The sequence below is a fragment of the Salvelinus alpinus genome, chromosome 10 (assembly GCF_045679555.1).
Source record: "Salvelinus alpinus chromosome 10, SLU_Salpinus.1, whole genome shotgun sequence".
NCBI classification, from domain to species: Eukaryota; Metazoa; Chordata; class Actinopteri; order Salmoniformes; family Salmonidae; genus Salvelinus; species Salvelinus alpinus.
In genome coordinates this window covers 26,610,055-26,735,833 of record NC_092095.1, presented here as the reverse complement: position 1 = coordinate 26,735,833, position 125,779 = coordinate 26,610,055, and the positions used below count along the sequence as shown (strand labels likewise).

The window sequence follows — 125,779 nt, the reverse complement described above, 5'->3', positions numbered from 1 at the left end:
GCAAGGATTGGAATTTTATCAGGATTGAGTTCGCTGTACGCTGCCTTGCTCCTAGGCATGGACCCTTCACAGTGGGCGTCATCTCCCAGATTCTGTCAGTTCACTTTATTTTACTGCTACTCACTCTGAAATGATAATATGGAGGTACTCTACATGACCAAAAGTATGTGGACACCTGGTCGTTGAACATCTCATTCCAAAATAATGGGCATTAATATGGAGTTGGTCCCCCGTTTGCTGCTAAAACAGCATACACTCTTCTGGGAAGGCTATCCACTAGATGTTGGAACATTGCTGCCGGGACTTGCTTCCATTCAGCCACAAGAGCATTAGTAAGGTCGGGCACTGATATTGGGCGATTCGGCCTGGCTCGCAGTCGGCCTTCCAATTCATCCCAAAGGTGTTCAATGGGGTTGAGGTCAGGGCTCTGTGCAGGCCAGTCAAGTTGTTCCACACCGATCTCAACAAACTATTTCTGTATGGACCTCGCTTTGTGCACAGGGGCATTGTCATGCTGAAACAGGAACGGGCCTTCCCCAAACTGTTGCCAGAAAGTTGGAAGCACAGAATCGTCTAGAATGTCGTTGTATGCTGTAGCATTAAGATTTCCCTTCACTGGAACTAAGGGGCCTAGCCCGAACCATGAAAAACAGCCCCAGACCATTATTCCTCCTCCACCAAACTTTACAGTTTGCACTATGCATTTGGGCAGGTGACGTTCTCCTGGCACCTGCCAAACCCAGATTTGTCCATCAGACTGCCAGATGGTGAAGCGTGATTCATCACTCCAGAGAACGCCTTTCCACTGCTCCAGAGTCCAATGGCGGTGAGCTTTGCACCACTCCAGCTGACACTTGGCATTGCGCATGGTCATCTTAGGCTTGTGTGCGGTTGCTCGGTCATGGAAACCCATTTCATGAAGCTCCAGACGGACAGTTCTTGTGCTGACTTTGCCCCCCGAGGCAGTTTGGAACTCAGTAGTGAGTGTTGCTTGTGTGGCCTACCACTTCACGGCAGAGCCGTTGTTGCTCCTAAAAACTTCCACTTCACAATAACAGCACTTACAGATGACCGGGGCAGCTCTAGCAGGGCAGAAATTTTACGAACTGACTTTTTGGAAAGGTGGCATCCTATGACGGTGCCACGTTGAAAGTCACTGAGCTCTTCATTAAGGCCATTCTACTGTCAATGTTTGTCTATGGAGATTGCATGGATGTATGCTTGATTTTATACACCTGTCAGCAACGGGTGTGGCTGAAATAGCCGAATCCACTAATTCGAAGGGGTGTCCACATACTTTTGTATATATGGTGTATTTCTAGGCCTACCGAGCGAGGGCACAGAGCTGTCTGCTTTGGCATATGTTGCATAGTGTGATCACTATCTCTATGTTGAACTGACAAGCTGTGGAATTGACATAAGTCAACAACAATCAAATAAATTCTCTGTCTGAATGGACAAAGCTGAATGTCACATAAGCCTAATAAGTCAATATACAGATTAGTCCAGCCTTCAGCACCACATCTTCCATTTATTTTGTAACCACTGTGGACTTGCTGACATAATCCACAGTGTCTATATCAGTTTGTCTTTGGCAGAGTGTGCCGTTGATTCTGTAAACAGAGCAAACTGAGGTGGAAAACAGTGGCAGTACTTTGCCCAGCTTGTGCTGACGATTCATATACTGTAAGAGAGGAGGTCAAAGGTCGTTCACGGCCAAGGTTCTGGTTCTTTCCTTGTCCAGTGTAGTAAGAATTTGAAAAGTTGCCTCTAACCACAGATCTAGGATCAGATTACCCTAACCCCAATCCAAACCTTAATTTTATGGGGAAAGGAGAATACCTGACATTAGCCAATCGGTAAGGGCAACTCAACCGGGGAGTGAGGGGTGCAGGGCTTGAAGCAGTCACAGTGCAGGCTAGCAGGATGGCAAAGAGAATCCATCTGGTGACCGTCCACATAAACCTGTAGGTATAGGAAGACGGACTAGTAAAGGGCATCATTTACAAGTTACAACCACAGGCTTGTTTTAACCCACCTACAGTAACAGAGACCAAAGCAGGCCACGTAGGCTATGTGCATCTTCACACTCATCATGACTAACCATTCTCATGTCTGAGCAAGAGGGCCAGCCCAGCAGGGTCATGTCAAGGTGAGTCATCTGTGTGTGTGGTATGACACAGTATCACAAACGAACTGAATAACATTGCAACACACTTTGTCTTTGTGTCTCTCTCTCTCTCATTGTATGAGATGCTCGTGCCGTTGATTTGCTGCAGACAGACGGCGGTCACGTCCTGCTGTGGGCCATTTGACTGGGGTGTCTGGTCGGTCTGGCTGGCTGGCTAGGAGGAGTGACCAGTACCATGGTCACCTTGGCTCTGGTTGTTAGGACCTGTTGGTGATAGAAGTCCAGAGTTAGGAGCACGAGTATGGAGGCCTGAATGTACTCTCAAAATATTTTCTCTGTCCATCAGCATGAGAATATAGGACTGTCAGCGCACACACACACACAAAAAAAATCCTTCACCTGGTTTGAGATAGAGATGAACTGGATAGTAAATGTCCTTGTAGACGGACCAGGATACAACACACAAATACCAGTCCTCGTCCTCTGCCGTGAGGTTACTCATAGTGACATGGAAAATCCCCGCTTGAAACCTTGGGTGTCAGCCAGCCGCTCACACATGACGATTTTCTTGCCCCTGCACCATTCCGTAATACGATGCTTATAGAATTTTTCATAATGACAGGAGATGGTTACTGTGTCACCCAGGTATCCAGTAACCTCGGTCTCATTCAGGACTTAGCAGGCTCCTACTGGACAGTTTTTCAGCACCAATGGCTTGTCATGATTGTACTATAACGAACAATTCCTCTGACTATACAATCACGTGTTTTACAGACAATGTACTAACCCACAATATATTAATGTATAATTCACATAGTACACTGTAAATACACAAATGCAAATTCCAAGATAAGTATTTACCTGTTAGTGAGAGCATCTGGAACAGCATCATGACAGGGGAAAAAAACGACATGTCCACTGAAACTATCCAAACCATTCTCTTCCCTTTTTGTCCTCCTGTTAAGCAACTTGGGGTTCGTCACAGGGGCATTTAATGCAAAGACTAATGAAACTACAATTCAGCAGTATCTATCAGAGGTGACTAAGGTCGTAAAAGGTTACACAAACGGCACTGCTTAACCACTACATCTTAAACCAGATAAAAGTGATTTCTGGAGGCTTATAGAAGTCTTGATGACCCCTTTTGGATACAGAAAAAGGTTTGATCTAACACATACCCAAACTCTGTCAAAACTCAGACATCTGATCAACTCTGTCACTCATTCACTCTGTTCTTATTCATGCAGTGGGACACATTTTTGCTCTCTCTCTCTCGCAAAATAAGCGTGCAAAAGATGTGGCTTTTCAGACCACATAGATGTATAAAGGGTTGGCTGCCCCCTGGTGGAGAGATTCTACAGTGTTCTGTCTCCATGTGACAGATGCAATATCCTGGGTCACGTTCAGGACAGGATGGTGCAATGTACTGAAAGTTGTCCAACGGTTAGAAATGCCATCAACAGAGCTGACATGATTCCTTATTCTACACGTCAGAGTAGCATACAGTGCATTCGGAAAGTATTCAGACCCCTTGACTTTTCCCTTTTTTTACATTAAAGCCTTATTCTAAAATGTATTAAATAGCTTTTTTCCCCCTCATCAATTTACACACAATACCACATAATGACAAAGCAAAAACAGTTTTTTTGAAATTTTAGAAAATGTATTACAAATTAAAAACTGAAATATAATATTTACATAAGTATTCAGACCCTTTACTCATTACTTTGTTGAAGCACTTTTTGGTTCAGGTCCGGGCTCTGGCTGGGCCACTCGAGGACATTCAGAGACATGTCCGTTGTCTTGGCTCTGTGCTTAAGGTTGTTGTCCTTTTGGAAGGTGAACCTTTGCCCCAGTCTGAAGTCCTAAGCGCTCTGGAGCAGGTTTTAATCAAGGATCTCTCTGTACTTTGCTCCGTTCATTTTTGCCTTGATCCTGACTAGTCTCCCAGTCCCTACCACTGAAAAACATCCCCACAGCATGATGCTACCACCACCATGCTTCACCGTAGGGAGGGTGCCAGGTTTCCTCCAGACATGACGCTTGGCATTCAGGCCAAAAAGTGAAATCTCATTTTCATCAGACGAGAGAATCTTGTTTATCATGGTCTGAGAGTCTTTAGGTGCCTTTTGGCAAACTCCAAGCAGGCTGTCATGTGCCTTTTACTGAGGAGTGGCTTCCGTCTGGCCACTCTACCATAAAGGCCTGATTGGTGGAGTACTGCAGAGATGGCTGTCCTTCTGGAAGGTTCTCCCATCTCTACAGAGGAACTACAGTGACCAAGGCCCTTCTCCCCCGATGGCTCAGTTTGGCCGGGCAGCCAGCTCTAGGAAGAGTCTTGGTGGTTCCAAACTTCTTCCATTTAAGAATGATGGCCACTCTGTTCTTGGGGACCTTCAATGCTGCATAAATGTTTTGGTACCCTTCCCCATATCTGTGCCTCGACACAATCCTTTCTCTGAGCTCTACGGACAATTCCTTCAACCTCATGGCTTGGTTTTTGCTCTGACTTGCACTGTCAGATATGGGACTTTATATAGACAGGCATGTGCCTTTCCAAATCATGTCAAATCAATTGAATTTACCACAGGTGGACCCCAATCCAAGTTGTAGAAACATCTCAAGGATGATCAATTGAAACAGGATGCACCTGAGCTCAATTTCAAGTCTCATAACAAAGGGTCTGAATACTTGTGTACATAAGTTATTTTGTATTGGTAATACATTTGCAAATGTAAAAAAAAAAAACTTTTTTCACTTTGTCATTATGAGGTATTGTGTGTATATTGCTGAGAAAAAATACTATATTTAATACATTTTAGAATAAGGCTGTAACTTAGCAAAATGTGGAAAAAGTCAAGGGGTCTGAATACTTCCAGAATGCACTATGTCCATTCTACACAATATACTTATCTCAGCCTTAGCAAAATGTGGAAAAAGTCAAGGGGTCTGAATACTTCCAGAATGCACTATGTCCATTCTACACAATATACTTATCTCAACACTACTCGGATTAGGAGATATTACAATGTTAAAATAAATACTTCAATACAGTGAAAAACATAACAAATGACAGGAGTTTGTACAGTTCAGACATATTTCAGCACTTTTATTTATTCATTACTCAGAGGCACAGATATAATTTAAAGGGCTACCCTTCGCTACGCATGCGCCCAAAAGTAACTCCTACTAGAGTACAATATGTGAGTTGTGCACACACACACACACACACACACACACACACACGCTGGTTCTCCCTCAGAATGGAGGCTCACTCCCCAATCGCTAATAATCGCTTCATATAAAAGATTGTAACTATGTACAGAGAAAAGAGAAAGCGATTCGACAGGTTGCTTCTCCTTCGATGAAGCCTCCATGGCCACCATGAGGTAGATTACATTCTCTCGTCACTTTAACCAGGTAAATGAAACATATACCGCTTGCATACTGTCATCCAGAAGTCTTAGTTTTGTGTTCTCTAAAAAGGTTTGAAGTCATCTCTTTTGCTGCTATTCAGCTCAAGTAAGCAAGCTGCGCTGTTTTTAGTTCAACTTTATTTCTTACACTATTAACAATGTGACGTTTCATATCACAGACTCAAAGATTGTATCTTTGGTGGCTAAAAACCTAAAATAAAAATACATTTTCAATTAACTTAAAATCAGTAACATAACCTATTCTCCAACTGGCTCCTCAAAAATCCTTTCGGTGAAATCTCTGCCAAAGTCTGTGTTTCCAATGTGTTTGAGAAACACACAAACAAAACAGATCTGCAAACAACATGGAATATATACCCCCCCCCCCCCATCCATCCCACACCTCCATAAAATCGAAATACTCCAGTCCTGAAAAGTAACACTTAAAGAGTATCAGAAAATCAAGTATAACATAACTGTTAAGTGCAAACAGACACTATGACTACAAGTTACACAGGTGTATGTCGGAAAAACAAAACAAAAACACACTGGAAACATAAAAACATTATCTGATGGTCGACGCTAGGTTGTTTTCATGACATACTGTAGAAAAATACAATGTTCTGGTTATAAAATACTGCACAGCTACGAAAAGGGTTCAAAATAAACTGTGGATGTAAATACAGACGAGTTTGATGAGTGATTCCTTCCTTTCTTTGCCCCAATAGTTTCTTATATCTGGCGACTTCCAGTTGCCTATAAAACTGGGCTTCACATGCCCTAGAAATCACAGATGCCATTCCTTCCACTGTTGATATGTAGCCTAAAAGGAACTCATTTTTTTAACCACAAACTCTGTTGCTCATCAAAATGATCTGTTAGGTAAGAATTTGAGTTCAAATGTGTTGACCTCTGTGCGTCTCCAAATCAAAAGCATTAACTGGTTATAATAACGTATATTGTATTTACAATTTGAAGGTGATCTTGCTTTTCCCCCTGCCCTACAAGCACGGGCGACAGTTGGCGCGTGTACTGTGGCTGACATTGACAAGCATATACTTTCAGTCTTAGTCTTTTTGGCACGTTTCTTCCTATACAAAGTCAAAATTATTCATCATGGTCAGTTGAAAACATGAAACCTAGAGAATATGCACGTACAATTAAAAACACAAATAACATAAGAACAAATCCTGACATCGAACAGTATGATCAACTGATACCTACGGACCACACCTATATGATTGACCTATGAGACCGCATGGTTTCAGAAGCTCTACTCACCTACCCACTCTGCATGGTGCTCATCAGAGAGAGAAAACATTGATGGTTCGGAGCACAACATGGGACATAGCTATTTCATAATGACACTTTTCTATTCCAGTACAGCATCTTGGTTTGGTGTCCTGTGATAGACGTGATACTCACAAATCACAACCATTTGAATGTGGTGGCATCACTGTATTACAACATCCCAGCCTAAATACTTCTATTATCAGAGCCAAACAATGCAATGCAATCTACCGTATCAGTGCAGTACTGTACATCGAAGACTGTGCTAAACGCTGACTGCCGATGTCTCTAACGACACCGTGCTGAAAATGAGCCTACAGTACCTGAACAGTCAACAGTGGCTAGGCCATCAGAGGATGACTCCAACAAGCACATTTCCTTCTGTTTTAACTGTCAAGCAACACAATGACTGATTTGAGGGTCACAGAGAAGTTGACAAATTCTTTAGTTGATGATTAATTCAGATTCAGTGTTAGTGTCAAACCATCTCATGATTTTCCTATATGTTGATGTATATATCGAATGGGCTCTGGTAGGTGAAATACCTTGATGACCCCAGTTGTCCTAGATTTGTGAAGAGCTGTGGAACAGTATGTGAATTTAAAGCAGCACTCCTGTACCTGAAAATAGGCTCTTTACAAAAAACTACTTTCATGCCCTGCTCCCTTGCATACAATTTCCAATAATCACAACATAAATAAATATGCTTTATGCTGTGTATCGGGTGTAACACAGTTAACATGGGCTAAATACTAGGATATATACTATGGCTATTTCTTAAAGCAATGGCTGAAGTCGGGGGGTTTGACCAACGTTACAGAGCCAATAAAACAGGGTCAATTAAGGAGACCCCACCAGGCAAGGTGGACCACCTTCTGTGTCTCAGGCCTGTCTGTAATTCACCATATCATCAGCATCTATTGCACATTAAAATCCTTGGCCTATCCTTGCCAAAGCTCCCCACCCCATACACAGACCTCTTTCAGATGTCGTGCTGCACTCAACAACAAGACGACAATTAGCAACAAGTAAAATAAACAATAAATCCCTTTCACAGATTAAATACATGAATAAACCTAGTTCCCCCTAGTCCTAGTATGGATTAACAAGGTGGGTCCGCTTCTGAGTTAGACCCCCTAACTTCCTCAATTAGAATTGAGGTTGACCGAACTCCGCTGTGAGTAGCTCCAGGGGTATACGAGGATACCAGTAGGACAGAACATCTCCAAATATGACCCCACCTTTAATAACCAAGGGACAATGGAGCTTAGGAAAGCCATAGCAACATCCTGATCTGTGGAACAGAATTAAAATAAAAGTATGCTTTTTTTGGACTTGCTGCCTCCCGTTCTAACAGAGCTCCGCTGTGGGCTAGGATACTGGAAAGAGTCACAGAAGCATATTATTCTAGATAACAACGTTCCTACCGAGTTTGTAGATAATAGGTGAGAGCAGGAACCGTATTTATCTCTTTCAGGATTGAAAGTAGATTTGGTTCTGAGTTAAGGGAGATCTTAAAGGCAGCACATTTACTTTGTGCATCCTCAATCTGAATCTTACATGAAAGATGAGCACAAAACCAAAACCAAAATGAGGGCAAAGATGGACAAACTAGAGAGACTATTGGCTGTGTACGAAATGATATAGGGCCAAAGGGTCAAAAGTAGTCCACTATATAGGGAATAGGATGCCATTTCAGACACAGCCTATGTCCATATTAACCCTGTGGTCCTCTGCTGATTATGATACACAATTACCATGAACAGACATGAAAACTGAACATAGAGAGGGAGTGAAGGAGGAAAAAGGAAGAACATCCATACAATAAACATTAACACGTGTCAGATTAAATGTTAGTGTCAGAATGCTCTATCCTCCAGTCGGTCGACGTGATAGATAGGCCCCAGGACACATGTGCTCTTTCCACTAATCAGGCTGATGCTATGACATCACACTGCCCTGATTGGTCGTCCCTTCTGAGGCTAAAAAGCCCTCTGTCCAGTAACATGGCCCCCCCTCTGACAATCCCCCAGTAACCCCAAGGTTTTGTGGCCGCAAGCGTTTAAGAGTAGATAGTGATGACCTCGCGTCCGCCCCCACGGACCAGGAGGACCCGGTTCAGACCCTCCAGCAGAACCTCCAGGAACTCCATGTCTGAGACACCAAGGGTCAAAGAGGAAACAAGTCACATCACATGACAGGGGTTTATGCAGGTCATGTGACAAGGGGAGTACATTAGCTATAAAGCTATTAGTTATAGTACGTTTTAAAGATACACTACATGACTAAAAGTATGTGGACTCCTGCTCGTTGAACATCTCATTACAAAATCATAGGTATTAATATGGAGTTGGTCCCCCCCTTTGCTGCTACAACAGCCTGCACTCTTCTGGGAAGGCTTTCCACTAGATGTTGGAACATTGCTGCGGGGACTTGCTTCGGTAGTGAGTGTTGCAACCGAGGACAGATGATTTTTACGTGCTCCGCGCACTCGGCAGTTCTGTGAGCTTGTGTGGCCTACCATAACAGCACTTACAATTGACCGGGGCAGCTCTAGCAGGCCAGAAATTTGACGGACTGACTTGTTGGAAAGGTGGCATCCTATGACAGTGCCACGTTGAATGTCTGTCAGCCAATGTTCCCTCTAAGAGAGAAGCACAAGATTGAATTTCACTCAACTTTCGAGAGCAATGGTCACCAACCACTCGATCTCCAAGGCATTCCTAGTCGATTGCCAAACATTTCTGTAAAAAACCCAACGATAAAGCTTTGTGTTCCTATTGTTTTGATATGGTGTCATATAGCCTACCTCAAATTTTGAAATATATTTTTAATTGTCCTGAACAACAATGCACTGGCAGGGCAATTCAAGCAAAGCCAGTATGCGGCGATAATATATTTGGCCTATAGCTTACAGCACAAACCTCATTGCTACAGGGCTGTTTTTAATTGGTTAATGTTTTTTAAGTCATGTTAAAAAATAAATCTGAACAGTAGATCTCAGCTTGCATTTTGACTCAAAGTGATCTTCTTGATTCAGAAAAGGTTGGTGACCACTGTTCTATAGTTTCCCTTTACTGTGGCAATTGTGATCGAATCAACGCAATATCAGCCACTTTCAATGCAACATACCGAAACAAAACGAACTATGCAAGAGATTTTGTTGTAGGCAGAACGCATCGGAGTAGGATTCTATTGCATTGACAGGCACTACTCAACCCGTACTCTACACAGACCTGTGTGGCATAAACAATCAGAGCTCCTGTAGGCCTATATGCAAATAGACCATTGCCATATATGGATCTGTGCCATTCACTTTGAACTGGACTGTGTTTACAGCATGAGCGATTGTGAGTAGATGCACTTGTTTTGAGATCAAAGCGAGAGCTGCATGTCGCCACATGCACATTTTGTTCTTATCCTTTGCTAGTTAGTAAGTTATTAGCCCAGTTATAGATCATTTGTAGTTGCACAGAATTATCACACATTCAAGTTTGCACTCAGCAGACCTGAAATTTGCTCAGTGCAGATTTTTTTGTTGTTGAGAGAACACTGCTGTCAGCAACGGGTCTGGCTGAAATAGCCAAATCCACTCATTTGAAGGGGTGTCCACATACTTTTGTATATATAGTGTACAATCAACAACTTAACTAAACAACCTTTGTAAAGAGATCATCCTCGACCTTGTCAGATCGCTGATGACGATACCTTTCAAGTTAACTTGGGGTAAACATATTCAACTAAGCAATGTACAATTCAAAAGACATGCATAGTAAAATTTGAATAAACAGACATTTGGCTGTAAAGGATACAGTTCTCGTCGCCCCCTCTGTTTTTGGGCGGTCCCGGCATGTTGAGCAGGACCAGGTGGGCTCCCTGTGACTTGTTGACCACCACCTCGTTCAGCTTGACCGCAGTGTGCATCCGGCGCACGTTGGACTGGTTCCTATACCACACAAGGGTGACAGTGAAGAAGAGCAGGCTGAACCCAACACAACCCTGACCCTCTAACTTCTGTCCCTGACTTCTCCAATAATATTAATGGACTGAATTTACATAACACTTTTTCAGAAGCTCAAAGCTCTTTACATTGAATCCTAACTAGAAACATGGAAACCTGTCACTCTTCTCACGTAACACTCATTAGTCTAAACATTCATTAATGATTGACAAAACACTTCCTGATCATGTTTTTTTTTAAATGAACAATTACAGTGCTATTGTCAGATTGGCAGCCTTTAGCACACAGATGAGAACATGAAGCAGGCCAGCTGGTGGTTATGATAGTGAAGCCTTGGGAGTTATTATGTCACTCTGAATGAAGGCTCAGGATGGGCAGTCAAAGCAGCGTCACACTTCAAACAGCAGCAGTGGCAGTAGGGTGGTAGAGAGGATAAACTATTGTAGACCTGGTATACTGACAAATACAATGGGCAAGCCTGTGGGTATGAAATATTCCATTGTATAACTAAGCAATAAAGGCCTGAGGAGGTGTGCCTGGATACAGCCTTTAGCAGTGATATATTGGCCATATACCACAAACCCCTGAGGTGCCTTATTGCTATTATAAACTGGTTACCAACATAAAAAGAACAGTAAACAAGTCGTTTTGCATCATACCTTTGGTATATTGTCTGATATACCATGGCTTTTAGCCAATTAGCATCCAGGAGTTAAACTACCTGGTTCCTAGCACTGCGTTGTATACACAGTATTCCAATATTCAATTGACCAGTTCAATGTGATATTGGGTGTAATATTGAAAGCCCTTCTTGAGTTAGAGTGCACAGCAACACCAAAAATGCAGAGCATGATATGCAAATGGTTTGAAGCCGAAATCGCCACATCACAAATACAATGAGGCACTTCCAAAAAAAACATACGCTTTCCACCCAGTTGAGATTTAAGGACAATATCATGTTGATTGCAATGACCAATTGAAATGGATTTTGGACCACTGATATTCTTAATTCTTTGGTTCTATTCCTATACAGAACAGATGCATGGGAAATAAAGCAATATTGTTTACACGGCTACGGTCTGTATGGAAAGCGCAATTTTGATTGCACATGCTACATAACATGACATGTGTACCCTCCCATCACACAGGTACGCACACACAAACAAACACACACACGAACACACTTGCATGCACACACACAGACACACACATAGTCCCAGTGGCTGGGAGGTCAACAATATGGAGGAGACAGAAAAGGACTACTGTACACAGACATTCACACACAGCCTACGGCACTATGGCAAAGAGAAATGTGACTTACAGACTCTCCCACTCTCTAGAAGGAGGAAAACGAGACAAAACAACAGAAACCGACTTAGATGTTTTATAGAAACCCCTTGCATGTCTCCTGTTGCACATGCCAACCACCCCACAGTTAAACACTTCCCTCAGTTAAACACTTCCCTCAAATGGTCAAAGTCAGATGTTTTCATTACTCAAAAGTAGTCAAGAAGCACGAAAACATCAGACAAACTTTGATTTGGAAGTGAATTATCCCTTTAAAAATGGTCTTTATAGTATCCAAATCATATTTGGGCTTGTTACAATTTTGGGCTATGTAATGTACTAGTGGTTATATCTGCCTTTTTGAGATGGTGGGTTCTGACACACAAAGACATGATGATCATTAGTTCAGACAATGCATTTGGTCTGTGTGGTGGGGCATGCACTGGATGTATCCACACACACAGTCACACAGGTCAACATGGAACATGCCAACGCAGCCTGAACACACACCATGCAGGACATGTAACCATTTCAAACCGGCAGGCTCCGGGGCACCTGCAGTGTGAGCAACTGTCCACTTGGCTCTGGAAGGTTTAAGGATAAGAGGGTTCCATAAGTAGCACCTGACTTACGGTTTCATGTTGAAGATGTCGCGCACGCCCATGTTGGCCTCGGCGCGGTTGCGGTTGCGCTCGGTGAGGAACTTATCCTTGGTCCAGGTCATGTGGACCCGGTCAGGGCCAGCGTCGGCCTTGTCGTTAAGCGCGGCGTGAGACGCCGTGTTTCTGTCATGGATCAGCTGGGCCTGAAGGAGAGGGAGATGATGAGAGAGCAAGAGAGAACCAAAGAGAGAGACTACAGGCTAGAAACCATAGAGTTGCACAAACCAGGTAGGTTATTATAGTTGTGTTTTTATCTTTGTTTTTATTTCTATTCATTTTTTTAATTTTGGGGGAAAATTCTGTTTAGATTTACTCATTTTTACTTAGGTTAAGTAAAAATATTTATATTTCTTTTTTTATATGATTTAGTATTAGTTTTAGAGACAGAAAGCATGCATGGGACACTAGGGGCCATTGGTGTTGTATAGTTACTTGTGTTTTTTAGGATGTCACTTCTTGCAAATGAGGGGCAGTAATACTTAAGGTGATGGGTCAGGTCATTAGTTAGGTTTAAATTATAAAGTAAATCTCAATGTGACTGGGATTTTAAAATAATAGCACAGACTGGTGCAAAACGTATGGTGGAAGAAAACTCTCTCGCCCATGTTTACACCAATCCAATGCTTTTTAGTAGGACATGTAAACATAGTCAAGTTAGCTACCTAGCCAATTTTTTCCCTTATAGCTGGTGATAGCTAGTGATAGTGAGGCACAAGCTAGGCCTATTAGAAACATCGCCATCATAAATTAATGAACATAATAATTCATGTTTTTTTAATTTTATTTAGTTAGTTTTGGAGTCAAAGATAATAGTTTCAGTATAGTTGTAGTTTTTACGAACAGATTTTTTATGATTTTATTTCAGTTTACTAAATCGTTTTTTCCTAATTAGTTTTAGTTTCAGTTACTATAATAACCTTGCCTGGTAGCAAGAACAACACCACTAAGACAATCAACAAACATAGTAAAAACATTTATGACTGGCTAACGCAATCAAATCAAAATCCATGACGTGCCAAACAACACCAGTGTTCTCTAAACAGGCCAATATCCCATTAATAAGGAGTGAGGTACAAAGTACTGTCTGGAGCTACAACACAGTGAGATGGAGTAATGGTGACGTCCACCGAGAATTAACCAGGTGGAGAGGGATGAGGGGAGGAAGGAGAGATGAACAAAAAGGAGGATTACACCACAGTGCACGCATGCGGAATGAGGTGAGTCCATGACGTCCATTTTGCCACTACGGTGAGTAACCTGCACAGTTACACAGCCACGGTCACCATCTACCATAGAGGGTCTATCCGGGGATGACTAACTGGACAGTTTGACTGGGCTTTAACTTACTTTAGGTCCCTGACTGTTAGCAGCTGTGGATGTGGCTGTGTAAGTGTGGTCTCTGGGGGTTCGGGGGTTGGTGACTGGGGTGTAATGGTAGTCTCAGTGGGGGTGAGAGGCTGCAGTCACAGGGGCATTGGGGGTACAGATGGTGGGTGTTGGCTACCTCGTCCTCCTGTGTGTCCTCCAGCTCTCGACTGGGGCCAGATTCTGAGCCCGTGGCTCCGGTTTGGTTATTCCTCCTGATGGAGCTACGTGACGAGTCAGTGATACTCTGAATCTGAGGGCCGTGTTGCCCCGTACCGCATACGCAGCCAGACAGGAGAGGGGGCCAAAGGTCATACAATGAACACTAGGCCAAGGTGGGCTAGGATAGCCCTGATACACACAAACCAATAACATACAGGGGTGGCAAGTAGAGTGCTGGGCTAGTATCCGAAAGGTTGCTGGTTCGAAATCCCTGAGCCGACTAGTTGAAAAATGTGCCCTTGAGCAAGGTATTTAACTGCATGTCTGCTAAATGACTAAAATGTTTAAAACAATACAGTGCCATCAGCAAGTATTCATACCCCTTGACTTATTCCACAGTTTGTTGTGTTACAGCCTGAATTCAAAATGGATTAAATTGATTTGCTTTCTCATCCATCTACATACAATACCCCATAATGATAAAATGAAAACATGTTTTTAGAATTTGTAGCAATTTCTTTGAAAATGAAATACAGAAATATCTAATTTACATAATAAGTATTCATACCTCTGATTCAATACATTGTAGACGCACCTTTGGCAGCGATTACAGCTGTGAGTCTTTCTGGGTAAGCCTCTAAGAGCTTTCCACACCTGGATTGTGCAACATTTGCCCATTATTATTTTCAAAATTCTTCAAGCTCTTTCAAATTGGTTGTTGATCATTGCTAGATAAGCATGTTCAGGTCTTGCCATATATTTTCAAATAAATATACAAACTAACCTGGCCACTCAGGAACATTGTCTTCTTGGAAGCAACTCCAGTGTAGATGGGGCCTTGTGTTTTAGGTTATTGTTCTGGTGAAAGGTGAATTAATCTCCCAGTGTCTGGTGGAAAGCAGACTGGACCAGGTTTTCCTCTAGGATTTTGCCTGTGCTTAGCACCATTCCGTTTTTTTTTTAATCCTGAAAAACTCCCCAGTCCTTAATGATTACAAGCATACCCATGCAGCCACCACTATGTGTTAAAATATGGATAGTGGTACTCAGTCATGTATTGGATTTGCCCCAAACATAACACTTTGTAAGACAAAAAACGTGAATTGCTTTGCCACATTTTTTGCAGTTGTACTTAAGTGCCTTGTTGCAAAACAGGATGCACGTTTTGGAATATTTTTTATTATGTACAGGCTTATTTCTTTTCACTCTGTCATTTAGATTAGTATTGTGGAGTAACTACAATGTTGTTGATCCATCCTCAGTTCTCTCCTATCACAGCCATTAAACTCTATTTTAAATCACCATTGGCCTCATGTAGAAATCCCTGAGCGGTTTCCTTCCTCTCCGGCAACGGAGTTAGGAAGGACACCTGTATCTTTGTAGTGACTGGGTGTATTGATACACCATCCAAAGTGTAATTAATAACCACCATGCTCAAAGGAATATTCATTGTCTGCTTTTTTTTACCCATCTACCAATATGTGCCCTTCTTCGCTAAGCATTGGAAAACCTACCTGGTCTTTGTGGCTGAATCTGTGCTTGAAATTCACTGCTCGACTGAGGGACACAGATAATTGTATGTGTGGGGTACAAAGATGAGGTAGTCATTCAAATATTATGTTAAACACTATTATTGCACACATTCCATGCAACTTATTATGTGGTTTGTTATGTAAATTTATACTCCTGAATTTATTCTGGCTTGCCATAAAAAAGGGGTCGAATACTTATTTACTTAACACATTTCAGCTTTTCATTTGAAATAATTTCAAAAAACATAATTCCACTTTGATATTATGGGGTATTTTGTGCAGGCCAGTGATTTAAAAAAAACTATTTTAAATTCAGGCTGTAACAACAAAATGTGGAAAAAGTCAAAGGTTGTGAATACGTTCTGAAGGCACTGTATGTCCTATCTATTTACTGTATGTCCTATCTATTTACTGTATGTCCTATCTATTTACTGTATGTCCTATCTATTTACTGTATGTCCTATCTATTTACTGTATGTCCTATCTATTTACTGTATGTCCTATCTATTTACTGTATGTCCTATCTATTTACTGTATGCTTATAAGACCTCCCTAATGTAATATCAGGTAATATCAGAGCTTTCCAGCCAAGTGAGGTCAGGGTATATCCATGGCTGTTCAATGTGACCCAAAGCACTGACAAACTAAATCACATTCCCATGACACTTTTCTCTTTACAGACCAACTTAAAATAAGTGCACTCAAGAAAGACACCTGAAACAACCGCATTGCATTTAAAACACTTCAAGATAAAGTTCTAAAGGAAAATACCATTCATTTTCTGATAAACGTGTAGCAAAACAATATCAGATTATATCAATACTCGCTTAATTCCCATATTGACTTGGTGTGCATCCCAAATGGCACCCCACTCCGCATTTAGCGCACTACTTTTGCCCAGAGCCTATAGGCCCTGTTCAAATGTAGTGTACTATGAAGAGAATAGGGTGCCATTTGGGGCACATGTTTGAAGGGCGATTGCTGCACTGTTGTAATGAGTGTGTCCTGCAGACAGGGGGCGGTGTTACCTCTCTCTCCCTCTCCGTCCGCGACAGCTGCATCTGTTTCAGCATCTGAGAGCGCTGCTCCATCACCAGGGTCTTCTCATAGGTGAAGGCTGAGATGTCACTGTCGTGCTGTACTCACACACACACACACATTATCCAAAGGGTAAACTAAGCATTATACATTTTTTATATTTAACAAAACCCTGATGAAACTATTTTATTTTTACCCCTTTTTCTCCCCAATTGGTAGTTACAGTCTTCTCCCATCACTGCAACTCCCCTACGGACTCGGGAGAGGCCAAGGTCGAGAGCCATGCATCCTCCGAAACACGCCTGCCAAGCCGACACTGCTTTTTGACACTCCGCTCGCTTAACCCGGAAGCCAGCCGCACCAACGTGTCGGAGGAAACACCATCCAGCTGGCGACCGAAGTCAGCTAGAGCGCATTGGGACAAGGAAATCCCGGCCGGCCTAACCCTCCCCTCACCCCGGACGACGCTGGGCCAATTGTGCGCCGCCTCACGAGTCTCCCAGTCACAACCGCCTGTGACACAGCCTGGGATCTAACCCGGGTCTGTAGTGACACCTCAAGCACTGCGATGCAGTGCATTAGACCGCTGCGCCCCTCGGGAGACCCTTGATGAAGTTCTATTGAATTAAACATTGTATTAGTTTTAAAGTGTTTGAGGCACTTCCAAGATCTCCAGAGTACGAGAGTTTCTTCCTTTTAATATCTAAGAATATCAAAAGAAACTGACAAATTTGAGAGACATTTAAGAGTGCTTGACTTGATTGAGCTACACCTCAGGTGTCGTCATCTCAAGCTATCGGTCAATAGGGAGATGTCAGTGCCCCAGAGGTCTACAGGTAAGCTCACCATCTCTACCACCTCCACCTCTGCGTCCAGACGGAGGTGGTAGAGGAACATCTGCAGGTCCTTCTTCATCTGAATACTGTTGTCATCCATATTAGCCACCGTGAAGATACGCATCTTACACTTCCTCCACACCTGAGATGCGTGGAGAGACAGGAAGAGAGAGCAAGAGAGAGAGGGGGAGTGTGAACACAAGTCATCCCTAGTCTAGGTTATGGGTGTATAATGATATGTGCCACTATTTGTGTGTGTTAATAACTAAGTGTGTGCATATGTTAGAGCGTTTGGTGGTGCGTGTTTTTAATATTCCATCCCAACAGACTGTGAATGGCGCCACTATAGATACCTTGTGCTGGCGAAGGAGGAAGGGCAGTAGCATGAGCAGTCCTCCGTCATGGACAACCCACCACACGTCTATGGTGCCCTGGCCCAGGCGGTCCACGTTGGTGGGGAAGCTGTCCACGTTCTTGGCCACAAGCAAGGCTTGATGGGCCGCTGTGGTCTCACGCACAGTCTCTGTGGAGGGTACAGAGAGAAATGCTGTTAAGCGCATGCATGCACGCCATCTACGTAATGGTATTGCATGGGGTTTAGTACCATGTGATAGGGGTTATGCTCACATGACAAGTAAACATCCTGAGCTAATGTTAAGACAGTTTTGGTGTGGTCTCAAATCCAAGTGGGTCACACTGACTCACCGATGAAGTTCTTCCAGGATACGGGGTCGTTGGACTGTTTCCAGGTGCCGGGCCAGGCCATGAGGACTGTGTTGTGTTTCATGCCCCCAAGGCCTGCTGTCTGGATGAGGTGGGAGAAACCATCACGCAGGTTGGATGACGCCACCACGTGGCAGAAGCCCTTGGTACGCTCTGTCGTCATCGACGACTTGATGTTCTGATGGAGAAAGTCACGAAGAGTGAGAGAAGGTTTCCACTAGTTACCACAGCCAGACTGACTTGACACAATCGGAATGGACTCAACCTGGTAATTAATGTCTATGTTGGTCTACCAGTAGAAGGCAGGCAGTCTCTGCCAGTGGAATAAAACTGGAAATGTCAGCAGCCACTAAACCTCTCTGGTTGGTTCTCTTAACAGGTCTTTGTCACACATAGGACACATCTAGTAATCTAACGTGTCTCTCTCCAGACCCCCGTTCATCCATAATCACAGGTACGTTCAAGGCTTTCCCACCATATTTCTCTCACCTACCAGGTACACGTCAGAACAGACAAGGATTGGAAGCCACTTACGACTATTGAGACGCGTCCACGGTGTATAAGCTGAGCCCGTGACTACAGTACCTGCTCGGCCTTCTTGACCTCGGCCTCCTTGGTCATGTAAGTGCCCTCCAGCACGGAGCCCACGATAGTCAGGCCTTTGCCTGCTTTGAGCTGGGTGCAGAAGGAGAGCAGGCGTGGGTGTTTCACGGTGTGGTCAGAATCCAGGTTCAATAGCAGCAGCATCTGGGGCCTACGACCCGGGAAGACAGGTGCGGTGAAACATCAGACAAGTCATACTGTATTGTATTATACAAGGCTGACCAAGACCCATACTGGTCCAACACATTGCTTTGATGATGAGATGATAAAGGGCACTGAATTTCAGATTATTGTCTAGCTATCTGTATTAACACCTGGGAACATTGCAGTGACATTTGTACAGACATTTGAGTTCAAAATGAGATTGCTATAAGCCTGCACGGCTGAAGGTGAACTTTTAAACATCTATTGATGGGATTCCTGATGGCTGCAGCTGATTGGATTAAGTAATGGGTCGTTCCCATGTCATCTCAGCAAGTCATGACACCCAACATCTCAGATTTTTCTGAAATAATTTCTGTAGTTAGAAACAGATAAGATTAGCATTCCTGCAACATTCTTTTGTTGAAATATAATTTGACCTAATTGATTGCACCCAAATTGGCCATTTTAAATTTCTAGGATTCATATAATATTAAATAAATAAATATAGTACCTAACATCCGATTTGGACCAAACTTTTTTCTAATGATGAGTAAGATATGAGGACCCACGGACCCCCCACACCTCACACCCCACGCCAATCCCACCCAGACAACGAGTATACAGTATCATGTTTCTATGTCTGACAAGGAGAATGGAGCTGCGGCTCAGAGTATTGTTTCTTCATCCTGTGTAATGTTTTCTCAGTGAATTTGGTGATTTTTCTTTCCCCCTGTTCAGAGTAATTAGTCATTGAAGTTGTTAGGTTTATGTCCCATCCTACATCCTGGTATTACCAGGTTCTGACCACAAGATGGTGCTGTTAGGTGATTCTCAACATTAAATGACTTAATCAATCAGTGCTGTGGAGTGGGTAAGCGATTTCATCTGTATAGGAAAGTAATTAAGTGCAAATTGTATTTTTCCGTAACAGCATGGTTTAGTCATAATGAAAGACAAACACACACACAGTGCTGCCAATCACAGTGTAGGGTGCAAGATGCAACTGAACATTTGAGGGTGAGGAGAGAGCGAGAGAGGATGGAGGAAGATTGCCTTGAAGAGCTGGGCACCTTGTTATGACATGCATTATCTGAATTAGGCCCACGGAATTATACCTACGGAGGAGCGGCTTCTGTGGAGTAACTTTGAATGTCGTTGAACTTCCGAGTTGGTTTAAGGTTGGACCAGAGAAAACATTAGCTAGTTAGCTAGCTGACGAGCTTGTGTGTGCAGAGCAGCACTGGAATTAAAAACACGTCTTACCTTTTTGTAGTTAAAACATCCAATGTGAAAAAGTGATAACTATAGTAGCCTTAACTAGCATTGAAAAAGTAAATCCATTCTTCTCTTATTAAACATCTCCCCCTAATTTCTGAATTACACCTGTAACGTCATCAGTAGGCTATAGTAACCTATGCTTCAGAGGGGAGGGGCAGCTAGCCTACACATACGCACACCCACTGGCAAAGATTTCCCGCTGGCAGGCAGACGCTGGAATATGTTTCTGAGTGACAGAGTGAGGGACTGGAAAAAAATGCCGGTAACCGGTTCCCATGCTTTTAAAATAACGGTTCTGTTCCAGAACAGTATAGATTACTTTCGATTTCAGTTCGGGTTCTGTTCCTCAAATAATTTAACTATTTTCCAGCTGTTCCCTGAACCGGTTCCAACTATTGGTTTTCTTACCTTGTAAGAAGTTTATGGACACCAACCCATAAAAATAAAATCACCAGGAACAGCACCATCTAGTGGTCAGAACCTGGTAATATCAGAATGCATGATGGGACATACACCTAACAACTTCAAATACACATTTCTCTGAACAGGGGAAAAGAAACATCACCAAATTCCCTGAGAATACATGACATAGAATGAAGAAACAATCCTCTGAGCCGCAGCTCCATACTACGTGTCAGACATGGAGGATTCCTAACGGCTCCAGTATGGGTCCTGCTGTCGAAGGCTGGTGGCACAGTGCCAGTTACTGTGTAAAGAGGCTTAGGGGCGCATCGCGAGACGAGCGTGGGCGATGTATGGGAGTAAGTACTTGGTAGCCTGCCATTCGCATCAGGCCAGATGGCACAGGGAGAAATATTGATTTTGACGCTGTAGATTAGGGCTTTCCCTGGAAATGGGACTGTGGGTGATGCCAGGTGCACGAGGGAAAGGACCAAAGACTGACCTCATTCTTTCCTGATGTAAATGCTCCACTTTTTGGACAGGCACAGTCCTGGGGCTGCTATGCTTAGGCTTACTGGTATCTTTTTTTACAGTGAGATTACATAGAAGGCTCAGCGATTCATCAAATAGTAACTCTCTTTCTCTGGATTACTCAGATGACAAATGGTACCAATTCACTACGTTCTCCAGCATAAGATTATACTGTTGAGAAAGCCCCAAAGTTGGTTATTGCTGGTTGTTCAGCCCCAAAGTTGGTTATTGCTGGTTGTTCAGCCCCAAAGTTGGTTATTGCTGGTTGTTCAGTCCCAAAGTTGGTTATTGCTGGTTGTTCAGTCCCAAAGTTGGTTATTGCTGGTTGTTCAGTCCCAAAATTGGTTATTGCTGGTTGTTCAGTCCCAAAGTTGGTTATTGCTGGTTGTTCAGTCCCAAAGTTGGTTATTGCTGGTTGTTCAGTCCCAAAGTTGGTTATTGCTGGTTGTTCAGTCCCAAAGTTGGTTATTGCTGGTTGTTCAGCCCCAAAGTTGGTTATTGCTGGTTGTTCAGCCCCAAAGTTGGTTATTGCTGGTTGTTCAGTCCCAAAGTTGGTTATTGCTGGTTGTTCAGCCCCAAAGTTGGTTATTGCTGGTTGTTCAGTCCCAAAGTTGGTTATTGCTGGTTGTTCAGAAATGCGGCATCAATGATGGCACAAACAAACGTATATGCACATAAACCTAATACCACGCACACACACACACGCACCTCCAGTTCTTGGTGTGGGGCGGCGCCTCCTCCAGGCGAATGAGGGCGTAGCGGGCGGCGTTGAGCGACAGACCATTTATACCGTCACCCCACTCCTTCTCCGCCCTGGAGATTGAGAGAACAAGAAAAAGGAGGACTCAGAAACACAATCTAACATGCGTCCTGTTTGTGATAAGGGAACCAATGTACCATGCTACTGTGGAATCCGGTAACTCTTACCCTCTGTATTCAATGTACTTGTAGATGCAGCCAGCGATCAGCATGGCCACCAGGGCATAGTACCAGGAGGAGATGAACATCAGAGAGAGACACAGACTGGCGCCCAGGAAAGACAGAGCCCTGTGGGGGACGAGAGACGGACGAGAGCATGGGGGTCACAGTCAGTCATATAGGAGTACATTTTGACAGCCCAAAAATGACAAGCTGATACCTTAAGTAATCAAACCTATCATATTAATTCAGATACTCTGCAGGGTACTCGGTTCAAAACAAGATAGCACATGTCAATCCATGCCGTCCCTAGGAGGGGTGAGTCACTTGAGTGGGTTGAGTCACTAACGTGATCTTCCAGTCCAGGTTGGCGCCCCCTCGGGTTCGTGCCATGGGGGAGATCTCCGTGGGCTATAGTCAGCCTTGTCTCAGGGTAGTCAGTTGGTGGTTTGCAGATATCCCTCTAGTGGTGTGGGGGTTGTGCTGTGGTAAAGTGTGTGGGGTAATATCCTGCCTGGTTGGCCCTGTCCGGGGGTATCGTTGGACGGGGCCATAGTGTCTCCCAACCCGTCCTGTCTCAGCCTCCAGTATCTATGCTACAATAGTTTATGTGTCGGGGGCTAGGGTCAGTTATATCTGGTGTAATTATCCGGTCTTATCCAGTGTCCTTTGTGAATTTATGAAGTATGCTCCGTCTAATTCCCTCTCTCTCCCTTTCCTCCCGGAGGACCTGAGCCCTAGGACGATGCCTCAGGACTACCTAGCCTGATGACTCCTTGCTGTCCCCAGTCCACCTGGTCGTGCTGCTGATTCAGTTTCAACTGTTCTGCCTGCGGCTATGGAACCCTGACCTGTTCACTGGATGTGCTACCTTGTCCTGGACCTGCTGTTTTCGACTCTCTCTCTCTCTCTAGCGCACCTGCTGTCTCGAACTCTGAATGCTCGACTATAAAAAGCCAATTGACATTTACTCCTGAGGTGCTGACCTGTTGCACCCTCTACAACCACTGTGATTATTATTATTTGACCGTGCTGGTCATCTATGAACGTTTGAACATCTTGGCCATGTACTGTTATAATCTACACCCGGCACAGCCAGAAGAGGACTGGCCCCTCAGAGCCTGGTTCCTCTCTAGGTTTCTTCCTAGGTTCCTGACTTTCCCTTTCTAGGGAGTTTTTCCTAGCCAACGTGCTTCTAAATCTGCATTGCTTGCTGTTTGGGATTTTAGGCTGGGTTTCTGTACAGCACTTTGTGGCATCAGCTGATGTAAAAAGGGCTTTATAAATAAAATTGATTCATTAGTTAATGTGCCCATAGAAATCGGAATGCACCATAGCACTGCAAACAACTGAGCTAGTTCCATGGAATAGCTCAGCAGCTCACAATTGGGCTTTACTGTGGTATATATTCACTGTTACTGTGAAACCTTAATCCCAGACAGCAAATACCCTCTCTGTTTTAGTACAGATCCATTTATCGCTGGACACGCCATACAGGTGTGTGTGTGTGTGCATTCACTATACAAGCTTACACGAGCTGTAGGGTGGACCTTGAATACTTGGCCAGTTTAGGGTAATGAGATTTATGCTGCCGAGTAGGGGTGGAGGCAGTGGCAAGTCAAATTCAAGGACTTAAGTACTTTTACAAGCAGTAATAATTATTTTAAAGGACCATCAATTTGTAATAGTTCATATTATGCAATTGCTTCTAGTCACCACCAGGTGCCAGTATATCACCACAAACTCATGAAAAGAAATTAACTTAGTATTTTTTTTATTTCACCTTTATTTAACCAGGTAAGCTAGTTGAGAACAAGTTCTCATTTACAACTGCGACCTGGCCAAGTTCTTACAAGTTCTACTCAATAATATGCTGTTTCACTACTTATTTACTACATACACGAGTGGTAAGTCAGTACTGATGATTTTGTCATTTGAGTTGTGATGAGTTTTTGGGACATGTTTTTATTAGGCATTCTACTTCTTAATAGCTACGAAAAAGCATCTCGCTTCCGACTGGCAGCTAGTGTCGCCGGTCAGGAGAAGGGCGCTGGGCTGTGTGAGGAAAACGGCACGTGAGCGAGCGGGCAGGAGCACGGCTGCCGCTTGCCCCGTGAATGAGGCGAATGGCAAAGAAGTTAACAAAATTATAACTTTTTTTATAACATTGTTGGTCCAATGTTTCAGCATCTCAGAGAGAGAGAGAGAGAGAGAGAATGTGTTCTCGGGGGGGGTGGGGGGGATCTGCCACTCAGCTCAATTACAACATTCTCAGGTAGAGTAAGGAGGTTTGTTGCTAGGCTAACAGAGACTGCTATAGTACTTGAGAAAGCAGGAGAAAACAGTGAAGCTAATTTGAGAGGGCAGCACCATATAGAGTGAGAGAGAGGGGCTTCCTTTTACCAGTGGTAGAACTTGAAGCGGGGTCTCCAGTTAGGGGTGCGCAGCAGTGTCTGGAGGGCACAGGCCAGGTTGACAAACAGGTAGCACATCAAAAAGAACCTGAGAGGGAGAGAGAGATACACAATGAGGAAGTGGTAAGATTACACACGACTACCATTTGTCAGTAAACCTCCAGAGACCAGTTCTGCAACTACATTTAGGCTACAGTAGATGGGAAAGCAAGTGTGAGAGGGAGGGATGGAAGAAAGAAGGGAAAGAAAGAGAGAAAGGGAGAGAGGTAGATGGGAAAAAAAGTTGTGAGGAAGGGGCGGAGAAAGTCAGACAGACAGGTGGAGAGGGGTGTGAGACCAGGAGAGAAGAGGGAGGAGATGGAGATGATAGTAAATGGGGGTACTCACATGGAGAGGATGGGGGCGACAGCGTCCAGAGAGGCAATGAGGATGCCGATCTCACAGATCCCACCAGTCAACAGCAGGGCCCAGGTGGGCTCTCCATTAGCTTTGCCATGACCAAACACCTGGGACACAGGGAAATGCCAGAGAGTTAGTGTGTGTGTTGCTGTGTGTGTCTACAGTGTGTGTGTGTGTGTGTGTGTGTGTGTGTGTGTGTGTGTGTGTGTGTGTGTGTGTGTGTTGCTGTGTGTGTCTACAGTGTGTGTGTGTGTGTGTGTGTGTGTGTGTGTGTGTGTGTGTGTGTGTGTGTGTGTCGCTGTGTGTGTGTGTACAGTGTGTGTGTGTGTTCTGACCTGTAGGAATGGCACGATGCCGTCTCGTGCGATGGCCTGCAGCAGCCGGGGGGCTCCAGTGAGACTCTGCAGACCCGCTCCACAGCAGGAGAAGAACGAGCCAATCACAATCACCCAGGGGGAAGGCCAAGCAAGGATGCCAATCACCAGGTTCCCTTTGACCGAGTCCCCAAACCTAGGACAGACAGACAGACACACACACACACAGACAGACCGATGTATTCATTAGAAAAGTACTCAGACAATACACACGGAGACATGCATACCTACGCTGATGAAAGTAGAAAAATACCTTGCCAGCTGGACACAAACCCTTTGACCATTGTGTGCCCAGTGTAATTAACTTGAACTCTTAACCTGACAACAAGGGGCTACTATGTGTCACAGACAAATAGCTTTTTTAAGGGGAAACTGTGATGTTTTCAAACCAATTTTTCTATGTCCAAAACACTTATTTGGGCTTCTTATCTCTTAACGAGGAGACACCTTAACCCATGGTCTGTTCCTACTTAAGAAAAACAGGAGTTTTTAAGGTAACTACAATAATTCAATCAAAGATTGAATGTCCAGATGAGGCTCAAGAAATAAACAAGACATTTGTCCTGCTTTCATACCAAGTGCGAAAAGTGAAACAGCACTTACTTGTCTCTGAGCACCACTCCCTCGATGCAGGCGCCAAACAGTATTACAGAGGAAATGTCTGGGTGACGCAATTAAGGAAATTGGCCTCCAGAGGACAAGAGGTGAAAAATAAACAAGGGTCACATTCATTTGAGCACCAAATGGATTAGAGTATAGCAGGGAGAGACTACCTGGACTTGTCCAATAAGGAATTCTCAATTGTGATTACCATTGCAAAATGTTTTGCTACGTTTTCCTATGGAGTGCCCAAATGAACACAACCTAGCTTTACAGTTTACATATAACAACACAATGACTTGTCATGTTTTATAATAATTTGGTAGGTGCTTAAATGTGTCCTATTAGACACGTGTAAGGTTGGGCTGTTGTTGCTGTCATTAACGATACAGATGAAGGTGGTGGTGGCGATGGCCATGATGGTTCCTATGGGGATGGACTTCTGGGCGTCCCTCAGATCACCAGACCTGTTGGATCCAGCCATAATTCCTGTGAAGAGGGAAAGCAAGTATTATAACATTATCAAGTAAGAGCTGTGTTGCTGCTTGTACTTTGGTGGGTCTAGGTCGGGTTACTGTCTCCCATCAACACAGCAACAACAGTTCATGTAAAAATAAAAAATAAAGTTATAAAAGTTATAAATAGCTTACTTACTACTTATTAATGAAAGTTCTTCTAAAGTGTTAACCGAATAACCAATTGAACCAAGTGAACATGCCTTGGTCTTAATCCCTTTCCCAAAGAGCACGTTCTATCTACAAAGATCCACTATTGTGTACCCTAGCAACGCTTCCCGGACAAGTGGATGTCCATGTGAACGTACCAGTGACGGAGGGGAAGTAGATCCCCACCAGCAGGGTGAAGAAGGTGGTGATGTCGTTGGCCACGTATGGCATGTAGATGTCCTGGGATGTGTCTGCAGCCGGCTCCGATGCCTGGTGCTTATTCTCTACCAGCATGCCATTAGGACCGTAGTCCCCCCAGATGTTATCTATATGAGGGGGGAGCAGAAGGAGAGGGAGTGGAGGGGTGGTTAGGAGATAGGGAGAAAAGAGCGGTGGGAGAGGGATGGGGAAGATGGGGGGGGTGGTTAACAGAGCGAGAGGGAGGGAGGGAGAAGGAAGGAAGGGGAAAGAGAGAGAGGAAGGGAGAAAGATCACTAGTCACTATCCTGAAGGAAGAACACAGAGTTCATATGGAACTCATCAATCACCTGTCAGCACATGCCCAATTCCATAACTTCGGGAATTTGAGGACTTTGGAAGTGATGATGGGGGAGTGGACATCAATGTCAGAGTTTTGGAATGTCCTGAACATCTTGGACGTTGTGGTAACCCAAAACTATGACCGTGTAAAGTCTTCTGGAGGCTGTGGTAGCCCTGCAGCTCAGCATAAATCTATGATGGATCTAGATGATACTGGGCTGACTGAATTGAAGACAGTCCCATCTATCATATAAAAAATATCCTGTCAGTAAATAAGCCAGGGAACACGTCGACAAGACTTTCTTCAAGCATCACTCTGTTGGATCTCAGGAATGGATCACGTTTCCTGTACATCTTCCTAATCTAATTTTCACAAGCGCTTCAAAGGCAATATAGTAAGTAGTCAGAGGAGCATATAGAGCATTATGCTTTACAAATAAACTAATGATCGTAATCCGGGTTTCCATTAGAATAGGGGTCGTAAGACAGAGGAAGCACAGGCTTTACATTAAGGTATAGTTTACCGCACAATCAAAGTTTGTTGGGATAATTTAATCCCAAATCAGTTTTGTAGATCTCATTATATGTATTAGGAGAAATCTGCCGTAACAAAATGCCAATTCATGAATAGAACAGATAGCCACCGTCTAAAACAATCTTTGTAAAGGTAGCCCGTCACCTCTGATGACACCGCTGGTCAGGCCAGGGATGCCCTGGATCACAGTGACGTTGTTTAGGGTGAAGTACTCGTTGCAGGTGGCGTTGAGGTCTGGAGAGTCACAGAACAGGGACCACAGCTTGGTGGTGACCGTCACGTTGTCCACCTCCATCGTCTTCAAGCACTGGTCGAAGTTGTGGTTCTGCAGCGTGCGGTTCCCCAACAGGCAAATGCTGGGAGGAGGACATAGAACGAAACATTGAAATATTACATTTGACAAACAAAAAAAACAGAGACCTTTGACGTTCTGAGGAGACTTATGATCCGAGGTAAGAGTCATGTGTGTGATCTCTTCTAGATGTTTCTGGTTGTATTTCTATACAAGGCTGTGAGTTTAGACTCACGGGAAGTCTGGCGGTTCGAAGGCGGTCTTGATGACTCCGGCGTAGATGGCCAGAATGGAGAGAATGACACAGGCCAGGAAGACCAAGGCCAGCTTGTTGACGTACTTGACACCCACGAACACCACCAGGGACATGAGGGTGAGGCAGCAGGTGCCGTACACCCGCATGTTGTTGAGCAGTGCCTCCGCCTCATCCTCCTTCTTCTCTGCCTTGAAGATGGCCGCGCTAGGCACAATGTAGGTCTGGGAAGAGAAGGGAGACGAGGTGTCATCAGGGAAGTTCAGTTCAGTAAAGGTACAGCGTTTTTGCACGTTCAAAAACCAGCCTTATCTTGCAGTGTTGTTATCGGTTCAGAGCAGGTGGTCACAAAAATGGTATCTTTGCAAAGGATACTCACCAGTAGAATCTCTATAGTACCGAGGATGTACATGGAGCCAGCGAAAGTGGTCCCCAGGTAGAAGCAGAGCCCCACGGCCCCGCCGAACTCTGGCCCCAAGGACCTGGAGATCATGTAGTAGGAGCCTCCAGCTACAGACCAACAACAGGGGACAGAGTCAGTCACAACCACAGCCTTTGTGGAACTCACTTTAGGGTGTAGTGTAGTGGTATATATTGTTCCCTCTGGTACTGGAACCCAACTCGCTAATCGATTTAATCTTCATTTGAAGTTGAAATTCAATGTAATGTCTTGAGGTGAAGGGAATTATAGGGCAGCTCAATTGTATTTTGAAAAAGTAGAAATGTACCATTATCCATGTTGGAAACCTACCTGGAACCACACCATTCGTAGCAATGGCACTCATTGATATGGCGGTCAGCATTGTCTGCAAAGAGGGGGAAAAAATCTCAAAATATTAGATTAGGTTCAGCAGAAGCAGTATTTTTGGATCTAAACCTCATGGAATCTACAGAAAAAGAATCAAAAGGGGAGCTTATCCTATATTTAGTGGCTAAACGACTCAGCTATGGCTTATAAATCTTTGGGAACACAATCGTGGGCGGCTGGGTAATTGATATGAACCCCGTTTTCGTGAAAATGGTCTGTTTCGGGAGTGTTTAATGGGTTTCAAAGATATTTGTATCTGACTGGTTGGTGGTTACATAACACTCCTCCTGCCCTTGAGCTGACACGGGTGGCAATGATTGACCAAAATAAATCCCTGTCCCCTGCTTCCTGATTTTCTTTCAGGCCATGTGCTGAACTGGAGAAAAGCCAATTAGCTGGCAATTTACCCCGTAAAGACAGCTTATCCATTTGAATGGAAGCAGCATTCAACAGAAGACTACATTGGTGTCTGTTGTGTGGAATGAGTGAAATGGAAAGTGCTGTCCAGTGTCTATGTCTAGCCAGGTGGAAGTGAACAGGATGAATGTGTGTATCTATGAAGACACAAATGACACACTCAGGAAAAAAGGTGCCATCTAGAACCTAAAAAGGGGTCTTCGGCTGTCCCCATAGGAGAACCCTTTGAAGAACCCTTTTTGGATCCAGGTAGAACCCTTTTGGTTTCAGATAGAACCCTTTCCACAACAACCTTAAACTCAGTAAATGAAGGTTCTTTATGCATTTCTGATTGCATCGAATAGGTGAGCGTTGTACACTGGCTCATGTCTCCTGCACAAGTAGGCTATTCTTTCAATTCTTTACTGACATACCTTGCATTTAGCCATGTAGAAAGTTAGAAACCGTTTCTTCATTCATATTCCTACTAGAGGACAGAAAGCATTTATTCATAGTTGTGTGAACTCATCTTCCACATGTCCAAAACAATATTGGTTCACACCCCTGCTAAACTGTATGCCAATCACAATTATAGCCTACTATTACTTTAGTGATCATGTCGACACATTTTGACGAGCAGTGGCTCTTGGATGACAGAGACAGCAACAGATTCACACACACACACACACACACACACACACACACACACACACACACACACACACACACACACACACACACACACACACACACACACACACACACACACACACACACACACACACACACACACACACACACACACACAGCCTAAAGCTGCTCAATCCATTACAGTCATTAGGTAACACACTGGGAGTCGCGTGGCTTCTATTGTTCATAGCTCTTAAGCCGATGGGCGAGGAGGAGAGTACTTCCGTCCGATAGCGCAAAGACAGGAAGGGCTCAATCTCGAGCCTAGCCTTAAGCCTTTCTCTCTCCCGCCGCACCAAAGGTTTGAGGAACCATTGTCTGAGGGGGCTGGGTTAATAAATATAGCCAGGCCCCTGTGTGTCAGAGAGGCTTGTGGCGAGACAAGACAGAGAGGATTAGATATCAAGCTGCCAGGTGTCATCAGTAGCGGGAGCTCTACGTCCCTCTAAGTCGAGCTTCACGGCTAAATATAGGGGGATCAGTGACCAGGACTGACTAAATCACTCACTCCCCCTCAATCTTTCTCCCGCTCTCTTTCTCACACTGCCTCCCTTTCAATCTTATTCTCACACTAACACAACACCACCAATTCAAAATGGGTTGGTAATTTAGCAGATTCTGATGGCATTGTCTGCACAGTTTATAATATACATACTGTTAGTATTCACATCAATGACCACAGCCTTCAAAAATGTTGTACAAAGGGAGGTTTTGAAATAAATAAATTACCCCCATACATAAAATGTATCCACACATGACTAGGTCGCTTTGGATAAATAAGAATATTAATATATTACTTACACAGGAACAGGTCATAACCACAATGGCCAGGGACTCCATGATGCCAGCTGTGCCCACGATCCAGGTGAGGCGCAGGAACAGGATGACCCCCAGGATGTTCTGCAGACAGGGCAGGTACACCCCGATTAATGTGCCCAACGCAGGACTCTGAGAAGGGAGGGGGCAGGGTGACGACAGGTAAAGGAGGTCAGTTTCACGATATCAATCATATTCACCTACTGTAGTATTTATAATGGATTACATTTAAGATATTGCTTTCTATTATCTGTCATGACAATTTGATATGGGGGAAATCCCATCCACCATCATAGTGTACCACGCAACTATAAATATTACTCAAACCCACTATTAGGACAAAATGCCCAAGTGAAAAGCATCGGAAAATGCATTTTTCTTTAACCATTAAATATTATTGTCTGGTCTGGTGCCTTATATGACGCATTGCCTTGGCCAGGAGCTTAATAACACATTTGTAAGATACATTGAATTAAATCCTTGTTTCCCGCAATTGAAATCAAACACCCCACCAATTAGTGTTTTTTGATAAATACATGCATTCAAGGTCAAAAATATACCAAGGAGTCATGGAGATACAGTACAAGCATTGTTGCTGGAGGACAATGTCCCATTCTCAGAGTATAATCAATATCTTGACCTTATCACCTCCTGGAAAATGTACAGCGAAGCAAACAGTTCTACCCTGCACTGTGATTAAACTTTCCAGAACTTTCATCACAGGTATCGCCCTCACAGATCCATTCAAGAAAAATAAGTTTCGCAACAGCTCAAAAAAGGAGGGGATACCGCGATTGTTAAAAGAAACGGAAATGGACCTGAATGTAGAGTACCGTCCCCTATTTCTTCAAAGTTGTAGCTACCTTTTCGACCATCTCTCAACCTATAACTAAAGGAAAGTCCCACTATCCTGTTCTGAGAGTGGATGACTGGACAGGCCAGGGGTGTTATTCTCACTCCATCCTTGGCACTCTAGCACCAATCAGAAATGCCTATCCGCATCTGGTCTCCATGCAGAAAATGTGATGGGGCAATTGGCATGGGACAGAGGCTGTGGTTACTGTGGAATTGCAGCACCACTTGGAAAACAGTGTGGGTATTTTCTTTAGATTTTTAGCAACAAACTGGCTTGGAAGAACAACTTAATAAAAGGTTCCTCCAGGCTGAAACCGTGAGAGAAGAAGTATAAAGGGCTGGGTTGTGTCAGACCCGTGGAAGAGAATGAGGTTTGTTCATAAACATCGTTTTTTTTTTTACTCGTAAATTTATGATACAGTGCATTCGGAAAGTATTCAGACCCCTTGACTTTTTCCACATTTTGTTACATTACAACCTTATTCTAAAACGTATTAAATAAATGTTGTCCTCATCAATCTACAAACAATACCCCATAATGACGAAGTGAACAGGTTTTAGATATGTTTGCAAATGTATAAAAAAACAAATAACTTATTTCCATAACTATTCAGACACTTTGCTATGAGACTCAAAATTGAGCTCAGGTGCATCCTGTTTCCATGGATCATCCTTGATGTTTCTACAACTTGATTGGAGTCCACCTGTGGTAAATTCAATTGACAGGACATGATTTGGAAAGGCACACACCTGTCTATATAAGGTCCCACAGTTGACAGAGAATGTCAGAGCAAAAACCAAGCCATGAGGTTGAAAGAATTGTCCGTAGAGCTCTGAGACACGACTGTGTCGAAGCACAAATCTAGGGAAGGGTACCAAAAAATGTCTGCAGCATTGAAGGTCCACAAGAACACAGTGGCCTCCACCATTCTTAAATTAAAAGAAGTTTGGAACTACCAAGACTATTCCTAGAGCTGGCCGCCTGGCCAAACTGAGGAATTGGGGAGAAGGGCCTTGGTCATGGAGGGGACCAATAACCCGAATGTCACTCAGAGCTCCAGAGTTCCTCTGTGGAGGTGGGAAAACCTTCCAGAAGGACAACCATCTCTGCAGCACTCCACCAATCAGGCTTTTATGGTAGAGTGGCCAGACGGAAGCCAATCCTCAGTAAAAAAGGCACATGACAGCCCGCTTGGAGTTTGCCAAAAGGCACCTACACGACTCTCAGACAATGAGAAACAAGATTATCTGGTCTGATGAAACCAAGATTGAACTCTTTGGACTGAATGCCAAGCGTCACGTCTGGACTAAACATGGCACCATTCAGCGGCAGGTACTGGGAGACTAGTCAGGATCGAGGGAAAGATGAACCGAGCAAAGTACAGAGTGCTCTTTGATGAAAACCTGCTCCAGAGCGCTCAGGATCTCAGACTGGGGCGAAGGTTCACCTTCCAACAGAACCACAACCATAAGCACACAGCCTAGATAACACAGGAGTGGCTTCGGGACAAGTTTCTGAATGTCCTTGAGTGGCCCAGCCAGAGCCCAAACTTGAACCCGATCAAACATCTATGGAGAGACCGGAAAATAGCTGTGCAGCGACGCTCCCCATCCAACCTGACAGAGCTGGAGAGGATCTGCAGAGAAGAACGGGAGAAACTCTCCAAATACAGGTGTGCCAAGCTTGTAGCGTCATACCCAAGAAGACTCAAGGATGTAATCGCTGCCAAAGGTGCTTCAACAAAGTACAGAGTAAAGGCAATATTTCCGTTTTTATTTTATACATTTACAAAGAAATCTAAAAACCCGTTTTTGATTTGTCATTATGGGGCATTGTGTGTAGATTGATGGGGGAAAAACTATTTAATCAATTTTAGAATAAGGCTGTAACGTAACAAAATGTGTAAAAAGTCAAGGGGTCTGAATACTTTCCGAATGCACTGTAAATACCCATTGATTCTTGAGGAAAATAACTTCGAAGCTTCATGAGCTTAGTTCAACTGTCACACCCCATCAAAACCAAAAATAAAAGCATTTGTTTGCAAACAATGTCATTTTAAACAAAACACTGTGTAGCTGAAAACATGGTTAAACCTATAATGTTTATATCATGGATGGTCAGTCCATGACTTTGAGAGTGGTTATATTTCTCCAGCCCCATCCCTCAGCTGTTTAGCAAATCAGTGGCGGGGTGTCCGCTTTGTTATTGTTCAAACTGTAGATTGCCCCTTTAAAGGACAACACAACAGAACACCAGATAAATTCAGCCCAGTAGAAAAAGAGGTTGCATGAATGATTATCAACCATGCTTTTCACCCCATGGGACCACATGCCCCTTGGGTCTCCCGAGATGTGCAGCGGTCTAAGGCACTGCATCTCAGTGCGAGAGGCGTCATTACAGACCCTGGTTCAATTCCAGGCTGTATCACAACAGGCCGTGATTGGGAGTCCCATAGGGCGGCGCACAATTGGCCCAGCGTCGTCCGGTTTAGAGTTTGGCCGGGGTAGGCCATCATTGTAAATAAGAATTTGTTCTGAACTGACTTGCCTAGTTAAATAAAGGTAAAAAAATCTAACTATTTCAGGAGGGGGTGCTCTGCAAAGCCTATTGCACAACACCCAGACCTAGGATGCGTCCGAAATGAAAGCTTATCTCATATAGCGCACTATTTGTGACCAGAGCTCTGGTTAAAATTAGTGCACTATACAAAGAACTAGGGCTCCACTTCGGATTCTGACATGCATTCAATTCTTGCTGTTTTGACCACATTTCCTGAAGAAAACAACCGTCTGTGAGAAATATGACAAGAATGTGTTTTTGATGTCGTTGTGGTGGCCAGAGTCGTTTGATTTCTTTATGGGAGGGTGTGGTGGTGGCTTTCTTGGAGCATAACAAGTATTTATTTATTTAACATTTTGCAGTGTCAAAACAAATTATTATACATACACACACATATATATATACATACACACACACACACACACACATACATATATGGAAGTTTACATACACTTAGGTTGGAGTCATTAAAACTCGTTTTTCAACCACTACACAAATTTCTTGTTAACAAACTATAGTTTTGGCAAGTCGGTTACAACATGTACTTTGTGCATGACACGTAATTTTTCCAACAATTGTTTACAGACAGATTATTTCAGTGTATCACAATTCCAGTGGGTCAGAAGTTTACATACACTAAGTTGACTTAGAAAATTCCAGAAAATTATGTCATGGCTTTAGAAGCTTCTGATTGGCTAATTGACATCATTTGAGTCTATTGGAGGTGTACCTGTGGATGTTTTTCAAGGCATACCTTCAAACTCAGTGCCTCTTTGCTTGACATCATGGGAAAATCAAAAGAAATCAGCCAAGAGCTCAGAAAAAAAATTGTAGACCTCCACAAGTCTGGTTCATCCTTGGGAGCAATTTCCAAACGCCCGAAGGCACCACGTTCATCTGTACAAACAATAGTACGCAAGTATAAACACCATGGGACTGTGCAGCCGTCATACCGCTCAGGAAGGAGACGCGTTCTGTCTCCTAGAGATGAACGTACTTTGGTGCGAAAAGTGCAAATCAATCCCAGAACAACAGCAAAGGACCTTGTGAAGATGCTGGAGGAAACAGGTACAAAAGTATCTATATCCACAGTAAAACGAGTCCTATATCGACATAACCTGATAGGCCACTCAGCAAGGAAGAAGCCACTGCTCCAAAACCGTCATAAAAAAGCCAGACTACAGTTTGCAACTGCACATGGGGACAAAGAGTGTACTTTTTGGAGAAATGTCCTCTGGTCTGATGAAACAAAAATAGAACTGTTTGGCCATAATGACCATCGTTATGTTTAGAGGAAAAAGGGGGAGGCTTGCAAGCCGAAGAACACCATCCCAACCGTGAAGCACCGGGGTGGCAGCTTCATGTTGTGGGGGTGCTTTGCTGTAGGAGGAACTGGTGCACTTCACAAAATAGATGGCTTCATGAGGAAGGAAAATTATGCGGATATATTGAAGCAACATCTCAAGACATCAGTCAGGAAGTTAAAGCTTGGTCGCAAATGGGTCTTCCAAATGGACAATGACCCCAAGCATACTTCCAAAGTTGTGGCAAATTGGCTTAAGGACAACAAATACAAGGTATTGGAATGGCCATCACAAAGCCCTGACCTCAATCCCATGGAAAATTTGTGGGCAGAACTGAAAAAGCGTGTGCGAGCAAGGAGGCCTACAAACCTGACTCAGTTACACCAGCTCTGTCAGGAGGAATGGGCCAAAATTCACCCAACTTATTGTGGGAAGCTTGTGGAAGGCAACCTGAAATGTTTGACCCAAGTTAAACAATTTTAAAGGCAATGCTACCAAATACTAATTGAGTGTATGTAAACTTCTGACCCACTGGGAATGTGATGAAAGAAATAAAAGCTGAAATAAATCATTCTCTCTACTATTATTCTGACATTTCACATTCTTAAAATAAAGTGGTGATCCTAACTGACCTAAGACAGGGAATTTTTACTAGGATTAAATGTCAGGAAGTGAAAAACTGAGTGTAAATGTATTTGGCTAAGGTGTATGTAATCTTCTGACTTTAACTGTGCATACACACACACACAGTAACAATAAAAATGTCAACTACTATCCAATAATAATAACAATTAAATAATAATAAAACATACAGTACCAGTCAAAAGTTTGGACACCTACTCATTCAAGGGTTTTTCTATATTTTTACTATTTTCTACATTGTAGAATAATAGTGAAGACATCAAAACTATTAAATAACACATATGGAATCATGTAGTAACCAAAAAAAGTGTAAAATATTTTATATTTGAGATTCTTCAAAGTAGCCACCCTTTGGCCTTGATGACAGCTTCGGTAGTGACCTGGAATGCATTTCAATGAACAGGTGTGCCTTGTTAAAAGCTCATTTGTGGAATTTCTTTCCTTAATGCGTTTGAGCCAATCAGTTGTGTTGTGACAAGGATAGCGGTGGTATACAGAAGTTAGCCCTATTCGGTAAAAGACCAAGTCCATATCATGGCAAGAACAGCTCAAATAAGCAAAGAGAAACGACAGTCCATCATTACTTTAAGACATGAAGGTCAGTCAATGCAGAACATTGCAAGAACTTTGAACGTTTCTTCAAGTGCAGTCGCAAAAACCATCAAGCACTATGATGAAACAGGCTCTCATGAGCACCGTCACAGGAATGGAAGACCCAGAGTTACCTCTGCTGCAGAGGATTAGTTCATTAGAGTTACCAGCGTCAGAAAATGCAGCCCAAATAAATGCTTCACAGAGTTCGAGTAACAGACACATCAACTGTTCAGAGGAGACTGGGTGAATCAGGACTTCATGGTCAAATTGCTGCAAAGAAACCACTACTAAAAGGACACCAATAATAAGAAGAGACTTGATTGGGACAAGAAACACAAGCAATGGACATTAGACTGGTGGAAATCTGTCAGTGGGTCAGAAGTTTACATACACTAAGTTGACTTAGAAAATTCCAGAAAATTATGTCATGGCTTTAGAAGCTTCTGATTGGCTAATTGACATCATTTGAGTCTATTGGAGGTGTACCTGTGGATGTTTTTCAAGGCATACCTTCAAACTCAGTGCCTCTTTGCTTGACATCATGGGAAAATCAAAAGAAATCAGCCAAGAGCTCAGAAAAAAAATTGTAGACCTCCACAAGTCTGGTTCATCCTTGGGAGCAATTTCCAAACGCCCGAAGGCACCACGTTCATCTGTACAAACAATAGTACGCAAGTATAAACACCATGGGACTGTGCAGCCGTCATACCGCTCAGGAAGGAGACGCGTTCTGTCTCCTAGAGATGAACGTACTTTGGTGCGAAAAGTGCAAATCAATCCCAGAACAACAGCAAAGGACCTTGTGAAGATGCTGGAGGAAACAGGTACAAAAGTATCTATATCCACAGTAAAACGAGTCCTATATCGACATAACCTGATAGGCCACTCAGCAAGGAAGAAGCCACTGCTCCAAAACCGTCATAAAAAAGCCAGACTACAGTTTGCAACTGCACATGGGGACAAAGAGTGTACTTTTTGGAGAAATGTCCTCTGGTCTGATGAAACAAAAATAGAACTGTTTGGCCATAATGACCATCGTTATGTTTAGAGGAAAAAGGGGGAGGCTTGCAAGCCGAAGAACACCATCCCAACCGTGAAGCACCGGGGTGGCAGCTTCATGTTGTGGGGGTGCTTTGCTGTAGGAGGAACTGGTGCACTTCACAAAATAGATGGCTTCATGAGGAAGGAAAATTATGCGGATATATTGAAGCAACATCTCAAGACATCAGTCAGGAAGTTAAAGCTTGGTCGCAAATGGGTCTTCCAAATGGACAATGACCCCAAGCATACTTCCAAAGTTGTGGCAAATTGGCTTAAGGACAACAAATACAAGGTATTGGAATGGCCATCACAAAGCCCTGACCTCAATCCCATGGAAAATTTGTGGGCAGAACTGAAAAAGCGTGTGCGAGCAAGGAGGCCTACAAACCTGACTCAGTTACACCAGCTCTGTCAGGAGGAATGGGCCAAAATTCACCCAACTTATTGTGGGAAGCTTGTGGAAGGCAACCTGAAATGTTTGACCCAAGTTAAACAATTTTAAAGGCAATGCTACCAAATACTAATTGAGTGTATGTAAACTTCTGACCCACTGGGAATGTGATGAAAGAAATAAAAGCTGAAATAAATCATTCTCTCTACTATTATTCTGACATTTCACATTCTTAAAATAAAGTGGTGATCCTAACTGACCTAAGACAGGGAATTTTTACTAGGATTAAATGTCAGGAAGTGAAAAACTGAGTGTAAATGTATTTGGCTAAGGTGTATGTAATCTTCTGACTTTAACTGTGCATACACACACACACACAGTAACAATAAAAATGTCAACTACTATCCAATAATAATAACAATTAAATAATAATAAAACATACAGTACCAGTCAAAAGTTTGGACACCTACTCATTCAAGGGTTTTTCTATATTTTTACTATTTTCTACATTGTAGAATAATAGTGAAGACATCAAAACTATTAAATAACACATATGGAATCATGTAGTAACCAAAAAAAGTGTAAAATATTTTATATTTGAGATTCTTCAAAGTAGCCACCCTTTGGCCTTGATGACAGCTTCGGTAGTGACCTGGAATGCATTTCAATGAACAGGTGTGCCTTGTTAAAAGCTCATTTGTGGAATTTCTTTCCTTAATGCGTTTGAGCCAATCAGTTGTGTTGTGACAAGGATAGCGGTGGTATACAGAAGTTAGCCCTATTCGGTAAAAGACCAAGTCCATATCATGGCAAGAACAGCTCAAATAAGCAAAGAGAAACGACAGTCCATCATTACTTTAAGACATGAAGGTCAGTCAATGCAGAACATTGCAAGAACTTTGAACGTTTCTTCAAGTGCAGTCGCAAAAACCATCAAGCACTATGATGAAACAGGCTCTCATGAGCACCGTCACAGGAATGGAAGACCCAGAGTTACCTCTGCTGCAGAGGATTAGTTCATTAGAGTTACCAGCGTCAGAAAATGCAGCCCAAATAAATGCTTCACAGAGTTCGAGTAACAGACACATCAACTGTTCAGAGGAGACTGGGTGAATCAGGACTTCATGGTCAAATTGCTGCAAAGAAACCACTACTAAAAGGACACCAATAATAAGAAGAGACTTGATTGGGACAAGAAACACAAGCAATGGACATTAGACTGGTGGAAATCTGTCCTTTGGTCTGATGAGTCCAAATTTGAGATTTTTGGTTCCAACAGCCGTGTCTTTGTGAGACGCAGAGTAGGTGAACGGACGATCTCCGCATGTGTGGTTTCCACCGTGAAGCATGGATGAGGAAGTGTGATGGTGCTTTGCTGGTGACACTGTCAGTAATTTATTTAGAATTCAAGGCACACTTCACTAGCATGGCTACCACAACAGTCTGCAGCGATACGCCATCCCATCTGCTTTGCGCTTAGTGGGACTGTCATTTGTTTTTCAACAGGACAATGACCCAACACACCTCCAGGTGGTGTAAGGGCTATTTGACCAAGAAGGAGAGTGATGGAGTGCTGCATCAGATGACCTGGCCTCCACAATCACCCAACCTCAACCCAATTAAGATGGTTTGGGATGATTTGGACCGCAGAGTGAAGGAAAAGCAGCCAACAAGTGCTCAGCATATGTGGGAACTCAATACTGTTGGAAAGGCATTACAGGTGAAGCTGGTTGAGAGAATGCCAAGAGTGTGGAAAGCTGTCATCAAGGCAAAGGGTGGCTCTTTGCAGAATAAAAATCTGAAATATATTTTGATTTGTTAACACTTTTTTGGTTAATACATGATTCCATGTGTGTTATTTCATAGTTTTTATGTATTCACTACTATTCTACAATGTAGAAAATAGTAAAAATACAGATAAAGTAGGTCTCCAAACTTTTGACTGGTACTGTACATTAACAGCATAAAAAAAGTTGTACAACTACTAAGTCCTACAACTAATAAAAACAACTGCTACAACTACTAATACAACTAACAAAAACAACTAACAATACAACTAATGAAGACAACTGCTACAACTACTAATATAACTAATAAAATTAAGTGCCTATAATACATACATAAAGTATTCACACCCCTTGACTTATTTTACATTTTGTTGTGTTACAGCCTGAATTTTAAAATGATTAAATTTAGATTATGTGTCCCTGATCTACACACAATGCCCCATAATGTCAAAGCGGAATTCTTTTTGTAGATATTGTTTTTAATGAATACAAAGTGAAAAGCTGAAATGTCTTGAGTCAATAAGTATTCAACCCCTTTTTTATGGCAAGTCTAAATAAGTTCAGGAGTAAAAACATGCTTAACAAATTACATAATAAGTTGCATGGACTCATTCTATGTCAATAATAGTGTTTAATATGATTTGTGAATAACTACCTCATATCTGTACCCCACACATACAATTATCTTTAAGGTCCCTCAGTCGAGAAGTGAATTTCAAACACAGATTAAACCACAAAGACCATGGAGATTTTCCAATAACTTGCAAAGAAGGGCAATTATTGGAAAATGGGTCAAAAAAACAAAAAACAGACATTGAATATCTCTGAGCATGGTGTAGTTATTAATTACACTTTGGATGGTGTATCAATAGACCCAGTTACTACAAAGATGCAGGCGTCCTTCCTAACTTGGTTGCCGGAGAGGAAGGAAACCGCTCAGGGATTTCAACAGTAGGCCAATGGTGACTTTAAAACAGTTAGAGTTAAATGGCTGTGATAGGAGAAAAATAATACATTTTTTAAAACAGATTCGGAATAAAGCACTTGTACACGAGACAGTGTGCTAAACAACTTTTTTTAGCACGGCTGTGCTGCGGTCATAGGTATGAGGCGGAGCAGAGTACCATAGATCAGCACAGCCATGGTAAGAACCTCGAGTGTACAGCCGTTGCAAAACCTCGAGTGTACAATTGGTTTTCTCCAATGGGTTACCAATTAAATTAAAAATACTTTAATTTTAATAATTGTATTCATAGGTTACTATTTCATCCCTCAACAAAAATATAGGTCTTGCCCCGACACATCTATGGTTGCGAGCCAAGCCGGCAGGCCGTTCATTCTAGCGGTTAGGTTGCCAGAGACGCAACCCAGTCATTAAGTATTTTTATTCTATATCTATTTACACTGTTGTTGCTTACCAAGATGACATTCAATGTTCTTGAGTGGCATAGTTACAGTTTTGACTTAAATCTTTGGCAAGAATTGAAAATGGCTGTCTAGCAATGATCAACAATCAACTTGACAGTGCTTGAATCATTTTTGAAAGAATAATTGGCAAATATTATACAATCTAGGTGTACCCAAAAATACTCGTAATCACCGCCAAAGGTGCTTCTACAAAGTATTGACGCAGGGGTGTGAATAATTATGTAAATGAGAAATTTCTGTATTTCATTTTCAAGGAATGTGCAAAAATGTCTAAAAACTTGTTTTCACTTTGTCATTATGGGGTATGGGTCCGAAAAAAAATATTGGATCCATTTTGAATTCAGGCTGTAACACAACAAAATATGGAATAAGGAGTATGAATACTTTCTGAAGTCATAGTACATACATTTTTATTTACAAATATCTGCACATGTTTCTATTAGTTAAAAACACAGTTTGTTCTTAACATGTGAAAACGGGCTTTCTTAAATCACTGTGTGATTGTAAAGCCCTGATTTCTGAAGGTAAAGTATTCCAGTTGGGTCTTTGTATCTGAAAGATCTTACTCTAACCTCATGACGTACCCTTGGAGTTTGTAATTGCTGCTGTTGTCGAAAGGAGTAGTGTGACTCTTGTAAAGTTAGGTGTTCGTTAATATATACAGGGAAATTTAAGTTGATACACTCAAAAATAAATTGGTACCAATGCAGTTGTGTTCTGTTTGGGAGTGACAGACAATTCAGTGATTCATATTTTGTGCAATGATGTCTTATAATGGTATTCAAAAATTCATCTGCAAAGATTGTTATAAATGACATCTGATTCACAAAGTAAGGTCTTATTCGTGTTGTAATACATGTCACCATAGATAGAAGAAGTTGGGTTAGTAAGTATAAAGGCAACACTGATCAATCACAGTGTAGACAAACAAAGTGGGAATGTTTGCATCTTCTTCGTGCTGCACACGTGCTGCACAATGAATGTTTGCTCTGGTCAAAGACCCTGTTCTGCAATCATTAATTCAGCAGTTTTTCAAAAAGGGTACAATAAAATCAGCAGAAAACACGCATGATGGGATACACTAACCAATTGAAGACATTTTATAGACTTGAAACCATAGGCTGTTCCATCTACAGTACCAACAGTCCAAACAAAGCTATTTCTTCCGCCACACTTCAGAACAGCCACAAAGTCCCCACGTTGAGAGGATTACATTTGCTTTGTCATTATCACCAATATCAGGCAGTAGGAGTCAGATGTGCACGGAAGTGGATTGTGTCACTAAGTGGATCTCAAAATTTAGAAATAGAATTTTAAAACGTTATTTTCCACACAATGTGGAGACGACAGGCTTACCTTGACTGGTTTCTTAGTCTTGGCTGACCCCTCATCGTCGTCTGCCTCCTCGTGCTCTTTCACCCCCTGGGTGAGGTTGGTGTAGTTAGCCAGCTTGTTGAGCAGAGAGGACACCATGGGGTTGCTGTCCATCTCTTCCTGTGAGCAAAAAAATACCATAACACAAAAAGTGTCATAACACCTCTTTGCATTCAAGCTCTCTGCATATGGGTCAAGGAAATAACTTGAGAACTGCAATGATGGGAGAAACGGTCAAGAGGAATTTAGAAACTGTAGAGAAATCAAATCTCAAAGGAGATTAGAAAAGCTTCGCTGGATCAAATTATAGTAGAGTAGTAGAAATAGATTTCACAGTCCATAATTCATGTTATTCATAGGATTCAATATAATGTATCACTACCATAGAGAGGTTAGAGCAGCCAAATGGCATTAGACAGTGGATAGAAATAACAGAGAAAGCCCCTTCCGTACAGTTTTTGTCCCACTCCATTTAGCATTGAATCCCTGACCAACAGACCTAAGTCAAAGCTTAGGTCAAAGGTCAAATGAAATACTACAGATAACTTTATATATTAATCAAGGCTGTTGGATGTTGACAGTTACCTCAAAGAGGGCCATGTTCTTCCCATCGTATAGATTCCCTTTGTCATTGTCTGTGTTGTTTATGAACGGACTGCTCTCCTTTGGCATGCCATCGCCTGTGGAAGCAGAAGAGACAGTTTTTTAGAAAACAAACCTCCATTAAAGTAAATGAAGTGGAAAAGATAATATTAAAATGACTGTTCGGCTGAGGTGTGTAAATGGATGACAAAGTAGGTTAACTGGCTGTTAACCAGAGATCAACCAGAAGACCTATGGTAAAAGCTCAAACCAACAAGGCCTGGTTTCCCAAAAGTTAAATCGCTAGAATCTTTATAGGAGCATTTCTAAATCTCACAGCTGTTTCCCAAAACCATTGCTATTAACGTTACACTTGAAAACGACTCGTAATCTATCCCTGCCTCAGACCACTCGTAGAACAGCTAAGTGCGCCATTAGATCATTTTTTACCCTCCCGTGTCACTTTCTACACAGAACATCTCCACTAAACATAGAATCATATGGTTTATCCGTCTCTCTGTGACCACAGATAACTTCAGAAGAATGTTGACTTAGAAATACAAAGTTGCCAATCTGTTTTCAATTGATACAAACAAGCGACGTACAGTTTAAAAATTCTTCAAATGAAAACTGAGATGACTGCATTAAAATATAAACAGCAGGCTATAGGCCTATTTGAATCATATTTCATGTTCAATCAATTGAGTTGAGTTCTATTTGCAGCCGCAGGTGACACCGTTGCTCTAGGAGCTGATCCATCATCAGTACTGTGAAATAAATCGAATGATAAAATAGACTTGAATAGAGAAAGCTGATCCGAAAGCAGCGTTCCCTATTTTTCGATCCTATCTATATCGACATGTTAAAATGACACACTTAGCGAACGTTCTCTCTGCGTGGCATTTTGGGAAACACATGTTAAATCTCTGGCCGCCGTAGGATAGAGCACATTGCTAAAAACACTCGTGCGCCTAAGTTCCATCGTTACCGGGAAACGGACCCAGTTTGTTTGGAAGACAAGAAAATGACTCCAACTTTCACTTCACTGAGTTTCAGCTCAGCCCCATAGATTTTCTTTACTGGGACATTGGGGGCCATGATGGTGATCGATGTCTGGTGGTAATGGTTAATTGATCCAGCTATTACAGCTTGTAATGGAGTTCTGGATGAACCACGAACACACACATATCCTCCTCATGGTTGAGATGGTTCAAAAACATGTAGTACGAGTACGTAATTAGAGTTCGCTAGAAGCAACAAATATTCATTGATTACATTGGGTCGAAGGCTAAAAATAGAGTTGGCTAATGCTTGAAAACCAGAAGAAAAGAGAACGTCAATAAAATTCTAAAACGATGACTGCTACAGAGGGTAGTGACAAGTGGAGATTATTCTTATTTAGCCACTCTATCATTTCCAATGGGCTCTGTTTAAGCATTAGCGTCAGTCTGGCTAGCCGATACCATCAACAGAGGAAAAACTACAGACCCAGACAGAGCGTGAAGACTAAACAAACAATGGGAATGAGTTATTTTGGTCTGTGTTACCAAAGCAGGCCTAACAACCGACTTTGTTACAACAATCAAAAGAAAATTAGAGATAATTGTAGCAAATTACGCAATCTTATTATTCTGTTTTTCTAAATAAAGTTCACTCAAAAAGGGTTGATAAGATGTTTTAGGGCCTACTAAATCGCATTAAGCAATCACTAGACAATTTATTTGGCAATATAAGGCTCTACATTGTTCACCTTGCAACAATAAAATCGTCATCTTAAATATGCAGGCATAATTCATCCCATATATTTTATCTAATGCTACTTTAGCTAATGCTAGTTTTCAGAGGCTAATAGTATGACATTTCCTCTTGTGAGGAATTGTATATCAACACACAGCAGACTGGAATGTCAGAGTTGGCTGCTTTCATGTGTCTGGCCACAGCTTACGCTGCCATTCCGCCCACCTGAGGCCTAACAGCGTGTGGGGAGAACATTCTGGCACCAAACTGTGAGCCGAGCCGGCCCTTTAACCAGCATTCTGCAGAGCATTGGGCTAAGCAAATGTTTAGAGTAAGCAGAATAGCAGACCGCCTCTAAATGGGGGTTAAGATACCGTAGGTCTACGTATAGCGCTACCGAGACACCATTTGCGAGCGTCTCACGTTTCAACACACCCAATAGCCAGTGTCTCCTTTCCACACCCAATAGCCAGTGTCTCCTTTCCACACCCAATAGCCAGTGTCTCCTTTCCACACCCAATAGCCAGTGTCTCCTTTCCACACCCAATAGCCAGTGTCTCCTTTCCACACCCAATAGCCAGTGTCTCCTTTCCACACCCAATAGCCAGTGTCTCCTTTCCACACCCAATAGCCAGTGTCTCCTTTCCACACCCAATAGCCAGTGTCTCCTTTCCACACCCAATAGCCAGTGTCTCCTTCCCACACCCAATAGCCAGTGTCTCCTTCCCACACCCATTAGCCAGTGTCTCCTTTCCACACCCATTAGCCAGTGTCTCCTTTCCACACCCAATAGCCAGTGTCTCCTTTCCACACCCATTAGCCAGTGTCTCCTTTCCACACCCAATAGCCAGTGTCTCCTTTCCACACCCATTAGCCAGTGTCTCCTTTCAACACCCAATAGCCAGTGTCTCCTTTCCACACCCATTTATGTGAGTATGTGAGTCAACCAAATTCGTTCATTCAGACCTGGTGAAGTGTGACCTGTGACTGCTGTGTGCTTTCATCTGTGTAACTTTTGCTGCTTGATCCAGCTGCTGGGAATAAGAAGCTTGCAGCCTAAGCCCTGTGGTAATTGTAAAGAAAGTCAGAATGCCATTGTGTGATAGGGGCCTTTAAAGCAGAGTAGAGGGAAGATATTATGGCAAATAAATTGATCATGTGTGTGGGGAAGGCTAACATAAATATAGGGAATGTGAGTAAATGTGTGGCGGCGTCCGAGGCAAGAGGAAGAGATTCCATGTCACACTCTTGCACTGACAGACGGTACACTCTACAGGCTTTAATGATGCTAAATCCCAATGTCATCAAATCCCCTTTGAACCGAGGGTTAATTCCTGTGTGCTGTGTCTAATATTAGTGTGGTACTTGTCTACTTGCAGCATGCCACGTGTGTAAGAGAACCACAGTGTAAGGATGTCAATGGAGGAGTGATCCAGCAAGAATCCTGGAAGTCAGGATTGCTTTTCAATGGGGGATTATAGCAACTATTTATGGCTCCAATAGCAGGTGGTCCTATGACCTATGGAAAGTTAAAGTAAAAATTACGTAAATTAACATTTTAGTAATTTAGCAGCCAATCTTATCCAGATTGACTTACAGTAGTGAGTGGATTTCGAACTAGTTCATACTTGTTCCCCAGTGGGAATTGAACCCTCAACTCTGGTGTTGCAAGCACCAATCTTTACCAACTGAGCGACACGGGATCATTTGCTTAGAGACAATTCAACATTTGTTATTCGTGTTCTGATGTCATAAACCAATACATATTAAAAGAACAACTTCAAAAGGTTCAGGTGAAGTTCATAAATCTAATCAACATAAAACACCTAACGCATTGTACAGATCCTCAGTTTCCCAGAGCTATAAATGTAGATTTTAAACAGTGTTGCTGGAGCCCTGAATGCTGATTGGCTGACAGCCGTAGTATATCAGACCGTATGCCACGTGTATGACAAAACATTTATTTTTACTGCTCTAATTACATTGATAACCAGTTTATAATAGCAAAAAGGCACCACTGGTGTTTGTGGTATATGGACAATATTCCCCGGCTAAGGGCTGTATCCAGACACTACGGGTTGCGTCGTGCGCAAGAACAGTCCTTAGCCGTGGTATATTGGCCATATATTGGCGTTCAATCCCAAAGACTCTGCAGAAAACCTGTATCATGTTCAATCATGAGACATCCCAGCAGACATCACAGCAGGTGATGAGATACAAAGTCCCACAGTGAGCATCAAAACATCCTCACCATGCCAAAGGAATTGACACTTATCCCTGACACTCACAGGATAGGTCTATGTGCCAACTAGCCTGTGCCCAGTCCCCAACAACCGGATGTTCCGGTTTTCATGGGAAATGGAAAGAGAACTTGTGATGCAACTTCCGCTTTTGGACAGTAACAAAGTGACACTCCGTCCTAAATCCTCCTTTAAATTGACTGGACTGGTAAAACAGCAGAAGAGAACCTCCCAACACTTTTTTTTCTTCTTCCCGTCAAGACCAATATGTAGGAATCTAAAAGTGTGTGTGGGGAGGAGGGGGGGGGAGTGAATGAGTCTGAGTGTGCAGCATGCATGAGTGTGTAGGTGGGTGAGTGTTGGAGGGAGTGGGGAGGGTCATCGAGGGAGCAGTTGGAAAAGTCCCAGGAGACACGGTCCAGTTTCATATAGGCTAGCCTACTAAGGCCAAGCTGGTGACCTAGTTTACGGACATGTGGGCACATCGTCGCTGGCGTTGAACGTGCAAATTCATCCCTTCTCAAGATAGGCAGCTACTCCGGCCCAGACAATGGACTGGCCTACCTCTTCAAATCAGAGCACTAGCTGGAGAGAGCAATAGAGAGAAAGAACAGAGTGGGTGAGAAGGCCACGGAGAACACAAGAGGGAGATATATAGAGAGAGAGAGACATACACACAGAGGTCTGAAAGGGTGCGGTTCGGGAAAGAGTATACCATGTCCATTGATGGGGCTGGCGGTTGTTATTCTCCGCAGCGATGTTGCGTGTCTCCCCATGTTGCGTAACTTCGGCTGGCTGCTCTAGAAGAATACCTGAATTCTCGTCATTCTTCTCCAAATCTGTGCACAACAAATGCTCGCACGCCATGTCCGGACCCAGTTCAGCTCACATAGAAGATATGGGACCCATGCGGTGCCATTTTCACTGTGTTCTCTTGGTCGGAGACTGCATAGTATGGATTGATGCATCTAGGTCATAGTATAAAGATCAAACTACCACAGAGCTTTGCCTGGCCATGCATTAAACAAGCTAACCAAGAAGTGGTCAGTTAAGTGGTTGAGTCTCTTCTGTATCGTAAGAGTCTAACATTGGGCCTACCCTTTGCAGCACTGTGTGTATATAGGGACTGAGAAAGACCCAACAGTTAGGCCTATCCCAGTCAAAACTCTTGTTATTGCAGCAGACATCTTACTGAGGCTGTGGATGAAGGCCTACAACAAATGTTCCATCGAAGCTCCCCCGGAACTGTCGCCCAGAAGAAATATCAGCCCGCGCAGAGAAGCACAAGATGTTCCCCGTTAGTTAACACTATCAATGTTTCCCTTTACTGTGGGAATTGTGATCGAATCAACGCAATAGTAGCCACTTTCATTGCAACATACCGAAACAAAATGAACTATGCAAAACTAACTATACAAGAGATTTTGTTGCAGGCAGAGCGCATCGGAGTAGGATTCTATTGCATTGACAGGCACGACTCAGAGCTGTGGTAGGTTTATATGCAAATAGACCATTGTATGGATCTGCCATTCACTTTGAACTGGACTGTATTTACAGCATCAGCGGTCGTGAGTAGATGCGCTTGTTTTGAGATCAAAGCGAGAGCTAGCGACCACATTTGTACATTTGTTCATATCCTTTGCTAGTTAGTTAGTTATTAGCCCAGTTATAGATCATTTGTAGTCAGCAATGGGGGAGTGATTGCTTCCTACAAGAGCACAAAACGTGTGCATTTATAGATATCTTTGGAAGGCGAGTCAGGTGAACAGCTTTTTTTTGTATTTTGAGACAGACTTGAATAAGCTAAGTAGCCAATATGCAGAGGGTAGCATAATTTGTCTGATTCTCTGTAATAATGGTATGGGAATAATGAAGTCAAAGATGAATTTATACAGCTCAATTGCAATCGTGAGACAGGATTAGCTGTTCAAATTCAATTTACAAGGTGTCAACACAGGCAGACATGCCAGAACTACCCATGCCATCCCAGTCCATCCAATCAGAGAAGTTGCATACCTTGCACTGCATGAATTTAGCCTCAATTATTGTTATCCAGGAATACAGCAGTAGCCGACATTCCCTTTAACTCCAGTTCTCACAACTTTCCTATTCCCAAATGTTTTGATCAGAGCGAGAGGCTGCACAACAGATTTCTGATACGAAGGTTGACAATATTATTGCCTTAAAATTTAACCAGGTTTGTTATTGAGGACACATTCATCTTTTTTTACATTTTACATTTACATTTTAGTCATTTAGCAGACGCTCTTATCCAGAGCGACTTACAGTAGAGTGCATACATTTTTATTACATTTTTACATACTGAGACAAGGATATCCCTACCGGCCAAGAGCAGACGCTCTTATCCAGAGCGACTTACAGTAGAGTGCATACATTTTATTACATTTTTTTTTTTTTTTTTTTTACATACTGAGACATACGATATCCCTACCGGCCAAACCCTCCCTACCGGCCAAACCCTCCCTAACCCGGACGACGCTATGCCAATTGTGCGTCGCCCCACGGATCTCCCGGTTGCGGCCGGCTGCGACAGAGCCTGGGCGCGAACCCAGCCCAGCCTGGGCGTGAACCCAGAGACTCTGGTGGCGCAGCTAGCACTGCCCTAGACCACTGCGCCACCCGGGAGTTTTTCAAAACAATGACCTGAGGGTCAGACAATGAAGGGGCAGGTTCGTCTATATTAATCGTCTATATTTCTTGGGTTGACTCATTCTTACATGTTGCTCACTAGTCTTGCTGTTGTGCCATTGGTGAAAGTTGTGTAAAACCTAACCAATGTGCTCCAATGAAGCATACAATGGCAACAAAGTCTACTGTAAACAGCACTAATGAACTGAGAAAGAGACCAGAATCAAGACTCCTTTAGTCAATTTATGAAGGAAAATTTGTATTTTACAAAGCAATGTCCCACAAAAATTTGGTTGAGTTGAAAAAGGTTGTGAGTAGCCAATGAGTTGCCAACAGGAAGTGAGACTCCATAGAGACTCCTCTACAGCACCATCTTGGCCTAAAATGTTTAATATTTCATTGCTAAGGTAAATGGTTGCAAACAGTCTTACTCAGTCCGGCTTTCAACTTACTCTTGAACGCTGTAATTGTAGAACACACATGGTGTAATTTTGAAATTGGGTAGTACATAATCAGTTTTCCTCTTGTCATGTCAGTCATTGCATACCTTAGAGAGCTATTTATAATTTGTCAGAAATGTCCAGATCAACTAGCTCATGTCAGCTAACGTTTTTTAGCTACGTTTTTTTAGACCATACATTTTGTTGTAATGTTTGAGTCACTCAAATATCACATGAATACACATTAGGCATGGCAAAATGTATAGAATTGCAAGAAAATGTACTTTTAAAACTGCAATATTCTCTGCACCCCATGACAAAATGTGTAGAATTGCATGAAATAAGCTTAAAACCTGTTCAATTTTCTCTCCGCCTACATGAGGGATGTGAACAGTGTCGTGAACAGTGCTTGTTCCCATAGAAATAGACACCCGAGGGGGCCTGAGTGCTAGAAGGGCGGCCTGAGTGAAAAAGTTTGGGAATCCCTGCTCTAATCAGGGAAAGATTTAGACCTGAGACACCAGGTGGGTGCACAAAAAAACAGCATTACTCCGGACCTCGTAAGGCAAGATTTGAATACCCATGCTATAAAGTCTACGTTCCAATATCCACAATTGCATGCCACTTAGAATGCAATACATGGCCAACACTGTGCATTACCTCATTCTAAGTCCTATGTTTAGCTAGTATCAAAATTGGAACAGCAACCGACCCACAGCAAAAGAAAACTTCCAAGTCAGAAACCAGGAATATTGGTGAACATCCCTCGACAAAACGAGTCGATATTTCTGCTTCCTTCAAACAGACGGTAGGAAGACAAGGAAGGGAAACCGTGCACCTGTGCTGTGTGACTGAGCTTCAGATAGCAGTGAACTAATAGGGAGGCCAAGTGTCTCCGTCTATATGGTAATAAATGACCACACACACACACACTATTTATAACCGCTAAGCTCCCCTCAGTGGAAGCTCTGTACAGTAAGCTTCCTAGCGCTCCCAATTTTAGTTTGCCTATGGTTCACGGTACGAGAGAGAGAGAGCGGGAGTCAGAAAGTATTCCCTTCAATCCCTTTACCTCGCCTTACACCAACTCAAGCCCAGTACAGACACCAAATGTCATCCCAGATAAATAAATCCACTTAAAATACCAAGTTTGGAAAGATGTATGGACTCACTACTATAAGTCACTCTGGATAAGAGCATCTGCTAAATGACTAAAATGTAAAACCTTCTACAAGAGAAATGCACACAAAACAAAAACAGAAAGCCGACAACTACAGAAAACCTATAGAACACCATAGAACGCTCTGTCAATAGCCAATCAGTAGGTTAGTACAGCAGCCTTTGCAGCCCATGATAACTAGGTAGCAGCCTGCATCTAGGGGGGTAAGAAAGTCCAGCGTAGCGAGATAGAAGTCTGACTCTAGGGGGTTAAAAAAAATCCTCCAGGTGAGAGTCGCCCAGGCACTTACCCCTCCGTCGCGACTGCGAGCCTTCCCCTTGCTCCATGCTGGAGTGGAGAGGGGCTGAAGGGGGGAGACGTCCCTGTAGTGCTGCTGCTGTTACGGGGGTCCCAGGTGATAGAGGAGAGGCCGGGAGCTGTGTGGCTATGGTAGAGACGCTACGTCGCTGAGCGCTCTGTGAGTGAGGACCAGCTCAGTGTGTGTGTGTGTGTGTGTGTATATATATGTGTGTGTGTGTGTGACACTTGCCAACAGAGATGGCAGCAGCCACGCATCCCAGCCCCCACCACGCTCCTGATCATCACCGCCTCACACACACTCTCTCTCTCTCTCACACACACACACACACTCAGAGGGGAGGAGCAGTGAAAGAGGGCCAGAGGAAGGCAGGAAGAGGGAGAAAGTGAGAGTAGGAGAGAGGATGAGTGAGAGAGAGACAAGTAGGAGGAGGGAGGGAGAGATGTGCAGCTGCTCCTCTACCCATGAACAGCTAGCGCTCCATTATATTCCAAGCCTCTGAACAGAGTGAATGTGGCTCTACTTCAGAGCAGAAACAAGGGTTTACATTACCACACACATCCTGCATGCAGACAGTAGACACTCGCATCTTCAGAACACAAACACAATTGCCTACATGGTAACACACATTCTGTCCTAAATGCCCACAAGGGACATTATCCATGATCTGCCTGCCTTGAAACAAAACGGAGACCTTCGTGGGAAAGCCCCGTGCATGGCTAAGCAAGTGCCTCTGGTCCATGACATGTCAGATTCATTACAAAACAGCAAAAGCGAGAGTGCAATCAATGACTGAATATTTTGCATCAAACACGGTTGATAAAACAAGGGCACTTATCGCAAGAATAATGTGAGTTAAGAGTGTAGAATTGGGTTTGAGAACATGAGTTTAACTGTCGTCGGACTTTCGGTTGACTTTGCAGTTGGATGTTTGGAGTATAGCAGGGGATGACGCCTAGTTTATGGTGTCTGCGCTAGGGTGCCGGTGCCTGCTAAAGCTGATCAATGAAAGTTCTAGTAGGGTTTGACATATGACAACTTTGCTCCTCCTCGTTAGTCACATGGTACTGTAGGTGTCGGAGGTGGACAGTTGAGCTGTAACCTCACTACTGGGACTTAGTGAGGTGAGCCTAATCCCAACCTTAGATCACTGTGGTCAAAACAACCACACAGTAAAACAACAAGACAACGATACGATAAATCATCTCTAAATCAGTCGATGTATTGCAACAGACTTCTTTACAAAACAATAGAACCCAATCCAATAGTATTAGCTGTAGCAAGAGGACATGGTCTGGTAAACGGCTTTTCCTATAATTTTCCCATGAGAAACAGTTGCATATTCTAAAGGTCTTTTTTACCTGACTTTTCAAGCAAAAGGGCTGTCAATGAGAGTGACGGAACAGCCCATAGCCTAAGTAGTCCTAGGAAGAGTTTACCAATCAGGTTTGAGATTTAGAATTCAAACAGATGCCAACATGGTGGACTGGTTTTCCAAGCGTTGTACCTGTAACCAGGCAGAGAGAGAGAGAGAACTGTAATGCCCAAGTCCACTGCCCATTAATCACCTCTCTAAAACCATGTGAACTAGACAGTAAATCACTTAACCAGATTAGCCAAATCCTGTTCTTTTAATAAAACACACCACTGAACTCTGTGCTCTGGTAGGGACAGGCAATGGCCTATGGTGGTCACTGGTCAGAGGCTAAACAGTAGTACTAGAATGACCTGGCTTTGCCATCCAGTCACTGGGCCTCTGAAATGGCCTTGGATGAACTACCTACACTTTGTCATTGAAGCAAAATAGTTTGAGTGTCAACCTAAAGTACAGGCTGTGCTGCGTAGTGTGCATATATAATGAGGTGAAAGAGAGATACAGTGCGGTCACCAAAAGTGAAATAAATGTAAAAAAATAGGGATGCTTTGGTGAGTAGAGGGAGCTTGGCTTACCGAGGCTCTGTCAGGTCTGTTGTACTCTGTGAAGCTGTAAGCTTTTAAGACTATCAGGTAAATCACTGTTGTCCATTACGTAACAGTGACTGAGCGAGTGAGTGAGCGAGAAGGGACGGACGGACAGAGAGAGGGTGGGTCAGCTGGGGGCGAGGAGCTGGAGGCTCAATGATGCTTAAACCGACTGACATCAATTACTCACACATACATCATAATGCAAGCAGCATCTACTATAAAGAAGGTACATAGCCTAATATATCTACTAGCGTATAGCATCCCAAAACTCTTGTTTGTAATGTTACATAGCGCTCCTCCTTGTAATGTTACATAGCGCTCCTCCTTGTAATGTTACATAGCGCTCCTCCTTGTAATGTTACATAGCGCTCCTCCTTGTAATGTTACATAGCGCTCCTCCTTGTAATGTTACATAGCGCTCCTCCTTGTAATGTTACATAGCGCTCCACCTTGTAATGTTACACAGCGCTCCACCTTGTAATGTTACACAGCGCTCCACCTTGTAATGTTACACAGCGCTCCTCCTTGTAATGTTACACAGCGCTCCTCCTTGTAATGTTACACAGCGCTCCTCCTTGTAATGTTACATAGCGCTCCTCCTTGTAATGTTACATAGCTCTCCTCCTTGTAATGTTACATAGCTCTCCTCCTTGTAATGTTACATAGAGATGCAACTGAATGGATCCTAGGCCATTGCTACAAGTATTTCAGGGCAGTAGGGTGTCTCAGGGCCATTTAGTTAGTCTGTCTTCTTTCCTCTCTGTCAGAGAGAGATGCGTCAGGCCAGCGTTATGTGAGCAGAGACGAGCGGACCATTACTAAGGCCAAACAAACCAATAACCACTCTCCTCTTTGCCAAAGTGAGGGTTGATCCGAAGAGGATGTAGGGTCTGTTGAAAGTGTTCAGTCTAAATTAAAAACGTCTGATGCTTTTGTTCAACTCATGGATGGAACACAATGTTGCTATGGTTTCCTCTAAGAGAAGTGTTCACGTACTGGCTTGGCATTGATTAACTTGTTGTGGCCTCTTATGAAATACAATTCTACCATGATAGCTATGATCTAATTTACTAATATAAATTGCATGAAATTGGATACCTTTTATATTAATTTGTTCAGTGAAAAAGTGATTGTTTTATTAATACCACAAGAGACGTTCTTTCATTCACTCACATTCAGGAATAAAATATTCCATCAATAACAACTGTTAAACGATAAATTCTTCAACAAACAAAAGGCCTAAATAAAGTCATGGCTGTGTTTGGAGAAATGAGACAGCAATGAAATAAAATGGTTGTGAAATTTGCCATTGCGTTTGTGGGAAGAAGTTTAGTTCCTTAAACTGGTGAAGTCACACTCATCACATGATTAAAAAAAAATCATTTTTTCAATACTTTATTTAAAGATTTTCAGAACATCTTGTCATTAACTCCTGAGAGTGGGAAGGAAGAAGTTTACACAAGTCACAGTACGCCACTCATTCTCAATAGATTCTAAAACACAAAGGTTAATGGAGAGATGGACGAGATGGAGAAAAGTCCAGGCTTCTCCAGAGGGTGTCACTGTTAGGTAGGTCGGAGATGCTTCAGGTACTGGGGCACGTTCAGCGGGACGCAACGTTTTGGAACATTCAGATAGAAAAGGACTGTTGAATAAGGAATACGGTTGGCTCTATTCATGACATTTCTATCTGCAACGTTCAAGAATGTTTTGCAACTGAACGTGGCCCTGGTGCGCGCGCACACACACACACACACACACACACACACACACACACACACACACACACACACACACACACACACACACACACACACACACACACACACACACACACACACACACACACACACACACACACACACACACACACACACACACACACACACACACACACACTTCTTATCAAGAGAGCGTCCTTTGTGTGATCATGATGAAAAGCACGATTGCACCAAAACAATAGGCTACTCTTTGGCCAAGTTTGCCCTCTCAATAAGCACCAATGCAATGTACACTTCCTAACGGTATTTGGCAAAGCAATGCACAGGGATTTGATCGGCTCAAGTAGGAACCAGGTGTTTTCCAGTTTCCCCTTCTAAATTCCAGAACCCATGGTTGTCACAGCAGCCAAACCATAAACGTAGGAAAACAAGCTGCGGGCTGACCACTTTAATAACTGACGCAATGGACGGAGTGAATCAGCAAATTTACCAGGACTCAGGAGAACTAGTGGATGTTCCTCTCTAATAGATTTGAACTTGTTAAACTAAGGCAACAAACAAGAGAACTACAGTTTCCACTTCATTTGGTTGCATTATCCACAGTCAGTGGATCTCATTAGTGGGCATAACGGATGTAAAACCTACTACCTAATGCCCCATAACACTTCCGGTTCTCTTGTTTTCCCAACTCAAAACTATCTAGTGAGAATGAACAACAGAAGAATGTCAACAGTGTCGATCGAAGCCCCTTAGTGGTGGGAGAGTAAGAATGGCAGTGTGTGGAGTCTGTACTGTCCACAGTAAAATGCAGATAAAGCCATCCACAGGCCATCCACAGTGGAGTCAATGTCAGAGGAGAAATAAACCAGCACCAGTAGTGACTATAGTCACACCTAGGAACCTAAACAGAAGAGCACAGAGGGAGGACAGAGAAAGCAGAAGAGTGGTGGTGTGTGTGTGTGTGTCATGTCGGGAATTTGATGAAGAAGCATGTGGAACTCACGTGCGCCCTGCTGCTGGGGCTGGCCTCCAGAGAGAAGGAGCGAAAAAAAGAGAGGGAGACTGAGTGAGAGGGGGAGAGGGGAGAGAGCGAAAGAGAAATAGGGGAGGGAGAAAGAAGAAAGAAAGAAAAAGTGAAAAAGACAGACAAAGCCAGAGAGAGATAATGAGATGATGAAAAGCTATGCACCAACAGGCAGACATGGCTCTCTCCCACCTTCAGTCCCAGGTAAGACTCTAAAAACACTGCCCAGTGTTTTTAGTTTCAGACTGGCCTAGTACAGTACCGAACACACATCTCATTTCTCTCCTAACCCTCGGGCCAGTCTGAAACTACTGGAGTGAGAGAGACTGAGCCCAAACACTGATTTTCACTTTCACCGGTGGAGGATGAAGTGCATTTGATTGTTTTTGAAGTAGGTTACATGGCCGTTTTGTAATTTAACCCTCTTGTATAAGGCCTATAATTCTGTCATCATAATAATGACATTACATACGGTTGCTATGAGCTGACGTATGCCGTCATTAGCTGTTGATGACATCTGCTAGCCTATGTAAGCCCTTATAACAAAGGGTTCAAGCATGAAGAGATATGCTCATTCAATCAAATGTAGGCTGTTGTTGAATATTTTCTACTCAGGGCAGGTTGGTGTTGAGCCATTTCCTGAGGATATAGCATGGAAACCAACTTGTGTTAAGTAATAGTCTGCCAATGTGAGGGGGAGAAACATGCAGGAGGCTTATCAGTGGTGCCACATTGAGGGTCAAGCACCCAGAAGAGGGGCTTTGTGGGGCGGGTTCATAGGGTTTAAAAAAACAGAACGTGTGATTGGAGGAGGCCACCGTAGCTCTCTCGTCCCAGACTCTCAAACAATCCGTTTTTTTACAAACAAACCACAGTGATACAGAGCCTGTCAATCAAATGAGTGTGAAAGCATGGGGAGCCACGTTGTACCAACGTTACTCTGTGAATCTGGATGGGGTTGTGTAACCTGTTGCTGTGTGTTTGTGTGTGGGCATGCGGGTGTGCTTATGTGTGTGGAAAGGTGGAAAGGCTTGAGGGTGGGCACCCATTATTCAGAGAACAGAGATACCAAAGAGAGACTCTTCATTCATAACCGCATACACAACCAGCTTCCTGTGCAGTACACACGCTTCCCCTACAGCAAACAAGTGTAAGAGGCCATGCTCTTTTTGTGACATGTGACTCCCTCCCTTTCTCCTCCCTCCAACTGCAAACAATCCCAATGAACACATTAGATTACGCAATCCTCAGGCGAGGGAAGGCACTCACAGGAACACCTCGTATCGGTGTGTTTGTTCATAGAAAACACACCAATCACTTGTTCTAACACCACTGGGTCTGTCATGCCAAATAAAGTCCCCCTGACAAAAAGTGCCCCCCCACCTGCGTCACAACGGGATTCGATGTGTTCTAGCTTCTGCTGCTAGGGCTGTTGATAAAACTAGAAAAATAATTACCAGATTGCGTAATGAACCACAGCGTTTGTTGCTATGCTGGTTGCTTGGCTCTATTTGACCTCGTAGAGGTCACGAAGGAAGGAGTACAGGGGCAGTTCTAGTCAGCACAAAATTATTACGTGAGATGGTGTTTTTGACAGTGGCAACCTGCTGACTACCTGCTGCTTCAGAAAAAATATTGTTAAATAGGAATCAATTATTTAAGCTGTTTTTAGATAGATTTTATATTGACATTGCTGGCTACTTACCTCAGCCTGCCTAGTCAGCTAGATTGTCTGGCCAGACAGTTTGATTTAGCTAACGTTATATAGCTAGCTAACTGTTATTGTAGCTTTCTGTTTGTATGTAGCTTGCACTTTAATGGCATCCCTCGAGGAGATTTTATTTTATCTTTCCAACCGGGCAAAGTACTATGAAGGCATCACTGATCTCGACCAGAGGCGCAACATTCGTAGGGAGGCAGGGAAATTCACAATTCAGGGTAACGTTAAGCAGTTCATTTCTATTAGATATCTGGAAGGAGTTAAGTACAACCATTTAACGAAAAATATTCATCTAGCTAGTTGGTCATCTACATGTTGCTAGCTATACATTTAGTTATACGTCTGTCATATTGAGGTATCTAGCTATAAGTTAACCCTGATCAATCAAATGGATAGGTGTAAGCAATTATGGTAAATCAAACTGCCCTTAACTAGGTGTCTTCGCTAGACAGAGAGAGACCCATACAGAGAGAGGAAAGCGAGAAAGAAACTGACAGGGAGAGAGAGAGGTGGGAAGAGTGTGAAAGACAGCAAGATTTGGAGAGAGAGATACATGAGTCAACAGCGCAAATTTACTTAAACTTTAGTACTTCAACAACTCTACCATCGACTGTCCGAGCCACCCAGGAGGTATCCCATCCATCAGATCCAGTGAGTTCGGATCAGTCTGATTCTGTGTCAGAAGGGGACGAGCTTAAGGTAGGCTATACTTTCAAAAACTGTTGAAAAGTACATATCTCCCCTTCATAACACTTCACTAATCCATCAAATGTTCTCACAGGTGGCTTGTGTCAGACTGGAGGAACAGGGGCAGGTAAGTCTAGGCCCTGGACTAGAAGACACTAGTGAGGTTCTCATCACTAGTGTCCAACAGGAGCAGGTAAGGCCAGCTGCGCTCTGTGGCAGGATGGAGGACCTTCGGGAGGTTGTTCTTCCATCACACTCCTGGTTAGACAATTGATCATGCTCAAGCTCTTTTGCAGGAGCAGCATCCAGAAGTAGGAGGCTTCCTCCCGGTGGGAGGCATCGCCATGCTGTCAGCAGTACCAACACTGGCCCAGGGGTTTGCTCAGATTGTCAATCTCAAGGCTAACCACTGGGTCACGGTAAGTAACCTCCGCTGCCAGGAAGGTACTGTTAAGGTGTATGACTCCAGTGGTCATGACACCACCCCAGAGTTTCTCTCACAACTCACCTCTCTCTTATCTTTTCCAGGGACCTCTGTGACTGGAGTGGCTGGCTGTCCAGCAGCAGAAAGTTGGCACAGATTGTGGGCTGTTTGCTATTGCAGGAACCATCCATGGCACGATACCATCAGAAATCCATGAGAAAATATACTTTCTGTTTTCAGGCTGGGCGCCTGGCACCATTTCCCAGTTCCAATTTCAGTCCCCATCCTGGGTCCAGGCCTCCCAAGGTGTCTTCACCCTACACAGAGGTCAGCATCCACTGCTTCTGCCGAAAATAGGTGAGAGAAGGTAAGGAAGAAACCCGGTGCAGGAGATGCCATTTTCATGTGTCTTGTTTGTCTCATGTCGTCAACGTGCGTGAATTTGTCTGTCCATCGTCCGTCACTGTTTTGTCTGATGTTTTCCCCACCCTTGTTGTCACTGCTTGGTTGGCTCCCCACCTCAAGACGGTAGGTATTTTACTACATTACATTGTATGTGAAGTTGGTAGGTAAGTACAGTTTAAGTTGGAAGTTTACATACACCTTAGCCAAATACACTCAGTTTTTCACAATTCCTGACATTTAATCCTAGTAAGAATTCCCTGTCTTAGGTCAGTTAGGATCACCACTTTATTTTAAGAATGTGAAATGTCAGAAAAAATTGTTGAGACAAGGATTTATTTCCGCTTTAATTTTTTATCACATTCCCAGTGGGTCAGAAGTTTACATACTTAATTAGTATTTGATAGCACTGCCTTTAAATTGTTTAACTTGGGTCAAACTCGGGTAGCCTTCCACAAGCTTCCCACAATAAGTTAGGTGAATTTTGGCCCATTCCTCCTGACAGAGCTGGTGTAACTGAGTCAGCTTTGTAGGCCTCCTTGCTCGCACACGCTTTTTCAGTTCTGCCCACAAATTCTCTATGGGATTGAGGTCAGGGCTTTGTGATGGCCACTCCAATACCTTGACTTTGTTGTCCATCAGCCATTTTGCCACAACTTTGGAAGTATGCTTGGTGTCATTGTCCATTTGGAAGGCCCATTTGCGACCAAGCTTTAACTTCCTGACTGATGTCTTGAGATGTTGCTTCAATATATCCACATAATTTTCCTGCCTCATGATGCCATCTATTTTGTGAAGTGCACCAGTCCAGTCCCTCCTGCAGCAAAGCACCCCCAAAACATGATGCTGCCACCCAAGTGCGTCACGGTTAGGATGGTGTTCTTCGGCTTCCAAGCTTCCCCCTTTTCCCTCCTAACATTACAATGGTCATTATGGCCAAACAGTTCTATTTTTGTTTCATCAGACCAGAGGACATTTCTCCAAATAGTATGATCTTTGTCCCCATTTACAGTTGCAAACCGTAGTATGGCTTTATGGCGGTTTTGGAGCAGTGGCTTCTTCCTTGCCAAGCGGTCTTTCAGGTTATGTCGATATAGGACTCGTATAACTGTGGATATAGATACTTTTGTACCGGTTTCCTCCAGCATCTTCACGAGGTCCTTTGCTGTTGTTTTGGGATTGATTTGCACTTTTCGCACCAAAGTACGTTCATCTCTAGGAGACAGAACACTTCTCCTTCCTGAGCGGTATGACGGCTGCACGGTCCCATGGTGTTTATACTTGCGTACTATTGTTTGTACAGATGAACGTGGTGCCTTCAGGCATTTGGAAATTGCTCCCAACGATGAACCAGACTTGTGGAGGTCTATCATTTGTTTTCTGAGGTATTGTCTGATTTCTTTTGATTTTCCCATGATGTCAAACAAAGAGGCACTGGGTTTGAAGGTAGGCCTTGAAATACATCCACAGGTACACCTCCAATTGACACAAATTATGTCAATTAGCCTATCAGAAGCTTCTAAAGCCATGACATTTTCTGGAATTTTCCAAGCTGTTTAAAGACACAGTCAATTTAGTGAAATAATCTGTCTGTAAACAATTGTTGGAAAAATTACTTGTGTCATGCACAAAGTAGATGTCCTAACCGACTTGCCAAAACTATAGTTTGTTAACAAGAAATTTGTGGAGTGGTTGAAAAACAAGTTTTAATGACTCCAACCTAAGTGTATGTAAACTTCCGACTTCAACTGTATATAGCACATGTATCTGTTTTGTATTGCAAGTAATGTTTACAAGCATGTAAATATTTGTATATTTTTCCATTAGTTTGCTGGTAAAATTTTGAAACTTGCTCGAATTGGCTGTAAATGTATACATTTGCATACTAAATGTATTCAATGCAAATTACATTTTCAATTGACTGAAATTGACTGTTCAGCTGCCCAGTTCCTTACTGGTCCTTAAAACCCCTTCTCCCTAGCCATGAATCTTTTGTGCCCAATTCCAAATCAAACTTTAGGCCAGGGTTGGTATGGAATTGGACATTGGTTTCTAGTTAGTGTTTGCATATCTGGAGGTTCTAGATTTGTGTATGTAATATGGCCCAGAGCCCATTACACAGCAGGGTTGAGTCATCACCATATTGCTACACCTATCCATGCCCCATCAGGTCAAACACTAAAGATTAAAGGCCATAATTGGGGGGGTTAAAGGCCGTAATTAAACTGGGTAAAAAAAAAATTAAAAAAAACTTCTGTCACCACCTTGACGTGGTGAGAGGGCTTCCAAATAAACCAGGCCCATGTTATTGAACATTAAGTATCCTTTTTGTTTGCTTTTCCATCCCACCACCCCTGACTGAGACTGGCTGCCTGTCAAGGACATGTGACAGTAAGAACTAGCCTCCGCACCCGTCTCTTGATTCTGCCTCCTCTCTCTCCTCTCCCTCCAATGTTTAAGACATTGATTTCATGTTGTTGAAAGGTTAACAAGGCACCAAAAGGGGTTGAAGTAATGTTATCATATTACCTAAACAGAAAAATGATCACGGAAATCAGCTTTGTTTAACATAGCGGGGATGAAAAGAACGTAATTTGGGCTGTAATGATCATCCAAATTTCGATGCATTAGGTCATCACACCATTGATATAGCAACGGACATTATAGGATACAAACTATATTGAAGGCAGGTGCTTTCACACAGAGGTATTGTTCCTGAGTTAATTAATCAATTAACAACCCATTATGCTTACGGTCATGTATAAAAATACTGGGCAGGCCATTATTTTGGGTACCATGGCTATGGCCCCATAGGATGACAATGCCCCCATCCACAGAGCACGAGTGGTCACTGAATGGTTTGATGAGCATGAAAACGATGTAAACCATATGCCATGGCTGTCTCAGTCACCAGATCTCAACCCAATTGAACACCTATGGGAGATTCTGGAGCGGCGCCTGAGACAGCATTTTCCACCATCAACAAAACACCAAATAGTAGAATTTCTCGTGGAAGAATGGTGTCGCATCCCTCCAATAGAGTTCCAGACACTTGTAGAATCTATGTCAAGGTGCAATGAAACTGTTCTGGCTCGTGGTGGCCCAACTCCCTAGTGTCTTAATATGTTGGTGTTTCCTTTATTTTGGCAGTTACCTATACATAAGATAACTACTGTAAGATTTTCAGGGTGAAAATACACATCGGGGATACTGTACTACACAGGACTTTAGACAGACAGTGTGACTCTCGCTGCATGCTTATCAATCGATAACGGTTACTGCACAACTACATAGCATGAGTACTGCTAGAGTTAACAACACCACCGCAACAGACAGTCTGGCGAGGTAGTCTGGATTTAAACTATACCAGACCTGAGAAAAACAGGAAGCACATGCCTGCAGAGATACACAACAGATTGAACACTGTGCCTACTGTTTTTGCATTACAGAATGTTTCACCTGCTCTGTACAGTGACTGTGTCCATACTGGTAGGTTATAACCAATCCATGTCAAGGAAGGCCATACACAAGCATGGTAAATCAGCTAGCTGCAACCTAACGTTACAATCATCCAACTGCATTGTTTTTCACATCCACTGAGCAAACATGCCATCAGCACAGATTATTTTGGTCAATGTAAATTCTAATTGGACAAACATGAAAAGGCACTGCTTCTCATTTGGGGAGAACTAAATTTAGCTCTGCTCAAAATTCTGTTTTAACCAAACCACAAAAGATGCCTGTTTATAGAAAGGGCTGTCTTTTCCAAGCCAAGGCCAATGGAACTAGCCCAGCTGTTTAGTTTGGCTGGCTAGTGCAATATGCTAAAAGCACGATGGCTTTAGCTTCGTAAACCTTTGAATGCAATGCATAAGTGCATGCTACATCTGAAATGGTTTACTTGTACCCTGTTATTCAATGTTTTTCTCCTTTTGTTGAGCTCAGGAATAATTTGACACAGATGTCAGCTTTGTGTTCAGTTCCAGTTGAAATACTCCTAAAGAATGAGGGAGAGGCGGAAAGAGACAGACAGAGAGGTGTTGCTTGCCTTCCCGAAATATCTGGTGGGGATGTGAGCACAAAATATTGGGGTAAGACAATAGACTGACAAACACCTGAAGAAGAGGTCATGATTGTCTCAAATTTCCCCATGTTTTTCATCTTGATCTAACCAGTCTAGTATTGTTATTAAGGGGAGTGAGTGTTATATATGCACTACAAAGCAGAAACCAGACCCATTAGCCAACAACTAGACCAATCAATAACACTGGCTGCTATCTGACTCTCGCTTTCAGAGTCAACAACATCAATGCATGGGTTTCAAACCCGTTCCCAAACCCCTTCCCAACAGACAGACCCCTGCCAGACAGCTTATATAACCCACCATAATGGACACCACTCTTCTTCCCAGTCTGTAGAATCTCACACAGTGGGCGGCCGTAATTGTGCATCGCGATGGAAATTAGGAGGAGGACCCTGATTGGCCCTCGCCTTGTGAAACAGTAGGAAAAGTAAAACAGTAACAACTGTTTGGCACAACAATGGGGACTCTGTGCAGTTCGTTAGTAAAGACTTGTGGGAAGTTAAACTTAATGACCTACCCTCGTTAGGGCTTGTAATTAAGAGTTGGTTCTGGTGTTGAACACGGGAAAGATGATGCAGTGGAACAGCATAATATATAATAATAATAATAATAATAGTCATTTAGCAGACGCTTTTATCCAAAGCGACTTAAGTCACGCATTCATACATTTTACATGCTCTACCAACTGAGCCTACAGAAGACCACGTGGAATCCCTGTGGTAAGCTGTATAGTAGCAACACATAGTAGTTTGTAGCAGTATGCTAATGGCACAAAAAGACACTTGCGTCTTATTATGCCTCTGGATGCTACGGCTAATTATTTCTGCCAAAAGGTGACTGTGGAAAGACTGAGGAAAGGGAACAATGAGACGAAGAAGTGTGGTAGCGTAGCACTGCAAAAGTGGATCAGAGAGCGAGAGAAAGACAACGAGAACGAGAGAGAAAAAGAGGATAAGTGGGAGTCGTGACAAAAACAAGAAAACAGAGGCTTCGGAAGCACTTCTCTCACTTGAGTGTGTTGAGAGGTTCAGAAGGGTGAGACTCCATCTACTTAATTCCCAAAACCCGCAGAAACACAGCCTTAAATGACACCTAACAAAAACCCAGCTCAGCCCAAGTGTATAGCCAAAGCAATTCTATCCCTAAACTGACCTGGCCACTTCTTTATTAGGGTCAAGAAAGTAACGCGCTTCAACCTTTCCCTTATCAACCATCACCTTGCAATATATGTGATCCGATACCTGTATCTGATAACACAACCATGTTCATCCAATATACTGTATACACCTGATACGACAAAACACAGCCAAAACACAACTACAGAGTCATGCTCAACTTAGCAACAGATATTCTAGCCCATTGAAGTAATGTGCTCATCTCCCTTGCAGGGTGGAGGGAGTGAGTCGTGTGGAGAGCAAAAGCCCCCAAAATCCTTCTCTCACCTGGGAAGGGGGCATCCTCATCTTCCTCTCTGAAAACATTGTTGTCGTCTACATCATCGTCCTCCCGGGACTTCCTGCCATCCTTCACAGGAACCACTGTGAAGTTTGTAGGCATTGTCACACCATGTGCCTCTCCTTCTCGCCTTCTCTGTTCAGTTGTTTGCTTTGGTTTTATTCTAGGTATCTCCCTCCCTCTCTGTCCCTCTGGGCTCGTGCTCTGCCGTTGGTTCGAAGTTCTCCGTTTTTGCCCCTATCGCTTGGATACCGGGTGCCCAATGTGACCAGCCCTCCCTCTTCAAGTACGGAAACGCTGAACTGCCCCGCCCTGTAGAGGAAGGCTCGGCTCGACACACACCGTAACGTCTCGATCTGCCCGGGGTCAGCTGTATTTCACATACTCACTCCACAACACAGTACTGTCTGTGTGAGAGCACAGAAAAAGGAAGCAGACAGCATTGATAATGGAGTTACACTGACAGGGGTGGGGTGACATTACTTCCTCTCCTTGGTCACCTAAACCACACACCCTAACAGAGAGAGCTGGGCTGTGTCACAGACACACAAAGAGGCGGAGGAGGAGGGTTTGGAATAAGAGCCTATGTGGGGTTATCAGCCCCAGTGAGAGGGGTAGCCGCTGGTGAAACTGTGATCGTCCTGCTTATCTCTCCAGTGTGATTCAGAAGGGTTAGCAACGCCTCCCAGACAGCCCCTTCAGGCAGCGATGGACGGACACACTCTCCCCCATGGCGCCTGGCTTGGAGAGGTTTAGATAGTGTGACCATGTGACTCCACTGTCTACAGCGTTCCTGTGTGTGAAGCCATGGGAAATCCCACTTCACATAGATTACCACAGAAAAGTATTGTGTTACTGTTAAATCATTCTAGTATTTTAACAGCCCTTCCCTCGGCAGGTAGAATAACAGCCCCAGGCCAGTTTCAGCCCCAAAGGAGGCTGATAGAGAGTTCTGGCAACAAGGACACATCTGGCATATCCTCTCACAGCCGAGTCAAACACAACCGGAACCCCTCCTCAGAATATCACCAATGTTCAGGAGGATCAAAGGGGAGGGGAGCCTCCTCTGGAAGTCCAGAGAATAGATGTTACGAGAACAGCACTCTCACTTGCATATGAAGCAGCAGCCCATGTCCGTTTCAGAAAACAAAGGGTACTGTAGTCACGTACACATTGACTGCTCAGGGTCAGTGTGTTTCTTCAGTTCAAGTGGTGCTCTGTTGCATTTGACTAGCCAACAGTGGCAAGAAAGTGAATCTGTCCATGGTGCTACTTCGAACTGCTTGTCAGTTATATAACTGAGTATGTGCAGGTAATGCCATTTTTCTGTCTTTAGTCCCGGCATGTAGAATATCCTGAAAATGTCCTGTCGACTGATCATTGATCTGTTCAGCGTATGTATTCTTCACACTTGTGAGTTGACGTGCACAAACAGTTGCACTTGTCTGTCGTGTCCGATACATGTTCTGGGAATCAGTGATTGCAAATTGCATTAAGCAGGCAGTGAGGCAGGCTCTGACAGGGGTGGCCAGGAGCAGATCATGTTCCTCCTCTTCTGGGAAGATTCTCCAGTCACTCACACAGTAAAAGGAGAATAGGCCTCAGCAGTGCTTTAGAAACCTAGGCTAACACAACTGGGAGGTAGCCTAGAGGATGGAGACGTGCAGAAGCTAACCAACGCTTTGCTCGGTTTCTTTTGTCCACATCTCACAAGTGTCTTCCACCAGTACAGAATGGTCACATGCATAAACATGTTCATCCATATCAGTTGGTCTGATAATGTTGAGAAAGCAAATCCTATTTTCAAGGAATCCCGTGCTATTGAGGACTCGAGAACTGACTGTAGCATGAAGACTACCTAAGGCGTTCTTCGTGTAAAACGCTCCAGAGATCCACACTCTGCCAGTGTGCCACAGCCTGAGGGGCAGAGAGGGAGATCATAGATGATCCATCTTAGAGACTAGAGGAATGTCTAATCATGAAGGATTTGACTTTGTGTACGCAGAGAATCCCTCTTCGCATTCTGAAGTCATTCCAGGGTGGTTGGAGGGTAAGGATAGGCAATCAGGGGGGGATATTGGAAAATACCTGGGAAACAAACAATCTACGGTAACTATAGATGTGGCGGATGCACCCAGTGTAACTTCACGAACAAATGCAATGTTCAATCCCCCTATTACGGGCAAGGCCATGAAGATTAAGGGCATCATTACATGTTCCACAAAAATGGTGATATACCTGATCAAGTGTATTTGTGGTCTATGCTATGTAGAAAAAACAAAACAAGCTCTGAAAACAAGGATAGCAGAACACAGGAGTAATATCAGGACCCTTGACCAGAGAAACTCTGTGGCTGCACATTTCATGGAGGCTCGTCACAACATTAGCTCTTTGAGATACATTGGCATCGAACATGTTAAGACTCCTAGGAGAGGCGGATATACTGATAGTCTATTATTGAGAAGAGAATTGTATTGGATTCACCATATGTGTACCATGTCTCCAAGAGGTCTGAATCAAGAGTTTGATATCAGACCATTTCTTACCTGAATGTTAATTTACTTTGATTTGTCTTGCCTTCCAGGTTACCCACTTTGTCATTTTGTAAATATATATTATTTTCTGGAACCATTACATGCACCCATCTCATTGTTATATCAAGGCACAAGGCGAGACCCAAATGCAGACACAGGAGGCAGATGGTTGGAGTCTTACAATGTTTATTAATCAAAAGGGGTAGGCAAGAGAAAGGTCAAAACCAGGTCAGAGTCCAGGAGGTACAGAGTGGCACACAGGCTCGTGGTCAAGGCAGGCAGAATGGTCAGGCAGGCGGGTACAAAGTCCAGAAACAGGCAAGGGTCAAAACCAGGAGGACTTGAAAAAGGAGAATGCAAAAAACAGGAGAACGGGAAAAACGCTGGTTGAAACATACAAGACAAACTGGCACAGAGAGACAGGAAACACAGGGATAAATACACTGTGGAAAATAAGCGACACCTGGAGTGGTTGGAGACAATCACAAGGACAGGTGAAACAGATCAGGGCGTGATAATTATTTCATTATTAGAGGTATAAAAATGTTTTTTGCACCCACCATGCGTCATGTCCGCAATGTCCGCAATGGTCATGTGAGGTGAAATGTGTATATTTTGGGATGTGAACACTCAGTGTGTTTGACCTGACGAAGATCCGTTTCGAATCGAAACGTTGTCAATGAAGCGGTGAATTGGGAGCTTTAACAGTGTGCGAGCCTTCTCGTTCTAAACAAACAATCTACGACACTGTTGGAAACAACTGAACAGGGCTGTGGACAAAGGTCACCAAAGGGTTAAACAGTGTCACAGATGAATGTGTTGAGGTCACACAGCATGCCGTCCAATGTAGGTCAACAACTCTAAAGGCCTGTTCCCTAAGGTATTATTATTCCTTGTGTATTACCAATAACCTATACAGCACCTGTGTCTCCTTTAAATAGGCAGGGCAGCATGAGAAGCTATCACCCATCTTATTTTGCATTACTCTGACATGTATTTGAGTTGAACTATGAATTTCTCCTGCGCTCTGGTAACATTTCCATAGATTTTATTGACGTCAAATTCCCAGGAGGCTGCTGAGGGGAGAATGGCTGGAAGGGAGCGAATGGAATGTCACCAAACCTGGAAACCATGTGTTTGATGTGTTTAATACAATTTCACCAATTCCGCTCCAGCCATTACCATGAGCCCGCTCTCCCCAATTAAAGTGTCACCAACCTCCTGTGGTCAAAGTGATGATTAAGTAGGTGGTATATAGGCTATATAAACAGTATACCAAATATAAATTGAAGCTGGAAGGCAATGCATTGAATGGAGGGGAAGGGTGTAGGGGATGGGACTTCAAGAGAAGGTTACTACCTTTCAGAGTAAGATCTAAAAATACTATCTATTGCCCATTCCTAGCAGAGCAGATTGTATCGTATTGCTTGCCCTGGCCGGAATATGGAATATCGAGCGATGGGGAAACATCAGAAACACAGAGAGATAGGGTTTCTAATGGATCCACGTCAAAGTACAGCCCAAGGACAGTGAGCCATGTCTATAGACTCCGCTTTCTCAATGTTTATTTACACTTCCTTCCTGCCCATTGAGAAGATTACAGGCCAAGTCAATTACCCTTTTGATATTGGGGAAGAGGTCCCTGCGCTGAGATCTGAAACCCAAACAGACAGTACAAGGGAGTTGTTGTGACAGCAAATAAGCCCTCGGCTGTAATCTGCTACAGTGTGTCTGACAGCAGCTCCATAAGAACATAACATAACAAAGCTGACTCATATTGTACAGACAGAGGTGGTTCTCCATTTCAAAACAAATCTTCCATGTAACGTTATGCTGGAGGTTTAAGCCACCCCTTTTCCTCAAGAGTAAACAGGACCAGAGCAGGATTTGAGATGAATGGTGGCACACTGCTGCCCCTCTCTGGCCATGAGAAGAATCACACCACCAGTGGATGGCACTGGAGGCCAAGGTACTGTACCTTCCTTCACAAGCTAGCCAATAGGAAAGCTTTTATATGTATATCTGCTCTATTCACATCGTGGTGGAAAATGAGGAAAGCTAATAAATGAAATGGAACCCTGCAATAATTCAATGGAAACAAACTATTGGCTATGGTGTATATTACGCAGCTATAAAACTCAATACAATTCCCCGGGGAAAAATGACAGAGGAAAAACGGCAGTAGGCATAACTGCCAGGCGGACCAGCCACAATTCAGAAGCATTCATATTTCATTTGAAAAACAAATCCATGCTGGCAAATGAGTTTCATCCCAAGTCAAATTTTCCACAGGTTTAATGGCGAAATAAAAAAGCTCTTTGGTTCTGTTTGCTGGCAACATTTGCATGACATTTTTACATGTTGAGTACAAGACTCATAAAATCAGCCCAAAGCTGAAAAGGGCTCAAGTCCAGACGATTAAATTGACACGAAATGAGACACCAGACCAATCAATCCAGGAAATGTTAGTTAGGCGTCCTCTTTTACAGTCTACAGATTACTGGAAGGTCTGTGTCACCTACAAAGGTCCCAAATCTGACGTCACCCCATTGAAGTTGACATTAACAACCGTTAGACTTAGGTAAGAGTTATGGTTAAGGTTAGGGGTTAAGGTTTAGGGAAGAGTCGTCCCAAGGATCCCGAATAACACTAACCAAACAATCAGCTGACAGAGATGTGTGGCCTCACATTGATTTCCCCTTGCGAAGATTACAGATTGCAGGCTGTGGAAAAACAGGTTTATTCCATTTCAAAACACTCAAGACCAGTCTCTCTCTCCATGGGCAGGGCCAACTGTATGTATAGGCTGAATTACAGGAGGCTCTGTGAAACACGGTGACTCACAACACAGTATGTGTCTAACGACAGTGACTGTGTTGAGCCATCAGTAAGAGCTGAGCACTCCATCCAGACGACTGAGTCCTCATCAATCCCTTTGTAATCTCTGGCGTCCCTGACATCTGGAGGATGTATCCTATTTATAGTCTCTCCCAATCCCAAATGTGCAGTGTTCAATGGGAGAGCAGCATGGTTGAGATTAATGGTCAATTCCATTTAAAATCCATCTATTCCGGATATTAATTGAAATCCTTATTAAAGAAGCTCTATGAATGAAGTCTATGGATAACTGCTAGAAATCTGCCCTAACTGCTGGTCAAAGCACATTTAACACCACATTAGATAGGGCTCAAGAGAGTTGTTAAGACATTATCTTTGACATTTTGTAGTCACCTATTTTCTCTATTTCCAAACTCCAATGTCTAAGGACTAAGAAACAGCCCTGGAAAGTTTTTTTTAAGTATGGTGGCAGGGTTTCTTGAGTGCTCAGGAAAAAAAAAAGCTGAAAAAGTACTGGGCAATTACACAGTAACGCCGAGACCTTTTCACTTTAAAATGTATGCCAGGCAAAAAACGTTGACTGCAAAGTCGAACAAACCATACAGCTATATGCAGAAGTCTACTTTTAACAAATGCCACTGAAAATGTTACTAAAACACATTTACTTGAGGAACAGTGCAGATACAAAGTTTGGTAACAGAATGACAGTAAAATCTCCCTCAGTTTTTTATGTGACACCTTGAGTTTGAAAAAATCTATTTCGGTTATTGAACTACGGAATGACAGTAACAGAATGACATGAGTCATTGATCTGTACTATACATTAATGCATAATTATGAACATACTGTATATCTTCATGGTGATATATCCTGAATAGATACACAAAGGTAGAAAAATTTAATATTCTCCTATTACTCTACACACTGGCTATTATTCTAATGAGCTCGTCTCCAAAACTACCTCGGAGGGTTTAGAGCTTGGGGTAGTCAACTCATACAAGTACTTGGGAGTATGGCTAGATGGTACGCACACTGTCCTTCTCTAAGCACATATCAAAGCTTTGGGCAAAAGTTAAATCCAGACTTGGTTTCCTCCTCTTTCGACACAGCTGCCAAACTAACCCTGATTCAGATGACCATTCTACCCATGCTAGATTACGGAGACGTAATTTATAGATAGGCAGGTCAGGGTGCTCTCAAGCGGCTAGATGTTCTTTACCATTCAGCCATCAGATTTGCCACCAATGCTCCTTATAGGACACATCACTGCACTCTATTATCCTCTGTAAACTGGTCATCTCTCTATACCCGGCGCAAGACTCACTGGTTGATGCTTATTTAGAAAACCCTCTTAGGCCTCACGCCACCCTATCTGAGATACCTACTGCAGCCCTCATCCTCCACATACAACACCCGTTCTGCCAGTCACATTATGTTAAAAGTCCCCAAAGCACACACATCCATCCCTGGGTCGCTCCTCTTTTCAGTTCGCTGCAGCTAGCGACTGGAACGAGCTGCAACAAACACCCAAACTGGACAGTTTTATCTCCATCTATACATTCAAAGACTCAATCATGGACACTCTTACTGACCAGGGATGCAAACTGGTGAGTGCCCAAAAAGGTGCTACTTTTTTTGGTTGGTGCACTGAGACATGCAAAAAAATCCCTGCTAGGGGGAATGCATGTTTTAACTAATTAAACAACAAAGAATATGATCTACATGATCAGTCTCTGTGTGTAAAATAAAAAGTGGTTAATGTGAACCTAACTCACAGCTAAAAAATGTAGGGAAAGCAATCCAATGTTATTTGTTGCCTAGACTTTACTGCAAATGACACTCAAGTCTTGAGAGAAAAACCAATACACTAATATTGCAGTTAGCCATGACAGCCTTTATAATAGAACACTTGTGACCACACAAACACATCTTCATACTGCACTTGGGGGAAAAAACATCTTAATGTAGAAATAGAATGAAACAAACAGGTATTCTATTTGTGTTCTAATATAGTGGCAATTATAGTAGACATCAATTAAGTGCACAAGGCTACATTTGTGCAAAAATAATGTTCACTGAGTAAAAAATGTAATAAAAACTTTGTGTCAGTGAGGGGGGATTAACTGTCAAGTTCAACAATACAAAAGCAATATATTTGGGCTACACTGCACGTTATTACATTGTACACTTTCTGCCTGTGGACATCTGTTCTACATTGTGCCAGCAGAGCATGATACCCTTTTTGGCATAATTTATCTCTTTCAGGCAGAGAGTACACCTGGCATACCACTTTTTATCCACTGTATTGAAAGAGAGAAATGGTGTGGCGTTTCTTTCAACTCTTTTCAAACAATAAACTCAATTATTTGATCAGCTAAGTTGGCTAATGTTTCTCAACATTTTTCTGGCTAGCTAACGGAGAATTCGATCCAGCTACCACTAGTATAGCATGATACTTAACAATGCTAACAATAGTTGTTCCACCACACTTTCTCCCTCAACTCAAAAGTACGCTTCATCACCTTCTCACCCCCGTCTCCGTGGTCAGGCTTCTCACCTATCTCTGTGTTATCGTTCAGGGACGTGCTGCTGTAACTGGCAAACACTTCAGGACACTTCAGGATTTTGGCAATTATGCCCTTTAAGTACTTCACCAGAGTCAGATGAAATTTAGGATACCATTTTTATGTCTCTGCATCCAGGATGAAGGAAGTTAGAGGTCGTTTTGTATGCCAATGCTAACTAGCATGCTAGTAGATACCCATAAACACAATTATGAGTAAAAACACTAATTGTGAGTAAAAACACTAACTAATTGGTCAATTTACCTTTACTTGTTACTTCTGTGAACTTTCACAATCCTCCCTCCTCATGAGGGAGAGAAATTAGAAAATATCTTAAAGATATGTGGGGTTTTGGTAAAAGAATGACAAGACACTAGGCTATGTGTCTTACAGAAGGCAAACAATTTCTGCAAAACTAAATATAAATGTTGATATTGGCAGGGGCCTTTACCTCAACATAATGTGTTGGATTTCTAATACCTTAAGACCTTTTCTAGTAGATGTTTTTTAAGATCCCTTTTCCATCTTTGTGACAAGAAATCAAAGCTTTGGCTTATTCCTAATTTTAGGATGGAAAATAGTTGAAAAACATATCTATGCTTTCATTTGCGAAAAATATACATTCTTAGCTTTCATTTGACACCAAATGTGATATGCTCCTCTAAAAACTTCACGTTGGAGCTAATGGCTCTTTTTACATGGAAATTACCAATGATTTATATATACACATACATACACTAGATGACATATAGAATTTATAAAAAAATATCAAGTTTGCGGAAGTAAGGAGATAGAGGAAACAGATTCCAAACAGATTCCAAACCCAGGAGAATTGGAGAATCTGAGCTGAGATAACTATTGTAAATAGTAAATGTGCTTCTCTCACTGAAACACATAACATTACACAAACACAATAATGCACTGCGCGCACATGCTCTCTCGTTCTCTCGCGCGCTCTCTCTCTCTCTCAAATGTACTTGTTTTGGAGCTAACTCTCTCTCTTGACATGGCATATCACAATTTGAATTTGCCCTTTTAATAATAACAGCTCTATAAGAATGTTTTTCATGCTGCAATAAATCTATACAGTCTTGTGCGATCACAACCACACTAAGAAAAGCCAATCAAAATACAGAGCCGACTGCTTTCGATTCTATATTCAGAAATAGTGGAGAGTCTACTCATGCACAGGCAAGGCCTTGCATAGCTTCCCAAAATTAAACTAGTAATGTTGTTTATTTGCGAGAACATCCTCATGAAGTATGTCTTTCAGAATCTCACTGATAGTGCACCTTTCTATATTCAGGTGGACAACTATTGGTTGAAATGGGGTAAAGTTGTAAATTATCTATTCTTTAATTGGTTATCCCTGGTGATGCTTGCTTGACAATTCAGTCTAATTTTAGAGGAGTGCACTTTCACTGCAACCTGTTGCCATGCAACACCCGACTGGTGGTAGGCGGGACACAAACAGCTTTAAAAAGACAAGCTTATACATAATTGCAAAATTATTAAACATGACTATCATCATCAATTATTACAGTTGTGCAAAATAGCAGCAGAACAGAATAACGAATGTAGGAAAAACAGCTGTGAATGTCATGGAGAAGTAGGTTAATTAACGTTAGCTAGGGAATTATTTAATTACGATCACTCACAAACATAAAATGTAGGCCCTATGTACGTGCACATAATACAGCTGTCGCTCATTTCAACTCGTTCCTAATGTGTGGGAAGTAACATACATAAAGTTATATACAAACCACAGGGTTAGATAAGCATAAACAACCCGTAGTGAAATACATAGCTAATCCCGAGTGGATAATAACGGCTTGAGTAGGAGACAGGTAACATTTTACCGTATCTGTTGGGCTCCCTACTGTACTCGAGGACAGGAACAGCGTCTTGCGGTTCTATGGAGTAGCCTTCTGCCCCTTCGCTTTCAGAGCACTGCTCGTTGCCCTGACCGACAGGGACGACCACAAACCTGTCGCTCATTCCCTCCTGCGTCCTCCCTTATCACACTTCTTACAATGGAGAAAAACTTCGGGGCTCGAAGCGGCTTGTGCTGTGATTCAAACTCAGCAGTCTAATCTGCAACGGGCTAGCAGGTACACATGACAGTATGTATGGGACACGAGCGCTGACCCATGGTTTAAAACACTCAAGGCGTGTCCATCGCATAGTGTCCTTTCATTGGCTGGGGGCCTCGCGTACCGGTGTCAATCCGCTCAAATTATATTTCAGAATAGGGTTATTTATGAAATAAGTGTCCTGAATATCATAATGATACCAGCACAATCTCTTTCTAACATTCACAGACTTCTTTTGTATTTTTGTGATGGTTTTCTCAAAATATGACCTGGTAGTGCGTTCACAGGCTACTAGAATGAGAACACAGGTGTGTTTGCAGCACGTGGGATATGCTCGGTTGTTTGCCAGTATGTCTTGCCTTTGTACCTTCCTCATCATTATGTGTGATTGTGCAACGTATAATCATAGCATATGTGATTAAATGGAGTCCACACAGATTCTTACTGTGTGGTAATTGATTGCATGTCAACATCACTGCAGCCTGCAGTGTATTTCTTACATTCTCAACCTTTATGTTGTTTTTGTCGGTAAGCATGTAAAGAACAGAGTTTGATTTTTTTCTTAAAAGTTTTTTAAATGTAACCTTTATTTCTTAAAAAAAATGTTTTTAACCTTTATTTAACCAGTTAGGCCAGTTGGGAACAAGTTCTCATTTACAACTGCGACCTGGCCAAGATAAAGCAAAGCAGTGCGACAAAAACAACACAGAGTTACACATGAGATAAACAAACCTACAGTGTGTGCAAATGAAAATCTGTACACAGTGTGTGCAAATGAAGTAAGGAGGTAAGGCAATAAATAGGCCAAAAGTGGCGAAGTAATTACAATTTAGCAATTTACACTGGAGTGATATATGTGCAGATGAGGACGTGCAAGTAGAAATACTGGTGTGCAAAAGAGCAGAAAAACAAAAAATATGAGAATGAGGTAGGTAGTTGGTTGGATGGGCTATTTACAGATGGGCTGTGTACAGCTGCAGCGATCGGTAAGCTGTTCTGACAGCTGATGCTTAAAGTTAGTGAGGGAGATATAAGTCTTCAACTTCAGTGATTTTTGCAATTCGTTCCAGTCATTGGCAGCAGAGAACTGGAAGGAAAGGCGGCCAAAGTAGGTGTTGGCTTTGGGGATGACCAGTGGAATATACCTGCTGGAGCGCGTGCTACGGGTGGGTGTTGCTATGGTGACCAGTGAGCTGAGATAAGGAGGAGCTTTACCTAGCAAAGACTTATAGATGACCTGGAGCCAGTGGGTCTGGCGGCGAATATGTAGCGAGGGCCAGCCAACGAGAGCATACAGGTCGCAGGGGTGGGTGGTATATGGGGCTTTGATGACAAAACGGATCTCACTGTGATAGACTGCATCCAATTTGCTGAGTAGAGTGTTGGGGGCCATTTTGTAAATGACATCGGCGAAGTCAAGGATCGGTAGGATAGTCAGTTTTACTGCGGTATGTTTGGCAGCATGAGTGAAGTAGGCTTTGTTGTGGAATAGGAAGCCGATTCTAGATTTAATTTTGGATTGGAGATGCTTAATGTGAGTCTGGAAGGAGAGTTTACAGTCTAGCCAGACACCTAGGTATTTTTAGTTGTCCACATATTCTAAGTCAGAACCGTCCAGAGTAGTGATGCTAGTCGGGTTGGCGGGTGCGGGCAGCAATCGGTTGAAGAGCATGCATTTAGTTTTACTAGCATTTAAGAGCAGTTGGAGGCCACGGAAGGAGTGTTGTATGGCATTGAAGCTCATTTGGAGGTTTGTTAACAGTGTCCAAAGAAGGGCCAGATGTATACAGAATGGTGTCATCTGCGTAGAGGTGGATCGAAGAATCACCTGCAGCAAGAGCGACATCGTTGATATATACAGAGAAGAGAGTCGGCCTGAGAATTGAACGCTGTGGCACCCCCATAGAGACTGCCAGAGGTCCGGACAACAGGCCCTCCGATTTGACACACTGAACTCTATCTGAGAAGTAGTTAGTGAACCAGGTGAGGTAGTTATTAGAGAAACCAAGGCTGTTGAGTCTGTCGAAAAGAATACGGTGATTGACAGAGTTGAAAGCCCTGGCCAGGTCGATGAAGACGGCTGCACATTACTGTCTTTTATCGATGGCGGTTATGATATCGTTTAGGACCTTGAGCGTGGCTGAGGTGCATCCGTGACCAGCTCTGAAACCAGATTACATAGCAGAGAAGGTATGGTGGGATTCGAAATGGTCGGTGATCTGTTTGTTCACTTGGATTTCGAAGACTTTAGAAAGGCAGGGCAGGATGGATATGGGTCTGTAACAGTTTGGGTCTAGAGTGTCTCCCCCTTTGAAGAGGGGGATGACCGTGGCCGCTTTCCAATCTTTAGGAATCTCAGACGATATAAAAAGAGAAGTTGAACAGACTAGTAATAGGGGTTGCAACAATGGCAGTGGATCATTTTAGGAAGAGAGGGCCCAGATTGTCTAGCCCAGCTGATTTGTAGGGATCCAGATTTTGCAGCTCTTTCAGAACATCAGCTGTCTAGGCAAGTCATTTAACTAGGCAAGTCAGCTAAGAACAAATTCTTATTTACAATGGCGGCCTACCCTGGCCAAACCCGGACGAAGTTGGGCCAATTCAATCACATGAAGGACAAAACACTCACTGTACAGAAAATGATTAGACTATTATACATCAGTTCACATACAGCGCCTTCGGAAAGCATTCACACCTCTTGACAACATAAAGTTGGCCACCGGATGGCGCAGCGGTCTAAGGCACTGCATCTGCACCCCTCCTGTCTCAGCCTCCAGTATTTATGCTGCAGTAGTTTATGTATCGGGGGGCTAGGGTCAGTCTGTTAAATCTGGAGTACTTCTCCTGTCTTATCCGGTGTCCTGTGTGAATTTAAGTATGCTCTCTCTAATTCTCTCTTTCTCTCTTTCTTTCTCTCTCTCGGAGGACCTAAGCCCTAGGACCATGCCTCAGGACTACCTGGCATGATGCCTCCTTGCTGTCCCCAGTCCACCTGGCCGTGCTGCTGCTCCAGTTTCAACTGTTCTGCCTGCGGCTATGGAACCCTGACCTGTTCACCGGACGTGCTACCTGTCCCAGACCTGCTGTTTTCAACTCTCTAGAGACAGCAGGAGCGGTAGAGAAACTCTCAATGATCGGCTATGAAAAGCCAACTGACATTTACTCCTGAGGTGCTGACTTGTTGCACCCTCGACAACTACTGTGATTATTATTATTTGACCCTGCTGGTCATTTATGAACATTTGAACATCTTGGCCATGTTCTGTTATAATCTCCACCCGGCACAGCCAGAAGAGGACTGGCCACCCCTCATAGCCTGCTTCCTCTCTAGGTTTCTTCCTAGGTTTTGGCCTTTCTAGGGAGTTTTTCCTAGCCACCGTGCTTCTACACCTGCATTGCTTGCTGTTTGGGGTTTTAGGCTGGGTTTCTGTACAGCACTTTGAGAAATCAGCTGATGTAAGAAGGGCTATATAAATCAATTTGATTTGATTTTGATTTGATCTCAGTGCAAGAGCGTCACTACAGTCCCTGGTTTGAGTCCAGGCTGTATCACATCCGGCCGTGATTGGGAGTCCCATAGGGCGGTGCACAATTGGTTCAGCGTTGTCTGTCATTGTTAATAAGAATTTGTTCTTAACTGACTTGCCTAGTTAAATAAATAAATAAAAATAATTGACTCTTTCCACATTTTGTTGTGTTATAGCCTCAATTTAAAATGAATTAGATTGAGACTTGGTGTCATTGGCCTATTAAGAATACTCCATAATGTCAAAGTGGATTATGTTTTTAGAAATGTTGACATATCCATTAAAAATAAAATGCTGAAATGTCTTGAGTCAATAAGTATTCAGCCCCTTTGTTAATGCAAGTGTAAATAATAAATTTGCTTAACAAGTTACATAATGAGTTGCATGGACTCCTTCTGTGTGCTATAATATTGTTTAACATTATTTTTGAATGACTACCTCATCTCTGTACACCACACATACAGTTATCTGTCAGGTCCCTCAGTCGAGCAGTGCATTTCTAAGACAGATTCAACCACAAAGACCAGGGAGGTTTTTCAATGCATCGCAAACAAATACCACCTATTGGTAGATGGCTAAAAACGAGAGAAAATAACAAACATTGAATATCCCTTTGAGCATGGTGCACTAATACACCCAGTCACCACAAAGATACAGGCATCCTACCATGAGGCCAATGGTGACTTTAAAACAGTGGCTGTGATAGGAGAAAACTGAGGATGGATCAGTTTTGTGGAAGTAAGGAGATAGAGGAAACAGATTCCAAAATCCAGGGGAACTGGAGAGTCTGAGCTGCGATGACAAATGATTGTAAATGTGCTCCTCTCACTGAAACAACTACACAATATGTGTTTAGTACTGTACATGTTTCAGTGAGAGAAGCACATTTTATTAGTCACATGAGCCGAATACAACAGCTGTAGACCTTACAGTGAAATGCTTACTTACGAGCCTCTAACCAACAATGCATTTTCAAAAAATACAGATAAGAATAAGAGCAACAGTGAAATGCCAATGCAGAGTCAATGTGCGGGGGCACCGGTTATTTGAGGTAGTATGTACATGTAGGTAGAGTTATTAAAGTTACTATGCATAGATGACAACAGAGAGTAGCGGTGGTGTAAAGAGGGGGTGGGGGGGCACGGCAAATAGTCTGGGTAGCCATTTGACAGATGTTCAGGAGTCTTATGGCTTGGGGTTAGAAGCTGTTTAGAAGCCTCTTGGACCTAGACTTGGTGCTCCGGTACCGCTTGCCGTGCGGTAGCAGAGAGAACAGTCTATGACTAACATGTATTGACTCGTGGGTGTGAATAATTATGTAAAGCTGATATTTCTGTATTTCATTTTCAATACATTTGCTAAAAATATAAAATAAACATGTTTTCACATTGTGATTATGGGGTAGTGTGTGTAGATGGGAGAGAGAAAAATATATATTTAATCAATTTTGAATTCAGGCTGTAACACAACAAAATGTCGAATGAGTCAAAGGGTATGAATACTTTCTGAAGGCACTGTAAGTTATTTGGGAAAACAATAGTATAAGGATTAGACTACATGTACATCAGTTCACATGTTACTGGGTAAACAATATGCCAAGCAATATGCCAAGCTGTCAAATGCACTTGGTATTGACCCCACAACTGGTGTCTGGGGTTTTTGCTCATTAAGGGCGGGTTGACCAGACACAGATTAAGCCTCTAAAATTGCCAGTGTAGAAATCCCCTACAATAACCCGTGTGTAGCCTGTACTTAATTTTATTCACACTTAATAGACGATCGACAAATCTATGAATTTGTCTGGTGACAATATATATTACAGACAAGACAAATTGTAGGCTATAACATGGGACACAACATTACAGCAACATCTAGATACATACATTAGTTATATTGTCGCAAATAGGATATTTCATTTATATATGTTACAAATTTGGATCACATGTTGGCCCAGGTAATTAGTTTGTTGGGATGTAAGTATAATATGCATTTAAGCTAAAAATAGCCATCCACCCAAAACAGGTAAACATGCGTTGATAATAACCAATGATATGAGCACTAGTTACCACAGCCACAAAGTCAAAACTGGCTACATTGTAAAAAGTCATGAACACAAACATTTACTTTTTGATCTTACTTTAAAGGGTAACTTCACAATTTTTCAACTTCATGTTCATCTTCTCCAGTACCACCCCAACACCAACATATGTGAAAATGGTGCATTTCTATGTTTTGTAGTGAAATAAATAAAGGAAGATATGTGTTTCCAAATGACATCATCGCCTACATCATTAGCCTACCAATTGCCTATTAAATGGTTGATGATGTCATTGGAAACATTTATCTTTCTATCTTTTTTTACATAACATGGGAACGTGCCATTTTCACGTATGTTGATGTTGTAGTGGTGCTGGAGAGGATGAATATGAAGTTGAACATTTTAGAAATTTCCCTTTAAGGTTAGGGTTAGACATAAGGTTAGTGGTGTGGTTAAGGTTGGGGTTAAGGTTAGGGGTTTTCTGACAACAGCCATGTGATCAATGGTCGTGAACATTCAACTGCAGTCAACTGGAAATGTATGCAGTTGCTCTGGTCGTCACTAGTTAGCACAGCCACAAAGTTACAAACCCCACCTATTTCTACCTAAAATGTATTTTCTTAAAATATGATTTTAAACCACTTTGAAAGGTGGTGGCCAAAATTGGTCAACGTCTTGACGAACGTGATCCGCTTAAACACACCCAATGCCTTTTCATCAAAAGCGATCACCCTTGCACCCTTGCATGTGAAAACACATAATCCTACTCATTACTCCACGTGCTTAAAGATGCAGTCTGAGGTCTTAAGCACCAAAAATGTTTTACATATTATAAGAATTGGATTAGAAAAAAAATATTTTTTGAAAGATGTAACATATCTTACAAAATGAATAACATAGTACACAATCGGATCACTTAGTAAACAAATAATGGGGACCTGTTTTGGCTCATGAGCACCAATTTCAAAACGACTGGCTGAAATTATACAAAAGTTCCGGGAGGATCGCATTAGTAGAAGCGTGAGGTGTTCTCAGGGCAGGCCTGCCGGTTTTGACTAGCATAATTTACTTTTCGTAGTAGGTTAGGAGAAATTATGCAGCAGGTTAGTAGAAATAACGTGTTAGGTTAGGAGAATTAGGTCTGCCCTGAGAACACTCTACGTTTCCACTAATGCGATTCTGTAAAGTTCTGGAGTGTCACTTTAAGCAATGTCACTTTTGTTTTGAGGTGACTTCGCCATCAGCCAAAACGGGGTACCCGGCTCAGGCCTGGGATGCTCACGCCAAAATGAACGCAATCAAATCTAACTCATGATTTGTCACCCCAGATGGTTTGTTTAAATTTCTACCGTTGTGACTAGATGGAGTAGGCCCACGGCTTCATCTAGTGGTCGTGTCGGATACAGCAGTTGCTGACAACTGTTAAAATTGTAGATAAACTTAGCCCTAATCCTTTTCCTAACCTTAACCTCATTATCCTTATTTGCTTCATTAATTAATCTATCCCCCTGCATTAGTTCTCCTAACCTGCCACACTAATTCACCTAACCTGCCACGTTAGTTATCCTAACCTGCTACGTTAGTTATCCTAACCTGCTATTTAAACAAACCATCTGTGGCGATAAATCATCATTATCACTACACCGGTTCACACGGGACAGGCCCGGGGCATTAATTGAATCCCCTCAATAGGTGTGTGGTGAGAAGTGAGGTTTGGCGTTTGAGTCAAATACATTTAGGCCAACATGGCTATTGTAGACCGTTTTCAAGACTAGGCCTATACTTCTGAAATATCATTTTGGATGGTTTCCAGTAGACCACTTGGAAGTAGACTGCTTGAGCTTGTAACTTAAATGTCTGAAATAGATCCTTTTGGATCTATTCAGAGGGAGTCAATCCACCACAACCCAGACAGTTTATTTTGACGAGGTTTATTCTGTGAGTTACTTCCTCAAAGATTTGCTGTAGTACCTCAGTCTCAATAAAGCCATTTTGATAGCTTTTCGTCCACCACTCCTATGATTAAGTTTACTCAATTAGACTTAAAGTGGTAGCTGTTATCAATTACTGTAGGCTGTAAAGTGTTCCATATTTTATGTGATAGAGATTAGTAAACAGGCAACGAACAGACGTGCCAGTGGTTGCAGCCGGCCACACCCTGATCTAAATGTGTCAAATAAAAGTGTGAAATGCGTCTCTAAAGGTCAAATTACATTAGCTCAACACACAATTATTTAGGGAAATTATACAGTTATTAACAACCATTCAAGCCCTTTTTTTTCTTGAGGATGAGTCAGTAGGCTATAGGGCCAAACGGAAGCTGCAAGATCAGAAGCTATCTAGGATTACAAGACTGGAAAGGGTATTAGGGAAAATCTACCCTAAGACATTATAGTGTCTCCTATACACTCTTAAAAAAAAGGTGCTATCTAGAACCTAAAAGGGTTCCTTGGCTTTCACCATAGGAGAACCCTTTGAAGAACCATTTTTGGTTGCAGGTAAAACCCTTTTGGTTCCGTGTAGAACCCTTTTGGGTTCCATATAAAAACTCTTTCCACAGAGGGCTCTACATGGAACCAGGTTTATCCTATGGGGACAGCAGAATAACCATTTTGGAAACGTTTTTCTAAGAGTGCATATTTCACTGTCACTGTTCATAACACTGACCATGCACTGGTCAGTGAGGAGTCCTACTAGCATGGTTGCTGCTGGCTGGCTCTTTTGTCTGCTTGTGCCCTCCTAATTTTCTCTTGACGCTCTGGTGCTCTCCCATGGCTGTTGTCATAGTGACTCTTCTCGTCAGAGAAGAAAATAAAACAAATTGGCCTTCCTGCCTGTAACTTAATAGGGGATTGTTAGGTGGTTGCAGGATACATTTGTCTGACGTAACCCAGCACTTTAGTTTTGCTACACTGTGAGAGCAGTGAGTGGTTATTACAATTGTTGGAGATTTATGCCTTACCGTAAATGCAATATCACTGTTGTTGTGACCAAAAGTTTAGACTTGTCTTTATACAACTTTCACTCCCTTAAAGCATCACACTTATCTCCATTAGTTTTAGGGGGAGTCGAATCATAGCACATATAATATAGCCTTATTGTCACACCCTGACCTGAGATATCTCTGTTTTCTTTATATTTTGGTTAGGTCAGGGTGTGACTAGGGTGGGTACGCTAGTTTTTGTATTGTCTAGGGTTTTTGTATGTCTACAGTTTTTGTAGGTCTAGGTATTTGTATGTCTATTTGTATGGTGGCTTGATATGGTTCCCAATCAGAGGCAGCTGTTTATCGTTGTCTCTGATTGGGGATCATATTTAGGTAGCCATTTCCCTTTGGTGTTTGTGGGATCTTGTCTATGTGTAGTTGCCTGTCAGCACTCGTTTGTATAGCTTAATGTTTTGTTATTTTTTTCACTGTTTCATTCTTTTAACAAATAAGAATGTACGCATACCATGCTGCGCCTTGGTCCGATCCTTATAACGAACGTGACACTTACGCTACTGTTTTAGAGTAGATCTGCTATATGAAATCACATTTTATTGGTCGCATACACATGGTTAGCAGATGTTAATGCGAGTGTAGCGAAATTCTTGTGCTTCTAGTTCCGACAGTGCAGTAATATCTAACAAGTAATCTAACAATTCCCCAACAACTACATAATACACACAAATCTAAAGAGGTGAATGAGAATATGTACATATAAACATATGGATGAGTGATGGCCGAGTGGCATAGGCTAGGTGCAATAGATGGTATAAAATACAGTATATACATATGATATGAGTAATGTAAGATAAGTAAACATGATTAAAGTGGCATTGTTTAAAGTGACTAGTGATCCATTTATTAAAGTGGCCAGTGATTGGGTCTCAATGTAGACAGCAGCCTCTCTGAGTTAGTGATGGCTGTTTAGCAGTCTGATGGCCTTGAGATAGAAGCTGTTTTTCAGTCTCTCGGTCCCAGCTTTGATGCACCTGTACTGACCTCGCCTTCTGGATGATTTTTTATTAAAAAATGTATTTCACCTTTGTTTAACCAGGTAGGCCAGTTGAGAACAAGTTCTCATTTACAACTGCGACCTGGCCAAGATAAAGCAAACACAAACAACAACACAGAGTTACACATGGAATAAACAAACGTACAGTCAATAATACAATATAAAAAATCTATATACAGTGTGTGCAAATGAAGTAAGATTAGGGAGGTAAGGCAATAAATAGGCCGTAGTGGAGATAGCAGTGTGAACAGGCAGTGGCTTGGGTGGTCGTTGTCCTTGATGATCTTTTTGGCCTTCCTGTGACATTGGGTGCTGTAGGTGTCATGTAGGGCATGTAGTTTGCCACCGGTGATGCATTGTGCAGACCGCACCACCCTCTGGAGAGCCCTGCGGTTGAGGGCGGTGCAGTTGCCGTATCAGGCTGTGATACAGCCCGACAGGATGTTCTCGATTGTGCGTCTGTAAAAGTTTGTCAGGGTTTTGGGTGACAAGTAAAATTTCTTCAGCCTCCTGAGTTTGAAGAGGCGCTGTTGCGCCTTCTTCACCACACTGTGTGTGGGTGGACCATTTCAGTCTGACTGTGATGTGTACGCCGAGGAACGTACAACTTTTCACCTTCTCCACTGCTGTCCCATCGATGTGGATAGGGGGGTGCTACTATATAGATTATATATGAGTCTGCTAAGATCCACATCCTATCTGACTTACCTACTGTGACACAATCATATATGTCATGTACTGTATAGAAAGGGCATCTAACCTTTAAGTTTGCCCTTTCATGTAAGTGTAATGTGAGTCAAGAATGTGAGGCGTGAATCAGGGTCAGCAATATACCATGAATGGCACCTTTTATTCAGCACCGGTTCCCCACCGCTCTGCAATTGTGCTTTTTCTGTCATAACACCCGATTGGGGATCACAAACACATCGAGGATCACCAATAGCAACGTTTTAGGCTTGGTAAGGGAGGGTACTGGGCAGAATAAGGAGGTTGAGGTGTATGACGGTGGCATTTGGTTCTATATTAGACCAGGGTTTGCAGTCTTGTAGATGGGATCCTGTCTGTAACTGGATCCCTTGAGTGTTGTCTTTTCAGAGGGGACTAAAAACTCCCAGTAGTACTACTCCCAGTAGTAGCAGCAGCAGTAGGGTCAGTGTGGGATTTTGTCTCCCAGCCCCCATGCATCTCTGGGGGCTGTGTGACGGTGGTGATGGCCCCGGTCACAATGAAAAGAGAGGCCTGGAAGATGGATCAAAACAATCGTTGGGGGTGATGGAAATTATGCAAGAGGGCTCAACCCTTCTCTGTGTGTTATGCTGGTGAATGAGGACCCAAAAGCGACTTAATAGAAACAGAGTCTTTATTCCAGTCTTAAACAAAAACCGATACTCCTGGATATTATCTTAGGTAAATCCAAAACAGGAAAACTGAAATCCTCTCGTCAGTAGAGAGGAACGACTGGAGACGCGACCACAGACTGCAGGTCGCTTCGGGAAGGCACAGGCCGTAGCTGACATAGACACCTGCTCACACGCAGCATCTGAAGAAGGCAAAAACACGACAGGGCGGAACAAGGACACAGAACAGCAAACATCAAACAAGGATCCGACAAGGACAGAAGCGGAAAACAGAGGGAGAAATAGGGACTCTAATCAGAGGGCAAAATAGGGGACAGGTGTGAAAGAGTAAATGAGGTAGTTAGGAGAATGAGGAACAGCTGGGAGCAGGAACGGAACGATAGAGAGAGAGAGCGAGAGAGGGAGAGAGGGAGGGGGAGAGAGAGGGATAGAAAGAGGGAAAGAACCTAATAAGACCAGCAGAGGGAAACGAATAGAAGGGAAGCACAGGGACAAGACATGATAATCAATGACAAAACATGACAGTACCCCCCCACTCACCGAGCGCCTCCTGGCGCACTCGAGGAGGAACCCTGGCGGCAACGGAGGAAATCATCAATCAACGAACGGTCCAGCACGTCCCGAGATGGAACCCAACTCCTCTCCTCAGGACCGTAACCCTCCCAATCCACTAAGTACTGGTGACCACGTCCCCGAGAACGCATGTCCATGATCTTCCGTACCTTGTAAATAGGTGCGCCCTCGACAAGGACGGGGGGGGGGGAGGGAAGACGAACGGGGGCGCGAAGAAAAGGCTTGACACAGGAGACATGGAAGACAGGGTGGACGCGACGAAGATGTCGCGGAAGAAGCAGTCTCACAGCGACAGGATTGACGACCTGAGAGACACGGAACGGACCAATGAACCGCGGAGTCAACTTGCGAGAAGCTGTCGTAAGGGGAAGGTTACGAGTGGAAAGCCACACTCTCTGACCGCGACAATACCTAGGACTCTTAATCCTACGTTTATTGGCGGCTCTCACAGTCTGCGCCCTGTAACGGCAAAGTGCAGACCTGACCCTCCTCCAGGTGCGCTCACAACGTTGGACAAAAGCCTGAGCGGAGGGAACGCTGGACTCGGCGAGCTGGGACGAGAACAGAGGAGGCTGGTACCCAAGACTACTCTGAAACGGAGATAGCCCGGTAGCAGACGAAGGAAGCGAGTTGTGAGCGTATTCTGCCCAGGGGAGCTGTTCTGCCCAAGACGCAGGGTTTCGAAAAGAAAGGCTGCGTAATATGCGACCAATCGACTGATTGGCCCTTTCTGCTTGACCGTTAGACTGGGGATGAAACCCGGAAGAGAGACTGACGGAAGCACCAATCAAACGACAGAACTCCCTCCAAAACTGTGACGTGAATTGCGGACCTCTGTCTGAAACGGCGTCTAACGGGAGGCCATGAATTCTGAACACATTCTCAATGATGATTTGTGCCGTCTCCTTAGCGGAAGGAAGCTTAGCGAGGGGAATGAAATGTGCCGCCTTAGAGAACCTATCGACAACCGTAAGAATCACAGTCTTCCCCGCAGACGAAGGCAGACCGGTAATAAAGTCTAAGGCGATGTGAGACCATGGTCGAGAAGGAATGGGAAGCGGTCTGAGACGACCGGCAGGAGGAGAGTTACCTGACTTAGTCTGCGCGCAGTCCGAACAAGCAGCCACGAAACGGCGCGTGTCACGCTCCTGAGTAGGCCACCAAAACCGCTGGCGAATAGAAGCAAGCGTACCCCGAACGCCGGGGTGGCCAGCTAACTTGGCAGAGTGAGCCCACTGAAGAACAGCCAGACGAGTAGAGACAGGAACGAACAGAAGGTTACTAGGACAAGCGCGCTGCGACGCAGTGTGAGTGAGTGCTTGCTTTACCTGTCTCTCAATTCCCCAGACAGTCAACCCGACAACACGCCCTTCAGGGAGAATCCCCTCGGGGTCGGTAGAAGCCACAGAAGAACTAAAGAGACGGGATAAGGCATCAGGCTTGGTGTTCTTATTTCCCGGGCGATAAGAAATCACGAACTCGAAACGAGCGAAAAACAACGCCCAACGAGCTTGACGTGCATTAAGTCGTTTGGCAGAACGGATGTACTCAAGGTTCTTATGGTCAGTCCAAACGACAAAAGGGACGGTCGCCCCCTCCAACCACTGTCGCCATTCGCCTATGGCTAAGCGGATGGCGAGCAGTTCGCGGTTACCCACATCATAGTTGCGTTCCGATGGCGACAGGCGATGAGAAAAATAAGCGCAAGGATGGACCTTATCGTCAGAATGGAAGCGCTGGGACAGAATGGCTCCCACGCCCACCTCTGAAGCGTCAACCTCGACAATGAATTGTTTAGTGACGTCAGGAGTAACAAGGATAGGAGCGGATGTAAAACGCTTCTTGAGGAGATCAAAAGCTCCCTGGGCGGAACCGGACCACTTAAAGCACGTCTTGACAGAAGTCAGAGCTGTGAGAGGGGCAGCCACTTGACCGAAATTACGAATGAAACGCCGATAGAAATTAGCGAAACCGAGAAAGCGCTGCAACTCGACACGTGACTTAGGAACGGGCCAATCGCTGACAGCCTGGACCTTAGCGGGATCCATCTGAATGCCTTCAGCGGAAATAACAGAACCGAGAAATGTGACAGAGGAGACATGAAAGGCGCACTTCTCAGCCTTCACGTAGAGACAATTCTCTAAAAGGCGCTGGAGTACACGTCGAACGTGCTGAACATGAATCTCGAGTGACGGTGAAAAAATCAGGATATCGTCAAGGTAAACGAAAACAAAGATGTTCAGCATGTCTCTCAGTACATCATTAACTAATGCCTGAAAGACAGCTGGAGCATTAGCGAGACCGAACGGCAGAACCCGGTATTCAAAATGCCCTAACGGAGTGTTAAACGCCGTTTTCCACTCGTCTCCCTCTCTGATGCGCACGAGATGGTAAGCGTTACGAAGGTCCAACTTAGTAAAGAACCTGGCTCCCTGCAGAATCTCGAAGGCTGACGACATAAGGGGAAGCGGATAACGATTCTTAACCGTTATGTCATTCAGCCCTCGATAATCCACGCAGGGGCGCAGAGTACCGTCCTTCTTCTTAACAAAAAAAAACCCCGCTCCGGCGGGAGAGGAAGAAGGCACCACGGTACCGGCGTCGAGAGAAACAGACAGATAATCCTCGAGAGCCTTACGTTCGGGAGCCGACAGAGAGTATAGTCTACCCCGAGGGGGAGTGGTCCCCGGAAGGAGATCAATACAACAATCATACGACCGGTGAGGAGGAAGAGAGTTGGCTCTGGACCGACTGAAGACCGTGCGCAGATCATGATATTCCTCCGGCACTCCTGTCAAATCACCAGGTTCCTCCTGAGAAGAGGGGACAGAAGAAACAGGAGGGATAGCAGACATTAAACACTTCACATGACAAGAAACGCTCCAGGATAGGATAGAATTACTAGACCAATTAATAGAAGGATTATGACATACTAGCCAGGGATGACCCAAAACAACAGGTGTAAAAGGTGAACGAAAAATCAAAAAGGAAATGGTCTCACTGTGGTTACCAGATACTGTGAGGGTTAAAGGTAGTGTCTCACATCTGATACTGGGGAGAAGACTACCATCTAAGGCGAACATGGGCGTGGGCTTCCCTAACTGTCTGAGAGGAATGTCATGTTTCCGAGCCCATGCTTCGTCCATAAAACAACCCTCAGCCCCAGAGTCTATCAAGGCACTGCAGGAAGCAGCCGAACCGGTCCAGCGTAGATGGACCGACAAGGTAGTACAGGATCTTGATGGAGAGACCTGAGTAGTAGCGCTCACCAGTAGCCCTCCGCTTACTGATGAGCTCTGGCTTTTACTGGACATGACATGACAAAATGTCCAGCAGAACCGCAATAGAGGCAAAGGCGGTTGGTGATTCTCCGTTCCCTCTCCTTAGTCGAGATGCGAATACCTCCCAGCTGCATGGGCTCAGTCTCTGAGCCGGTGGGAGGAGATGGTTGAGATGCGGAGAGGGGGAACACCGTTAACGCGAGCTCTCTTCCACGAGCTCGGTGACGAAGATCTACCCGTCGTTCTATGCGGATGGCGAGTGCAATCAAAGAGTCCACGCTGGAAGGAACCTCCCGGGAAAGAATCTCATCCTTAATCTCAGCGTGGAGTCCCTCCAGAAAACGAGCGAGCAACGCCGGCTCGTTCCAGTCACTGGAGGCAGCAAGAGTGCGAAACTCTATAGAGTAATCCGTTATGGATCGATCACCTTGACATAGGGAAGCCAGGGCCCTGGAAGCCTCCTTCCCAAAAACTGAACGATCAAAAACCCGTATCATCTCCTCTTTAAAGTTCTGATAATCGTTAGAACACTCAGCCCTTGCCTCCCAGATAGCTGCGCCCCACTCCCGAGCCCGACCAGTAAGGAGTGATATGACGTAAGCGATCCGAGCTCTCTCTCTTGAGTATGTGTTGGGCTGGAGAGAGAACACAATATCACACTGGGTGAGAAAGGAGCGACACTCAGTGGGCTGCCCAGAGTAACATGGTGGGTTATTAACCCTAGGTTCCGGAGACTCGGAAGACCAGGAAGTAGCTGGTGGCACGAGACGAAGACTCTGAAACTGTCCTGAGAGGTCGGAGACCTGAGCGGCCAGGGTCTCAACGGCATAACGAGCAGCAGACAATTCCTGCTCGTGTCTGCCGAGCATTGCTCCCTGGAACTCGACGGCAGTGTTGCGAGAATCCGTAGTCGCTGGGTCCATTCTTGGTCGGATCCTTCTGTTATGCTGGTGAATGAGGACCCAAAAGCGACTTAATAGAAACAGAGTCTTTATTCCAGTCTTAAACAAAAACCGATACTCCTGGATATTATCTTAGGTAAATCCAAAACAGGAAAACTGAAATCCTCTCGTCAGTAGAGAGGAACGACTGGAGACGCGACCACAGACTGCAGGTCGCTTCGGGAAGGCACAGGCCGTAGCTGACATAGACACCTGCTCACACGCAGCATCTGAAGAAGGCAAAAACACGACAGGGCGGAACAAGGACACAGAACAGCAAACATCAAACAAGGATCCGACAAGGACAGAAGCGGAAAACAGAGGGAGAAATAGGGACTCTAATCAGAGGGCAAAATAGGGGACAGGTGTGAAAGAGTAAATGAGGTAGTTAGGAGAATGAGGAACAGCTGGGAGCAGGAACGGAACGATAGAGAGAGAGAGCGAGAGAGGGAGAGAGGGAGGGGGAGAGAGAGGGATAGAAAGAGGGAAAGAACCTAATAAGACCAGCAGAGGGAAACGAATAGAAGGGAAGCACAGGGACAAGACATGATAATCAATGACAAAACATGACACTGTGTTTCCAAATTGACTGCCATGCATGCCCCCACGCTGTCATCTCCCCTGGGGTAATGAATGCCAGGCACTGGTTATGTTCTGTTACAGTGTGTGGCATGATTCCTGACTCACTAGGCCATTCACAGCCATGACACTTGTGAATCCCCATTTCAATGAAAACCATTTGACTAACATCACAGTTGTTTACTGGCTAAAAGACCCTGGTGGTCTTTGAATCCGTTTTCCGCCCTGCGGAGTGGATTGGACAGGATTCTATCTGCCTGGCTGGCTGTCTGTATCTCAGGCTTTGTCTAAGCTGCTCTGGGTTATTTTGAGAAGTGGACAAAGAGGAATGGGATGGTTGACATACCAAAGGAGACAGACTGGCCACCTAACCCCACTGCATGAAGGGAGCGATAGGCTGCTGGGGCACAGCATGTTCCCACAACAACCTTTTCTCTCTCCTCACACGTTTACATGTTAATCGTGCTTAAATACTGTACATAGAAGCCACTTACAATATATTTGCACATAGGGACCTGATTGTCCCATATAGTAGTCCTTTTAAAATATAAACGCAACATGCAACAATTTCAGATATTGTTACAGTTCTTATAAGGAAATCAGTCAATTAAAATAAATTAATTAGTCCCTAATCTATGGATTTCACATGACTGGGCAGGGCCACAGCCATGGGTGGGCCTGGGAGGGCATAGGACCAACCACTTGGGATCCATGCCCACCAACTGGGGGAACCAGGCCCAGTCAATCAGAATGACATTTTCCTGACAAAAGGGCTTTATAACAGAAATACTCCTCAGGTTCGTCAGCTGTCCGGGTGGCTGGTCTCAGACGATCCTGCAGGTGAGGCCGGTTGGATGTACTGCCAAATTCTCTAAACTGACGTTGGGAGGCAGCTTATGGTAGAGAAAAGAACATAACTCTGGCAACAGCTCTGGTGGACATTCCTGCAGTCAGCATGCCAATTGCATGCTCCCTCAAAAACTTCAGACATCTGTGGTATTGCGTTGTGTGACAAAACTGCACATTTTAGAGTGGCCTTTTATTATCCCCAGCACAAGGTGCACCTCTGTAATGATCATGCAGTTTAATAGCTTCTTGATATGCCACACCTGTCAGGTGGATGGATTATACTAGCAAAGGATAAATGCTCACTAACAGGAATGTAAGCAAATTTGTGCACAACATTTGAGAGAAATACAATTTTTTTGTGTATGGAAAATTTCAGGGATCTTTTATTTCAGCTCATGAAACATGGAACCAACACTTTATATGTTGTATTTATATTTTTGTTCAGTATAGATTGTTAAAGTGTGACACTGCTATCGAAATAAGTGTGACTGTTTAAGAAGGACAAGTTTACTTCAGATTAGTGTAGGGATTAAAATAAAGAATTGTTGGCCACATGCCAGCCAGTCTTGTGCCGATAACTCTGCTGATAACTCTGCTAAGTGCCAGTGAGATAAAGCTGAAGATGAAGACTTTATTTCAAGTAATTTTTTCTTCTGTTTAGACAAAAACGTATAAGTGAATCGTTTTTGATTCTGCAAATCAATGTTAAATATGAAACCTTTGTTCCTCAATGACTGTGCAGTTTTAATCTTTTGCCAGGCCTTAGGTTTGCCTTCCTGTGTGTTTCACAAAAATGTGTCATTTGATAGTCTCAAAGGGTATTATCTCACCTCCATAAGAAAAGTAACCATTCTCTCACTTACAGCAAAGTGAACACCCCCCTACAGTCAAAGGAATCTCCAATGTCTAAATTCTGATAATAACCCTACACTTGTGGAAAACGTGTGTCACTGGTTAATGTCCTACAGTGGTGTTGATTGTTGTTGAATTATTTCCATGAGGATATATTACTTTACTGTTACTCACCATTCAGACATATGTGGGACTTCCATGTGTGAGTCATAGTGACAAATAATGCATTGCTCTAATAAACAGGAACCTATTCTAGACTTTGACTCAACTCTTGAGTGTGAAGAGAATGCTTCACACAAGCTGTCTGAGACTGTTTTCCACTTGGCCCAGTGGCGCTAAACCGTGGTGTGTGTGTGAGGTTAAACGCAGTGGAGGTTAAAAGCAAGTAAGTAAACGCAGTGTACCCACTTTTTTTTTGCCCAACAGTTCACCAACCTATTGCTAAAATAGGTTTTGAAAGTATATGGAGCGTTTCTTTTTTTCACCCCGACTGGAGATCAGATTTCACCCATGCCATTTTTTTACCACTACATCACTGGCTCTAAAAGTACACAAAGTACAGTTTATGAAGTTATATTGTTGGGTAATGATTGTCAATCATTTTATTAGAAGTACTCATTGGCCTATCATATTTCTCTTCTTTGATATGTATCTTTTAATCAAGCAGGTGCGTGCTGCCTGTAAGCACCACGAGGAGAACTGTCTAAAATGTATTCATTTATAATATTTTATTATTATTTTTATTTCACCTTTATTTAACCAGGTAGCTAGTTGAGAACAATTTCTCATTTACAACTGCGACCTGGCCAAGATAAAGCAAAGCAGTGCGACACAAACAACAACACAGAGTTACACATGGAATAAACAAGCGTACAGTCAATAACACAATAGAAAAAAAGAAAGTCTATATACAGTGTGTGCAAATGGCGTGACGAGGTAAGGCAATAAATAGGCCATAGTAGCAAGTAATTACAATTTAGCAAAATTAACACTGGAGTGATAGATGTGCAGATGATGATGTGCAAGTAGAAATACTGGTGTGCAAAAGAGCAGAAAAGTAAATAAAAACAATATGGGGATGAGGTAGGTAGATTGAATGGGCTATTTACAGATGGGCTATGTACAGCTGCAGCGATCGGTTAGCTGCTCGGATAGCTGATGTTTAAAGTTAGTGAGGGAAATATAAGTCTCCAGCTTCAGCGATTTTTGCAATTCGTTCCAGTCATTGGCAGCAGAGAACTGGAAGGAAAGGCGGCCAAAGGAAGTGTTGGCTTTGGGGATGACTAGTGAGATATACCTGCTGGAGCGCGTGCTACGGGTGGGTGTTGTTATCTTATATATGACCTGGAGCCAGTGGGTCTGGCGACGAATATGTAGCAAGGGCCAGCCGATTAGAGCATACAGCTCGTAGTGGTGGGTGGTATATGGGGCTTTGGTGACAAAACGGATGGCACTGTGATAGACTGCATCCAGTATGCTGAGTAGCGTGTTGGAGGCTATTTTGTAAATGACATCGCCGAAGTCGAGGATCGGTAGGATTGTCAGTTTTACTAGGGTATGTTTGGCAGGGTGAGTGAAGGAGGCTTTGTTTGCGGAATAGAAAGCCGATTCTAGATTTAATTTTGGATTGGATTGGAATAGATTCTATTTTGGAATAGATTGTATTGTTATTCCACTTTCTCAAAGAATGACTGTACTCACACTCTATGAGAACAAGGTTGAAACAGTTAGGAGCAGGATTTTCTCAGACTGGCTTCCTGTGTGAGAGAGGGAAGAGAAGTACATCTACACTATTTCTGGCCTGGAGAAATTATAAGGTAGGAGAAATTATAAGGTAGGAGAAATTATAAGGTAGAAGAAATTACAAGGTAGGATAAATTATAAGGTAGGATAAATTATAAGGTAGGAGAAATTACAAGGTTGAGTTGGTGTATGTAGTGGCGCAGTGGTCTAGGGCACTGCATCGCAGTGCTAGCTGCGCCACCAGAGTAGCGTCGTCCGGGTTAGGGAGGGTTTGGCCGGTAGGGATATCCTTGTCTCAGTATGTAAAATGTAATAAAAATGTATGCACTCTACTGTAAGTCGCTCTGGATAAGAGCGTCTGCTAAATGACTAAAATGTAGTGGGCTCTGTATTTCTGGTTGCTGTAGTGAGGTGTTCAATATTCTCTATCCATGACAGTGAAACATGGGAGATGTGTTTGCTTTAAGTGTTATAAGGACCATACAGGCCTACATTTACCTCTTCTAGCTGTCATGTACAGTATTTCCTAAGGCAGAGTAGTTTGTCATCTAACCACTAGATGGCAGTAGCTACTCACATCTTCCCTTCACAGCTACACTAACATTGCATAGCATGCGTAAAATAAGCGCCTGGATCCCTACATACTGATCTTGATGAGAAGACAAAAAAACTGTCAGGGGAGGTTCTCTTCTGCACTGTTCAACCAATCCAGCACATTTTGAGAAGGAGTTAGGACGGAGTGTCGCCTTTTAACATCCAAAAGCTGAAGTCGCGTCACAGGGTATTTTTCTATTTCCCCTGAAAACTGATCTGGTTGTTGGGGACTCAGCAGAGGTTACAGCTACACATGCACATTCCCGACCACTTTGAGAGTCAGTGAAACTGATATTTAGTTTTGTTTTTATCAACAGACTGCTTTAGTATTGTTTTGCCCTCCAAACATAGAAGCAGATGATTAACACTATGTTTTTACCACAGGAGTTTGGTGGCACCTTAATTGGGGAGAAAGGGCTCATGGTAATGCCTGGAGTGGAATAGTTGGAATGGTATCAAATACATGGAAATCATGTGTTTGATGCCATTCGCTCCGTTCCAGCCATTATTATGAGCCATCCTCCCTTCAGCAGCCTCCCCCTGGTTTTTACTTTATTGCCGAACACATGGTCATGTTTATGTCACTTAGATTACTGTGGCATTGATCTGAGGGAAGAGTTTTTAGTCCTTTACAAACCTCATGTTTGCGTTCACCCCTTACGGCTTAGCCTTATGGCTATAAAACCGGTCTAAACTATGTCACAACCTATTATTGCCTTAGTATTTACCAGTTCAGGTGCGTAGTTTGTGGAATACAGGAGTAACCTTCATCAGGGAACCTCACTCCTAAGGTTGATTATGCTTATCTATGCTGGATGGCATTTGGTGTTGTTACTTTTTGTGCTTCAGGGATGGGGTTTTAACTAGGCTAAACACTTGACACAGTGATACTCAAACATCATTTCCCACTCGGCACTGTCCTTGCTTGCACTGGCCCTCTTACTCACCAAGTGTTTTTTTGTACCTTTTACAACCTTCATCAATCTGTTTTTGTATTCTCTTGCAGAGCCTATGAGAAAGGAAAGAATCAAGAGTAGGAGACGTGTGTTGACTCTTCCAGACCAAGCCTAACCGGGAAGAACAGGTGAAATAACCCCTATAGCTAACCACTGTGTGATTTCCTGTATTAGTCACAGGCCAGTATTGACCGTTTCCCACTGTGAGACTTGACAAGGTTTTCTTCCCTACAGTTTGTTCATTATGACACAGAAGCCATCATTACCATGGCAAACCATAGGAATGCCATTTACCCTAAAGCCCCTCCCTTTTTCCCCATATTCTAAAATAATCTGTCCTCCCCTGCTTTTTTTTCTCCTCTCCTGTCGTCTCTTCCTCCTGCTTGTATGACTCTAATGGTGCCCATATTTACCATACACCGTAAAATGTCGGCACACACTTTTATAAGGTTCTGATTGTAAAATGCCTTAGACAACAATTGTTGGCTTATATTCCCTAGGCCTGCTTTTCACATTACTGATGTTGAATAGTTGCGTTTTGTCTGATTGTACTCTGATTGTACTACAAAAGTGACTGCTGTCGTCAATGCTTGAAGACTAAATCTTTCCCAACTTTTAATATCATTTCCAAATTCCAGTACAGTTTGAGAATACATGGTCAAGTCAATCAATCTGATCAAAAACACCCAATTGAAAAGAAGCGATACAACCCAAATGTTATACTATTTGATTTAATGCAGTTAGTTCTGTATTGTATCTAATTAAAAGTAGTCAGGAGTACCTGAAGGAAAACTGTCAAAAAAGATCAAACAAATGGAGGGAAAACTGAGTTCTAAAACATTGTAGAATGTTCTATCGGTTCGCTCCCTGCATGTTGCGTGGGGGCAGCTGGTTGCCCCGGACAATGGTGCAGGTGAATCCTGGACTGTTTGTGGGGCAGTTCCGGATGGACCTGTTTGCTCAGCTAACTTTTTCCCAGTGAAAACATTCTCGCCATGCAGGCCTGCTGGGATCCAGGATCCTGGCGGACGGTGGCTGATCCCGGCATCCTGCATCCTGGATGTTCAGAGCAACTAAACCCCGTCCATGGAGACCCTCACCCAACAGGATTTTGAGTGCTTTGACCCCCAGGCCTCACACACAATAAGGTTAGCATGACAACCACAGTAAAAAGGAAAACAATCATTCTGCTAGATCTGGGACGGATACATAAGTATATACATGGCAACACTTGTCTGTGAGTTATGATTATAGAGGATTTCTATTGAAATGTGCCTCTGGACAAGAATGGTAAATTGCTTCAATCAATTTGCGTACTCATAAAAAAAAACGTAATACGACAAAAAAAGACAAACTATTCTTATTCTTTCACATTTCAACAGGTTCAGGTAAGATATCAACATAATATAAATTTTGTTAATGCCTGTGTCATAATGCATTCTTTTGCATTTAAATGATTTTTAAGTTAAATGTCGGAGTCAAGATTTAAATGTCAGCTCACATTAATTTGGCACCACTCAGACGCAAGGATGGAACCACCATTTTGTGTCTTCCTGTCACTCACACCAGTCCCTCAGACTCCTGCGTAGGTGCCGTTGTAGAAGAAAGGCTTGTCAGTCACACAATGACCTACGACCTCTGGGGTCCATCTCTGGACCTTCGGCTTCCCCTCTTTGTCTGGCCGGACAATGACGGTACTGCGGGATGAGAGAGAGGGGTCCTCATCGAAGAAGTTGAAGGGGCGCAGGAAGAAGCCCACAGCGTTGCCGGGCGTTGCCGTATTGGGGATGTCCTCCGAGTGGGGCACGTGCAGGAAGCCCACTGTCACCCAGGCAACCAGGTCCTACACAAAAGATATTGTCAAGTTGATTGATGAATTGATTAATTGGATTGATTATTGAGTTATACAATTACAATTCCGTAACCTGTGTAAGTAAGGAATTATACACAGTAATATCATCCAGGGTTGAGAAGCTGCTAGTATAAATCTGAGAATGAGTTGCGTTATTGATAGCAGCAGGTCTAACCTGGTTGGTGATGTTTTCATTGTTGCGGATATAGTCCTCAAAGGAGACCACAGGCTCCCAGGGGTCGTTCTGAGTGTAGATACTACTGCTGGTGGGCTCACTGTCCTTGTGCCTGGTCACAGCCAATGGGTATCTACAGAGGAAAAGTAATCCATTATCACTCTCACTAATACAGATCATATGTACTGCGCTTTAGCTTAAACTGAATCAGAACTTTCTGACAGTAGATGATTAGAGAGAGAGAGAGGGAACCAGATAGATAGATAGATAGATAGATAGATAGATAGATAGATAGATAGATAGATAGATAGATAGATAGATAGATAGATAGATAGATAGTAGAGCATTGATATACCTCTTATAATAATGATCTGTGCACCCCTCATACACCACTGTATCCATTTTCCATATTCTCTGGATTATCATGGAATTGCTGTCTGTAGTTCATGGTACCTGTACGTTTTATTCATTATTTTATGCTAGGGTTTAAAGGGATGGTACCCATACTACCCCACCATATAATTAGATGGTGACAATCTTTCCCATTCATTTTGGGTTGCGGTCTACAGCGGGAACTACTCAACAGATGGAGTGGAATGAACTGAGGTTGACTTCAGACCTCTTCTGATGTATCAAAAGTAACATTTGATTAAATTAACTTTTAGGGTTAACTATCCCTTAAACTAGCTGTGTGTTTCTGTTACCTGGACCAGCTGATGCCGTTCTCCTCTCTCCAGCCACGGGGAAGCACACTGTTGGCGTGGGAGTTGTACTGGATGCGGTAGCCCTTCTGGTGGCCCCACTTGTTCTTCTCATTGGGGTTGTAGAAGTGCACGTAGCGGGGGAACTTTTTGCCAAATCGGAAGGCTGCGCTGCGTTCCGTTTGGTGTTGCGTCTTGACGAGCTTGGATTGGACGACAGAATGTTTATGGCTCCACGGATTGGTGAAGTTCACGTACTTGAGGTCCATCGACTCAAAGCTGTTCTCCCGACCTGGACCGTTTGACAAAAGCAATCATATACTGAACAAAAATATAAACACAACATGTAAAGTGTTGATCCCATGTTTATTGAACTGAAATAAAATATCCCCAAAAATGTCCATATGCACAAAAAGCTTATTTTTCAAAAATGTTGTGCACTAATTTGTTTATATCCCTGTTAGTGAGCATTTCTCTTTTGCCAAGATGATCCATCCACTTGTCATGTGTGGCATATCAAGAAAGGGGGTGCTGCTGAGGAGTATTTCTTTCTGTCTATAATAAAGCCCTTTTGTGGGGAAAAACAAATTCTGATTATCTGGGCCTGGCTCCCCAGTGGGTGGGCCTGGCTCCCAAGTGGCTGGGCCTATGCCCTCCCTCATTAAAACCTCCCTTTATTGCCATTTGTTGATTTGAAATGCAGTTGACCTAAGCACTAATGTCAAGTTCTGAAGCAGATATTGCACAGACTAGGCATACCATTTCACGTGTGATTTATCAATTGTATTGCCCATGGTGCGGAAATGAGAGCTTATTTTGTGTTTCTTGTCAATGACTCACCAAAATGGCTGACAATCTCATGTTATTGTTTTTGGCTGGGAGCAACACCCATAAACTAATTAGGAGCATCACTCATAATGCAATGTTTGACCAAAGTTCTAAAATACCTTTTAGAATCTACTTCCCTAAAAGTGTGGCCACGCGACCAGATTATTAAAACAGAACTCACCGGCAATATCAAGGTCAACCTTGTAGTGGATGAGATGAGTGTGCAGGTTACCAAGTACAAAGTTATACACCTTAGAGCCGTAGTGCAGTCCGTTAGGTGTAAAGAAGGTGGCGTGGATGTAGCCGGTGGCACTGACCCTGGACTCCATCACTCCGTTCTGGTAGAAGAGAAAGTCCCAGATGTAGTCGTAGTTATAGACGGTGGAGGTGGTACGAAGCACCAGCACGTGGTTCTCCAGACCCCCGAAGAAGTTGTAGCTCCCCTGGAAGTTACTGTTGAAGTGCCTCCTCAGAGGCATCCCTGTGGTCATTTCAAACACACACAAGGCGTTCTTGTAGCGCATGGGCTTGTCCGTGTCGTAGTAATGGTGCAGGTCTAGAAAGGTTGCGATTTCGGGGCAGTCAATGCCAGGCGCCAGCTCGTAGTCCACAGTTCCCATGGCCCAGCCAGCGTCTATGTATTTGGTCTGCATGGCGGCGGGGGTGTCGCCCGAATAGAAGGCGATGGCCTCTTGGAGACTGACCTCGTAGGCTATGCGCTCTCCATTGAAGCGCAGGTCAAAGATTTGGAGGCCGGCGGACGAGCGGACTCGGAAGGCAAAGGACCAGCCGGCGTATTCCACAAAGTTCCCATCCACGTGGTAGCGAGGGCCTTGGGGCTCTACCAGCTTTGGCCCATGAATGTCGGTGCGCGTGTTGCTGTGCCCACGGGGAATGTAAGTGGAGTACAAGTCTTCATCATCATGGTCAGGAAGCTGGACCTTCTCCAGCGTTCCCTTCTCATAACGCTCTGCCAGTTCTTCCACGCTGTCAAAGTACTGGCCATTGTACCACACCTTCTCCACCGTCCAGCGCTCAGGGTCCAGATCTTTATGGTTCACCAGGACCTCAAAGCCCACAGGGTGGATGAAGTAGCCCTCTACGAACTTCTGCAGCATGATCCAGGTCCTCCTCTCACCCGACTCCAAACCACGGGGCGCAATGTCCGAAAAAGTCAGGCAGCGGTTGGTGCAGTTGTGGAAGGAAAATCCGCCTGTGGTCTCAAACAGGACCTTGTGGACCTTGGCAGTAATCTTCTGCAAGATGTCAATGATGTGCGAGTACTCCGCCGCCGTGATGGGTCGCGACTCAAACCGAATGGGCCGGTCTCCCTTGAAAGTCTTCCCCGTGTACGAAGTAGGGAAGGGCAGTGGACTCACGATGAACTCAGTGATGTTGGGCTGGGCCTGGTTCCCGAACTGCACCACCACTCTGGCCTGGCGTGTGGGCTTGGCCTGGCCCCGGTCCAGGGTCCTCAGGGCCTCGTGCTTCCGAGGCAGGTGGAGCTCCATCAACAGGATGCTGTTCTTCTTCAGGTCCTTGCCCCGGGTCGCTGTCAGACCCAGCTCTGGCTTGCCTTGCAGGTAGTCCCGGACGTCACGCATCTCACGGGGGGTCAGGTCGGCGAACATGGAGGCTCCGTGGTGAGCCCATTCCCGGCCACGAGAGGCTTCACACACGCCCAGAGCAACCAGCAGCACCAGTAGACAGCAGCACCTGGCCATGTCTATGGAGACACAACAAGTAGAGAAGACGGCCAGGAATTATTCGAGAACGTGCTCTTATAGTCACCGACAACCCTGTTCTTCCTGTTGAAATGACCCTTGCACTTGAGTTATTGAGCTATGTATAATGCTTATCAAATAAAAGCGCTTGAGTAAACCCTACACTGATCTTATAGCGTGCTTCCTCCGTTTCCTCCAGTGCTGAAAAGAGAAACATACATACTGTAGAATATCTAGCATCCAAATTGGGACACATCCCCCCCCCCCCCCCCCCCGTTCCACCCCAAACCCCCCCCCCCCCCCCCCCCCCGTTCTCTCCACAGCTGGAAAAGCAAACCTCCTTCTTCTCATCCTTCCCCTCCTCCCCCTTTCTTTACCACTCTTTTTTTCCGCTCCCTCTGGTCTTCTAACAGTATGGATCAACTTCCATGCAGTGGGGATCTTCGTACAATGTTTCCTTTCCTCCCCTCTCTGCCCTGTCTCTGTTAATGTTGCATGTGTATCGACCCCTGTCAAGTCTGTTCTGTTCTCAGCAGCACACCAATGGGTCCTCACTTGAATCTGGGACTTATGTGTTACAGATTGCCTCCTTCAAACAGTTTGATTTTATAACATGCTTATGTAACCCTATTTATGTAATATTGTGATATGCTGCAACGAGGCAGAACACAAAAAGCATGCAAATCAGAGCACTGTAGGCAGTGCACGCCTTTGTAACAAAGAAACCGACCTACCTACAGTAGGCACTTCAAACGTTGAAGGGTACTCCTGCTTCCAGCCCTGAGTGAAACAATGTTGCTTTGTCCAGAACCAGAACAGCCCAAGTAGTTGTATCCTTCCCTTTGCAGTTCAGATGGAAGAGATGTATTATGAAAACAGGGCTCAATGAGCAGCGGCTTATATTTTGCCTTCAACTTAGCAGCGGCAGAACAGGGTTGGTCACCAAGGGGTTGTAAAAGTGTTGAAATCTCAGGTCTACTGTATAGATGATTAATTCCACAGGGGGGCACGCAGAGAAATTGAGCAACAAGTGATTTTGAAATGATTTGATTAGTGTAGTACGCTGACAATTTACTTAGTAGTTCAAGTATTTATCCTGGCAGAGAATAGTGGTTCAGTACACATTAGTAATTTTCCCCTAACATACAGGAGTCTGGAAAATGAAAGTAACACTTTCACTGTAAGCGTTTAAGGGATTATTTGACCCACAAATCAAATCAAATCAAATTGTATTGTATTAGTCACATGCGCCAAATACAACAGGTGTAGACCTTACAGGGAAATGCTTACTTACGAGACCCTAACCAACAATGCAGTTAAAAAACATATGAATAAGAAATAAAAGTAACAAGTAATTGAAGACCAGCAGTAAAATAACAATAGTGAGACTATGTACAGGGGGGGTACCGGTACAGAGTCAATGTACGGGGGCACCGGTTAGTTGAGGTAATATGTACATGTAGGTAGGGTTATTAAAGTGACTATGCATAGATGATCACAACAGAGAGTAGCAGCGGTGTAAAAAGGGGGGGGGGGGGGGGCAATGCAAATAGTATGGGTGGCCGTTTTATGAAATATTCAGGAGTCTTATGGCTTGGGGGTAGAAGCTGTTTAGAAGCCTCTTGGACCTAGACTTGGTAGCAGAGAGAACAGTCTATAACTAGGGTGGCTGGAGTCTTTGACCATTTTTTGGGCCTTCCTCTGAAATCGCCTGGTATAGAGATCCTGGATGGCAGGAAGCTTGGCCCCAGTGATGTACTGGGCTGTATGCACTACCCTCTGTAGTGCCTTGCGGTCAGAGGCTGACCAGTTGCCATACCAGGCAGTGATGCAACCAGTCAGGATGCTCTTGATGGTGCAGCTGTAGAACCTTTTGAGGATATGATGACCCATGCCAAATCTCTTCAGTCTCCTGAGGGGGAATAGGTTCTGTTGTGCCCTCTTCACGACTGTCTTGGTGTGCTTTGACCATGGTAGTATGTTGGTGACGTGGACACCAAGGAACTTGAAGCTCTCAACCTGCTCCACTACAGCCCCGTCGATGGGAATGGGGGCGTGCTCGGTCCTCTTTTTCCTGTAGTCCACAATCATCTCCTTTGTCTTGATCACATTGAGGGAGAGGTTGTTGTCCTGGCACCACATGGCCAGGTCTCTGACCTCCTCCCTATAGACTGTCTCGTCGTTGTCGGTGATCAGGCCTACCACTGGTGTGTCATCGGCAAACTTAATGATGGTGTTGGTGTTGTGCCTGGCCGTGCAGTCATGAGTGAACATGGAGTACAGGAGGGGACTGAGCACACACCCCTGAGGGGCCCCTGCATTGAGGATCAGCGTGGCAGATGTGTTGTTACCTACCCTTACCACCTGGGGGCCGTCCGTCAGGAAGTCCAGGATCCAGTTGCAGAGGGAGGTGTTTAGTCCTATGGTCCTTAGCTTATTGATGAGCTTTGAGGGCACTATGGTGTTGAACGCTGAGCTGTAGTCAATGAATAGCATTCTCACATAGGTGTTCCTTTTGTCCAGGTGGGAAAGGGAAGTGTGGAGTGCAATCGAGATTGCATCATCTATGGATCTGTTAGGGCCGTATGCAAATTGAAGTGTGTCTAGGGTTTCTGGGATAATGGTGTTGATGTGATCCATGACCAGCCTTTCAATGCACTTCATGGCTACAGACGTGAGTGCTGGCTACAGACGTGAGTGCACACCTGGACAAAAGGAACACCTATGTGAGAATGCTATTCATTGACTACAGCGCAGCGTTCATTTCATAGTCATTTAGGCAGGTTACCTTAGTGTTCTTGGGCACAGGGACTATGGTGGTCTGCTTGAAACATGTTGTTATTACAGACTTGGACAGGGAGAGGTTGAAAATGTCAGTGAAGACACTTGCAAGTTGGTCAGCGCATGCTCGCAGTACACGTCCTGGTAATCCGTCTGGCCCTGCGGCCTTGTGAATGTTGACCTGTTTAAAGGTCTTACTCACATCGGCTGCGGAGAGCGTGATCACACAGTCTTCCCGAACAGCTGGTGCTCTCATGCATGTTTCAGTGTTATTTGCCTCGAACCAAGCATAGAAGTTGTTTAGCTCGTCTGGTAGGCTCGTGTCACTGGGCATCTCTTGGCTGTGTAGTTTGTAATAGTTTGCAAGCCCTGCCACATCCGACGAGCGTCAGAGCCGGTGTAGTACGATTCAATCTTAGTCCTGTATTGACGCTTTGCCTGTTTGATGGTTCGTCGGAGGGCATAGCGGGATTTCTTACAAGCTTCTTGAAAGTGGCAGCTCTAGCCTTTAGCTCAGTGCAGGTGTTGCCTGTAATCCATGGCTTCTGGTTGGGGTATGTACGTACGGTCACTGTGGGGACGACGTCATCAATGAACTTATTGATGAAGCCAATGACTGATGTGGTGTACTCCTCAATGCAACCGGAGGAATCCCGGGAATATATTCCAGTCTGTGCTAGCAAAACAGTCCTGTAGTTTAGCATCTGCTTCATCTGACCACTTTTTTATTGACCGAGTCACTGCTGCTTCCTGATTTAATTTTTGCTTGTAAGCAGGAATCAGGAGGATAGAATTATGGTCATATTTGCCAAATGGAGGGCGAGGGAGAGCTTTGTATGCCTTTCTGTGTGTGGAGGAAAGGTGGTCCAGAGTTTTTTTCCCTCTGGTTGCACATTTAACATGCTGATAGAAATTTGGTAAGACGGATTTAAGGTGAACCCCCGAAAAGGAAATTAGTCTCTTTATTTTACAGCACTCTCCCCCACGGGGAAATGCCTTGGTATTGTAAATCTCCTGGACACATACAACATTGTGCCAGTTTTCTGTTTACTTTGAACTGTTCACTCTACCTAGCCCTGAAAGGTTTCAAAGGATGTGCATTTTACTCCTAAAGAATCATGCAAGATATTACCAACATGATATTGGTGAACACAAACATACAGAGTCCACTACCTTCTAGAAAACCATCCAGGGGAACACACTGTGTTGTCCCTGTTCCTCAGCAACACACTGTGTTGTCCCTGTTCCTCAGCAACACACTGTGTTGTCCCTGTTCCTCAGCAACACACTACTCTAACCCTATACTTATCTCATAGAAAACCTGTGGATATCATATGAAATCCTCAAAGTCATTTGAAACTTCAGGCCATGGAGGAAGAGACAAGATTATCAGTGTCTATAGAAATGACATGCCATTATACAGTACGGTATGGGTTTGCAGTGTTTACTGGTGCCTGGATTGGCACCAAACTAGTATTTACATACCTAATTTTGCTTATATAAATGATACGTTGCATGACTTTGTGAACTTGCCATCACAGGCCCCCTGTAGAGCTACGAACATAATTGACTTTTCGAAGCAGGTTAAGAAAACGTATGCAGCAGGTTAGGATAATTACGTTAAGGTTAGGAACATGGTTAGAATTAGAGTTTGTTAAAATGATAAAATTCTCCCCAAAACGACACAGAATGACGATTTTGACAATTTATGTGTCACGTCCATCCGTAGCTGTATACCATCTAGCCACAACCCCTCATTATCACAATGCTAATAAAATGAGGGAGCTGTTATAGGACATTATATATTTGCAGGTCTAGCAACTGGGTTAGTTTTGGTATTACCAATGTGTTTCCACAACAAATCACTCTGGCAACCAATAACCTTCAACAACATTCTATCCTCTGCAATTCTACTAATTAATCAATGGATTGTTGATGAATAATGCCAGAGAAGCCGGTGTTTGGAGGATATATTGGCACGGGTGTTGTTAGGCCCGAGACACAGTCCAAACACCGGCTTCGAGGGCATTATCATGGGTGAACAGGGAGTACAGGAGGGGGCTGAGCACGCACCCTTGTGGGGCCTCTGTGTTGAGAATCAGCGAAGTGGAGGTGTTGTTTCCTACCTTCACCACCTGGGGCTGGCCCGTCAGGAAGTCCAGGACCCAGTTGCATAGGGCGGGGTTCAGACCCAGGGTCCCAACCTTTATGATGTAAAACGAGCTTTATAAATACATTTGATTGATTGATTGATGATGAGCTTGGAGGGTACTATGATGTTGAAGACTGAGCTATACATAGGTATTTCTCCTGTCCAGATGGGATAAGGCAGTGTGCAGTGCGATGGCGGTATGCAAATTGAATAGGGGGTATAGGGTTTCAGGTAAAGTAGAGGTGATATGATCCTAAACTAGCCCCTCCAAGCACTTCATGATGACAGAAGTGAGTGCTACGGGGCGATAGTCATTTAGTTCAGTTACATTTGCTTTCTTGGGTACAGGAACAATGGTGGACATCTTGAAGCAAGTGGGGACAGCAGACTGGGATAGGGATAGATTGAATACATCTGTAAATACTCTAGGCAGCTGGTCAGCGCATGCTCTGAGAACGCGGCTAGGGATGCTGTCTGGGCCGGCAGACTTGCGAGGGTTAACACGCTTAAATATCTTACTCACGTCGGCCACGGAGAACGAGAGCCCACAGTCCTTGGGAGCGGGCCACGTCGGTGGCACTGTGTTATCCTCAAAGCGGGCGAAGAAGGTGTTTAGCTTGTCCCTGGGCAAGACGTCGCTGTCCGCCGCGTGGCTGGTTTTCCCTTTGTATTCCGTGATTTTCTGTAGACTCTGCAACATATGTCTCGTGTATGAGCTGTTGAATTGCGACTCCACTTTGTCTCTGTACTACCGTTTTGCCTGTTAGATTGCCTTACGGAGTGAATAACTACACTGTTTGTATTCAACCATATTCCAAGTCACCGGTGGTTCGCACTTTCAGTTTTGTGCGAATGCTGCTAGGTAGGTTTTAATAGTCACAGTGGTGACAACATCCCCTATACACTTCCTGATGAACTCAGTCACCCTGTCCGTATATACGTCAATGTTATTCTCAGAGGCTACCCGGAACATATCCCATGATATGACGTGGAAACAATGAAATGACGTGGAAACAATGTTGATTCAACCAATGTGTGCCCAGTGGGACATAACACTGGGAGATTGATGTCTTATCTACTTCTGTTCTGTGGAAACAAAGTAGTTGGTTCCGGAACTAGCTGAATCAAGCATTTAATCACAGTCGATGGAAACCCGGTCTGAGAGTTAACTCACTTCTTTCTCTCTCTGGTAACTAGTGAAGTGTGTTGAAGGGCTGTGGCCGCGAATGAATCCAAAATGGCTGCCATGCTCCAGATGAGAGCTACAGACAGGCAGGGCTTTGGTGGCAGCTGTGTTTGTGTATCCTTTCTCTGGGGGTCAAAGGGTCAGGCCAGGGATATTGGCTGGGTTGAAAGCCCCCCGGCTCCTGTCCATTGACATATTTTATTAAATAAACGCCACTCTTTATAGGATTAGTACCAGCACAAAAATATCCCTCCATCATGGATGATGTCTCTCTCTCTTTGCCTGTACCCCCTCTGTGTCACCCTGTGTCACCCACTTCCCCCTCCTTCCTCCTTCTTCCTCCCTCAGCCCCAATCCTGCTAGGTCCTGTACCGTTAGACAGGCAGGAGGTCCGAGTGTCACCATCCTTCCGTCTGGTGGCCAATGGCGGCCCTCCCAGCTGTGGCCCTCAAGCTTCTCAGCCAATGACGTGCTCCTCAGATGGCACTGTACTCCTCTGGGAATCGGACACCGTTTAAAACCCCGTGAAAGGGGCACCGGACCCTTATAAAGCAACAGATCCCCTTCCTGAGAATATACTTTCAGGACCTGACAGAGAAAAAGAAAACGAAGATACCTTGATCTAGGAAAGGGAAGTAAATCAGTGGTATACCATATTAGGATCAACAGTCAAAGGAATACCCCCAGGTTATTGAAGTGCCAAGCTCTATCTGAAACCAGTTATATCCAGGTGAGAATTCTATTATTCTACTCATTGCCTTCAGTTGGCTGTATTTTATCCCCAGTTTATCTTATTGTTCTTGAGTAACCTGTGTCATCTCTGCCTATGTAAACATGTATTTGTTGCCTTAGTCACTCAATATAATAAAGGGTTACACAACCACAGTTTAACATTTTACTCCTGTATGTGTATAAATATTGAGAGATAATTTCTTTCCCTCAGAGGGCTATTCCAAGGCATCACAGAGCGGAGAGAGTGAGCAGTATGTGGACTCTACTGATGTCTCTGCTTGGACTGCGTGTGGTGATGGTGATGGGGTAAGAACTGACCACCGTAGAGTCTAAGAGAAAGGAAACACAATTTATATTGCTTTACATTACATTTACTAAACTATATATCTATTGGAAGGGGTACTTTTTTCTGACAAGTTAATCATATTTACAAATCGTTTTCCCTTTGTTTTTACACCATGGTTCCATGCTTCCCTTTTTTTCACTTAAATTATTTTTCACTCCTCTTTTGCTCAGTTGGTAGAAAAATCGAATAAAATCCAATTTTATTTGTCACGTAGGGCTACACAGTTTACAGCATGTATAAAAGGTGCAGTGACACGCTTGTGCGATGGCTCCCTTAACATTGCAGTACAATAATCAATAATAATAAAGAAAAAATAGAAGAAGGTAGTATCCAAAGTAATAAACTGATATGTAAACGATAGGATATACAGTATAGATTACGAACAGTTCAGATTATAGAGCATAAGATAGGATGAACGTTAATGTCCCCAAGGGGGAAAATTGTCTTAAACACCCAGTACTACTGTATACAAAATAGACACTGTACATTACACACTCAACATAATACATACATTGCCTGTTTCCCAATATACACATTCACCACTTCTCATATAGCCATATACATAATACATATTGCACATTTAGTCAGTGACCTACTAACACAGCCCAGCATTACTTATTGCTGTTCAGGTATTTGATGGACAAGGGAATGAAGGACTGCTTATACCTGTTCAGCATGTAGGGACCCTATAGCGTCTGCCTGAGGGGAGGAGCTGATAGCCTCCTCAGAGTGAAGCACAGGGGATGGGGTCTGAAATAAGTTTCTGCATGTGTCTGATAACGGTGTGTTCAGAAATAGTCTGCAGGGATGGATGCCGCCTCACACACATTGGCCTTCATGGCAGTTTGTGTCAGGAGGCAATTAGAGATTTTAGTTGGACTGATAAATTGCCGAGCCAGACTGTGATGCCATATCTCAGGATAATCTCTTTGAACACATTTTAGAAAGGGAGCATTGTTTTCTACGTCCGGAAATAGAGGCGTTGTTGGACTCTGGTGCAGACACTCCCTACTTGGACCTTCCAGTTAAGCACACCGCCCAGCTAAACACAAGCATGGCGCTTGCAATGCCAGGAAAGTGGGTTGGATTCTTTGGACCACCCATATGTAAAATGTATGCATGCATGACTCTATGTCACTTTGGATAAAAGTGTCTGCTAAATGGCATCTATTATTATATTATATTATTCATTTCATGTTGTTTATCACCACCCCAGGCACTGGTGTGAACACACAGTGGAGGAAAGAGGGGACCGGATCATTTCCCCCCGTCTTCAGCGTGAGGTGGACTGTTCCAAGGTGTACCAATACAACACGCAGGACTGGAGGCTGGATGTGGATAGGATGCGCCACAAGCATGGGGGGGATGACGGCATTGCACTGTACTACAAACAACTGGGTCGCAAGGCAGTCTGCTTCTTATACAAGTGAGGAGATGATTACTATGACTCCAAAAATGTACTATAACACCAAAATGTTCAGTAATGATATGAAAGCTGCAATGACTTGAATGTATAAGAACAAAATGAAGATGCCAGCTATTGAGTGTATTGTGTGTTGCCTTGTGCAGTAATACATATACTGTATGTGTTTTGAGCAGACCCGCTGAGATGGAGACCCAGAGGGTGAATAAGACTGTGAGGGGGTGCTGCGAAGGCTGGGGAGGACCGCGCTGTTCACAGGGTAATAACAACTTACTATACAGTAGTACTATTCACTTTCGATTGACGCCATGTGTGTCCATCTTAATGATTACATTGGCTATTAGTAGACTTCTGACAGCAGGAGGAACAAAAAAATGGACTGCATATTGAGAAGAATTCAACATATTTCCTCATCATTCTGTCTGACTAGCTCCGTTTCTCTCTCTCATACTGTCCCCCGTTTCTGGTCCAGGCGTGGGTGTGCGGGGCCACTGCTACTCCACATGGAGCTGCGAGGACTTCCCAGGGGTGCACAACTCCTCTCTGATGCCCATGGAGCAGTGCTGTGGCAGCCTGTGGGGCCTGAGCTGGAGGAACGCGTCTGACCAGACCTGCCTGTCCTGTACCTACACACTGCTGGCTGGTCAGTGCTGTAGGCTGTACCGCTCTCCACAGCGCCGCCCTCTCTGCCACTCACAGTATTACACTGATTGAGGACAACATTTGTTAGTGGTCGAATTTGACAGAGGAAAATTGTCTAATTGAGAACCAAACACTGCTCTATATTCTCTAATGGCTTTGCATGTCTAATGTACTTGATAAAGATCACTAGGAGGTCTAGACTGTCAGATGTTTGTCTCGTGGGGTTAAAGGCTGAGGTTCTTGGGAACATTGATCAGAGGAGATGGTTATAAATATGTCTGCCAGTTAAAGACAGGCAGTTATTCCTTTGTGGCCTTGACGTGGAGCTGCTTTGAGTCAACATAATGATTCGCATGTGAAGATGAAGAGTAAGGAATCTATTCAACACTCTCCGTTGACTTTTCCTCTCTCCATTTCTCTTCATTTCTCTCCATTTCTCTCCCCGACTCTATCCATTTCTCTCCTCTTAGACTCCCAGTCGTCTCCCCTCGTGCGGGGGGGTCATTTGGGGAGCGCCCGGAACCCCCAGGGCTCGGCCACCTGTCTGAGCTGGGGAGGGGCTCACTATCGTACCTTTGACAGAAAGCACTTCCATTTCCAGGGCGACTGTACGTACGTCCTAGCATCGTCTACAGATGGGACATGGGCTGTGTACATCAGCACTGTGTGTAACGGTCGGGGAGACTGCAGCAAGGTACAGTAGCTTCCGATGAGCTGAACTATCACTCCTTGTCTCTCCACTGTGTTAGCCTATGTGTGGAGTGTTCTCCCACAAAGTAGCTTGGTGGATGCTATAGAATGTGGAGCGCTTTGGGTTGAATAAAAATACATCATTTCTGATTTGTCATTCTCCCAGGCGCTGAGGATGATGCTGGGATTAGACCTGGTCTCTGTTCACCTCAGGAACCTAACATTAAATGGATTGCTAGTTCCTCAAGGAGAACCGCTCTTTCAAAATGGTAATTCCAACACCCTCTAGTCAGAACAGTTGAAACGCTTGACTACTCCCTTCCTTCTCTTCCGTCTGTCAGTTCTGACATTGTTGCCAAGCAAGCTCACATTCACCTTCACACAATACCCCCTGTTTCGTTAGCTAGCCTATACCATGACAATTTTTTTTTACCATGCCTTCCTTCCCTCCCCTCACTGTGTCTGTGTACAGGAGTGAGTGTGCATTGGCTGGGGGACTTTGTGTTTGTGGAGAGCGGTCTGGGGGTGCGGGTGAAGTTCGACATGGGCTACACCGTGTACCTGACGGTCACCACAGAACACCTTGCCACCACCAGAGGGTTGTGTGGAGTCTATAACAACAATGCAGACGGTGAGGGGACCAGACAGGGGCTTCCTAGCTTCCTTTCCTTATCTCCTTCATGAGTACTGATTGCACCTTACTGATCGTAAGGCTATGACAATGTTGGAACACTAGTGACTTTTTCTCTGTGGTCCTTCAACTATCTTTCCTGTGTCCTCATAGATGACTTCACCACAATGACTGGGAGTGTATCGGAGTACGCTGCCAGTTTTGGGAATTCGTGGCGAGTGCCTGACCATCAGACTGAGGCATAGTACCATCTGAAAACTAGGCTAAATATATACAGTAGAGCCTTCAGAAAGACTTGAGCTTTGAACGTTTTAGGCATTCTGGGTCATTTAGTTCTCCCTGCCTCCATGTTTCTCAGGGTTGCAACGACGCAGCAGAGCTAGGCCACAGCTGTGATGTCACAGGGGACTCTGCTCTGCGCAGGGAGGCAGAGTCAGTGTGTCACCGGTTGCTGGAGAGCCCCTTTACACAGTGTCACCACAGGGTGAGGAACTCCAACATAAGTCATGCTTTGTGTTAACATGCACACACACAAACACGTACAACTCACTTTCCATATTACACAAACAGATTTCCAACAATATAATATAATATTTCAGCAATGGTATAACAATGGTAACCAATAATCCTGCTGTGAACCCCATGACTTTGCCTTTCTGGTCAGGTGGACCCAGCGGCCTACATTGACACATGTCTGTACCTGCACTGCAGCCTGGGGACCAGAGAAAGAGAGGACGCCACGTGTGATACTCTGGCCAGCTATGCCCGCGAGTGTGCCCAACAACACGTCATCATCAGCTGGAGGAGCTCAGGACTGTGTGGTAAGGCCCCACAGCCCCCTCCAGACCTCCAGTATTGGAAAGTACCAGGAAATACCCATTCTCTGTTAGGGATGAACTTTCTTTCTCTCTCTCTCTCTCTTTCGCTCTCTTTCTCTCTCTCCCCCAGGGCGTGTGTGTCCGCGGGGGCAGGTGTTTTCCGACTGCGTGTCCTCCTGCCCCCCTAGCTGCTCTTCCCCTCAACCCCCTGCCTCGGGCCAGTGCAGGGAGGAGTGTGTAGGGGGGTGTGAGTGCCCCTTTGGGCTCTACCTGCACCAGGGGCTCTGCCTGAGGAGGGACGACTGCCCCTGTTTCCACCGCAGACACACCTACCAGTCAGGAAACACCATCCAGCAGAGGTGCAACACCTGGTGAGTGGCTGGAATTACATGTCCATTATTGGAGGTGTCCTGAACATGTGGGCAGCCAATGTTATTCTTAAAAGCTTAAAGGGGTCCTCATTCATTAATATGTTTTTTTATGTCCTCTCTTCCGACCCATCCCTCCCTATCACCCCCCTTCATACCTTTCTTTTCTCTCTCTCATTGTCTCTCTCTCTCACCCCTCTCCGACAACCCCCCCACTCTTACTTGCTCCCTCTAAATCTCATTCTCTCTCTCTGTGTCCCCCGTCTCAGTGTGTGTCGAGCAGGTGCGTGGCAGTGTTCAGGGGAGAGGTGTGCTGCCCAGTGCAGCCTAATGGGTGGTTTGCAGGTGTCTACCTTCGACAAGAAGAGGTACTCTCTGCAGGGAGGGGACTGTGGCTTCACTGCCATAGAGGTAAGATGCCATCAGGAACCGTCTCTATAGTAACTGGATATAACTGAAAGTTAACCCATAAGAGTCTAAGCCGGGGGAGGGGTGGGGGAGGGGGTGCTAGTAAGCTATATGGAATTGTTTAAAGAAACAACTGACATGTACATGTTCGTGAGAGCCAAACCTTTACACAGAGGAGTCATATTGGTATGTAGCTCAAATGGTTCGGACGTTACAGACAGAAGTTGGCAGATCGGCTGTACCGACTTCAGACGAGTCCCAAGACACTTGTGAGGGTCGTAGAGCAAAACGGAGAACACCATCATGTTCGTGAGAGTCTCATCTTTCCATTGAAATGAAAAATGGTTTGTAGGCCAAACCGTTCGGACTCTACAGACAATTTTGTAAGAAGAGCGATTTTCGGCATGTCTCATGGTCTGACAAACATCGCTCTAGCTCTGTCACTTTTCAACGCAGATGCGGAAGTGTTACGTAGGCGGATGCGATGGATTGAGGCACAACCAATGCAAAAACAAATATCTCTAGCTTAAACTGACAGATTTCTATGGGGATTTGTGTATTATGCTAAGTTAAAGGCACATTTCCTGTAGAAAGTGTCACTCAAGACATCATCTGACATTTTTCCTTTGTCTTATTACATATTGCTCCTTTAGAATCTGTCAGTATCAAACCCCGATGGCTCTCGTGAAAAGTTAGGCTTTTGATTAGCTGTTAGTTAATTGGAGACATCTTAAGTTTTTCTTCCTGAAATTTGAAGATCACCAAGACACATCTATGTGTCTTTGCTCGTGTGTCTAAGTCTGTTTATTAGAGGGAAAACATTTGTTGTGTATATGCAGGACTTTGTGGACAGGAAGCTGGTAGTGAGAATTCGAGGTGGAGAGTGTGTGGTGGGTGGCGGACAGGGCTGTCTGAGAGAGATATCTGTCACCGCTCTACGTACCACAGTGACCATCACCGACACAGGTGGGCTGACATAACTTCTGTTTATTGCCATTGCATTGGTGTTGTCTGGAATGTGTTTTTAATCAGTCAATCACTCAATCAACCAATCAGTTTGAACTGGCTGGTGCAGCGCCCTCTATGCAGGAAAACAAAATATGTGGTGCTTTGTTGTCCTGTTCCAGGTGCAGTGACCCTGAATGGCCAAAGGGAGGCGCTGCCAGTGGTGACGGGGGACTTGGTGGTGCGGAGGTCCTCATCCTCCTTCCTGGTGGTCCAGACGTTCGGGGCACAGCTCCTGTGGCATCTGGACGGACCCCTGGCCCTCATCACCTTGCAGCCTGGCTTTGCTCACAAGGTAAAACTCTACCTTGCTCCCACTCTAACTTAATTCTTTACCAAACCAAGGTCCTGACTCTCTGGTTGTGTTTACACAGGCAGCCCAATTCTGATCTGTTGCTCAATTATTGTCAAAAGATCTGATTGGTCAAAAGACCAATTATTGTCAAAAGTTCAGAATTGGGCTGCCTGTGTAAATGCATCCTCTGTGGTGGTATTGAATTGATGTGTGTTTTCCTCCAGATCCGAGGGTTGTGTGGTACATTGACCTGGAATCAGCACGATGACTTCACCACTCCCGAGGGGGACGTAGAGAACACTGTCTCCTCCTTCGCTGCTAAGTTCACCACAGGGGACTGTCTTCCCCCCCAGGATGCCCCGCTGGACCCCTGTGGCTCCTACGGCCAGAGGAGACAGTACGCAGAGATTGTCTGCTCTGTCATACACAGCTCTGTGTTCCAGGTGTGTGTGTGTGTGTGTGTGTGTGCGTGCGTGTGCTGCTCAATACAAAACAAAAGCACTGTCTTGTCTTCCAAGTAAAATTGTCCATTTTGACAGTGTTTAAATGTAAAGATCATTCCAACAATGAGTGTATTTCTCCATCTCTCTCTCTCTGGTCTCTGGAGGCCTGTCATGACGTGGTGGAGAGGGAGCCCTACCTGCGTCTGTGTCTGACCGAGGTGTGTGGCTGTGGCCCCCAGAGGGCCTGCCAGTGTACCGTCCTCACCGCCTACGCCCACCACTGCGCCCAGGAGGGCGTGCCTGTCAGCTGGCGCAACCACACCTTCTGCCGTAACAGCCAATGTTTATATACCTAATACGCTACACAATGTTCCAATGTCAGTGGGAGGTTTGACTATCGTCTGGAATATTGGGGGCACAATCTGTGTAATGTCAAAGGGTCTGAAAATGATCAATTAAACACTCCGATCAAATATGAAAACATACATGTACGTTTTCCAATACTCTTCCACTCTCCTCCAGCGGTGCAGTGTTCAGGGGGACAGGTGTACCAGGAGTGTGGTTGGCCATGCGGTGGTTCCTGTACTGACCTCCGGCAGGGCTGGAGCTGTGAGCAGAGCAACCGGAGCTGCGTGCCAGGCTGCCAGTGCCCTCCAGGCCTGGCACAGGATGACAAGGGCCAGTGTGTGCCCGTCTCCATGTGCCCATGCATGCGGGGAAACAAGCTGTACCAGCCTGGTAGTACCGTCCATAACAACTGCAACACCTGGTTCGTGCCTAGGGGTCAAGAGTCAAATGACTTGTTGAATGCCCTGGTTTATCATTTCCCCACTCAACCCAACAATGATCCTGGGCTTTTTAGTATGTTTCATTGTCTTCTTTTTCTCTTTACTGAAGATGTTGCATTGCAGCACTTTCTTTTGAGACACAGGGTGACTTGGCTGACCTGGTGTCTACCCGATAATTCTTCAGACACCAGATACAGACCCAAGCAATATCCCTATAATTCTAACCTTACAGATGGAAAGAGAGAGAAAGAAAAATAGAGCGAAAGAAAGAAATAAAAAGCAGAGAGAAGGAAAATTAGATACAGAATGGCATAATAATTAACTTAGTTACCCGGTCGATTTTTACAATCTCTGCCATAAACGCTGTGTCTCTTTGTGACCGACACGGCATGTGAAGGCGGCACAGCATGTGAAGGTCTTTATCGTCTGAAGCTGGTGAACAGCTCTCATAAATGGAAGGTAGGCATGAGTCAGCAGAAGTTATCTTTGACCTCAGGGCAGATAGGCCTAAGGCAGATACAGAAATACTTTGTCTACCAATGGAACCATTGGAATTTGTAGACGCCGTAGACTTTGTTGAATAGCTTTGTCGCTAAAAATCGGATGAAAACAAACATTGTGTCAACTGTGTGGTCGTTCAAGCTCAAATTAGTTATGGCGGTGAAGGGCCATTGTTTAACGCAGTAGTGCGTTCATTGTGCAAACTATTCACTTCCTGGTGACACTTTACCATAGGGGTCCATATATAAACCTGCGTTCATTAATAAATAGTGAATAAATCTTTTATACACCTTGATATATGTCTCCATATATGTTGAGGTTTTTTGCAAGCAGTGGCATGATATGGTACTGTGATATGTAAATGGGTATACTTCCAATGTGTTATCCGTTTGTTCGTCCCTCATCCAATCTCAGTGGTGTAAGAGCTCTGATGAAATCACTCTATGGTCTGCTCTCTGCTGCGTCAGGATAGGTTGATTTCATTGCATTTCTTTGCCACATAACAGCAAGAGTCAACGGGCTGGTGCATACTGGTTATATAGCACTGAACAGCAGTCCTTTACTTGCCACCCTAACTGACATTTTAATTACCCGTTTGAAATTAGTGTGGTAATGTGGAGTTTGTATTCAGCTTTAGGATTGGCTTAGATAATTAAAAGATTGACCTGTGCACATGTACCTTGAGTGTGGTGTTGCACAAGCTAGTGCCCCCCCCCCCCCCCCCGCCCACACACACACACACACACACACACACACACACACACACACACACACACACACACACACACACACACACACACACACACACACACACACACACACTTATTTCTCTGTCTTTATCTCTCTCCCATTTACTTTCCTCCCCTCTCTGTAGTGTGTGTGAGCGTGGGGTATGGAACTGCACAAAGGAGGTGTGTCCAGAGGTAGCCCAGTGTCCAGGCTCTTTGGTCTTCTCTCCACGCTCCTGTCTACTCACCTGCTCCAGTCTGGACGCACCGGGACAGGCATCCCCTGGACCCCCAACCTCCCCCTGCCAAGAGCCCCGGGCAGGCTGTGTCTGCCCCCAGGGGACCGTCCTGCTGGTGGGTCCCTCCCTCCTCCTACCTGGATGTTTGTTCCTCCCATCTCAGCACATAGAGAATGAAGTAGAAATGTCTCAGCAATTAAAGATTACAATGAATAACTCCAGACACAAACGAAGCATTAAAACTTGTCACCCCTCAGCCATAGACAATCAGCTTTATCATTGCAGATAGATTATGGCTTCTATCAATGTAATTGTCTGCATTATTTCCGTTCCCCTATATATTTTCCTGCCACCCCAGGGCAGTCACTGTGTCCTCCCAGAGCAGTGTCCGTGTCACCATAATGGTCGACTGTACTACAACAATGACACAATCACCAAAGACTGCAACACGTGGTAAGCACCTAGGTTAACACGGGTTTAACAAATGGGAGCAATAAACGGTTCACTTTATAACCATAAAGAGCACTAGAACTCTGAATGGCAATACAGTGAATCTTAAAAGGATAGTTCAACCCAAATTCTACATTTCTCAGTTAGCTATATACTGTGCAAAAGTGGTCTGAAGTCCATGTCCATGATGTCTGATCTGATGAAGCTATTAAACTATAAGCACTAGGAGAAATATGCAGGCCTCGATCCAAAATGATTACAATACATTGGCACTATGGAATTAGATGGTACCAATATTTCAAACGCTTTAAAACAAAATGCACATCAGTGTCTCTAACTCCTCGTTGCCTGGGATTTGGGCTTTCCCTACAGCATATGCAAGGAGCGCCGCTGGCACTGCGGCCAGTCCCTATGTGCGGGGACCTGTGTGGCAACGGGTGACCCTCACTATGTGACGTTCGATGGACGCTGCTTCTCCTTTCTAGGCGACTGTGAGTATGTGCTGGCGCAGGAAGCGGGCGGTCTGTTCAGTGTGACGGCGGAGAACGTGCCCTGTGGCAGCACGGGGGTCACCTGCACCAAGTCAGTCAGCCTCAGTGTGGGCAACACCGCCATCCACCTGCTAAGAGGTAAGGGAGGGACGGGGGGTATGGGGAGAGAGGGAGGGAGAGGAAGGGAGGGAGGGAGGGGGAGAGAGGGAGGGAGAGGAAGGGAGGGAGGGGAGAGGGGGAGGGAGGGAGAGAGAGAGAAGGACAGAATGGGAGTGGGAGAAGAGAGGGAGGGAGGGGGGTGGAAGGGGGTAGGGGTAAAGGGAGGGAGCAGGGACGATAGGGGGGGTAGAGGTAGGGAGGGAGGGAGAATGGAAGAGAGGGGGTAGAGGGAGGGAGTTCTGATGAGAGGGAGGGAGGGAGGGGGATGGAAGGGGGTAGGGGTAAAGGGAGGGAGCAGGGACGATAGGGGGGTAGAGGTAGGGAGGGAGGGAGAATGGAAGGGGGAGGGGTAGACGGAGGGAGTTGGGATGAGAGGGAGGGAGGGATGGGGGATAGAGGGGGGGGGGGTAGAGGGAGGGAGTTCTGATGAGAGGGAGGGGGTAGAGGTTGGAGGGTGGATGGATGGATGGTACGTGAGAGAAGATACTTTGAGAGATATAAATACAATGTTGCATGTTATAAAGTCACTCCTCGTGATGTTAGCTATAAACATATCAGGATGAAAACAATACAGACTAAAGAAGTTAACCATTATGTCCCTGTGTGTGACAGGTAAAGCCGTGACAGTGAATAGCATGCCTGTGACTCTACCCAAGTCGTACTCTGGCAGCGGTCTGACTCTGGAGAGAGTGGGTCTGTTTGTTTCCCTCTCCTCCCGCCTGGGGGTCACTCTGCTCTGGGACGGAGGTAGGGAATACCAAGACACACACAACCACACACACACACACACACACACACACACACACACACACACACACACACACACACACACACACACACACACACACACACACACACACACACACACACACACACACACACACACACACACACACACACACACACACACACACTGGTGATCATTAGTGGAGCAGGTTGAGAGCTTCAAGTTCCTTGGTGTCCACATCACCAACAAACTATCATGGTCCAAACACACCAAGACAGTTGTGAAGATATGCAACTGTTCAGGGATTCTAAAATTATCCGCCGCCATTGTTGCAACCCCTATTACCAGTCTGTTCAACCTCTCTTTCGTATCGTCCGAGATCCCTAAAGATTGGAAAGCTGCCGCGGTCATCCCCCTCTTCAAAGGGGTGACACTCTAGACCTAAACTGTTATAGACCTATATCCATCCTGCCCTGCCTTTCTAAAGTCTTTGAAAGCCAAGTTAATAAACAGATCACTGACCATTTCGAATCCCACCGTACCTTCTCCGCTGTGCAATCCGGTGTCAGAGCTGGTCATGGGTGCACCTCAGCCACGCTCAAGGTACTAAACAATATCATAACCGCCATCGATAAAAGACAGTACTGTGCAGCCGTCTTCATCAACCTGGCCAAGGCTTTCGACTCTGTCAATCACCGTATTCTTATTGGCAGACTCAATAGCCTTGGTTTCTCAAATGACTGCCTCGCCTGGTTCACCAACTACTTCGCAGACAGAGTTCAGTGTGTCAAATCGGAGGGCCTGTTGTCCGGACCTCTGGCAGTCTCTATGGGGGTACCACAGGGTTCAATCTCTGTATATATCAACGATGTCGCTCTTGCTGCGGGTGATTCCCTGATCCACCTCTACGCAGACGACACCATTCTGTAAACATCTGGCCCTTCTTTGGACACTGTGTTAACTAACCTCCAAACGAGCTTCAATGCCATACAACACTCCTTCCTTGGCCTCCAACTGCTCTTAAATGCTAGTAAAACCAAATGCATGCTTTTCAACCGTTCGCTGTCCGCACCCGTCCGCCCAACTAGCATCACTACTCTGGACTGTTCTGACCTAGAATACGTGGACAACTACAAATACCTAGGTGTCTGGCTAGACTGTAAACTCTCTTTCCAGACTCATATCAAACATCTTCAATCCAAAATCAAATCTAGAATCAGCTTTCTATTTCGCAACAAAGCTTCCTTCACTCACGCCGCCAAACTTACCCTAGTAAAACTGACCATCCTACCGATCCTCGACTTCGTCATCTACAAAATAGCTTCCAATACTCTACTCAGCAAATTGGATGTAGTCTATCACAGTGCCATCCGTTTTGTTACCAAAGCGCATTATACCACCCACCACTGTGACCTGTATGCTCTAGTCTGCTGGCCCTCGCTACATATTCGTCGCCAGACCCACTGGCTCCAGGTCATCTATAAATCTATGCTAGGTAAAGCTCTGCCTTATCTCAGCTCACTGGTCACGATAACAACACCCACCCGTAGCACGCGCTCCAGCAGGTATATCTCACTGGTCATCCCCAAAGCCAACACCTCTTTGGCCGCCTTTCCTTCCAGTTCTCTGCTGCCAGTGACTGGAACTAATTGCAAAAATCGCTGAAGCTGGAGACATACATTTCCCTCACTAACTTTAAACATCGGCTATCTGAGCAGCTAACCGATCGCTGCAGCTGTACATAGTCCATCTGCAAATAGCCCACCCAATCTACCTACATGATCCCCATATTGTTTTTATTTACTTTGCTGCTCTTTTGCACACCAGTATCACTACTTACACACCATCATCTGCTCATCATCATCTGCTCATCTATCACTCCAGTGTTAATCTGCTCAATTGTAATTGCTTCATTACTATGGCCTATTTATTACCTTACCTCCTCATGCCATTTGCACACACTGTATATAGGCTTTCTTTTTTTTCTATTGTGTTATTGACTGTACGCTTGTTTATTCCATGTGTAACTCTGTGTTGTTAGTGTCGCACTTCTTTGCTTTATCTTGGCCAGGTCGCAGTTGTAAATGAGAACTTGTTCTCAAGTAGCTTACCTGGTTAAATAAAGGTGAAAAAAAAGGGCACGACAAAGCCTATTCCCCCTCAGGAGACTGAAAAGATTTGTCATGGGTCCTCAGATCCTCAAAAAGTTATACAGCTGCACCATTGAGAGCATCCTGACTGGTTGCATCACTGCCTGGTATGGCAACTGCTCAGCATCCGACCGCAAGGCACAACAGAGGGTAGTGCGTACGGCCCAGTACATCGCTGGGGCCAAGCTTCCTGCCATCCAGGACCTCTATACCAGGCGGTGTCAGAGGAAGGCCCTAAAAATTGTCAAAGACTCCAGCCACCCTAGTCATAGACTGTTCTCTCTGCTACCGCATGGCAAGCGGTACCGGAGCGCCAAATCTAGGTCCAAGAGGCTTCTAAACAGCTTCTACCCGCGAGCCAAAAGACTCTTGAAGAGTTAATCAAATGGCTACCCAGACTATTTGCATTGCCCCCCCCCCCTGCTACTCTCTGTTTATTATCTATGCATAGTCATTTTAACTCTACCTACATGTACATATTATCACAATTACTTCGACTAACCAGTGCCCACTGACCCTGTATAGCCTCGCTACAGTTATTTTACCTATCTATTTACTTATCTACTTATATGTACTTGTCTGCTTATCTATCTTATCTTATGTTTCTTAAAACTGGGGTGTTGGTATAGGTCTTGTAAGTAAGCATTTCACTGTTAGGTCTACACCTGTTGTATTCGGCGCATGTGACAAATACAATTTGATTTGATTGACTGTGACCATTGCCTGTTATCATTGACTGTGACCATTGACGGTGATCATTGAAGGTGACCATTGATGGTGACCATTGATGGTGACCATTGACTCTGACCATTGACGGTGACCGTTGACTGTGACCATTGACTATGACCATTGACGGTGACCATTGACTGTGATTATTGACAAAGCAAACATAGTCTGAAGTCCTGACCATTCTCCTCAACTCCTCTAGGCATGCGTGTATACGTGCGTCTCGCTGCTCACCTGAGAGGGCGAGTGGGGGGTCTGTGTGGGAACTTTGACGGGGACACAGAGAATGACTTCACCACGCGTCAGGGTAGTGTGGAGTCTACAGCCGAGCTGTTTGGCAACTCCTGGAAGGTCAGCCCCTCCTGCCCGGATGTTCAAGACCAGGACCTTCGAGACCCATGCACTGTGAGTGGCACACACACACGCACGCACACACACACACACCTTAACTTCTCTGGGATATGTGGGACGCTAACGTCCCACTTGGCCAAAAGCCGGTAAAAATGCAGAGCGCCAAATTCAAATAAATTACTATAAAAATCTAACTTTCATGAAATCACACATGAAAGACACCAAATTAAAGCTACACTTGTTGTGAATCCAGCCAACATGTCTGATTTCCAAAAGGATTTACGGCGAAAGCACACCTTGCGATTATGTTAGGTCAGTACATAGCCACAGAAAAACACAGCCATTTCTCCAGCCAAAGAGAGGAGTAACAAAAAGCAGAAATAGAGATAAAATGAATCATGATCTTCATCAGATGACACTCATAGGACTTCATGTTACACAATACATGTATGTTTTGTTCGGTAAAGTTCACATTTATATCTAAAAATCTGAGTTTAGGCGGGACGCTACTGTCTCACTTGGCCAAAAGCCAGAGAAAATGCAGAGCGCCATATTCAAATAAATTACTATAAAAATCAAAATTTCATTAAATCACACATGAAAGATACACTGGTTGTGAATCCAGCCAACATGTCAGAATTCAAATAGGCTTTTCGGCGAAAGCAAACAATGCTATTATCTGAGTCAGCACCATAGTAAACAAAGAGAGAGAAGCATATTTCAACCCTGCAGGCGCGACACAAAATGCAGAAATAAAAATATAATTCATGCCTTACCTTTGACGAGCTTCTGTTGTTGGCACTCCAATATGTCCCATAAACATCACAAATGGTCCTTTTGTTCGATTAATTCTGTCGATATATTTCCAAAATGTCCATTTATTTGGCGCGTTTGATCCAGAAAAACACCGGTTCCAACTTGTGAAACGTGACTACAAAATATCTCAAAAGTTACCTGTAAACTTTGCCAAAACATTTCAAACTACTTTTGTAATACAACTTTAGGTATTTTTTAACGTAAATAATCGATAAAATTGAAGACGGGATGATCTGTGTTCAATACAGGATTAAAACAAACTGTGGCATGCTTTCTGGTCATGCGCCTCTTCGAGTGACCCTCGTTCAAGATGGCCGTACTTCTTCATTACACAAAGGAAAAACCCTCAACCAATATCTAAAGACTCTTGACATCCAGTGGAAGTGGTAGGAACTGCAAGAAGGTCAATTAGAAATCTTTATTCCCAATGAAAATCCATTGAAAAGAGAGTGACCTCAAAAAAAAAAATCAGAATTGTTTGTCCTCGGGGTTTCGCCTGCTAAATAGGTTCTGTTATACTCACAGACATGATTCAAACAGTTTTAGAAACTTCAGAACGTTGTCTATCCAAACCAGATAATATGCATATCTCATCTTCTGGGGATGAGTAGCTGGCAGTTGAATTTGGGTATGCTTTTCATCCAAACGTGAAAATGCTGCCCCCTATCCTAGAGAAGTTAACCTTTGTCCCCTGTTCCAGATCAACCCTCACAGGGTGACGTGGGGGAGGAAGAGGTGTGCTGTCATCACCCAGGACCTGTTTTCTCTGTGCCACCCTGAGGTGCCCTACCAGCAGTACTATGACTGGTGTGTCTTTGATGCTTGTGGGTGAGTGGCTAACCTTTAAATCACAAACTGGGGAGGTGCTATTAAGGATTGCATAGCTTCCACAAATCTAACAATGCATCAGTCCAAAAGGGTCACACGTCCTAAAACAAAATTGATAGCAGAACAGGTTAAATAGAGGTAAGAGAGGTTATTACATATTTAGGTCAAGTTTATAACACCAGTATCCTATTCCAATACAGGTGTTTAATCTGCTAATGACTCTTTATGAAGCACAATGTGTTAATCCCTGTTCTCTGTGTGTGTTAGATGTGACTCTGGGGGGGACTGTGAGTGTCTGTGTACAGCCATCGCTGCCTATGCTGAGGAGTGTAACCGGCGTGGTGTCTACATCCCCTGGCGGTCCCAGGAACTCTGCCGTGTGTACAGCTTCTCTTCTTGACGCACACGCACGCACGCACGCACGCACGCACGCACGCACGCACGCACGCACGCACGCACGCACGCACGCACACACACACACACACACACACACACACACACACACACACACACACACACACACACACACACACACACACACACACGGATTGGACATTGACACAGATTGAGCAACATTCATTTGAATTGGATAGACCTTGGATAGACCTTTTTACACATGTTTACACCCTGCGTGACAAAATGCAAATGAACTCTTTCCATTC

At 44.1% G+C, this 125,779-nt stretch overlaps 3 protein-coding genes across 10 annotated transcripts in view; 1 reads left to right on the top strand and 2 right to left on the bottom strand.

Moving 5' to 3' along the window:
• Positions 1-5,219: 5,219 nt before the first annotated feature.
• slc12a7b (solute carrier family 12 member 7b) lies at positions 5,220-75,671 on the bottom strand. 7 transcript variants are annotated; one of them, XM_071328679.1, is made up of 26 exons: positions 75,441-75,670; positions 43,623-43,717; positions 43,020-43,157; positions 31,047-31,193; positions 29,103-29,157; positions 28,731-28,861; positions 28,334-28,575; positions 27,951-28,162; positions 26,890-27,057; positions 26,457-26,555; positions 26,070-26,127; positions 25,428-25,602; positions 25,081-25,199; positions 24,683-24,781; positions 22,289-22,408; positions 22,070-22,174; positions 18,989-19,157; positions 18,386-18,581; positions 18,034-18,203; positions 17,691-17,822; positions 16,835-16,942; positions 14,252-14,365; positions 12,718-12,890; positions 12,120-12,134; positions 10,650-10,783; positions 5,220-8,991 (listed from the first exon to the last, which is right to left on the bottom strand). In XM_071328679.1, exons 1-26 carry the CDS (start codon positions 75,577-75,579, stop codon positions 8,900-8,902), a joined length of 3,405 nt encoding a protein of 1,134 aa, XP_071184780.1. In that variant the 5' UTR covers positions 75,580-75,670; the 3' UTR covers positions 5,220-8,899. The 7 variants fall into 7 exon arrangements, with proteins under 7 accessions (XP_071184780.1, XP_071184782.1, XP_071184783.1 ...); XM_071328681.1 differs by lacking the exon at positions 75,441-75,670 and adding an exon at positions 65,633-66,098; XM_071328682.1 differs by lacking the exon at positions 75,441-75,670 and adding an exon at positions 52,155-52,417.
• A 22,007-nt stretch (positions 75,672-97,678) lies between these two features.
• On the bottom strand, positions 97,679-103,076 carry aoc1 (amine oxidase copper containing 1). 2 transcript variants are annotated; one of them, XM_071328678.1, is made up of 5 exons: positions 102,978-103,076; positions 100,701-102,245; positions 99,695-99,983; positions 98,991-99,123; positions 97,679-98,806 (listed from the first exon to the last, which is right to left on the bottom strand). In XM_071328678.1, the coding sequence occupies exons 2-5, from the start codon at positions 102,241-102,243 to the stop codon at positions 98,537-98,539; spliced, it is 2,235 nt and encodes a 744-aa protein (XP_071184779.1). In that variant the 5' UTR covers positions 102,244-102,245; positions 102,978-103,076; the 3' UTR covers positions 97,679-98,536. The 2 variants fall into 2 exon arrangements, with proteins under 2 accessions (XP_071184779.1, XP_071184778.1); XM_071328677.1 differs by lacking the exon at positions 102,978-103,076 and adding an exon at positions 102,621-102,795.
• Positions 103,077-108,935: 5,859 nt separating this feature from the next.
• sspo (SCO-spondin) overlaps positions 108,936-125,779 on the top strand; it is a 76,738-nt gene continuing 59,894 nt past the window's right edge. The window contains exons 1-25 of the mRNA XM_071331073.1: positions 108,936-109,092; positions 109,306-109,400; positions 110,657-110,866; positions 111,040-111,122; positions 111,336-111,506; positions 111,976-112,199; positions 112,362-112,464; positions 112,668-112,826; positions 112,980-113,065; positions 113,185-113,310; positions 113,491-113,647; positions 113,775-114,015; positions 114,282-114,423; positions 115,260-115,386; positions 115,548-115,720; positions 115,945-116,163; positions 116,328-116,493; positions 116,686-116,932; positions 118,327-118,534; positions 118,778-118,872; positions 119,242-119,498; positions 120,132-120,266; positions 123,325-123,527; positions 124,990-125,117; positions 125,385-125,494. Coding sequence (XP_071187174.1) covers positions 109,348-109,400; positions 110,657-110,866; positions 111,040-111,122; positions 111,336-111,506; positions 111,976-112,199; positions 112,362-112,464; positions 112,668-112,826; positions 112,980-113,065; positions 113,185-113,310; positions 113,491-113,647; positions 113,775-114,015; positions 114,282-114,423; positions 115,260-115,386; positions 115,548-115,720; positions 115,945-116,163; positions 116,328-116,493; positions 116,686-116,932; positions 118,327-118,534; positions 118,778-118,872; positions 119,242-119,498; positions 120,132-120,266; positions 123,325-123,527; positions 124,990-125,117; positions 125,385-125,494 — 3,823 coding nt within the window. The 5' untranslated portion in view covers positions 108,936-109,092; positions 109,306-109,347. The remainder of the gene's footprint in view (positions 109,093-109,305; positions 109,401-110,656; positions 110,867-111,039; positions 111,123-111,335; positions 111,507-111,975; positions 112,200-112,361; positions 112,465-112,667; positions 112,827-112,979; positions 113,066-113,184; positions 113,311-113,490; positions 113,648-113,774; positions 114,016-114,281; positions 114,424-115,259; positions 115,387-115,547; positions 115,721-115,944; positions 116,164-116,327; positions 116,494-116,685; positions 116,933-118,326; positions 118,535-118,777; positions 118,873-119,241; positions 119,499-120,131; positions 120,267-123,324; positions 123,528-124,989; positions 125,118-125,384; positions 125,495-125,779) is intronic.

Excerpts from the sequence above, each read along its gene's own strand:
- slc12a7b (XM_071328679.1), bottom strand. The coding sequence starts at position 75,579 with ATGAGCGACAGGTTTGTGGTCGTCCCTGTCGGTCAGGGCAACGAGCAG. Across the intron at positions 26,128-26,456 it reads CGCCACCACCACCTTCATCT|ACATTTCCTCTGTAATACTG; the intron begins GTATCGTTAATG and ends TGCGTCACCCAG. Across the intron at positions 14,366-16,834 it reads GGACGGAGAGGGAGAGAGAG|ATTCAGAGTATCACTGACTC; the intron begins GTAACACCGCCC and ends CACGGCCCTCAG.
- aoc1 (XM_071328678.1), bottom strand. The coding sequence starts at position 102,243 with ATGGCCAGGTGCTGCTGTCTACTGGTGCTGCTGGTTGCTCTGGGCGTG. Across the intron at positions 99,984-100,700 it reads GGTTGACCTTGATATTGCCG|GTCGGGAGAACAGCTTTGAG; the intron begins GTGAGTTCTGTT and ends CAAACGGTCCAG. Across the intron at positions 99,124-99,694 it reads AACGGCATCAGCTGGTCCAG|ATACCCATTGGCTGTGACCA; the intron begins GTAACAGAAACA and ends TTTCCTCTGTAG.